The 135,930-nt window shown below is 45.5% G+C and overlaps 3 protein-coding genes across 5 annotated transcripts; 1 reads left to right on the forward strand and 2 right to left on the reverse strand.

The window, feature by feature from the left end:
- Positions 1-23,712: 23,712 nt before the first annotated feature.
- dusp27 (dual specificity phosphatase 27, atypical) lies at positions 23,713-77,861 on the reverse strand. 3 transcript variants are annotated; one of them, XM_031896450.1, is made up of 6 exons: positions 77,824-77,861; positions 62,830-62,973; positions 47,526-47,620; positions 35,615-35,846; positions 34,783-35,000; positions 23,713-27,167 (listed from the first exon to the last, which is right to left on the reverse strand). In XM_031896450.1, the coding sequence occupies exons 2-6, from the start codon at positions 62,937-62,939 to the stop codon at positions 24,469-24,471; spliced, it is 3,354 nt and encodes a 1,117-aa protein (XP_031752310.1). In that variant the 5' UTR covers positions 62,940-62,973; positions 77,824-77,861; the 3' UTR covers positions 23,713-24,468. The 3 variants fall into 3 exon arrangements, with proteins under 3 accessions (XP_031752310.1, XP_031752312.1, XP_031752309.1); XM_031896452.1 differs by lacking the exon at positions 77,824-77,861 and adding an exon at positions 77,771-77,790; XM_031896449.1 differs by lacking the exon at positions 77,824-77,861 and adding an exon at positions 66,916-67,123.
- A 12,119-nt stretch (positions 77,862-89,980) lies between these two features.
- On the forward strand, positions 89,981-102,001 carry gpa33 (glycoprotein A33 (transmembrane)). The gene is given in 7 exon segments (NM_203995.1): positions 89,981-90,098; positions 96,370-96,518; positions 97,841-98,054; positions 98,464-98,628; positions 98,774-98,890; positions 100,441-100,567; positions 101,272-102,001. Coding segments are annotated over 7 exon segments (999 nt in total). The 5' UTR covers positions 89,981-90,052; the 3' UTR covers positions 101,453-102,001.
- Positions 102,002-104,884: 2,883 nt separating this feature from the next.
- On the reverse strand, positions 104,885-122,001 carry mael (maelstrom spermatogenic transposon silencer). The gene is given in 13 exon segments (NM_001079177.1): positions 104,885-106,289; positions 107,532-107,574; positions 107,783-107,918; positions 108,829-108,891; positions 108,969-109,110; positions 110,032-110,086; positions 114,563-114,690; positions 116,056-116,097; positions 116,471-116,626; positions 116,965-117,037; positions 117,263-117,316; positions 119,079-119,186; positions 121,790-122,001. Coding segments are annotated over 13 exon segments (1,248 nt in total). The 5' UTR covers positions 121,922-122,001; the 3' UTR covers positions 104,885-106,173.
- Between the last annotated feature and the right edge of the window lie 13,929 nt (positions 122,002-135,930).

Raw genomic sequence — 135,930 nt, forward strand, 5'->3', positions numbered from 1 at the left:
AAAGGGAATCATTTAACCATGAAATAAACCCAATAGGGCTGTTCTGCCCCCAATAAGGGGTAATTATATCTTAGGTGGGATCAAGTACAGGTACTGTTTTATTATTACAGAGAAAAGGGAATAATTTAACCATTAAATAAACCCAATAGGGCTGTTCTGCCCCAATAAGGGGTAATTATATCTTAGTTGGGATCAAGTACAGGTACTGTTTTATTATTACAGAGAAAAGGGAATCATTTAACCATGAAATAAACCCAATAGGGCTGTTCTGCCCCCAATAAGGGGTAATTATATCTTAGTTGGGATCAAGTACAGGTACTGTTTTATTATTACAGAGAAAAGGGAATCATTTAACCATGAAATAAACCCAATAGGGCTGTTCTGCCCCAATAAGGGGTAATTATATCTTAGTTGGGATCAAGTACAGGTACTGTTTTATTACCGTATATACTCGAGTATAAGCCGATCCAAATATAAGCTGAGGTACCTAATTTTACCTAAGAAAATTGGAAAATTTTATTGACTCGAGTATAAGCCTAGGGTGGGAAATGCAGCGGCTATTGCTAAGTTTTAACAATCAAAATAAATACCAATAAAATTACATTAATTGAGGCATCAGTGGGGTATATGTTTTATAACTTTTTATTGCTAGTGGGAGCCTATGCCAGGGCACTGGAGGGTCTGGTTGCAGTGGCCTAATTTGCACACAAAGGACAGAGGGTGCTAGTCTAGAGGGACACATGGCACCCGACTTGAGTATAAGTCGAGGGTGACTTTTTCAGCACATTTTGGGTGCTGAAAAACTAGGCTTATACTCGAGTATATACAGTATTACAGAGAAAAGGGAATCATTTAACCATTAAATAAACCCAATAGGGCTGTTCTGCCCCAATAAGGGGTAATTATATCTTAGTTGGGATCAAGTACAGGTACTGTTTTATTATTACAGAGAAAAGGGAATCATTTAACCATTAAATAAACCCAATAGGGCTGTTCTGCCCCAATAAGGGGTAATTATATCTTAGTTGGGATCAAGTACAGGTACTGTTTTATTATTACAGAGAAAAGGGAATCATTTAACCATTAAATAAACCCAATAGGGCTGTTCTGCCCCAATAAGGGGTAATTATATCTTAGTTGGGATCAAGTACAGGTACTGTTTTATTATTACAGAGGAAGGCACTATTACATTTCCAGTCAAACCGGCCCTTCTATATCTTTTTTGTATTACAAAGATAATCAAATGATGGGATTCTCTGCCATGGGATAAAATAATGAGCGATTCATCTGTGAGGTTTGGAAATTAGTAATTAGTGGAAATTCCTAATGCATCAGTCATTCATCCACAATTGCAAGAATATCTTGAACAGCAAATAAGATTTCACCTCAAATCTTATCCTAATTGACCATCAAGTTGGGCTTGCAGGTGTTTCTGGGAGTTTCTAGGAGAACCAATACATATTATATTATTACTAATTCTGTGGTTTGATGGGATTTGGAAATATACCCACCAGTCCTCTGGGCAGGTTCATTCACATCTTTTGGGGAGATTTGTTTTCCTACAGGCTGGAAAAGACTGAATCTAATGGGCTTATTTCTTATTGAGTCTAAGGCTTATGGCACAAGGGTGTTTGTACTGAATGGCAGCACTTAAACGCCCTACATGACACGAGCTGCTTCCAATCCATATGAATGGGAAATGTGCTGCTTGTGGCTGACGCTGCCTGGCCGGGATCTTTCAAGAACACCGAAATAAGGGTTTCAAGCTTTCAGTATCTGACAATTCCTTTTTATGCTATAGGCAGCACGATAAATATTCATATGAATGGGGAGCGGGTGGAGGAAAGCAAAGAAGGTTTTGACTGCCACTAAGTTCCCTTTGGAGATCAAATCTTTGGCCCTTAGTTCATAGCAGGGTTGCAGATACAGGTATGGGACCTGAAGGCTCTGGATAAGGGATCTTTTCATTTGGATCTCCATATCCTACGTCTACTAGAAAATAATTTAACCATAAAATAAACCCAACAGGATTGTTTTTCCTCCAATAAGGGGTAATTATATCTTAGTTGGGATCAAGTACAGGTTCTGTTTTATTATTACAGAGAAAAGGGAATCATTTAACCATTAAATAAACCCAATAGGGCTGTTCTGCCCCCAATAAGGGGTAATTATATCTTAGTTGGGATCAAGTACAGGTACTGTTTTATTATTACAGAGAAAAGGGAATCATTTAACCATTAAATAAACCCAATAGGGCTGTTCTGCCCCCAATAAGGGGTAATTATATCTTAGTTGGGATCAAGTACAGGTACTGTTTTATTATTACAGAGAAAAGGGAATCATTTAACCATTAAATAAACCCAATAGGGCTGTTCTGCCCCAATAAGGGGTAATTATATCTTAGTTGGGATCAAGTACAGGTACTGTTTTATTATTACAGACAAAAGGGAATCATTTAACCATTAACTATGTAACTATATCATTAAATAAACCCAATAGGGCTGTTCTGCCCCAATAAGGGGTAATTATATCTTAGTTGGGATCAAGTACAGGTACTGTTTTATTATTACAGAGAAAAGGGAATCATTTAACCATTAAATAAACCCAATAGGGCTGTTCTGCCCCAATAAGGGGTAATTATATCTTAGTTGGGATCAAGTACAGGTACTGTTTTATTATTACAGAGAAAAGGGAAATCAGTTTTAAAAACCGGAATTATTTGATTCTATGGGAGATTGCCTTCTGGATAATGGGTTTAAAGATGATAATGGATCCCATACCTATATAGAAAAACATTGGGGTAGCAGCCATTCAGCTATGGTTTTAAAAACATTTAGGGAAGTGTTAACCCCAAATCTTATCCACTGACCTTCAGTCTGGCTTTCAGGTTTATTTAGAAGGGTAATCAAATGGTACCTTCGTTGGCCTTCAGACTGGGCTCCAAGCCAATCTAGGAACCTTAGACTGTTGTTACTGTGCCCTATAATACATTATATCCATATGGACAGCAGACTCAAGTCTATGGATAACCTGTGACCACTGCTTGGTGTGTGTAACTATGGTTGGGATATACACCCATTATCATCATCAAGCTTTGTGGCAAGACGTGAACCCCAAAATGATATTTCTGTGGGGCCAGTGGATTCTCTCCTGTAAAATCTCTAGAGGAATATGACCGTGCATGTCATGGGAAGGATTACTGGATTACTTTGCATGGATTTCTAATGTCAAGTCTTCTTCCCGCTGTGTCATTAAAAAATTCCTGTGTTCGTCTCCGCACTGCTTGTGACATTAGCCGCGTTCCACCCAGTGTGACACTTCCATTGATTTTCCACCGTCTCCAGTTATTATGCTATTCATTAGTTGTCACAAAATATATTCCAGATAATTTCCAGCTAGCAAAGAGCTCTATTATCCAGTACTAGATGCCAATCAATAGCTAAACAAGTGCGTATTAACTCGCCGCTCCGAGAAATAGAGAAAGGACGGGAGTGTGTGCATTGTACGATGAGAATTAATTCCCTTTTCTGCCCACAATAAAAGGCATTTTCCCTATCCGCGCTCTGCAGGGCTATCGCTGTCTTTTCTGCTTAAACAAGTCATTGCCGATGCTGCGCTTACAATGCTATTAGAGAGTGGAAGATTAGTACGGGTCGGGCTAACGAGGCTGACACATGATTGACAGCTAATGTTTCGGAAGAAAGGATCTTTGTGGCCACTTTGTGCCTGTGGGGTCAATGCAATAATAATCAACATTCAACCGCGTTCAGCACAGCACAAGTTTGTACAGTGGGATCTTCTGCTTCTGAGAGCTTGGCATATAGAGGTATAGAGCCAAAGTCCTATAGAACCAAAAACACATAATGTATAATGTTCTGTGCCTGGTATAAATAGAAGGTGAAATGTTTTAGGCTTCCAACACTCAAGGTGGGTGACCGGTTTCCTAAATATATAATCAAATGGCAAATCATCGAGGACACCACTAGGCCCTCTATATTTCTGGTCTTCAAGTAGCCCCTGTTAGGTGCCTTGTTCTCTGTTTTATTATTACAGAGAATAGGGAATCATTTAACCATTAAATAAACCCAATAGGGCTGTTCTGCCCCCAATAAGGGGTAATTATATCTTAGTTGGGATCAAGTACATTTACTGTTTTATTATAACAGAGAAAAGGGAATCATTTAACCATTAAATAAACCCAATAGGGCTGTTCTGCCCCAATAAGGGGTAATTATATCTTAGTTGGGATCAAGTACAGGTACTGTTTTATTATTACAGAGAAAAGGGAATCATTTAACCATTAAATAAACCCAATAGGGCTGTTCTGCCCCAATAAGGGGTAATTATATCTTAGTTGGGATCAAGTACAGGTACTGTTTTATTATTACAGAGAAAAGGGAATCATTTAACCATTAAATAAACCCAATAGGGCTGTTCTGCCCCCAATAAGGGGTAATTATATCTTAGTTGGGATCAAGTACAGGTACTGTTTTATTATTACAGAGAAAAGGGAATCATTTAACCATTAAATAAACCCAATAGGACTGTTCTGCCCCAATAAGGGGTAATTATATCTTAGTTGGGATCAAGTACAGGTACTGTTTTATTATTACAGAGAAAAGGGAATCATTTAACCATTAAATAAACCCAATAGGGCTGTTCTGCCCCAATAAGGGGTAATTATATCTTAGTTGGGATCAAGTACAGGTACTGTTTTATTATTACAGAGAAAAGGGAATCATTTAACCATTAAATAAACCCAATAGGGCTGTTCTGCCCCCAATAAGGGGTAATTATATCTTAGTTGGGATCAAGTACAGGTACTGTTTTATTATTACAGAGAAAAGGGAATCATTTAACCATTAAATAAACCCAATAGGGCTGTTCTGCCCCCAATAAGGGGTAATTATATCTTAGTTGGGATCAAGTACAGGTACTGTTTTATTATTACAGAGAAAAGGGAATCATTTAACAATTAAATAAACCCAATAGGGCTTTTCTGCCCCCAATAAGGGGTAATTATATCTTAGTTGGGATCAAGTACAGGTACTGTTTTATTATTACAGAGAAAAAGGGAATCTTTTTTAAAAATTTGAATTATTTGATTAAAATGGAGTTTATGGGAGATGGCCTTTCCGTAATTTGGAACTTTCCGGATAATGGGTTTCCGGATAAGGGGTCCAATACCTGTACATTATTACCGTACACATCTCTCCACGTCTCTCCACGGGTTTGGGCTGAACCTAATCAAGATCACAAGATCACGGACTTAGACAATGTACAGACTGCCGTCTAGCACAAAAGCTTGTGTTAGAACTCTTATGGATCAGGAACATTATCCTTGCAGATACTCGGTACTGGGGAAAGTCCAGTCATTGCATTAGCAGCACCGAGCTGTAAATAACATTACTGACTGGCTGGTGTCACAGCCGAGCGGTAATTCAAAGCCGCTAAGCAGCTTAGCGCCCATTTAAAGTCGGCAGCAAACAGGAAACGCTCACTATTGAATCCTTATATCACCGCTGAAGATGTTTGACTCTTTCCGACCAAAATTGCCGTTTTACCTGTAGAATCCATCCCTGGCCCTCCCTTATTTTGGGGTGTTGGTCACATAGTCTACTGCAGGGTATCGCCAGACTTTTTCCCGCCTCAGTCGACTTTTTACTCCTCCCCGCATACGTATGCATGCCCAATAAACGCGTGGAACCGCCGCACTTCCATAGTAACATAGTAAGATAGGTTGAAAAAAGACACACGTCCATCACGTTTAACCATAATGCCTATATATAACCTGCCTAACTGCCAGTTGATCCAGAGGAAGGCAAAAAACCCCATCTGAAGCCTCTCTAATTTGCCCCAGAGGGGGAAAAAATCCTTCCTGACTCCAAGATGGCAATCAGACCAGTCCCTCGGGCAACTTGTACTAAGAGCTATCTCCCCTACCCCTGTATTCCCTCACTTGTACTGAGAGCTATCCCCCCTACCCCTGTATTCCCTCACTTGTACTGAGAGCTATCCCCCCTACCCCTGTATTCCCTCACTTGTACTGAGAGCTATCTCCCCTACCCCTGTATTCCCTCACTTGTACTGAGAGCTATCCCCCTACCCCTGTATTCCCTCACTTGTACTGAGAGCTATCCCCCCCCTATCCCCTGAGCTTCCCCTACCCGTATTCCCTCACTTGTACTGAGAGCTATCTCCCCTACCCCTGTATTCCCTCACTTGTACTGAGAGCTATCCCCCCTACCCCTGTATTCCCTCACTTGTACTGAGAGCTATCCCCCCTACCCCTGTATTCCCTCACTTGTACTAAGAGCTATCTCCCCCTACCCCTGTATTCCCTCACTTGTACTGAGAGCTATCCCCCCTACCCCTGTATTCCCTCACTTGTACTGAGAGCTATCCCCCCTACCCCTGTATTCCCTCACTTGTACTGAGAGCTATCCCCCCTACCCCTGTATTCCCTCACTTGTACTGAGAGCTATCCCCCCTACCCCTGTATTCCCTCACTTGTACTGAGAGCTATCCCCCCTACCCCTGTATTCCCTCACTTGTACTGAGAGCTATCTCCCCCTACCCCTGTATTCCCTCACTTGTACTGAGAGCTATCCCCCCTACCCCTGTATTCCCTCACTTGTACTGAGAGCTATCCCCCTACCCCTGTATTCCCTCACTTGTACTGAGAGCTATCCCCCTACCCCTGTATTCCCTCACTTGTACTGAGAGCTATCCCCCCTACCCCTGTATTCCCTCACTTGTACTGAGAGCTATCCCCCTACCCCTGTATTCCCTCACTTGTACTGAGAGCTATCCCCCTACCCCCTGTATTCCCTCACTTGTACTGAGAGCTATCCCCCCTACCCCTGTATTCCCTCACTTGTACTGAGAGCTATCCCCCCTACCCCTGTATTCCCTCACTTGTACTGAGAGCTATCCCCCCTACCCCTGTATTCCCTCACTTGTACTGAGAGCTATCCCCCCTACCCCTGTATTCCCTCACTTGTACTGAGAGCTATCCCCCTACCCCTGTATTCCCTCACTTGTACTGAGAGCTATCCCCCTACCCCTGTATTCCCTCACTTGTACTGAGAGCTATCCCCCCTACCCCTGTATTCCCTCACTTGTACTGAGAGCTATCCCCCTACCCTGTATTCCCTCACTTGTACTGAGAGCTATCCCCCCTACCCCTGTATTCCCTCACTTGTACTGAGAGCTATCTCCCCTACCCCTGTATTCCCTCACTTGTACTGAGAGCTATCTCCCCTACCCTGTATTCCCTCACTTGTACTGAGAGCTATCTCCCCCTACCCCTGTATTCCCTCACTTGTACTGAGAGCTATCTCCCTACCCCTGTATTCCCTCCTTGTACTGAGAGCTATCCCCCTACCCCTGTATTCCTCACTTGTACTGAGAGCTATCCCCCCTACCCCTGTATTCCCTCACTTGTACTGAGAGCTATCTCCCCTACCCCTGTATTCCCTCACTTGTACTGAGAGCTATCTCCTCTACCCCTGTATTCCCTCACTTGTACTGAGAGCTATCTCCCCTACCCCTGTATTCCCTCACTTGTACTGAGAGCTATCTCCCCTACCCCTGTATTCCCTCACTTGTACTGAGAGCTATCTCCCCTACCCCTGTATTCCCTCACTTGTACTGAGAGCTATCTCCCATACCCCTGTATTCCCTCACTTGTACTGAGAGCTATCCCCCTACCCCTGTATTCCCTCACTTGTACTAAGAGCTATCCTCCCTACCCCTGTATTCCCTCACTTGTACTGAGAGCTATCCTCCCTACCCCTGTATTCCCTCACTTGTACTGAGAGCTATCCCCCTACCCCTGTATTCCCTCACTTGTACTGAGAGCTATCTCCCATACCCCTGTATTCCCTCACTTGTACTGAGAGCTATCTCCCATACCCCTGTATTCCCTCACTTGTACTGAGAGCTATCCCCCTACCCCTGTATTCCCTCACTTGTACTAAGAGCTATCCTCCCTACCCCTGTATTCCCTCACTTGTACTGAGAGCTATCCTCCCTACCCCTGTATTCCCTCACTTGTACTGAGAGCTATCCCCCCTACCCCTGTATTCCCTCACTTGTACTGAGAGCTATCTCCCCTACCCCTGTATTCCCTCACTTGTACTGAGAGCTATCCCCCTACCCCTGTATTCCCTCACTTGTACTGAGAGCTATCTCCCATACCCCTGTATTCCCTCACTTGTACTGAGAGCTATCCCCCCTACCCCTGTATTCCCTCACTTGTACTGAGAGCTATCCCCCCTACCCCTGTATTCCCTCACTTGCTAAATACCCACCCAAACCCCTTATTAAAGGTATATTAGCTTCCACATTTCCCTGCTTCGACGCACTCCACCAGAAATCCACAGGGGATCGACTGGTAGACCGCGATCAACATTTTGGCCACCCCTGGTCTACTGGAACCCAGTACTCACAATAGGGGAGTGTGTAGGTGCTGAACAATGAATGCGGCCATCTGGCCATCCCAGAGTCACAACATGGAGTCAAAGGTTGCAATGAAAGTAAATAGAGAATAAAAGCATATCTCTCCTTACACCTCTCCAGGATGATGGCGGCTGTCCATGGTCATCTTTGTCCTTCTATTGCCCCCTGAGCTCCCTAGGAAGAGACTCTCCCTTCCATTAAAGACAATTGTGTTCCCCTTAAGGTGGCCATACACTGTGCAATTCTTTTGTTTGTCCAACTAAGCACATTTGTATTGGGAAAATGGACTTTGTTGGGCACATAACTGAAATAAAGTAGACTTGTTTATATACGTTATGTCTCTTCAGCTGCTTACAAAAAAGCCCTACTGCCACCATTTTCCCTACTGTCCGCATCTGCCACACAGTTGCCCTCTTTCTATACTGGCAGCAAGTTTTGCCATTGTCTCTCTCTTGTTCTACTGTTGCCTTCTGTCCCCACGTGCCCTACAGTTGTCACCTTGCCCCACTGTGAGCATGTTTTCTTATCTCCACTCTTTCTACTTCAGTTGCCGTCTTCTTATTGTCACCATCTTTCTTACCATCTTGCCCTACTGCCTCTAGTTTCCATGCTGCCTCCATTTGGCATACAGTTGCCCCCTTGCCTTACTGACAGCATGTCTATGAAGATTCTCATTCATCCAGGTCATGATATACAGTATCTAGTAGAATTAAGTCTAAAACAACTGGACTTTTCTGAGTTTTTCTTGAAAACGTTTCACCACTCATCCGAGTGGCTTCTTCAGTTCAAATGACTGGTAGGGAATTCCCCGGTATTTAAACTCTTGATGGTAGTAGAGTCACAGACATCCAATCACAATGGTTCCATTGAACTTGTTCAGTTAGGTGTTAGCTGAAACTGACAGGTGTAAGAAGGTATGATCCAATCACAATGGTACCAAGATTCTCATTGATGAAGGTGTTAATCCTTCAAAGTACATGACTGGAAGTGTGAACTGTTGTGAAACTGCCGGGGTAAGGATGTCAACGCGCCATTGTATGTTGGTGACAAGCGGTGTCTCAGGCCCCCTCCTCTGTTCAGGGATGGTTTTTCCAGGTTGGCATAAATGGCCTCTTTCACACCTCTTTCAAACCATCTGTCCTCTCGGTCCAAAATATGCACGTTACTGTCCTCAAAAGAGTGACCTTTTTCTTTGAGGTGTAGATAGACCGCTGAGTCTTGTCCTGAGGAGTTTGCCCGCCTATGTTGGGCCATTCTCTTACAGAGAGGTTGTTTTGTCTCCCCAATGTATAAGTCTGAGCACTCTTCACTACACTGGACAGCATAGACCACATTACTTTTCATGTGCTTGGGTGTTGGGTCTTTCGGGTGCACCAGCTTCTGTCTCAGGGTGTTGCTGGGTTTGAAAAACACAGGAATGCGATGTTTGTTGAAAATTCTCCTAAGTTTTTCTGATGTTCCAGCAACATATGGAATGACTATGTTGTTTCGCCTGCTGTGTTCCTCCCTTCTGTTTGTAGGTCTGGTCTTTCTGTTGGTCTTTGATTTGGTTTTGATGAAGGCCCAGTCTGGGTACCCACAAGTTTTCAGAGCTCCTTTTAGATGTTTATATTCTTTCTCCTTGGCCTCTGCATTGGATGCCACAGTTTCAGCCCGATGATGTAGAGTCCTAATTACACCCAGTTTATGTTCCAAAGGGTGGTGGGAATCAAACAGCAAGTACTGGTCTGTGTGGGTGGGTTTCCTGTATACTTCAATATCCAGGTCCCTCCCCTCTTTGATAACTATAGCACAGTCCAAAAAAGCCAGTTTGCTGCAAACTGCAAACTGGCTTTTTTGGACTGTGCTATAGTTATCAAAGAGGGGAGGGACCTGGATATTGAAGTATACAGGAAACCCACCCACACAGACCAGTACTTGCTGTTTGATTCCCACCACCCTTTGGAACATAAACTGGGTGTAATTAGGACTCTACATCATCGGGCTGAAACTGTGGCATCCAATGCAGAGGCCAAGGAGAAAGAATATAAACATCTAAAAGGAGCTCTGAAAACTTGTGGGTACCCAGACTGGGCCTTCATCAAAACCAAATCAAAGACCAACAGAAAGACCAGACCTACAAACAGAAGGGAGGAACACAGCAGGCGAAACAACATAGTCATTCCATATGTTGCTGGAACATCAGAAAAACTTAGGAGAATTTTCAACAAACATCGCATTCCTGTGTTTTTCAAACCCAGCAACACCCTGAGACAGAAGCTGGTGCACCCGAAAGACCCAACACCCAAGCACATGAAAAGTAATGTGGTCTATGCTGTCCAGTGTAGTGAAGAGTGCTCAGACTTATACATTGGGGAGACAAAACAACCTCTCTGTAAGAGAATGGCCCAACATAGGCGGGCAAACTCCTCAGGACAAGACTCAGCGGTCTATCTACACCTCAAAGAAAAAGGTCACTCTTTTGAGGACAGTAACGTGCATATTTTGGACCGAGAGGACAGATGGTTTGAAAGAGGTGTGAAAGAGGCCATTTATGCCAACCTGGAAAAACCATCCCTGAACAGAGGAGGGGGCCTGAGACACCGCTTGTCACCAACATACAATGGCGCGTTGACATCCTTACCCCGGCAGTTTCACAACAGTTCACACTTCCAGTCATGTACTTTGAAGGATTAACACCTTCATCAATGAGAATCTTGGTACCATTGTGATTGGATCATACCTTCTTACACCTGTCAGTTTCAGCTAACACCTAACTGAACAAGTTCAATGGAACCATTGTGATTGGATGTCTGTGACTCTACTACCATCAAGAGTTTAAATACCGGGGAATTCCCTACCAGTCATTTGAACTGAAGAAGCCACTCGGATGAGTGGTGAAACGTTTTCAAGAAAAACTCAGAAAAGTCCAGTTGTTTTAGACTTAATTCTACTAGATACTACTGACAGCATGTTTCCATACTGCTACCATCCTTCCCTATTGCCTCCAGTCTGCCCTACTGTCACCATCTTGCTATATTATTTCCATTTGCACTACTAGTACAAGTTAGGCAACGTTGGCGTTAAAATGTTGCTGCCACCATCTTGCCCTACTTCCACCATATTTCCCCCCTGTCTCCATTTGTCCTACCATTGCCCTCTCGACATATTGTCAACATCTTTCCCTATTGCCACTATCTTTCCCTACTGTCCTTACTTGACCTACACTTGCTGTCTTTCCTTATGGTCTCTATTTTGGCCTATCATCTTGCTTTACTGCCTCTATTTTGGCCTAAAGTCCTCATCTTGCCCTACTGTCTCCATCTTGCCCTACTGTCTCTATCTTGCCCTACTGTCTCCATCTTGTCCTACTGTCTCCATCTTGCCCTACTTTCTCCATCTTGCCCTACTGTCTCCATCTTACCCTACTGTCTCCATCTTGCCCTACTGTCTCCATCTTGTCCTACTGTCTCCATCTTGCCCTACTGTTTCCATCTTGTCCTACTGTCTCCATCTTGTCCTAATGTCTCCATCTTGCCCTACTGTCTCCATCTTGTCCTACTGTCTCCATCTTGTCCTACTGTCTCCATCTTGCCCTACTGTCTCCATCTTGCCCTACTGTCTCCATCTTGCCCTACAGTCTCCATCTTGCCCTACTGTCTCCATCTTGCCCTACTGTCTCCATCTTGCCCTACTGTCTCCATCTTGCCCTACTGTCTCCATCTTGCCCTACTGTCTCCATCTTGCCTTACTGCCTCTAATGTTTCCATCTTGCCTTCTCAACCTGCCAGGCCCCATTCCCACCTATAACTGCCGCTAAGCTTGGCCCCAGTATGATCTGGCAGTCAGAGCCCTATAACGAATGCCTACATTGGTGGCTGCATTATGCTTGGTGCTTGCTGTAACAGGCTGCCGTATTGTTATATAATTTTCCAGTCTACATCCATTTTCTTTTACAGCCCTTTATTACATTTCTCAATCTTACACAAACTTCCAGGGAGAATAAAATACATTTTTTATCATAACTGTATCTCTTTATGTTTTCGCCGGCATGTGGTTACATTTCATATGTCTGGAAACTGCTTAATAAACCAACCCAAAGTGCATTGTAGCACATTACTGTAAACAAAGGGAAGGAAATGGAATAGAGAGTCTCTCGCATTGGGACATAAAGAGGAGATTGCAGAATTTGAGTACATAGTATATTCTCTGATAAAATGACTCGCGAGCACTGATTTATTTGTGGAAATGAATAGACGGACTCAGGCAAAGGCTTCAGTGTCGCTGCTGTTATGGAACCAGAAGGAACCTCGCACTTTGCTGGTAGGGAAGATGCCTGGGGTTGTTGTTCAGCATCAGCTAATTTCCAAGCTGATATACCATTGGCCAGATGGATTGATAAATGCTATTTGCTCTTACAAATACGACAGGACATGTTTAGTGGACAATTGGCTTCCATTGTCTCAGCTGATTGGGCACAACCTTCCTTATAAGCCACATAGTCCTCCTATTTTGTTATAATCCCCTTGCAAGAAGCCAACACTGGTTGTGGCTTTGGATCCAGTGCCGGGCCACTCCCCACTTTTGATCTCTCCGGGCCGTGAGTGAATTTAGGTCGGTGCCACCCTAGGCACCCTCAGGGGCGGATTTGTTTTCGGCGCGCCCCTAGGCCACCCCGTTGAATGGCCCACGCCCCCCCAATGCGCATGCGTGAATGAGCAAACAACCACTCGTCTCCCTACCCCGCCCCCCCCCTGCGCGCCCGCGAGTGAGCATGCGCATACATTTAAAGCCCCATACGGAGCAGTGGGGAGAAGTTCCCACTGCTCCGTATTAAAAAAAACTTTAAAAATTCCATTGCGGCGGGGCGGCCCCTACATTTCTGCCGCCCTAGGCCCGGGCCTTTGTGGCCTCTCCACAAATCCGGGCCTGGGCACCCTATCAATAATATAGGCACCCAAGGGTTGCCCCCTAAGGGTATCACCCTAGGCACATGCCCTTGGGTGCCTATATATAGATATAGCCCTGCCCCAATTTGCCCATCTATGCAGTTCTTTTGGGTTGAAGAAAAGAAGAGAACTCTCATTTGTATAAGGCCCAAAAACCCAATGGCAGTATGCATGACATGGTAACCCTTATGCCCAAAGCCAACATGGATCTGATCTAGCACCCCAGCCCAGATGTTCTAGGCATTTTGCCCTGGGAATCCCTCTGAGCCAGCCAACTTGTCATGCTTTTAAGCAACTTTTCCATTGGTCTTCATTATTTATTTTATATTTTTTTTATTTTATTTTGTCATTTTCTTCTGCCTCTTTCCAGCTTTCAAATGGGGGGTCACTGACCCCGGCAGCCAAGTACCTATTGCTCTGTGAGGCTCCAGTTTTATTGTTATTGTTACTTTTTGTAGCTTTCTTTTCTATTCAATCCCCCCCCCCCCATTCATATACCAGTTTCTCATCCAAACCACTCCCTGGTTGCTAAGGTAACTTGGACCCTAGCAACCAAATAGCTGCTGAAACTCCAAACTGGAGAGCTCCTGAACTGAATATTACTCTCTACACCAACATATCCCTGTGCGGAGGGGTAAACGCTCTCCATAGAGACATACAGAATAGTCGCCATTCAGCTGTTCTGGTGGAAACGACACTTCAGAGAGGAGAATTTAAAAAGAAAAAAAAATCCTGATTTTAACCCAATAAAACGGCCACAGCTGTTCTTTCACTTCATTTCCAGGAAAGATCCCCTTTATAGCCGTGCCTGGGGCAGGAAGGCGAGCGAGTAACACTCTGACTCTATTGGTTTCTATGGACTTTGCCTTCACTCCTTCACTGCCGGAGGGGTATTCGCCCGTTTTAGCTCAGTGCTTCCCTGCTGCAGCAATTAAAGGGTAACTACACCTTCTGGGAGAAGCTCATTTCATGCCTCAGCTGTCTGTATATTCGGTAATAGCTGATACTTTCTACCTTTGGCTCCCAGAAAACTAAAGACACACCGGGGGGGGGGGGGGGGGGGGGGAACCTCGCCCTGCCAGGGCAACCACTACTGGCACACAACTAGTTAACATTTATTCTGTCCCTGGTTGGTGCCACGGATTTCCTACATCAATTGGGCCCCCCAAACCTCCAATTATGGCCTTGTGTTGAACCCACTTTCGTGGCTTTTTTCTGCTAAAGACTGCAGAGTTCATTAAAAAGTAAATATAATTTCAAGCAACTTTGCAATATACACCAATTAAACAATATGCAGCCTTTTCATGATGTTTAATGTAATAATCTGGTTTGGAACAGTTCCCTAAGCCCTGCCCCCTGTCCCCTAAGCTCCACCCCCTGTCCCTAAACCCCGCTCCCTGTTCCCTAAGCCCCACCCCCTGTTCCCCTGCTGATCTGGCTGACTACTTTGTGACTCAAATAAATGTAACAGTAGTCACCTGCCCTCAGCCTGCCTCCTCCCAATCCCACAATTCCCTGCTGCACACGTGATGTCAATAAGGAAAGGAACATCCCAGTGCAATGCATTGTGGGTTATGTAGTTCCTGCATGCTGTCTGTAAGCTGTGGGGAAGTTGTTACAATTTGTAACATCAGTTTTTTAGTCCCTCCTCCCCTGCCAGGATTACAAATGATGCAGAAAGAGTAGAACTGTTTTGCAGCTGGATTTCCGCATATAAAATGGGATTTATTCCTACTGTTTGAAGGAACAGACACAGGGATAGGGATATTAGGGGTTTGTGTGTTGTACATAATAAACCCAACACGTGTTCCTGTGTGTATGAGGGGGAAATGTTCCTACCGCTCGAGGGGTTAGTCTGTCCGGCAGGGGAAGGGTTTCTGGTTATAACTGTCCCAAACTGTTGAGTTGCTCCCAGCCAATCCACGCGGCTCAGAGACTCTCCCAGGCATCCCGTGCCAGTTGCCAGCCTCTCCGTGTGTGAGGGCCCATTGTTCCCGGCAGGTTCGGCATTTATTGCAAAGTGACTCACAACACACAGGTGGACGTGCCGGTATAAATGTTCTGTGCACAATGGATTAGGGCCCTGAGCCGCTGCCAGAACTCACAGCCAAAAGGCATTCAGCTACTGAGCCTGTGTGCTGCACCCCCTGCCGACTCCCAGGGGTCTGGGGCTTTCTATTGGCTGCAAGGCAGGGCCACACTGAGAAACACCCCAATACCTTTTAGTATGATGTAGAGCAGGGATCCCCAACTTTTTATACCCATAAGCCACATTTAAATTGAAAAAGTGTTGGGGAGCAAGACAAGCATGGAAAAGGTTCCTGGGGGTGTGAATAAGAGCTATAATTGGCTACTTAATAGCCCCTACATCCAAGGGGTTGGGGAGCGACATCCAAGGGGTTGGGGAGCGACATCCAAGGGGTTGGGGAGCGACATCCAAGGGGTTGGGGAGTGACATCCAAGGGGTTGGGGAGCGACATCCAAGGGGTTGGGGAGCGACATCCAAGGGGTTGGGGAGCGACACCCAAGGGGTTGGGGAGCGACATCCAAGGGATTGGAGAGCGACGTCCAAGGGGTTGGGGAGAGACGTCCAAGGGGTTGGGGAGCGACACCCAAGTGATTGGAGAGCGACGTCCAAGGGGTTGGGGAGAGACCTCCAAGGGGTTGGGGAGCGACGTCCAAGGGGTTGGGGAGCGACGTCCAAGGGGTTGGGGAGCGACACCCAAGTGATTGGAGAGCGACGTCCAAGGGGTTGGGGAGAGACCTCCAAGGGGTTGGGGAGCGACGTCCAAGGGGTTGGAGAGCGACATCCAAGGGATTGGAGAGCGACGTCCAAGGGGTTGGGGAGAGACGTCCAAGGGGTTGGGGAGCGACACCCAAGTGATTGGAGAGCGACGTCCAAGCGGTTGGGGAGAGACCTCCAAGGGGTTGGGGAGCGACTTCCAAGGGGTTGGGGAGCGATGTCCAAGGGGTTGGGGAGCGACATCCAAGGGGTTGGGGAGCAACATCCAAGGGGTTGGGGAGCAACATCCAAGGGGTGTCTGTTGGTTACGTATTCATTCTGGGGGGATAGTAGTAGTAAGTATGGTGTTCCAAATTATGGAAAGACCCCTTATACAGAAAACCCCAGGTCCTGAGACCTTGGGACTCCTCCAGTTACATGGGAGTAGGAGAAACAATAGGTTAGCTGAAAGCAGTTCTAATGTGTAGCGCTGGCTGAAAGCTCAGACTCAGGCACACTTTACTGCTGCGCTGCAAGTTGGAGTGATATCCCCCCCCTCACCCCCAGCAACCGATCAGCAGAACAATGGGAAGGGAGCAAGATAGCAGCTCCCAGTAGGTATCAGAATAGCACTCAATAGTAAGAAATCCAAGTCCGGCTTGGGACTCCTCCAGTTACATGGGAGTAGGAGAAACAATAGGTTAGCTGAAAGCAGTTCTAATGTGAAGCGCTGGCTGAAAGCTCAGACTCAGGCACACTTTACTGCTGCGCTGCAAGTTGGAGTGATATCCCCCCCCCCCCAGCAACCGATCAGCAGAACAATGGGAAGGGAGCAAGATAGCAGCTCCCAGTAGGTATCAGAATAGCACTCAATAGTAAGAAATCCAAGTCTGGCTTGGGACTCCTCCAGTTACATGGGAGTAGGAGAAACAATAGGTTAGCTGAAAGCAGTTCTAATGTGTAGCGCTGGCTGAAAGCTCAGACTCAGGCACAAGGCACTGAGATGGCGCCTACACACCAATATTACAGCTACAAATACATTTGTTGGTACAAGAATAAAAGGTTAAATGGCAGAGGGAATTATTTGCTGTGTAACAGGGTCATTTAGAGATAAAAAGTGCCCCATAGATATCATGACAGTATATTTTTTTAAAACATTTGGTAAGCAAAACTCTAGGTACTGAGCAGACATTATATAGGGCACTATATTGAGTCGCAGGAATGCGCTGTATATGACACTGTATTTCTCGCACGACTGCGCATTGGGGGGAGCAAGTGGGGGGCAACACAAATTTACAATCCTCACACAGGAAAGCAAAATCGTTTTTCGGTTGTGACTACAAATCCCACGTTGAAGTAATGTAGGAATGTAATGTACCTGATGCGCCGGGGATATTGGGCCCCATAAGGCTCAGCGGCTCGGCTTGTGTCGGCTGATGGTTTAGGAACTCAGCGCTAAAATGGACGAGATTGTTCCACTTATTGATTTCTTACACTCACTTTAAAATCCATTTCCCATACCCCCCAACGGTGCTGATTTTCGCGTGACAGTCCCTCTTTTGACAGCTCAACCCACAGTCCCGGATTCTTACTGAAAAGTCTGTCATTTCCCTTTGATCTCCTGCACTTAGATACATTGTCTCTCACATTTAATTAAATAAGGGGGCTTTTGGCAGAGAAAGGTAAAAAGCCCCCCCCGGCACTGAGATACAAGTGTAACTAATAAGCTGAACAGGTCTCTTGGGGGAACTGAGACTCACAACTTAAAGGGCAACTTCACCTTTATAAGCAAAACTGTAATAACAAATAATACAGGACCCCAAAACCCCCAGAAATGTGAGTGGTATTTAGGGGGTGTGGTCACAAAAATGGGTGTGGCCTAAAATTGTGCCACGTTGCGCGCAGCATTTATTTTTGTCCCTCTTTCCGTTTCAAAATGTTGGGAGTTATGATTTACTAACATTCAGATTCTCGTTTCCACGAATTAAAGTCATTTATCAAACAAAATTGCCGTAACCGGACACCTGAATGCTTGGTGCAAGTTGCCCGTAACACCGGCAAGGTCCCTCTGACAGCAGGCCAATAGTGATGAGCGAATCTGTCACAATTTTTTGCCCATTTCACAAGGTTTTTTGCTGAAGCAAAATGGCCAAAAATGTGTGAACTTCGGGTACCACATGACTTTTTTGACACAAGACCACACCCCTTTTGATGCAACCACACCTTTTTTTTTACACAGCCACGCCTTATTTTACCCGCCCATGCCTTTTTCCGATGCAACGGCTAATTTTTTCGCTGCAACATTTTGTGGAAGTTTCGCCAAACTGGGTGACGAAAACATTCGCTCATCACTACAGACAAATTGTAATGCCACCGCACACACTAGAGCAGGGGTGGGCAAACTTTTTGGCTCAGGGCCGGGGCTTCGACAGACAGGTCGGGGGTTCAACAGACAGGCCGGGGGTTCGACGGACAGGCCGGGGGTTCGACAGACAGGCTGGGGGTTTGACGGACGGGCCGGGGGTTCGACAGTCAGGTCGGGGGTTTGACTAACGGGCCGGGGGTTCGACGGAACGGGTCGGGGGTTCGACAGACAGGCTGGGGGTTTGACGGACGGGCCGGGGGTTCGACAGACAGGTCGGGGGTTTGACTAATGGGCCGGGGGTTTGACAGACGGGCCGGGGGTTCAACAGACAGGCTGGGGGTTTGACGGACGGGCCGGGGGTTCAACAGACAGGTCGGGGATTTGACTAACGGGCCGGGGGTTCGACTGACTGGCCAGGGGTTCGACAGACAGGCTGGGGGTTTGACGGACGGGCCGGGGGTTCAACAGACAGGCTGGGGGTTTGACGGACGGGCCGGGGGTTCAACAGACAGGTCGGGGATTTGACTAACGGGCCGGGGGTTCGACTGACTGGCCAGGGGTTCGACAGACAGGCTGGGGGTTTTACGAACAGGCTGGGGGTTCGACAGACAGGTCAGGGGTTTGACTAACGGGCCGGGGGTTTGACGGATGGGCCGGGGGTCCGACAGACAGGCTGGGGGTTTGACGGACGGGCCGGGGGTTCGACAGACAGGTCGGGGATTTGACGGACGGGCCGGGGGTGTCTCCGCTTGTCAGTCCAAGTCTTGCGTGATGAGACTGTGGCCTGGATTAAAAAGCCGAATGGGTCGGAAGTGGCCCGCGGGCCGTAGTTTGCTCACCCCTGCGCTAGAAAAATGCAGTTGGGGATCTCACCCCATTTATTTTGACCACCTTAAATCAACGTTTTGGGGCAACTTTTCCGGTTTGTTGTGTGAAAACCATGATTTTTTTCATATTGTCGCACAAAAGCCAGCGTCGAATAAACCCAAAAACCTCTGCCCTTGAGTTCTACACGATCTCGACAGGTTCTAGATCGAGTATTTTTGCATTTGGATTTGTTGTGGTTTTGTTGTACAATAAATCGTGACAAAATCACATTTTTTGCTGTTACAAACCTGAACCGATAAAATCAAACTTCGGTAAATGCCTCCCTCAGTATAATGTAGAAAGTGATATTGTGAGACTGTTTGCAATTGGTCTTCATCTTTTATTATTTGTGTTTTTTTAGTTATTTAGCTGTTTGTTTAGCAGCTTTCTGGTTTGCAATTTCAGCAGCTATAGGGTTGCTAGGGTCCAAATTATCCTAGCAACCAGGCAGTGATACAAGTGAGAGTCAGGAGAATGGCCTGAACAGACAAATAATGATGAAAAACAATGACAATACAATACAAACTGTCTATTAAATCATTTAAACTGAATGATAAAATACAATTAATCGTTGTAAAGCTCTGTGCACCCCTGTAATGCTGTATAAATAAATACAATAATGTTTATATTTAATCCCTGTAAAAGGAACTTTTAGAAACTTTACTTTCCCTTTCACCCCGTCCCCAGATTGTCACCACTTTTTCCCTTTTCCCCAAGTTTCTCCATGTTCCAGGCGTAGGCGACATGGCTGACATATTCGCTTGCGTTGCTGCAGCAGCACAAATAAAAGTTGAGCTAATCCTCTTACTCCCAGAGAGAAGGGAGGGGGGTGAGATCCTTATCTATAGCAATGTGGGGGCCGGCCCTCTCCTTTCTTCCCGGCAAGTCCCTTCTCGCCTAATTGAACATCACTTCTCCCCAGTGCCGCTTCACAGCAATCGAGGGGCCTTGTCAGGGGAACATCCGAAACCAGAAAATCAGAAAACAGCTTCGCCCGGAGATGTCAAACCCACCGACGTCTCACCGCCGGGACCTGCTCTCATATATACAGGAGCCCGCGACTCGGCTCTTTAACCCCCTTGTATTTCATTGGTGTTTCCACCTTTATAAGGGTTGAAATATATTTATAAAAGGCACTAAGCCATAGGCTTCTAATGACTTCTAATATCCTTATCATTTACAGTAGGGGGTACATTATCCCTTATAATACATGAGTGATACTCAGAGTTCCCTGTATAACTCAGCCTGCAGCCTTGTGCCTTTATATGGGGGGCACAGAACCCCTCAGTGACTGCTAATATCCTTATCATTTACAGTAGGGGGTACATTATCCCTTATAATACATGAGTGATACTCAGAGTTCCCTGTATGACTCAGCCTGCAGCCTTGTGCCTTTATATGGGGGGCACAGAACCCCTCAGTGACTGCTAATATCCTTATCATTTACAGTAGGGGGTACAGTATCCCTTATAATACATGAGTGATACTCAGAGTTCCCTGTATAACTCAGCCTGCAGCCTTGTGCCTTTATATGGGGGGTACAGAACCCCTCAGTGACTGCTAATATCCTTATCATTTACAGTAGGGGGTACAGTATCCCTTATAATACATGAGTGATACTCAGAGTTCCCTGTATAACTCAGCCTGCAGCCTTGTGCCTTTATATGGGGGGTACAGAACCCCTCAGTGACTGCTAATATCCTTATCATTTACAGTAGGGGGTACATTATCCCTTATAATACATGAGTGATACTCAGAGTTCCCTGTATAACTCAGCCTGCAGCCTTGTGCCTTTATATGGGGGGCACAGAACCCCTCAGTGACTGCTAATATCCTTATCATTTACAGTAGGGGGTACATTATCCCTTATAATACATGAGTGATACTCAGAGTTCCCTGTATAACTCAGCCTGCAGCCTTGTGCCTTTATATGGGGGGCACAGAACCCCTCAGTGACTGCTAATATCCTTATCATTTACAGTAGGGGGTACATTATCCCTTATAATACATGAGTGATACTCAGAGTTCCTTGTATAACTCAACCTGCAGGAAGGAACTCCTCGGGGACTTATAATATCCCTATATGTTACAATAGGGGGCACTTTATTCACTATATATTATAGGGAACTCCTCGGGGGCTTATAATATCCCTATATGTTACAATAGGGGGTACTTTATTCACTATATATTATAAGGAACTCCTCGGGGACTTATAATATCCCTATATGTTACAATAGGGGGTACTTTATTCACTATATATTATAAGGAACTCCTCGGGGACTTATAATATCCCTATATGTTACAATAGGGGGTACTTTATTCACTATATATTATAAGGAACTCCTCGGGGGCTTATAATATCCCTATATGTTACAATAGGGGGCACTTTATTCACTATATATTATAAGGAACTCCTCGGGGGCTTATAATATCCCTATATGTTACAATAGGGGGTACTTTATTCACTATATATTATAAGGAACTCCTCGGGGACTTATAATATCCCTATATGTTACAATAGGGGGCACTTTATTCACTATATATTATAAGGAACTCCTCGGGGGCTTATAATATCCCTATATGTTACAATAGGGGGTACTTTATTCACTATATATTATAAGGAACCCCTCGGGGGCTTATAATATCCCTATATGTTACAATAGGGGGTACTTTATTCACTATATAGTATAAGGAACTCCTCGGGGGCTTATAATATCCCTATATGTTACAATAGGGGGCACTTTATTCACTATATATTATGAGGAACTCCTCGGGGGCTTATAATATCCCTATATGTTACAATAGGGGAGACTTTATTCACTATATAGTTCACATGCTGTTGTCATGGCTACTAAACTCTACATGCCGGATGGGTGCCAGAGTCAGTTACTTTGTTAGATGTTGTTCCTGCTGGAATCAGTTATTTGAGTGTCACATAAACCTTCCTTATCCTGATTTGCACATGCAAATGATGGTTCAGGATGGATTCCTATTAGATTGAATGTAAATGTTGACACTTATTGAAATGTTCTGTGCCCCCAATTCCAGACTCCTCCTATACAGGAGATTGCCTAGTACTCTGTAGCAGTCTAACATGACACTAGGGTTGCCTACCCAGGAACTCCGGACAGGGAGGCGGGGCTTGATCTCACGGGGGCAGGACATGACATCACAGGGTCGGGGCTATGATGCACCGATCAGTAATTGGCCAACTGCTATGTCAATCTTCGAAAATCCTGCCCAGTTTTCCCAATTTGGAAGTAGTTTTGACCTGGGCAGCCCTACCGAAAACCGGGCTAGGCCACTACCACCTACAGATATGGCGGCCAGCACAGCCCACAGCAGGTTCAATTAGCTTCCAGCCACTTGTATTGATCCTAGGCAGTAAAGCCATTGGTCCATCCATGCTCAGCACCTTTAGGGTAAAGTGATGCCACTGCCCCACATTGCTGGCCCTTTGCCTTTGTGACTTCAACTGGACTCAGTCTGGAACACTGACACATGGTGGGGTAAGGGATAGAACAAGAACTCAAAGCCTGTTCTACCCAGGGTCAGACTGGGCCGCCGGGACACCGGGAAAAATCATGGTGGGCCCTGGCTCTAGTGGCCCAGACCCGACCCTTGCGTCGCTCCCCCTGACCGACCGCTCCTGCCCTGACGTGTTAATTTTATGTGCTCGGGGCAGGACGTCAGGTGGGGGGTGAAGGGCCCACCGGGGTTCCCGCCCCAGGGGCCCTGCAGGTGCCTGAGCCCATAGCATCCCCCAAGAGGGGCCCTAACCCCCCTCGCAGGGCCCCCCACCCAACGTCCTCCCCCGAGCACGTAAAATTAACGCGTCAGGGCAGGAGCGGTCGGTCAGGGGGAGCGACGCAAGGGTCGGGTCTGGGCCACTAGAGCCGGGGCCCACCAGGATTTTTCCCGGTGTCCCGGCGGCCCAGTCCGACCCTGGGTAGAACAGGCTTTGAGTTCTGGTCCACTATTATGTGGGTCCTACGGGGGCACAACAGAGACCCTTACCGCACACCCTGGCTCTCCAAAATAATTGAACGCCCGGTGCACACTGCTGGAGGGATCGGCACCCTCCCAAATCCAATGTAGTAACAAAAAGCAAGTGGCACTCAGAGCTACAAACAAGAGAACAAGCCCTTTGAAAATTTATTGCGGAGGTGCAACGTTTCGGGGCAAAATGACCCCTTTATCAAGCTTGATAAAGGGGTCGTTTTGCCCCAAAACGTTGCACCTCCGCAATAAATTTTCAAAGGGCTTGTTCCCTTGTTTGTAGCTCTGAGTGCCACTTGCTTTTGGTCCTACGGGGGCCTCAGCCTTCACAAACGCACAAAGCAAAAACCATTTATGAACAAAAATAATTTCTTTTTGGCAAAATATTTATTTTCATAGCAGAACTGTCGCAGCCAAACGTAACGCTCTGTAAGGATATTTTCACCATTAAAAAAATACATTTGGGAATCAAAGTTACATTTCCACAAACAATGGTTCCTATAGAACGTAAAGTATATTTGTGGTATAACTGTCCCACAACTGTGTGAGGGGAGGGCAATGCTTGGCAGCTTAAGGCACAGAATGGGTTAATGTCTTATATATATTGGTAATGGGGGAGGGTAGAGGGGCCCTTGTTGCTGCCTATATAGATAGATATATATATTTGCATTCATTGTTCTTTAGACAATTGCAATATAAACGCATTCACAGCTTTTGATTTTCTATTTTGCTCGCTTTTATATTAACCTGTAATTCTTCAGCATTGCATTTAGGCTGCTATGTGTTTCTAGGTTTTCACCGTAGTAACTAGAAAAGGGTTTTAATGGTAAGTTAAGTCTTTGGAGGTTATTTAAACATCATTTATTCTCCTATTCTGCCCTCTTTCCTTCTGGCGCCCAAGCCGCTGTCTGGTTGTTAATTCAATTTAAATCATTCAAAAACCACAAAAAGATGAAGAGCAGCTGTATTACTTCCTACAACGCAGTAAAGTGACATTTTTCCGTGCACTTTTTTACCTGCCAGTGGGACCCTGTGTGACTGATGGAGAGGGGCTGGAATTTACCTACAAATAACGACAAAGTCTCATTAAAATGAATGGTTTGAGGTTTGCTCGTTGGGTGCGGCTAATTCTCTTCTTTATATCGGCGCAGTCTCGACTTGGTTTCTTCCTGCCGGTTCCGCCACGCTGCAATGATATCATCATCATCCGCCCCTTCGGCCTCCTCTCTGCGTTTCCTAAGCTGAGACTGCCGCCCCGCTGAATATCTGCTTTCCGTTAGACTGCTTCCGCCTTCATTCCCCCCCTCGTCGTGCCTCTCCAAGCTCTGGGTGTATTTTCTTTTTGTGCCAAGATCTGATGTGTCCGAGTTATCCGAGTCATCTTCCCGCTGATACGTTCGTGGTCGTCTCGAGTTTGCCAAGTCGTTATTGCTCCCGTCATATGATGTCTCTCCCAAATGTATGTCTGGACTGTCTTCTCTATAATTTTGATTTAATTTAGATGTTCTATAACTGTGCCTCACCTCTTCCTCCTCTTCCTCCGAGACGTTGGAATATCCCCGTGACTCCCTGGTACTTTCCACGTAAGATCTCGTGTTCTCATCGTCCGCTGTTAGCTTCCTGGAATATTCGTAGCCATTCATTTCAGACTCTCTGTCTCTTTGGTATTCTGACCTCGAGGAATACCTTTCAGACCGACTCTCATTCTGTACTACTGTCCGTCCTTCTGATTTGACGCCACTGAGCCATTTGCTGACGTTCTTTTCCAACTCTGAGGAAGCTGCAGTAGCTTTTCCACAATAACCGTCGTAGGGACTTGGGTTGGGCTTGCTGTAGTCTCGGCTTGAGGAAGGTTTATAACTGGGCAGCTTAGCACTTAGAAAACTTTCCGTCTCGTCATCTTCTTCTGTATCCTTTGCCTTTTTCTTCTTATATGCGGTACTGCGCTTGTTGTTACTGACAATTCTTTCCTTTTGATATTTGGACATTTTCCCACTTATCTCCTCCCTTATTTCATTTTCTTTTTGATTTAACTTTTTCAAATCAACATCGTCAAGGAACAGTCCGTAGAACGGTTTACTCGTTTGAGTAATCTTTCTCTTGGAAGTAGATATATCTGTACTAGCGCTCATGGAAGTGTTGTAGGACAGGACAGAGTCGGTGCTTCTCATGTCCCGGTGCTGGGAGTTAGACAGACAGGAACCTGCCGCAGCTCCAAATAAAGAGGCCTTGTTATCGTCCATTCTCCTGCCGACATCCCCCGAGGCCACGCTTAAAGCAGAAGATGCCCGAGACATCATCATGATTTCATTTTGTTTTTGGGCGATGGTTTCAGTCACGACATTCGCTATCCAGTTCTGAATACTGGCCATGGAAATGGCATCTGCTGCTCCCGGCGGCATATTGGGAGGCACCATCGAGGGTTGACTGGCTAAACTTTTGGCTTGGGACAATCCAGACTTGTTGCTTTGCATGCTCAACACCGAGGCTGCGTCATTAACGCCACTTGTAGATGGCGCGGTGGGGAAGAATGCGGTTAAGGGGATGCTCCCACTGATTGAGCTGGCAGTGTCCCAGCCACATATTGACTGGCTTTCTTCCAGATTTTGCTTGGAACGTTCAATGATCTCAGCCCTCCTTTGCCTCCTTTTAACCGTTGCTGTGTCTTCACCTTTTGCAATTTCCACAATTTCATCCTTGTTCTCGCTGCCCAGCTTCTGTTGATGCTTCATCTTCCATTCCTGGTAGGCAGTTACACTAACGTCTGACTGACTCGTCTCGTCGTCCTGTTTTTGCCCGGAACCTTCCTGCTTACTCTGAGCGTCGGCTGCCTCGGAATCTTTTTTGTGGTACCCAAACTGGATTCTTTTGATTTTCCACCTTTGCAATGGAGTCAACTTATCTTTGTTCTTTTTGCAAAAATTAAATAAAGAGCTGGTGTCTGAGAAAACACTTTCCTCGTCCACCTCTCTCTGTTTTTGCTTAGTGCCTTTATCAGCCATGGCTTTGGCCTCCTTTTCAATTTCCTGTAACCTCTCGTTCCACATGTCCCACGTGCTGTCAGTTGATACGGAGTCGCTACGTCCTCTGCTCGTCCTGTTTATTCCACTGGCTTCGAGCTGTCTCTTTAGGGCCTGTATCTGCTGGGAAGTCACACTTGAAACGTCACTAAATTCGCTTGGGGCGTACCCTCCCATCAAAGAACTTCCATCATCATCATCATCATCAAGTTTGAGCGACTGGTATTTCTCGTTTTGATTCTGCCACTCGTGTATCATCTGCTTCACATAATCCCCACAATCACCTTCCTCTGGAGGTTTCAGGTCCGGATTCTCTGGCTTTTTTGGTATATCCTTTGGTGGAAGACCTTGCTTTCTTCTCCATTCCTCGTATATCCTTTCCTCTTCATCTTCGTCAATAAGTGTTGGCTGCTTGGAGACCACACTTGCCTTTCCCATCATGCTCATTACACTACCCATAACACTGGTGGTATCTTCTTCCTCAACAGTTATAGAATGAACTTTGGCTCCCATGATGCTCCCAACATCCTCTTCTTCTACTCTTATGGAGGAAGCTTTAGCCTCAATGACAGAGCCTTGGCTATTGGCGTCGTCGTCTTGGTCTGAATACTCCCGCTCCTCCAGTAACTTCTCATTAAGTTCCCGCAGCTGCATTATAAACCCGTCATTGGGGTAAATAGCTCTTTTTTTGCGCATCGTCATCAGGGCTTCCTGGATGGTCATGTGGTGGAAGATCATTAAATAAGCGGCGACCAGGACTGCGGATCTGCTGATTCCCATTTCACTGTTCACTAGAACTTTACCTATGAGAAAAGAAGATTCATGATGAGCATTTTCATATTATTTATCACTGAGTTCATAGAAATACAAATCTGTAGGCAGAGGGACACAATGAGCTGCCCAAGAAAGAGTCCGTAAAATATGAATACTCCCAATTATTGCAGTTATGGGCAAAGCTATCAAGCTAACTAATAGACCAAAAGAGTCAACGGTGTGTGAAGTATGCTGTGCCCAAGTGGTTGCCATGGCTGTGCCCAAGTGGTTGCCATGGCTGTGCCCAAGTGGTTGCCATGGCTGTGCCCAACTAATACTCAAGTATACTCTTTTGTGTTACCCAACAACTGTATATTAAGTGCCAGGGCCTAGCAACCAGGAGAATGGTGCTGAGTCCTGTTTGGTTCCCAGTATCTTCCTATTGAGGTGTGCTTAGGCGGGTAAAAAGATGACCTTTTTTAATGAGAAAGGTATTTCCAGAGGTTTGGGGGTGTTTGGGCTCCAATGGCTGCAGTAAAGGATCATGGGCCTTGGGGCAACATTTGCACCAGAACCCAAAACTACCCCGTGCCTTCAGCTTGCAGCTATGAGCCCTCCAGCACTGTGGGGTTCGCTGGGTTTTAGGGGATTCTGGTTGCAGAAATGCAGATCTCCTGGGGGCCCTAGTGGTGAGAGGGTCCTACTGCTGTCACCCCACCTACCCCCCTGGTATTTATGTGCCTGATGATTAGGGTGATACTGGATTTAGGGCAGGGTACAAAGAGGGTTATATGGATATATATGGATATTTTGTACAGGTATGGGACCTGTTATCCAGAATGCTTGGGACCTGGGGTTTTCCAGATAACAGATCTTTCTGTAATTTGGATCTCCATAACTTAAATCTGCTAAAAAAAATCATTTAAATATTGAATAAACCCAATAGGGCTGTTCTGCCCACAATAAGGGGTAATTATATCTTAGTTGGGATCAAGTACAGGTACTGTTTTATTATTACAGAGAAAAGGGAATCATTTAACCATGAAATAAACCCAATAGGGCTGTTCTGCCCCAATAAGGGGTAATTATATCTTAGTTGGGATCAAGTACAGGTACTGTTTTATTATTACAGAGAAAAGGGAATCATTTAACCATTAAATAAACCCAATAGGGCTGTTCTGCCCCCAATAAGGGGTAATTATATCTTAGTTGGGATCAAGTACAGGTACTGTTTTATTATTACAGAGAAAAGGGAATCATTTAACCATTAAATAAACCCAATAGGGCTGTTCTGCCCCAATAAGGGGTAATTATATCTTAGTTGGGATCAAGTACAGGTACTGTTTTATTATTACAGAGAAAAGGGAATCATTTAACCATGAAATAAACCCAATAGGGCTGTTCTGCCCCCAATAAGGGGTAATTATATCTTAGTTGGGATCAAGTACAGGTACTGTTTTATTATTACAGAGAAAAGGGAATCATTTAACCATTAAATAAACCCAATAGGACTGTTCTGCCCCAATAAGGGGTAATTATATCTTAGTTGGGATCAAGTACAGGTACTGTTTTATTATTACAGAGAAAAGGGAATCATTTAACCATTAAATAAACCCAATAGGGCTGTTCTGCCCCAATAAGGGGTAATTATATCTTAGTTGGGATCAAGTACAGGTCTGTTTGATTATTACAAAGAAAAGGGAATCATTTTTTAAAATTAGAATTATTTGCTAATAATGGAGTCTATGGGAGATGGCCTTTACATAATTCGGAACTCCCTGGATAATGGGTTTCTGGATAAGGGATCCCATACCTGTATAGCAATTTTTCAATATTTTTCATTTAATAATTGTTACTTTTGGGGCTAAATGGTAGCAGAGTGGCCAAATATATATATATATATAGCTCCATAAGGAAACAGGGACCCCCATTGCATTTTCTTTTTGGCAAAATAAGGAACATTCTGGAGTCCTGGGTGGGAAAAAGAACCGTCTCCAAACAAGTTCATTGAGGGGAAAACATTTGTATTGAGCACAGTGGTGTTTCTTGGGCTGATGAATCTGCCGCGGTGCTTTTCCCCTCGCTTTTCTCCGGCTTTACAGCTGTAAAACTTTGATAAATGTCCCCCATGGAGACCTGAGCCATTCAGCAAAGAGGTCTCGGCGTGGGGCGATATTTCTAATCATCCCTTTCCTGAGAGCAGAGTTTCCAGCTCTGGATAAAGAGGCCCCTCAAATCGTCTGTGTGTTCTCGATACGACTAATTAACGTTGGGGGGGGGGCAAGTTGCTTATTTCTTGTATCTTTCTCGCCTTCCTGTTTCCTGTCATTTCTTTAGAAGATGCAGAAGAATATGAGTATGAATTGAATAAAGGAGAGCAAAGAGGGGAATAACAAAGGCAGCCTATCCGGCCGCTATTGCAGAGAGCTTGTGCGTATGAATTCAGGCTTAATGCTAAAGGGCAGCGGTTATTGCTATAAACATATTCCCACAGTCGCTTTTGTACAGACCTATGGATTCAGGCATCAGAGGATTTAAAAATAATGTGTCATTTTACTGGATCTCTGTATAATGTCTCCATAGATAATCTGCCTTCCAGACCCTTCCAGGCAGAGGTGCCCCGGGACTGTGCAGGTTGGTCCCTGGTTCCATCTCACATACATGGTTTTGGTCTTAAGGAGGCCACACATGGGCCGATTTCAGCTGCCGATATCAGTCCTTCAGATTCGGCAGCTTATCTGCCCGTGTATCACCCCCGATGGGCCTACCTGACCAACGTGTACCTGAAAGTGGCCAGATCCCATTATGGCCAAATGATTGAATTAGCTGGTTATCGCCTACCCGTAGGTGGGCATATCGGGAGAAGATCGCTTGCTTGGCCACCCCTTACAGCAGGGATCCCCAACCTTTTTTACCTGAGAGCCACAGTCAAATGTAAAAAGACTTGGAGAGCAACACAAGCACCATAAAAGTTCATGGAGGAGCCAAATAAGGGCTGTGATTGGCTATTAGGCAGCCTCTATGCACCCTATCAGCTTACAGGGGGCTTTATTTGGGAGTAAATCTTGTTTTTATTCAACCAAAACTTGCCCCCAAGTCAGGAATTCAAAAATAACTCCCTGGTTTGGGGTCACTGGGAGCAACATCCAAGGGGTTGGGGAGTAACATGTTGCCCCTGAGCCACTGGTTGGGGATCACTGACACTGTATGGCCAGCTTTAGGCCTGTGTTCCTAGGTTTATTAGGAATCCAGTAACATCCATAAAATCCAGACCCGGCCAACTGGGGAACAATCTGTGTTTGTTGGTTTTGTTGTGGTGGCACCAAATGTGGTATCTGCAACATCGGGGTGGGGGCTGTGGCACTTGTGCCTGGGGTCATTGAAAACTACTAGTAATTAACCTTTATTTAACTTTTTTGTGTACATTTGGACTTCTTTTCCTGCCTTAGGCTAATGTTCCAGGGAGCGAGTTAGTCGCCCGCAATAGATCTCAGCTAACAGCCCCTAATGCCTTTCAGCAAGGCCATGTGTGAGGGTGCAGAAGCCAATACTGTGGCACATACAGGGGTAGGTACAGGGCCATATTACTCCCCACTCACACACATACAGGGCTACGGGGCATCCAGAACATCCCCCCTGTGTCGCTGCTGCCGCCCCCCATAGTTACAGTGCTGCCATTTGTGCCCTGATCCACTGACAGTAACACAGGCCTCATATCTCTCTGTACTGCTCCCGATGTGAATGCAATATGATCAATATGATTGATAGATAGATAGATAGATAGATAGATAGATAGATAGATAAACAGCTAGATAGATAGATAGACAGACAGACAGCTATATGATAGATAGATAGATAGATAGATAGATAGATAGATAGACTGATAGCCAGATGATAGATAGATAGATAGATAGATAGATAGACAGACAGACAGATGATTACGAGAGAGAGAGACACAGACAGACAGACAGATATAGATAGATAGATAGATAGATAGATAGATAGATAGATAGATAGACAGCTAGATGATAGATAGATGATAGATAGATAGATAGATAGATAGACAGACAGACAGACAGATGATTACGAGAGAGAGAGACACAGACAGACAGACAGATATAGATAGACAGACAGATAGACAGACAGACAGCTAGATGATAGATAGATAGATAGATAGACAGATTATAGATAGATAGATAGACAGACAGCTAGATGATAGATAGATAGATAGACAGATTATAGATAGATAGACAGACAGACAGATGATTACGAGAGAGAGAGACACAGACAGACAGACAGATATAGACAGATAGATGATTACGAGAGAGAGATAGATAGACAGACAGATAGATAGATAGATAGACAGACAGATAGACAGATATAGATATACACCTATATAATTGCCAGTAAGTGGCTCGTTAGTAGAAGGGCACCATACAATTACAGGGCCGCTCTGCACTACAGACTTATTTCCGTGTTATTATAAGCAGCGAAGCTGAAACATTAATTCCAAGTATTTGTGAAACCCAACGCCAGCCTTTCCCCTATCATATCATTACCCTCCGCGGTATTTATATCTGTTGTTATTGTTAAGCCCAAAATACCGCGCAAACACTGATGATTCATCAGAAACGCACAGGTCTGTGAGACGGTTTATTCCAGGCCGATATCCTGCCCGAGGGGCCCCGCTCCCAGCCAAGGGACTCGTGGCCATTTTGTGTTTTCCTTCTGGAACAGAAAGCTCAGTGTGTGAGCCCCTCATTCCCAAACTACTGTTACCGGGGTTATGGCTCGTGGCCATTCTGTGTTTTCCTTTTGGAACAGAAAGCTCCGTGTGTGAGCCCCTCATTCCCAAACTACTGTTACCGGGGTTATGGCTTGTGGCCATTTTGTGTTTTCCTTCTGGAACAGAAAGCTCAGTGTGTGAGCCCCTCATTCCCAAACTACCGTTACCGGGGTTATGGCTCGTGGCCATTCTGTGTTTTCCTTTTGGAACAGAAAGCTCAGTGTGTGAGCCCCTCATTCCCAAACTACCGTTACCGGGGTTATGGCTCGTGGCCATTATGTGTTTTCCTTTTGGAACAGAAAGCTCCGTGTGTGAGCCCCTCATTCCCAAACTACTGTTACCGGGGTTATGGCTCGTGGCCATTTTGTGTTTTCCTTCTGGAACAGAAAGCTCAGTGTGTGAGCCCCTCATTCCCAAACTACTGTTACCGGGGTTATGGCTCGTGGCCATTTTGTGTTTTCCTTTTGGAACAGAAAGCTCCGTGTGTGAGCCCCTCATTCCCAAACTACTGTTACCGGGGTTATGGCTCGTGGCCATTTTGTGTTTTCCTTTTGGAACAGAAAGCTCCGTGTGTGAGCCCCTCATTCCCAAACTACTGTTACCGGGGTTATGGCTCGTGGCCATTTTGTGTTTTCCTTTTGGAATAGAAAGCTCCGTGTGTGAGCCCCTCATTCCCAAACTACTGTTACCGGGGTTATGGCTTGTGGCCATTTTGTGTTTTCCTTTTGGAACAGAAAGCTCCGTGTGTGAGCCCCTCATTCCCAAACTACTGTTACCGGGGTTATGGCTTGTGGCCATTTTGTGTTTTCCTTTTGGAACAGAAAGCTCCGTGTGTGAGCCCCTCATTCCCAAACTACCGTTACCGGGGTTATGGCTCATGGCCATTTTGTGTTTTCCTTTTGGAACAGAAAGCTCCGTGTGTGAGCCCCTCATTCCCAAACTACCGTTACCGGGGTTATGGCTCATGGCCATTTTGTGTTTTCCTTTTGGAACAGAAAGCTCCGTGTGTGAGCCCCTCATTCCCAAACTACTGTTACCGGGGTTATGGCTTGTGGCCATTTTGTGTTTTCCTTTTGGAACAGAAAGCTCCGTGTGTGAGCCCCTCATTCCCAAACTACTGTTACCGGGGTTATGGCTCGTGGCCATTTGTTATATCTGGAATAAAATTCCACATCAGTGGTGCCACGTTAGGAACAAATAGGCCTTTGCAGATAACCCTGCCCGTGCCAGAGGGATTTCTCCTCGGCCGGAGATGCTCTGATTTATAAACTGTATTTTGGTAAAGGCTGTTCCCACTAAACCGTTTGATGGGCTGCGCAGTTTCTCTGACCTTTATCTTTTTTTTTTATTATTATTTTTTGCAGTCTCTAGATATCGGCTTTGTCCGAAAGGTTTTTTTTAATCTAACAAAGCAAAAACATTCAATATATTTGGTGTATTTCCCCTTTTTTTATTGAGCCATAGGAGCTGATATGATTCTATGCAACCATATGAGTCTGCTGATTAGTCTGTTTACATAACAAAGTGCATTATATTTCCTGAAGGTTTATAAAAGAATATTATTGCCCACCCAGAGTGACACAATAATAAACATATTAACAGATAAAGGGCAACTATACCTATAGGTTTTATATTCTACCTTTTCATTTGTCCAGTGGAGATAGTGTACAATGACACCATAAAATTATCTGGACATAATTATTTTTCTATACTAAAGGTGGCCAAGCGAGCGGATCTTCTTCCAATATCCCCACCTACGGGTGGGCAATATTGGCCTAATTCGGTTTTTAATTTCTGGCCCTAGGGCAAATTAGAACGGCTGGTATAGGCACTGTCGGTTTGGGGCCGCATCAACAAGCTGATGCGCTCCCCGATCCGAAGGAAAAATCAAACCTGCCCAATCAAGATCTGAGCAATTTCAGGCCAGACGTCGGTTGGGCAGGTCCAAGAAGGAAAACACAAAATGGCCACGAGCCATAACCCCGGTAACAGTAGTTTGGGAATGAGGGGCTCACACACGGAGCTTTCTGTTCCAAAAGGAAAACACAAAATGGCCACGAGCCATAACCCCGGTAACAGTAGTTTGGGAATGAGGGGCTCACACACAGAGCTTTCTGTTCCAGAAGGAAAACACAAAATGGCCAAGTGCCATAACCCCGGTAACAGTAGTTTGGGAATGAGGGGCTCACACACGGAGCTTTCTGTTCCAGAAGGAAAACACAAAATGGCCACGAGCCATAACCCCGGTAACAGTAGTTTGGGAATGAGGGGCTCACACACGGAGCTTTCTGTTCCAAAAGGAAAACACAAAATGGCCACGAGCCATAACCCCGGTAACAGTAGTTTGGGAATGAGGGGCTCACACACGGAGATTTCTGTTCCAAAAGGAAAACACAAAATGGCCACGAGCCATAACCCCGGTAACAGTGCCCATACATGGGCAGATAAGCTGCCGAGTCGGTCTAAAGGAGTGATATTTAGAATTGGCCCATGTATGGCCACCTTAAGACCAACATAGGACTTTCCAGCCCCATGGTCAAAAGTGTTGGTGAGCAACACAAGCATTGAAAAAGTTCTTTGGGGGTGCCAAATACAGCTGTGATTGGCTATTGGTAGCCCCATGAGGACTGCTGGCCTGCAGGAGGCTCTGCTTGGGGTAAAACTGTGTCTCTGGGCTTCCAGAACTTGTCCCCAAGCCAGAAATATAAAAGTGGGCACCTTATCACCCTAGTTCATGTCCCTGTAGGGTGACATCTCTGCAGGGAACCCAGAGCAGTGACTGTGAAGGGACCCGTTATGAAGACCAGTTAAACATCCTCTACTTGACTTATCTTTAGACAACAAAGAATATCCTGTTTATGGATGAGATGAGTACTTACCTCTGTATGTGAGAAGAGCTTCATCCAAGAACTCGGCGCCAGGTCGCAAGAACTTTGAGATGTCGGAGTCTGGGAAATCATCGACTTCCACTCCCATGTACTGAATGTTCATCCCAGAGTAGAAGTCAGGCCCAGTGAACACGGTGGTGTTATGGCCCGCATTTAATATGTGGGTAATGCCCATTCTCTTCAGACGCCCTTTGTTGACGGCCACACTCCTACACACAGAAGAAATATCCCTTTAGTTATCGAATAACTCAAAAAAAGGACAACTCAGCAACCATTTTGGAACAACCAAGGGGTTGTAGGGTCGACCACTAGCGACATCAGGTGGAAATGCCTTTCCATTATTATTACTGGATGTTATTGGTGTTTCTATAGCAACAACATATTCCAGCAAGAGTCATAGAACTTCATATCAACAACCATTTTGTGAATATCAGGGCCGGAACTAGGCGTAGGCAGAAGAGGCACCTACGTAGGGCACAACAGTAAGGGGGTTCTAGCAGGTTCCTCTGTTGCCTGCCCCTAGTCCTGCATCTCTTACCCCCCACCATGCATTTCATGGCGCCCCCGCCCCTCTACAACATCCCCGCGTATGTGCAAGGTTGCCGGCCGGGTCATTTAGGACACCCACCCATCTCTGGTGAATATTGTTGGATAAAACCATCACTCTTTATCTATTCAATAGCAGTCATTAGCCTACTGGGCCAACACCTTGACCAATACCTGTATAATATTCTATACCCTTTACCAAAGCGGCTTCTTCTAACAGATCTTCTAGCAGCTCCTTAAACTAACATCCCCCAGTATTTTCTTAATCACGACTCACTTTTCGGCAATGAAGACATTGGGCCAGACCTCATCCACAGAGTTCAAAGGGGATTCCAGGCGGTCCTTTATCAGCTCCCTCTGCAAGTCCAAGACACAGGGAGTGTTGAAGAGGCTTCTATCATCTATCTTCTCCTTCACTCGGTTGTAAAGATCCTCCACCATCAGCTGCTCTGCCGACTCCAACATCCCGGGGCTTGTGGTGTCAACCTTCACCTCTTTGTGCTTCAGCTCTAGAAAACATGGAATGGTCAGTGAGATGCAACTGTCTACCTGTTAGTGGTGCCATTGACCCGCTTACCATTGCACCACCTAGTAGCCCAGAATTCTGAGTGATGGAAGATTTTCTGCAAGATCATTTATTGGCTGTATCCTCAAATGGATGAAGACATCTCAATGTATTGTGGGGTTTGCCCATGTAGAAGGCTTCACCCCTAGAGCACAGTATATTAAACGGCTGTATTGTATTGAATAGAGCAGTATTTCTGTTTTTTCTAGCCGTGATGGTGGTGTTCTTTGACTTCTGATCTAGTGGGTTTATATATTAAAGGGGAACCAAAATTTGTTAAAGAGCCCCGCACAACACAGAAACCCCTAATATCCCTATCCCTGTAATCTGCTCCTTCAAACAGTAGGAATAAATACCATTTTATATGCTGAAATCCAGTAATGCCAGTAATCCTGGCAGGGGAGAAGGGACTAAAACACTGATGTTACATATTGTAACAACTTCCCCACAGCTTACAGACAGCATGCAGGAACTACATAACCCACAATGCATTGCACTGGGATGTTCCTTTCCTTATTGACATCACGTGTGCAGCAGGGGATTGTGGGAGGCAGGCTGAAGACAGGTTGAGGACAGGCGACTACTACATTTTATTTGAGTCACAAAGTAGTCAGCCAGATCAGCAGGGGAACAGGGGGTGGGGCTTAGGGAACAGGGGGCGGGGCTTAGGGAACTGTTCCAAACCAGATTATTACATTAAACATCATGAAAAAGCTGAATATTTTTATTGGAGTTCCCCTTTAATGTGACTTCTCAAGGACTTCTAATGTACTTGTACATACAATACTTTTTCCCAGAAGGCAGTGCAGCAGAGTGGGGGTTTAGTTCTCCTTTATTAAGGCCATGTCTGAAGTTTCCTATATTTGTAACCTTATAATGAACTATGGGAGTGGGACTTGGTCAAGTGCAGGACAACAAAGGGGAACCTGAACCAAATAAGTCTAAAAACCACTCCCCTGTAATTACACACTGTGTGCAGTCACGACATGGGGGGGCATCTGTAGCACAAAAACGTCTTCTAATCCATTGGAGAAAGGTGAGAAAGATGGAATTTAGTCTCCTAACCCTCCGTCCTTTTCATTAGAGATTTCCCTGGGCCCGGAGTTGGTAAATATCAGTATCTTTACATGAACCCCAGTCTGTTATGGAACATGGGAAGGGAATAAAGTAGAACTGGCGCTTATGGGTTTATCACAGGGATGTGAGTCCGACAAAAGAATCACAATTTTATTGTTGTCTGTGTATAATATATATATATATTATATATAATATTTGACATAAACAAAACAATAGGATATGTGCCACTGTGACAGAATGCTCTGTTATACAGATAGCTAGAATCTCAGCCATAAAGCAGGGCAGGACTGCTGCTTACAATGGGGGGGGATCAGATAGGAATTTTTTATTTAGTGAAAACTTAACAATTTATAATAAATACATTCAAATCAAAACAAACCTAAATATTCCGATCATTTCAGACCAGCATCACCACCAGTGAGTTAGGCTTGCCATGCCTCAGCTCTTAAATGAAATTTCCCATCACCACACACCAAACCCTCCCAGAGTCCTTCCTCTGTCCATAATTCCCTCCCAAGAATCAGATACCGGCAAAGTCCTCCCTTTGTCCATGAAAAGATCATTCCCTCCCCACCCTCCACCATCACACACCCGGCCACAAAGTCTAAAGTTCGGCTAGCTGATAAGCTCCTACTGGTGGTGGTACAGTGTTGGTCACTTCCCCATTGAACATGGTTCCCATGACTGATCTTAAGAGGCAAAAGGAAGACAGGATCAGCTGTTACACTCACTATCGTCAGGCAATACAGTAACCAGGCTACAGGGTTATGCACCTCCATTTGGATGCGTTTGAGCAGCTCTGCTTTAGCTCCCTTTCCCTCAGGAAACCCAAGTCGACCACCACAGACTTCACTATAAGGTCAATAATAACATCCTCCTGGCTAAAAGATCTCCTACAGCGGGATTGCCATAGGTGGTACCTCATCACTGATATAATCATGTACACCGTTCCTCTATCCAGGGGGTGTTGGACGGACAAAACGCCATAAGCCGCATCTGCATAGGAAAGTCTCTTGATATATGGCACTTTGAGGGCCTCTGCCAGCTGACACTGTACAATTTTTGCTACGGGACAATCCACCAAAAAATGTTCCTGGGTCTCATCACCAGGACAGCCCCACGGGCAATTCCTGTCCGCAATATTCAAGTAGCGCAGATTGCCCCGCACAAAAAGCTTTCCCTGAAGGGCGAGCCAGTTTAGATCAAAGTACCTAGAAGGCACCCTCCTGTCATTGAGCCACCGGAGGCTCTGGGAAAGAATGTCCCCCACGCAGTCCTTCAAGGCCAAAGGGACAATGAAATAGGTCGCTAGGATCCTCTGATAGATCTGTTTCCTCGGGACAGAACCCAGTTCCCCAATTCCAAGATCCCACTTCCTCAGGAGCTTCAACCCCAACTGTAAATGCGTTGGGAGACGACAACCACGCACCCGGACTTTCTTCACGCTACCGCCAAGCACCCAATCTCCCACCAGAGGCAATACCCAACGCCTGACGCAACATTCCCACAGGGAATCAGTTCTTTGGCCCAGGCACCCAAAGTTAGACTTTAGGAAGATGGAGCCAAAGAAAGCCACTGGACATAACATGCCCAACCCTCCCTCTTTCCTCTGCAGGTAAGTGACACCCCTTTTTACTGGATTCAGCCTGCTCCCCCAGATTAACTGGAAGAACAGACTGTGGATCCGAGCATAGAGAGCTTCAGGCAGCGGATACACATAGGAAACAAACAAAAAGATAGGGACCAGGTAAGTCTTCACAAGCTTCACCCTTTCACTGTAGGACAGCCTCCACTGCTTCCATCGCTGTACTTTAGCATTCCCGGCATCCAACTTCTCTTCCCAGTTTTGCCTACAGTCATCTCCCTTCCCAAACTTGATCCCCAGGATTCTAATCTGAGTTGGGGCAACTGAGAATTCCCGGAGCGGAAAAGCCGGCTCCTCGTCTAATGACCAAAAAGCTTGAGACTTATCCATGTTGACCAGAGACCCGGAGGCCTCTGAGTAACTTCTGATGGTCTCGGACAGCACTCCCACATCCTCCGGACAAGAGACTGCCACCGTGACATCATCCGCGTAGGCTACTGACCTGAGGGGCTGGCTACAGGGAACAGAGAGACCCTTTATTCCACCCGCCTGCAAACGCCTTAAAAAAGGATCGATCGCAAAAACATACAGCAAAGGGCTTAAAGGGCACCCCTGTCTCACCCCGGCCCCGACCTCAAAGTTCTCACCTCGCCACCCATTGATAAGTGGAAAGCTTACGGCCCCTTTGTACAAAGCTGATAGCCACCTAATGAATGTTCCCGGGATGCCGTACTTTGCCAAAACGGCCCACAGATACTCATGATCCACTCGATCAAAGGCCTTAGCCTGGTCCAGAGACAGGAAGTAGCACCCAATGTTTTGGACTTTGCATAGTTCCAAGGCTTCCCTTATAGTAAGGATCGCCTCGAATATGCTCCGCCCTTTCACCGTGCAGGACTGGACAGGAGATAATAAAGTGCCTGAAAACAAAATCAGTCTAGTAAAAAGTATCCGTGCGAGAAGCTTCCTATCAGTGTTGAGAAGGGCAATCGGCCTCCAGTTCTCAACCCGCTGCGGATCCTTACCTTTTGACAGCAAGATCAAGGAGGATTCTCTCATAGAGGGGGGCAAGATACCCCCTTCCAGGCAGTCTCTAAAGACCTCTATGAGAACCGGAGCCAGCTGGTCTCTAAATTTCTTATAAAATTCGGCTGTAAGGCCGTCGGGTCCTGGAGCCTTCTTTTTAGCAAGGCTGTCGATGGCAGCTTTGACCTCGTCCTCCGTGATCTCAGCTGTCAAAGGCTCAAAGTCCAAATTGGTCACATCAGGCCCTGGGGTTGCCTCCAGGAAGGATGAAGTCCTCCCCTTATCCAAAGCCTTGGCCCGGAACAGAGAACCGTAAAAGTCTTTCACAACCCCAAGGATGCCCTCCCTGGATGTCTGTAACTCACCCTCGGGGTCGATCAGACCGGTGATAAGCTTCCGCCCAACATTCTCTCGGCAGTTTAAAAAGGGGTCCGGAGAGTGAAAACTCCCATAATCCCTTTCCTGCACAAGAGATTTGTAGCGGCTATACTGACATTCTCTGATCTGGGCTTTCAGCCGGGTAATTTTTGACCCCTCCACCCCATCCGAAATAGAGGACTCCAACTTCGTTAAAAGAGTCAGGTACTTCTTATACTTGTTACCCTCCCTGCGTACAGATAGCTTACGGAAGAAAGCCCGGAATGAGCATTTGGCATCTTCCCACCATGATGACACAGAGTTGTAAAAGTCTATTCTCCCAAGCTGGTGCTGAAGGAGAGCCCCAAAAGACTTCCCTACTGACTCGCCCTCCAAGGAATCTGCACTAAGGCGCCAGAGACCCCTACCACTCGCTGGAATAGAGGAGACCCCCACTGTAAAGGAAAGAGTCAGATGGTCAGAGTACTCGGTCGCCACCTCCCTAACATTAGTGAACTCCTCACCTGCCCTGACAAAAGCCATGTCCAGACGGCTGCTCCTATTTGCACACCTGTAAGTATGCGCCGCTCTCCGGCCGCCCCAGGTAGCGACATCGACCAGTCCTGCCTGCTGAATAAGCATATTTAAAAAATAGCTCTCAGATTTACCTATCCTTCCGGAACGATCCTCTGGCCTGAGGACCTGGTTAAAGTCACCAGCAAAGACGACCGGGAGCGACGTGTGCAGAAAGGGCCTGATCTCACTCAGCAAAGCCCTCCTGCCTGCCATAGACTGTGGCCCATAGACGTTTATAAGGCGAAATCGCCTGCCATTTAATGTAACATCTAGTAGTAAACAACGCCCCACCTGGATCTCAAGGAGACGATGCACTTTAATATCGAGGCCACCTCGAAACAGTATCCCTACTCCGCCACATGGCTCCTCCGCAATGGACCAGAAGGAAGGCCCATGTCGCCAGTCAGCCTTTGCCTTTCTCAGATCCGCCCTAGTAGCGAGTCGGGTCTCCTGAAGGAAAAACACCTCCGCATCTGAGCGGGAGAGATTCTCATAAGCCAAGAACCTCGCCCGCTCAGATTTAATGCTACAGACATTGGATGACAGGATTCTAATTTGAGTTTGCGCCATCATGAACCCTAATTGACAAATTTGCCTTCTTTGCCTGCTGACCTGTAGCCTCTCCAAATCGTTTCGCCTGAGGACCTGATTGGACCTGCACATCATCCTCAAGGCCAACTGTACCACCACCCGGATCTCCAGTTACTGCCCCCCCCACACCTTTCTTCCTTACTGGCTGATCCTCGGTTTCCCTACCTCTCTTTTGTGATGCAAGTTGGATTTCCATCTGCTCCTGTTCTCTTTCTTCCTCCCTGCGCATCCTCTCTAACTCCTCCTCTCTTTCTGCCCTGTCGCCCCAGCTGTCCGGCTCCTCCTCCAGCACCGAAAACTTGTTCTTAGTGCTGAGTGAGAAAGAACAGACCCCTGAGCTACTCTCCCCTGGGTCTAACAGGTCAGCATTTCTTTTGTTTTTATTTTTTGCTTTACTTTTCTGAAACTCCCAACCTTCATTATCTTTCCTCCCTGTATTGTTAGGGTTCCTTTTCACCTCTCTGTCTGGCCTTTTCTCCTTCCTTCTGTCATGTTTGGGACCCTTAGTCATAGATCTTTTAGACACCACCTCCTCTTGCGGCCCCTGAACCTCTGCTCCTTCCTGTCCCGTGTCTCCTTCCTGCGGTGGCACCATTTCCCTCCTCATTTCCCTGTCTATCTCCGGGAATAGTTTCACTACGTTGTGATAGGCCTCGGGACACTTCCTATGCATATGGCCCATTCGATTGCATAGGTTGCACCGTATGCGGTTACAGCTCTCCGCCTCGTGACCTACCGCATTACAAAGGGCGCACCTAAGGACCTCACATGACTTGGCCAGATGGTCACCTGCCCCACATTTGAAACATTTCCGAGGCTGTCCCACATAGAAGCACACACCTCGCTCCCTCCCTAGGAAGAATGAGTTGGGCAGGTGTTGCGGCACATTGCCCGACATGTTTAGTTTTACCTGCGTTTTCCAGACCCCTGCCCAAACTCCATCCTCATCGAAAGCTTTTACTAAGGGTGTTAAGACCGTGCACTGGCGCCTTAACCACATGAGGATGTCTTCCTGTGGGACAGCATCGTTTTTCATTATTACCGTAATGTTCTTCGTCTGGGGCCTTGTCATAGGAATAACTACTAACTTATCCCAGTTCTGGTGACCCGCCCTACTCTGTATATTGTAAATGCGCCAGAAATGATCCAGAGCATCAGGGAGATTAAAGGTAACATCAAATTCGATGCTTGATTGAGCCATGACAGCGGAGAGGTCTCCGGGAGTAAAGCCCATACCATCTAACAGGAGGTTCCTTACAATAAATTTCCTGGGGGGGGCCTCATCCTTGTTACCATCCCATTTGATTTTCACCCAGTTCTTCCTTCTGAAGGGCTCATTATCTGAAAAATCTGGGGTGGCAAAGAGTCTCCTCCTTTCCCAAAACTGTGAGGGATTTACCGCTATAGTCTCACCCCCTGCCTGTATTGTCTCCACCTCTACCTGGGCTCCCTGTCCCTGCTGAGCTCCACTCCTGTCTGGGCGCTGACCAGCCTCTGATCTGCCTCCATTCTGTGTCCCTTGCTCTGCCTCCCTGATTGGCCTTCCAACATTAACCCTTTGTGTGACTGCCACTTGTCCATCACACTCAGCATTCACTTCCCCCACAGACTCACTCTGCACCTCACTCTCTCCATGTTCCTCAGTCACCCCCACAGGTACTTGCACCCCCACAGGTACTTGCACCCCCACAGGTACTTGCACCACCCCCTGAGGAACAGAAGGTACTTCCATGTTGCTGCGAGTAGATGGTTCTCCTTCTGGCTCACAAGGATTCTCCCAGGGACTGGGCTTGGGCGGTGCTGGTGGGCTCGCTGGGCTCTTTCCCTCTGCTGTGGGCAATGCTGGGAAGTCTTGGTCAGACCCAATCGCATAGGTTGCTTCGACGTCTGCGGTGACTTGCGGGACATTCACTTTGAAACTTTTTTGCTCCTGCTTTTTTCTCTCCTGCTCTTCCAGCTCCTTCTCACTGAAAGCCATATTTTGCCAGTTCACTTTCTCCTTTCCCCTCTGTCTCCGGGGAGGCAAAGGTTTGGTGAATTCCGTGTCACTCTCTGAGCTGGCGGCACTGTTTGAGGTGCTTGAGTGCCTGACAGTCTGTACATTGTACCTCCTGCGTGTGGCTTGGTAGGAAGGCTGCATTGCGTCAAATCTCTGTTTGTTCTGATACACTTCCTTCCATGGCCCGACTTCCTGAAATAATGTCTGTATCCTGGATTCCACATCAGACAGTTCTCTACACAATGCATCTTTCTTTTGCTTTGTAGCCACTTTGTGTTTCTCATCAGACACGGCAAATAAGTTAACAAGACATTTAATAGACAGTTGCAACTTCTTTTTCTCATTCTGAAGAGCTGCTAATTCATTTAGAGCTTCCGCAACTCTTTCTGCTGTTATGGGCTGATTTTTATTTTTTTTCCTGCTTGTGCTCTTTACTTCCCCTTCAAACCGGCTCTCCCCCTCTGTATCCATAGCAGACGATTCCCCTTCACTTGCTGCCATGTGAATGTGCTGCTTCACAGTATGAGGCTTTTGCACCTGAGCTGCCTGCTCACCTAGACGACTTGCACCTGTGTTGTTAACCCCTTCAGCACCTGCCTGCTTTAGCTGCTTGTGGAGTGCTGCTGACTGCTTGCTTTCATGGCTATTCCCTGCTGTATTTACCTCTGCGGTGCCAGTGCCCCTGCCAGCACTGATGGGACTCTCAGCTTCAGCTTTGCCAGCGGGCACCATGTTGGACACTAGCGGTTCCTCTGCAGAAGAAGGTAAGTTCTTACCAGCAGTTTGTTCACCCTTGTGGCCCAAAACCTGACAGGCTCCCTCCTCAGACTCTGCAGATATTGGGTTTGGCACCAAGTCTGGAACGGAAGGACTGCCGGGCATCTTTGTTGCTCGCGTTCTGGTACCATCTGACGGTGCTCTGTGCAGTTCAGCCGCATCTTCGGCTGCACTCACTCCAGCCTCCACAGCCTTAGCTGTACCTGCAGGCATTGCTGGCTGCCCCTGCTGTTTCTGGGGTTTAGTACTCACAGGTTTCTTTGGTGTTTGCTTTGCCTTCTCATTTTGCTTTCCTTTTGGTTTGGGGGTTGTTGAAGGGGTGGAGGGGGGACCTTCAGAGGAAGAAAATCCTTCACAAGCTGCTCCACGCCGAAGCCCAACTTCCTGATCTCTTGCAACCTGTACATTCTTTTGCTTTAGTTTTCTGGCCTCTTGCACAGTTTTCTCTACCTCCATATCACTGTCGCTGCTGTTCCTCCTCCTAGTAGATCTAGGGGTTCCCAGCGAAGATGACCTTAGTTTTGGCCTTGAAATTTCAGCACATGGGCTAGGCCCCAAAGCCTGGGCCTCAGATTTGCGAGGAGCCCTACCAGCCCTAGCAGGGCCTGGGCTTGCTCCAGACATGGACGAGCTCTATCAGACACACCCTCTTCCTATGGGGATCAGATAGGATCTGTACCACTGTGACAGAATGCTCTGTTATACAGATAGCTAGAATCTCAGCCATAAAGCAGGGCAGGACTGCTGCTTACAATGGGGGGATCAGATAGGATCTGTGCCACTGTGACAGAATGCTCTGTTATACAGATAGCTAGAATCTCAGCCATAAAGCAGGGCAGGACTGCTGCTTACAATGGGGGGTCAGATAGGATCTGTGCCACTGTGACAGAATGCTCTGTTATACAGATAGCTAGAATCTCAGCCATAAAGCAGGGCAGGACTGCTGCTTACAATGGGGGGATCAGATAGGGTCTGTGCCACTGTGACAGAATGCTCTGTTATACAGATAGCTAGAATCTCAGCCATAAAGCAGGGCAGGACTGCTGCTTACAATGGGGGGATCAGATAGGATCTGTGCCACTGTGACAGAATGCTCTGTTATACAGATAGCTAGAATCTCAGCCATAAAGCAGGGCAGGACTGCTGCTTACAATGGGGGGGATCAGATAGGATCTGTGCCACTGTGACAGAATGCTCTGTTATACAGATAGCTAGAATCTCAGCCATAAAGCAGGGCAGGACTGCTGCTTACAATGGGGGGATCAGATAGGATCTGTGCCACTGTGACAGAATGCTCTGTTATACAGATAGCTAGAATCTCAGCCATAAAGCAGGGCAGGACTGCTGCTTACAATGGGGGGATCAGATAGGATCTGTGCCACTGTGACAGAATGCTCTGTTATACAGATAGCTAGAATCTCAGCCCTATTACATTCCAGGAGTGAAACGCTGTCCCTTTAAGACTGACCGACCTCTTTCTATCATTAATTTACTTCCAACATTCACAGTAAGAGTCGTCCTTCCCAGCGAGCCCCAAGAACACGGCGTTTATAACTCTGACATTTATTACGCGGAACAGTCTTGCTGTCAAGGTTACTGTCTTATAATTACCTGAGCTCTTGTGCCGGACAACAAACGCCGCCGAATGGGAACCGTGGCCGCAGCGCCTGTCTCTGCAGCGTGAGCGCACTTTGTTTTGTTATTTCCCCACGGGGTTCGGTATCAACTATACATTATATAGCCGGATTCCAAACCTTTCTGGGTAATGGGTTTCCAGATAATAGATCCCATACCTGCCCTATATATTTTATTTAGAAATCACTACAGGTATAGGACCCGTTATCCAGAATGCTCAGGACCAAGGGATAAGGGGTCTTTCTGTAATTTGGATCTCCATACATTAAGTCTACTAAAAAATCAATAAAACATTAATTAAACCCAATAAGGCTGTTCTGCCCCAATAAGGGGTAATTATATCTTAGTTGGGATCAAGTACAGGTACTGTTTTATTATTACAGAGAAAAGGGAATCATTTAACCATTAAATAAACCCAATAGGGCTGTTCTGCCCCCAATAAGGGGTAATTATATCTTAGTTGGGATCAAGTACAGGTACTGTTTTATTATTACAGAGAAAAGGGAATCATTTAACCATTAAATAAACCCAATAGGGCTGTTCTGCCCCCAATAAGGGGTAATTATATCTTAGTTGGGATCAAGTACAGGTACTGTTTTATTATTACAGAGAAAAGGGAATCATTTAACCATTAAATAAACCCAATAGGGCTGTTCTGCCCCCAATAAGGGGTAATTATATCTTAGTTGGGATCAAGTACAGGTACTGTTTTATTATTACAGAGAAAAGGGAATCATTTAACCATTAAATAAACCCAATAGGGCTGTTCTGCCCCAATAAGGGGTAATTATATCTTAGTTGGGATCAAGTACAGGTACTGTTTTATTATTACTATTTATTATTTTTAAAATTCTGAATTATTTTCTTATAATGGAGTCTATGGGAGACAGGCTTTCCGTAATTTGGAGCTTTCTGTATAACGGGTTTCCGGATAACGGATCCCATACCTGTACTATAACAACTATCCCCACCTTGCAATTCCCCTCCTTTATAATCAACTCTAATTCTCTACTCCAAAACATCTCCAAGTTCTGGATAGACTGCCCTAACCTATCAGTTCCAAGATATAAAGGGGAGATAAACCCAAACCAAAAATGTTGCCTATTGAAAGAAAATGCCGTTTGGAGCGACTTTCCATTATACATTAATTGTACATTTTTAGTGGCTTTATAGTAATTTATAGCAAATTAAAGTATTGTCTGTCCCTTTTTTTTTCTCTGGGCAGCATTTTATTTTTGGGTTTATATCCCCTTTAAAGAGCTCAGACTCCCAGCATGAGTGAGTTGTTTGCAAAGGACATAATACATTTAGGCTGAGGGATCTCACTAGCAAATAAAACAGGGGTATTTTCTTCTGTTTGCCTACTGGCATAATAACTGCCCCCCAGTGGAGAGGGCTCTGCTTACAAAGTGGGTAGAACTTTATTTTTCTGGAATGTATTTAGTGACGGGGTCCCTTTAAGAACCCATTCCAGTTGTCTCGTAGGGTCGTTCGGCCCAAAATAACACAATCTGCCCATAAAATGTATTTTCGTCTTCCTACGGCGTCTCAGCCCCTGTAATATGCGCTTCTTTATGGTACAGTATAGTATAGAAATGATGGGAAAGGATACAAATATAAATATTTCTATTGGCTCACATGTGGTTAACCTCTTCCTGCCCAAAGACATTTATTTTGCTGCTGTCATTTTACATCTACCCCCTGCCCCCTTTTAATTCTCTCCGCTACTGGTCCTGACTACCTCTTAACTTCCCACAATGCTCTGCTCTGTGCTAAGGGGGTACAAAGGGGATTGGACGGAGTACAGGCCGGCTCATTACAGAGCATGAAGGCCATTGTGGGCAGTGGAGTCTTGGCCGGGGGGTGAGCTGGCCGACTGCCATTGCTTCAGTCATGGTACATGTAGTCAGGACCAGCAGTGCAGAGACCATAAAGGAACACAGAGATACTGCTAAGCTGTGAATGTGCTCACGTTAAACAACCCCCCCCCCCCCAGTTACCTTCATTTATGATCTGCTTAGCGGCCACAGAGGATGAAAGATGGATGGGTTCCAGGAAGATGCTCTCGGTGTAGGCGTCGGACAGCATGGAGAAGCTGGGGACAAAGAGCAAATATCACACGTCTTGTTTATGGCCCATTCAGTAACCGCGGTACTGGCCCATAGCAACCAATCGGACTATTGCTTTCAGAATTCTATCTGATGAGACCTAATAGCAGATTGATTCTCCAGGTTACTGGCCCAGTGCAAGCTTTGACAGCTAAAGGATTATGTTTAGGTATTAGCTATTAAGAATGGCTCTCTAAAGTCAAGCAGTATAGCAGCTCCCACTCGTATTTATGGAGAAGGACGTAGTAAGGAGGGTTGTACCCTTTTATACCGCACAGAGGGAAACACAATGGTTGCTTCTCTATGTAACAATACAAATAGACGAGGAAGGAATATTCCATGGACACAATAAGCTATATCTTTAATTAAAGGAATATGGCAGCTCCTACTGTCAATACAAATATACAGAGAGGGAACAATGTGTGCACAAAATAACCCGCGGCCCGTGTGTTGTACCATTGGTTAAAGTGGATATAAATGGAATATAAGCAATATGTTGGAATACGGGATATCGCCCCATTAGGTTGTTACACAAGATCCCGTCTGGGTCGGAGTATCGGCCTGAGGCAGCAAAATATCATTTCATTACTGAGCGCAAGGTCTGTGTAATCAGATTAGGGGCTAAGTCCTAGGACTCCATGCGCCTCACGTACCCAAAGTGGAACCAGCTTGGTACAGGGGGCAGCGGCTTTGTACAGTGTCCTCAGCCCGTTATTGCCTAGCATTCGCCTGATTGGTGTGTTTGGTATTACAAAGGCAAAGCAAACGCTTTGTTTATTTCCTCGAGAAAGAGGATGAGCATTAAGATGCCCCCTGTACTGTCGGGCAGGATGAGCTGCTGTCTGGGCTGGGGGGGCTTACAGCTGTCAACAAGCCGAAGTGTAATAGTAAGAAATCCAAGTCCGGCTTGGGACTCCTCCAGTTACATGGGAGTAGGAGAAACAATAGGTTAGCTGAAAGCAGTTCCAATGTGTAGCGCTGGCTGAAAGCTCAGACTCAGGCACACTTTACTGCTGCGCTGCAAGTTGGAGTGATATCCCCCCCCTCACCCCCAGCAGCCGATCAGCAGAACAATGGGAAGGGAGCAAGATAGCAGCTCCCAGTAGGTATCAGAATAGCACTCAATAGTAAGAAATCCAAGTCCGGCTTGGGACTACTCCAATGGGTCAGGGCTGTGCTCAGTTGGGCAGGCCATTAGTTTGCCCCCATACAAGTACCAACCTACCACCTTGCCTGGAGGCACTGAGGGGGTCAGCAACTATCTTTGGCCTGTTTATCGCAAGCTTTACTAGGCAGAACATTTTAGAGATGGATAGATAGATAGATAGATGATAGATAGACAGATAGATGATAGATAGATAGATAGATAGATAGATAGATAGATGGATAGATGATAGATAGATAGAAAGGTAGGTAGATAGATAGACAGATAGATAGATAGATAATAGATTAGATAGATAGATAGAAAGGTAGGTAGATAGATAGATAGATAATAGATAGACAGATAGATGATAGATAGATAGATAGATAGATACTAGATAGATAGATAATAGATTAGATAGATAGATAGATAGATAGATAGAAAGGTAAGTAGATAGATAGATTGATAGATAGACATATGATAGATAGATAGATAATAGATAGATAGATAGATAGATAGACTGATAGATAGATAGACATCCTCCTCCCTCTGTATAACGCTGGAGGAACAGTTGTATAAAGGGATTATTGGTCCTTACCAGCCCCCCCCCCTCCTGGGCATGGGACCTGCTCCCCCTATTATTACCCCACTGAACAGGGGAGTTGGGGGCTGTGGGGCAATATTTTCCTTCCAGGCACAGCCAGATTAACCCCCAGGTCAAACTGAGACAGAGACAGAGGCTGAAGGACACAGGGAACTCTACTGACATTTTTTAATTGCATCAATGTCTCAGGGCCCTGTAGGGACATTTATGGTTTTGATAAAGGTCTGTAATAAAGGGCTGAACTGCTGATGGAATAAAACATGAATTCCCTACGTCCCTTCTGCAGCCCCCAATGTGTTCCCGTGGGACTGGGCCTTTAATCCCAGGTCTGCACCGCCTCCTTCCATTCGTCCGTATATATATATATATATAAACATTGGGCCCATACGTTATTTTATTGTTTCTATGGCCGCGTCAGCCATGAAATCGTGCAGATAATGTGATTCTTTTTCAGGGAATTTGGCTGCCCGTCCTCAGCAGGAGCCTATCCATTATCATTCGACTAAAAGACCAAAAAAAGAAAAATGAAATATGTCTTTTTACTGCATTCGGCTGTTATAAAGTGCAGCCGTCAGCGATCCCCCCCCCCATAGAATTACAATGCGGCAGCGGCTCTAACAGCTCCACATCAAGGCCCTTTTGTTCGCAAGGGGTTAAGCGTGGGGGCCCCTCGTGTCTCGTTACACTGGTTTCGGGGGCTTCTATTCATTCATTTCAATGTTAGCTGATTCTATCGCTCAATCGGCTCCATTTTCCTATTTAATGCCTTTTGCCTACAAAAAGCCCCGGCCCTATCTCCTCGTCCTCCATCTGATTCCTGGTTCTATTCCAACTTCCAATTATGCGCACACCGAAAAGCGATCAGCGAAGAACACAACCTCGCTATGAAAACACATCACAAGGATAAATAAGAAAAAAAAAAGGGGGGGGGGGGAAATCCTGTTTCTGCGGTGGAAATAATAGCGAGGGATTCAATCAGCGAGGACCACTGGTTTTTGTATCCAAGGTGACAGAAATAAGCATCCACATTCATCATGTTATATATTACCAGCGGATCGATACCAGGCTGGCCATCTGGATACAGGTCGAGAGGGAAGGAGCATCAAGCCGTGCGTTTTTCATGCGTTTCCCGGGGCATTCTGGGAGCGGCGAGATGGGCGCTTTATCCTGCTTTTTCCGAATAAAGAATAAAAGGGCATCGAATGCCGCTATATCTATATATATATATCTGGAATAAAAGACATTGCTATAAAACAGGAAATTCGTCTTCGGTTTTACCAAAAACTTTAAAAATCGAGAAGATTTAGCCAAGGGCAAACGAAGGTGATGCGGTTTTATTGTCTTTTAACGACGTCGATGTGGACGAGTGCCTGTGATTGGCTGTTATAGCGCAATGTCGGGTTTGGAGCCGTGCTGCTGGGTGTTCTATAGGGGTAACGGGATCATGGGGGAACATGAACGTCGGCTTATAAATTCTTATAAATTCTTGTTGTTGTCAGTAACATCTCCCCTCCGAATGGGATTTTTAAAGAGGGCAGAGCGGTGTAGTTGCGCAGTTTAACCCTGTGGTTAGCCCTGAATACACTGAGCAGCTCAGGGGGTAATTACATATACAGGTATATCCAGAAACCCATTGTCCAGAAAGTTACGAATTATGGAAAGCCCGTTTCCCATAGACTCCATTTTAATCAAATTATTCAGAATTTTAAAACTGATTTCCCTTTTCACTATAATAATAAAACAGTACCTGTACTTGATCCCAACTAAGATATAATTACCCCTTATTGGGGGCAGAACAGCCCTATTGGGTTTATTTCATGGTTAAATGATTCCCTTTTCTCTGTAATAATAAAACAGTACCTGTACTTGATCCCAACTAAGATATAATTACCCCTTATTGGGGCAGAACAGCCCTATTGGGTTTATTTAATGGTTAAATGATTCCCTTTTCTCTGTAATAATAAAACAGTACCTGTACTTGATCCCAACTAAGATATAATTACCCCTTATTGGGGCAGAACAGCCCTATTGGGTTTATTTAATGGTTAAATGATTCCCTTTTCTCTGTAATAATAAAACAGTACCTGTACTTGATCCCAACTAAGATATAATTACCCCTTATTGGGGCAGAACAGCCCTATTGGGTTTATTTCATGGTTAAATGATTCCCTTTTCTCTGTAATAATAAAACAGTACCTGTACTTGATCCCAACTAAGATATAATTACCCCTTATTGGATGAAAAACAATCCTATTGGGGTTAATTAATGTTTTATTGATTTTTTTAGTAGACTTAAGGTATGAAGATCCAAATTAATGAAAGACCCCTTATCCAGAATACCCTTGGTCCCGAGCATTCCGGATAATGGGTCCTATACCTGTAATACTAATAATTACAGGTTAAATGCCTTTTGTTGGGAGAAGTAAATGGGCCAATTAGGGACTGTCCCTGGGGTGGGAGTGTTTAGTGTAAGGTGCTGTCTGTCAGTGGGTCCTCCTGTTTGAAGTGGGCAGGGCTCCCAAATAAAAATAGCCAATCAGATCATTAGGGTGTCCTCAGAGCTGGATAAAATAATCAATCAGAGCAGCAGAATGTATATGGGGGTGGGAGGGATTTAGATGGAAGGAAAGGGAATGGGCGAGTGGAATAGTAGCACCTATGGGTAATTATATCTATAATAAGTTATTTACATTAATCATTTCTATCCAATCAGCGCCCAGTAGCACCATCAGGTTCTGATCATGTGATTTTCACTAGGGTTGCACCAAATCCAGGATTCAGTTTGGGATTCGGCCATTTTCAGCAGGATTGGGATTCAGTCGCCAGTCCTTAAAATCATGTGATATTTTGTCACTTAAACCCCCCCCCCCAACCCTCCTGAAACTGCTTCAGTTACAGACAGCATTGGGCAGAGCCGGGGGTTTGATCAGGGGCAATATGAGTTATGGTGTAAAAGATGGCAGGCTGATGTCTGTGGCCATAGTTTTATGGTATCTCTCTGTACAGGCTATGAGCAAACTTAGGGGGCTGTTCCTGCTGAATTGTGCTTAGTACAGGGGAATCCCTATGTGCCATAGTTTTATGGTATCTCTCTGTACAGGCTATGAGCAAACTTAGGGGGCTGTTCCTGCTGAATTGTGCTTAGTACAGGGGAATCCCTATGTGCCATAGTTTTATGGTATCTCTCTGTACAGGCTATGAGCAAACTTAGGGGGCTGTTCCTGCTGAATTGTGCTTAGTACAGGGGAATCCCTATGTGCCATAGTTTTATGGTATCTCTCTGTACAGGCTATGAGCAAACTTAGGGGGCTGTTCCTGCTGAATTGTGCTTAGTACAGGGGAATCCCTATGTGCCATAGTTTTATGGTATCTCTCTGTACAGGCTATGGGCAAACTTAGGGGGCTGTTCCTGCTGAATTGTGCTTAGTACAGGGGAATCCCTATGTGCCATAGTTTTATGGTATCTCTCTGTACAGGCTATGGGCAAACTTAGGGGGCTGTTCCTGCTGAATTGTGCTTAGTATAGGGGAATCCCTATGTGCCATAGTTTTATGGTATCTCTCTGTACAGGCTATGAGCAAACTTAGGGGCTGTTCCTGCTGAATTGTGCTTAGTACTGGGGAATCCCTATGTTGCTATAGGTTTATGGTATCTCTCTGTACAGGCTATGAGCAAACTTAGGGGGCTGTTCCTGCTGAATTGTGCTTAGTACTGGGGAATCCCTATGTTGCTATAGGTTTATGGTATCTCTCTGTACAGATATCACTAAACCTAAAAATGCTTTGTAATCTATTTAAAATTAGAATACATCATATTTGAGTATTTACAGTGAATAATAACTATGGGGAAGGTAAAGTTGCCCTTTAATATAGCTGAGAAATGTAGTTCTACCTCGGGAACATGTCTGCCTCTGAAGGGATAATGAGTTTATCCCAGACTGACCCCTAACGAGTGGAGATACCACACTGCCGATTTCTGTATCATCAAGATAATGGGCACGAGGGACAGGATAATAGCGACACACCACAGATAATGGGGGCTTCGTGCTTAACCCTTTCCCTGCTGCGTGAGCAGGTTCAACCCTCTGGGCACTTTCATTCATTGGCACCGACTATAGGAAAACTTCCAAATCAAATTCATAAATTATACTGTATAAGGGATTAACTTTCTGCTATTGAAAGTTCTTATTTATGTATTTTCCTGTACTTGCCGGATATCAAACCTTGGTGTCTGTCTGCACCACTAATAATGGCACTTACCAGCTATAGTAGGAAGCCACCCAGATTTGGCTGGGATATTCCCACTACTCACAGCTTTACTACTGCCTTCCTATTGTCTAACTGCAATCCATTCACTGTCAGTGTCCCAGGCATCTAGTAAATACACTGGGATAATAGCCTCTGGGAAGGGACTGGGGCTGTGGGATAGCAGGTATAGTAGGGAGAGATGGTGCCTATAGTAGCAGTGGGGGGGATAATAGCCTCTGGGAAGGGACTGGGGCTGTGGGATAGCAGGTATAGTAGGGAGAGATGGTGCCTATAGTAGCAGTGGGATAATAGCCTCTGGGAAGGGACTGGGGCTGTGGGATAGCAGGTATAGTAGGGAGAGATGGTGCCTATAGTAGCAGTGGGGGGATAATAGCCTCTGGGAAGGGACTGGGGCTGTGGGATAGCAGGTATAGTAGGGAGAGATGGTGCCTATAGTAGCAGTGGGGGGATAATAGCCTCTGGGAAGGAACTGGGGCTGTGGGATAGCAGGTATAGTAGGGAGAGATGGTGCCTATAGTAGCAGTGGGATAATAGCCTCTGGGAAGGGACTGGGGCTGTGGGATAGCAGGTATAGTAGGGAGAGATGGTGCCTATAGTAGCAGTGGGGGGATAATAGCCTCTGGGAAGGGACTGGGGCTGTGGGATAGCAGGTATAGTAGGGAGAGATGGTGCCTATAGTAGCAGTGGGATAATAGCCTCTGGGAAGGGACTGGGGCTGTGGGATAGCAGGTATAGTAGGGAGAGATGGTGCCTATAGTAGCAGTGGGGGGATAATAGCCTCTGGGAAGGGACTGGGGCTGTGGGATAGCAGGTATAGTAGGGAGAGATGGTGCCTATAGTAGCAGTGGGGGGATAATAGCCTCTGGGAAGGGACTGGGGCTGTGGGATAGCAGGTATAGTAGGGAGAGATGGTGCCTATAGTAGCAGTGGGGGGATAATAGCCTCTGGGAAGGGACTGGGGCTGTGGGATAGCAGGTATAGTAGGGAGAGATGGTGCCTATAGTAGCAGTGGGGGGATAATAGCCTCTGGGAAGGGACTGGGGCTGTGGGATAGCAGGTATAGTAGGGAGAGATGGTGCCTATAGTAGCAGTGGGATAATAGCCTCTGGGAAGGGACTGGGGCTGTGGGATAGCAGGTATAGTAGGGAGAGATGGTGCCTATAGTAGCAGTGGGGGGATAATAGCCTCTGGGAAGGGACTGGGGCTGTGGGATAGCAGGTATAGTAGGGAGAGATGGTGCCTATAGTAGCAGTGGGATAATAGCCTCTGGGAAGGGACTGGGGCTGTGGGATAGCAGGTATAGTAGGGAGAGATGGTGCCTATAGTAGCAGTGGGGGGATAATAGCCTCTGGGAAGGGACTGGGGCTGTGGGATAGCAGGTATAGTAGGGAGAGATGGTGCCTATAGTAGCAGTGAGGGGATAATAGCCTCTGGGAAGGGACTGGGGCTGTGGGATAGCAGGTATAGTAGGGAGAGATGGTGTCTATAGTAGCAGTGGGGGATAATAGCCTCTGGGAAGGGACTGGGGCTGTGGGATAGCAGGTATAGTAGGGAGAGATGGTGCCTATAGTAGCAGTGGGGGGATAATAACCTCTGGGAAGGGACTGTGGCTGTGGGATAGCAGGTATAGTAGGGAGAGATGGTGCCTATAGTAGCAGTGGGGGGATAATAGCCTCTGGGAAGGGACTGGGGCTGGGGGATAGCAGGGATAGTAGGGGGATGAGTAGGTATAGTAGGGGGATGAGTAGGTATAGTAGGGGGATGAGTAGGGATAGTAGGGGATGAGTAGGGATAGTAGGGGGATGAGTAGGGATAGTAGGGGGATGAGTAGGGATAGTAGGGGGATGAGTAGGGATAGTAGGGGGATGAGTAGGTATAGTAGGGGGATGAGTAGGGATAGTAGGGGGATGAGTAGGGATAGTAGGGGGTGAGTAGGGATAGTAGGGGGTGAGTAGGTATAGTAGGGGGATGAGTAGGGATAGTAGGGGGTGAGTAGGGATAGTAGGGGGTGAGTAGGGATAGTAGGGGGTGAGTAGGGATAGTAGGGGGTGAGTAGGTATAGTAGGGGGATGAGTAGGGATAGTAGGGGGTGAGTAGGGATAGTAGGGGTGAGTAGGTATAGTAGGGGATGAGTAGGGATAGTAGGGGGTGAGTAGGGATAGTAGGGGGTGAGTAGGGATAGTAGGGGGTGAGTAGGGATAGTAGGGGGGTGAGTAGGGATAGTAGGGGGTGAGTAGGGATAGTAGGGGGGTGAGTAGGGATAGTAGGGGGTGAGTAGGGATAGTAGGGGGGTGAGTAGGGATAGTAGGGGGGTGAGTAGGGATAGTAGGGGGATGAGTAGGGATAGTAGGGGGTGAGTAGGGATAGTAGGGGGTGAGTAGGGATAGTAGGGGGGTGAGTGGGGTGAGTAGGGATAGTAGGGGGGTTAGTAGGGGGGTGAGTAGGGATAGTAGGGGGTGAGTAGGGATAGTAGGGGGTGAGTAGGGATAGTAGGGGGGTGAGTAGGGATAGTAGGGGGTGAGTAGGTATAGTAGGGGGTGAGTAGGGATAGTAGGGGGTGAGTAGGGATAGTAGGAGGTGAGTAGGGATAGTAGGGGGGTGAGTAGGGATAGTAGGGGGTGAGTAGGGATAGTAGGGGGTGAGTAGGGATAGTAGGGGGTGAGTAGGTATAGTAGGGGGGTGAGTAGGGATAGTAGGGGGTGAGTAGGGATAGTAGGGGGTGAGTAGGGATAGTAGGGGGTGAGTAGGGATAGTAGGGGGTGAGTAGGGATAGTAGGGGGTGAGTAGGGATAGTAGGGGGGTGAGTAGGGATAGTAGGGGGTGAGTAGGGATAGTAGGGGGTGAGTAGGGATAGTAGGGGGTGAGTAGGGATAGTAGGGGGTGAGTAGGGATAGTAGGGGGGTGAGTAGGGATAGTAGGGGGGTGAGTAGGGATAGTAGGGGGGTGAGTAGGGATAGTAGGGGGTGAGTAGGGATAGTAGGGGGTGAGTAGGGATAGTAGGGGGGTGAGTAGGGATAGTAGGGGGTGAGTAGGGATAGTAGGGGGTGAGTAGGGATAGTAGGGGGGTGAGTAGGGATAGTAGGGGGTGAGTAGGGATAGTAGGGGGTGAGTAGGGATAGTAGGGGGTGAGTAGGGATAGTAGGGGGTGAGTAGGGATAGTAGGGGGGTGAGTAGGGATAGTAGGGGGTGAGTAGGGATAGTAGGGGGGTGAGTAGGGATAGTAGGGGGTGAGTAGGGATAGTAGGGGGTGAGTAGGGATAGTAGGGGGTGAGTAGGGATAGTAGGGGGATGAGTAGGTGCCAGTCAGTTATTTTGCAGTTCTAGAATTCTAGATGCAAATAAAGAAGTTGTTTAGATATTTAAATAAATGCAAATAAATATGGAAATTTCTGAGCTACAATTTATATTCATGAATAATATTTCCTGTGCAAGTGAATGGGAATTAGGGTAATTAGGGAATATTTTTACATACTTTTGCATATATAATCAGCAGGAATAATTGCATATGTTTTGCATATGTAATTCAGGTTTCTCACTCTCAGTACATTGCGCTCTCCCCAAGTGATAATGAGGCCCCGCGACTCCTCCTGCCCGGGGGGGGGGGATACTGGGGGCTGTAGTTAGGGGATGCCAAGGGTTAATTCAGTTTACAAGAAAGGTTACTAACAATTATTCCAGTTTAAAATACATTTATAAATGAATATGGTATAATAATAAGGGGGGATTCAACCCCCCCGAGCCTGTACAGAGAGATACCATACAACTATGGCACATAGGGATTCCCCTGTACTAAGCACAATTCAGCAGGAACAGCCCCCTAAGTTTGCTCATAGCCTGTACAGAGAGATACCATAAAACTATGGCACATAGGGATTCCCCTGTAATAAGCACAATTCAGCAGGAACAGCCCCCTAAGTTTGCTCATAGCCTGTACAGAGAGATACCATAAAACTATGGCACATAGGGATTCCCCCTGTACTAAGCACAATTCAGCAGGAACAGCCCCCTAAGTTTGCTCATAGCCTGTACAGAGAGATACCATAAAACTATGGCACATAGGGATTCCCCTGTACTAAGCACAATTCAGCAGGAACAGCCCCCTAAGTTTGCTCATAGCCTGTACAGAGAGATACCATAAAACTATGGCACATAGGGATTCCCCTGTACTAAGCACAATTCAGCAGGAACAGCCCCCTAAGTTTGCTCATAGCCTGTACAGAGAGATACCATAAAACTAATGAGTACTAATAGCAGAGGTGCAACTGGAAGCAGACAGACAGGACTGTACCACTAGTCTGTACTGCAGGACCCATAGGCAGAGCACATAACATTCCCTTTAGCGCTGCCGGCAACTTTGTTTCTGTACAGTTCCACCTTTAGCCACTAGAGGGCCTCTGTGTGCGTAGATTAACAAAACACCCCATTAACGATATGATCCCAAATCCAGTAATAGATGTAATGTACACGTTACTGAGTGGGATTTATACCCCATCAATATTCTCAGCAATTAAAAATAAATTTAATAACATATATTCTTATTTTGTGTCTATTTTATGCAAGTTTATAACATATAGGTTCCCCCCCGACATTGCCAGTGTCGGACTGGGATTCAAAATGGACCCTGGCATTCCCAGTACCCAGAGGCCCAAACAGCCCCCCAGCCCAATCTTATAGCAGCCCCTCTGGCATTTGCCAGACCCCACTGATTGCCAGTCCCGCCCGGGCCAACTCTTACTAATACCCTAGGCCTGGGGCCACAGAAAGGGGCTTGGGGGCCAACTCTGCTTGTTCTGAATTTCACTCCACTCATTGGTTTCTGTGCTGCTGAGATCCAGCCGCACAAAGGGGTACTAAGTGCCTCCCCTGGGGCAACAGGAGCCCATACTTATGCAGCCTGTGCCAACATAACCATGCCCGGGAGTAATATCCTGAGCGACTGAATGCCATAAGGGTTACCTGCGTTTAACTCTATCCTGTATTTATCTGACAGGGTTAAAGTGCTCTTTAAATACCCTTCCCCTGATTCCCCCTCCCGAGGGGATCTACCGGCAACTTGATCAACAGATGGAGCCCAGAACGTTAGTGCCAATGGGGCACTTGATTCGGATTCGCATTGGATAACCTATAAGAGCCAATCAGCTGTTTGCATTCAAAGAGGTGACCAGTAAATGCTGCACTCTGATTGGTTCCTATATCTACTGGGGCATTTCCGACTGCTCCATTTTTTCGGTCCAGTTTTTTTGCAGTTGATTATGGGATAAAACCCCAAATCCGAATAAAAAAATGCCCGTCTGAGACCTGACGAGATCATGTAGAGATCAGCGGCCCATGTTCCTTTAACAACTGAAGATCTTTCTTTGCTTCGTGGATTTAGAGATTATTGCATGGGGGGGGGCATTAGATCCCATGAACCCCCCCCCTTAGTGTGACTTGTATGACATTTACCTATTGGGCGTAGGTGCAAGTGAGCCGACACACATGGCAAAGCTACTTAGAAATAATAGAAATTGGCTCGTAAAATAGGACAGTATCCCTTTAAATCAGTGGACTCTGATTGGAAGGATTCCATTTCTGTCATGGCTCCTATATTAAGTGCAAGTCACGTACCAAATTTAGATTGTGAGCCGCGCTGGGAGGGGCCGTGACTGAGCCTGAGACGCTCTGCCCGCAGCTTCACTCAATCCGCCAGTATAACAGCCGGAATATACAGAATAATACCCACAGCCAAATTTAAAGTGACACTGACAGATTTAAAAATATAACAGCTCAGCTTTCTCGATTCCCTTGTTGGTTAGGAAATTGTCAGTGTCACTTTAATTGTCACCCCCACGCGGTTGCCCTTACAGGAGACATTTTTGAAATGGATTAGGTGCAAGGGTTTTTGCTGCATAAGCACCAGCCGTTTAATCATAAACCCCCTGGAACACTGGGTCAGTGCCGTACGGGGACTAACAAGCCGGGCTCCTAAGGACGACGTGGGTGTTTGTGCCATCACCTTGAGGCGCAGTAGTGTATACAAACAGAAAATAATTCCCAGCACCACATTAGGCAGTCACATGGTACAGCATTTGTTATGTGTGCCGTGCATCATTTTGCACCTTAATAACCTGCAAAAAAATGAAAGGAAACCAAGAGATTTCACTGTTTGCTGCGACTCATGAACAAAAGCAGAGAAACTATTACACTTAGGGCGAGATGGGATAAGAGGAGCCAAAGAGCCGCTCATAATGCGAGACAAGCAATAAATACAGAAAGTACCCACCTGCCTAATGCTACACACATAGCGCTGCCTTAAACCTGAAATAAAGCTTTTAGCCATGACTTTGGGAATTATGGGCGGAGTCATGCAAATGGCTCTGTGGCAAACTAGGCCCCCCCGAATCTGAACAGACCAATCAGAGATAAATACAACTATCTTGCTTTCTGCTTCTATAACGCCTCCGTTAGCATTGCCAGATGGGAGTTATACATGCAAATATGTCCCAACGTGAATCTGCATAATTCTTGCATATGTAATTAGCTGCACACACAGGGCTCTCGTAACTAAGGGCAGCAAGTGGGAGAAACAGATCCTTGCACCCTGGTTAAGGCAGTGTCGGCGCCGCCTTTGGGTCTATTAACCATGACTTGGGGCCACGGCGCAGTGTGCGTCGCTCTAAGATGCCTGGGAATCCTACGAATTACTTCATTTTTTCAATATTGTGCAACAATGGCAGCCGCAACTTCCCAAGGACAAGAGGCAACATGTGAGGCGGCAGAACCTCAACCCGAGACAAAGGGGCTGGAATGACTAGAACCAGCAATCACCTGGGCACCAATGAAAAACCTCCCCTTGCTAAATAGGGAATTGTGTGCGACTCCTGCCCTCTGCCCCCAATCTCCCAAGGAATGAATCCCACTAACAAATGGGAAAAAATACAAATAAATTCCAGCTAAAAGGTAATTAACAACATGTCTTAAAGGGATACTATCACCAGAATAAGAGGTAGAGGTCTGACCTTGCTACTTTACATGACAAAACCTACAGCAGCCCCGAGCCAACACCATTAGCCATTGATATATATCCCTTTCATGCTGTGGGGCTATTGTAGCCTTTAATTCCTTCCCACAAAGCTTTCAAGTGATTCCTTCTATTCCCGGGGTCAAGGGGAAGTTTTCCCTATTTGCTCTCTCGTCGTATCTCCTTAGTATCTATCAGCGGGGCCGCGTAGCCGTGTCACATTATTACTATATTGTTTGGCTGTGGCGGTGGCTCTGACCTGTAGGAAAGGGAAACTTGGCCTTTGCAAAAGATTATTTTTTGCTATATAATAAAGGGATTGTCGTATAATAATACAGCCCAGTGTATTAACTATAGTCAGCATTCTGTTGCCGTGACAAGGGCACAACCCACTTGCAGCAGGATTGGTGGCTTCCAAGGGGGGGGGTATAAAAATGCCACATGGTTTAAATGCCATTTTGTATCCTCTCGCTAATGTCACCTTCTCTAATTAGATCATTAGGGCATGAGTAGCCATGTGGAATTATGGGATTTCATTATTACCCTTTATAAACCTGCCCAAATACATGTGTATATGTTAGCGGATCTCTTGGGAGGTTCCAGCCAATAATGTGCCTACCAGGTGAGGGTTTAGACAGGTGGAAGGTCAAACGTCAATGATTGCCCCTCCCCCCTTTGGTGATTTCATAGTGTTTCCCTATGGAGGCCGATCCCTCCCATACAGGGGTCACCAGAGGGGAGTCACTTGGCCACCGGTTTGTCCAGCCCTGTTCTCACTCATTGGCTATATACGTTGGTACTCTGGCTACGGGTTGGTCTAATACTCTCTTTATTTTGGTTCTTTACTCCTACATTTGCTACACATGGACCCTCAGCCCAAAAAGTCCCTTAATTAAGTGCCACTAAGTCAAACTATGGTCATTACTCTCTATAGCGACCTATATCTACACAAGCCAGCAGCCACCAAACTATTGGGTTTCCCCTTGGGGACCATGAACCCTGCCATCTCACCTATGGCGGCCGATCCCTCCCATACAGGAGTCACCAGAGGGGAGTCACTTGGCCACTGGTTTGTTCAGCCCTGTTCTAATGCACTCATTGGCTATATATGTTGGTCTAATACTCTCTTTATTTTGGTTCTTTACCTCTAAATTTGCTACACATGGACCCTCAGCCCAAAAAAAGTCCCTTAATTAAGTGCCACTAAGTCAAACCATGGTCATTACTCTCTATAGCGACCTACACACTTTATACCTACCCAAGCCAGCAGCCACCAAACTATTGGGTTTCCCTCAGGGACCATGAACCCTGCCATCTCATCTGGACCAGTCTAATATATTTATATACAGTCTTCTGGCTCAACAGCAACCTCTGTCTGTAGGGTAAGTTGTTTTGTTTTGGCTTCCAAGCCAAGATTACTAGCCAAGAACCAGCAGCTCATTCATAATGACCTGTGAGCATTAAGGTCCCCATACAAGGGCCAATTCTAGCTGCTGATATGGGTCCCTTAGCCCGTGTATGGGCACTACTGACGGGCCTGCCGGCCCGGCCGGAAATTGACCAGATCTCGATCGGGCAGGTTAAAAAATCTAGTCGGATCAGGGACCGCATCTGCTGCCCCATTGCCGCCAATATAATTCATTCATTTGGCCCCAGGGCCAAACGATCAAATTAGCCTGCACGCTCCCCGTTATCGCCCACCCATAGGTGGGGATATTGGGTGAAGATCCGCTCGCTTGGCGATCTTGCCAAGCGAGCAAATCTTAACGTGTATGGGGACCTTTACAATGACACCTTGGGGGCAATTTTAACTAAAACAAGTGACATTTAACCTTCCAACCCCTTGAGGCCATCAAACAGAGGCACTGGACCTGCAATAAGACGTTTGTAATTCTGTCCAATACTAATAAATGATCATCTTATTAAACCATGTGATTGGTTGCTATGGGTTACAAGACCTAGGTATACTTGTTATTACATTACCCTACTGACGGTTAATACATGTCCCTTTCCAATAACCTCTGGGAACCAATTAGGCTCTTGCCTCTCCGTTGCACCTTTGCAATAAAAGGGCTAGTATTAAAGGCAAAGTCATACCTCTTTATCTACACAGACTGGCATGTTATGGCTACCAGCTCCCAGGGACAGAGTATTAGCCGGGGTGGGAAATCTTTATTAACTACCTGCTGGGAGACGGGCTGCGTAGGTAGTGAGCCTGCACCGCTCTGACGTCTTCGTCTGCACCTTCATCAGGAACCACTTGTTCGCCCTCCTGATCTTGACCGGTTGCCATGGTGATCTGCTTTCGATGGATGCGAGCGTTGCAGCTGTAAATGGAAAAAAAAGGTGCGACAGGGCTCAGAACTTGTCAGCGAAATGACCAAGAGCCAAACGGACGACCCTATTGGCCCCCGTCAGATTCAGAGGGGATCTGTAGTGTCAGGGGGTGCAACCGTTGTACCCAATACCCCTTCTACTTTAATACTAAAATTATTATTATCATAAGTCGCTTTTATCAGAGAAATATTACTGCCGTAGGCTCCTTACTGTATACCAGCCGGCACAGAGCATAGCAACGACAAAATAGATTTGTAAAAAAAAATAAAGAATTGCAATACAGGTATGGGATCCCTTATCCGGAAACCCGTTTTGGAAAGCCCATCTCCCATAGACTCCATTATAAGCAAATAATTCTAATTTTTAAAAATGATTCCCTTTTCTCTGTAATAATAAAACAGTACCTGTACTTGATCCCAACTAAGATATAATTACCCCTTATTGGGGCAGAACAGTCCTATTGGGTTTATTTAATGGTTAAATGATTCCCTTTTCTCTGTAATAATAAAACAGTACCTGTACTTGATCCCAACTAAGATATAATTACCCCTTATTGGGGGCAGAACAGCCCTATTGGGTTTATTTCATGGTTAAATGATTCCCTTTTCTCTGTAATAATAAAACAGTACCTGTACTTGATCCCAACTAAGATATAATTACCCCTTATTGGGGCAGAACAGCCCTATTGGGTTTATTTAATGGTTAAATGATTCCCTTTTCTCTGTAATAATAAAACAGTACCTGTACTTGATCCCAACTAAGATATAATTACCCCTTATTGGGGGCAGAACAGTCCTATTGGGTTTATTTAATGGTTAAATGATTCCCTTTTCTCTGTAATAATAAAACAGTACCTGTACTTGATCCCAACTAAGATATAATTACCCCTTATTGGGGGCAGAACAGCCCTATTGGGTTTATTTCATGGTTAAATGATTCCCTTTTCTCTGTAATAATAAAACAGTACCTGTACTTGATCCCAACTAAGATATAATTACCCCTTATTGGGGCAGAACAGCCCTATTGGGTTTATTTAATGGTTAAATGATTCCCCTTTCTCTGTAATAATAAAACAGTACCTGTACTTGATCCCAACTAAGATATAATTACCCCTTATTGGGGCAGAACAGCCCTATTGGGTTTATTTCATGGTTAAATGATTCCCTTTTCTCTGTAATAATAAAACAGTACCTGTACTTGATCCCAACTAAGATATAATTACCCCTTATTGGGGGCAGAACAGCCCTATTGGGTTTATTAAATATTTGAATGATTTATTTAGGAGACCCAAATTACGGAAAGACCCCTTATCCGGAAAACCCCAGGTCCGAGCATTCTGGATAACAGGTCCCATACCTGTACTAATAAATAAAAACAGCATTTTATTCACAAAAACGCCTCTCTGAGCTCCCAAATACAGATTTGAGATTAGAATACAATTAACCAAAAGCAGAGTAGACATTGGTCGGTTTGTCAGTTGGACATGACGTATATGGAGCTGCTTTTTGGTTCCTAATGTCGATATTGTTCTGGCCGTTGGCCCTAATAAACCGACCAATAGAACCGTGGCCCCACAGTGTATGGCTATTTGTATGGTCCGTGCCCGCGGGGCAATTGGTTTGATAATGGAGAGTATCAGTGAGTCTATGGCCGTCTCTATGGGCCCCAGTGCAGCACAGAGTGAAGCCTAATGTGCCCCTCCCTGGGGCAAAACTGACACTTCCAAACCAATCAGACCCTGTGTTTCTCTCTCCTTGCAATGCTTTATTAGTGAGGGGATTGGGACTCCAGCGCTCAGGGACCACAGGAAGGAGTATCAGATATGGGGCCCCTCCGGCACCAAGCACAGCAGGAATTTGCCCCCACGGCCCCATGGTACCAGCCTTATAGAAAGCTCAGGGGGAGCAGCAGAATAATTGGACCCTCAGTAGCACATAATGAGCTGCTCAGCCAATACCATTTGTACCACTATCAGCAAATACCCCAATCCCCTGCTCCATCAGCAAAATACCCCCATCCCCTGCTCCATCAGCAAAATACCCCCATCCCCTGCTCCATCAGCAAAATACCCCCATCCCCTGCTCCATCAGCAAAATACCCCCATCCCCTGCTCCATCAGCAAAATACCCCAATCCCCTGCTCCATCAGCAAAATACCCCCATCCCCTGCTCCATCAGCAAAATACCCCAATCCCCTGCTCCATCAGCAAAATACCCCCATCCCCTGCTCCATCAGCAAAATACCCCCATCCCCTGCTCTATCAGCAAAATACCCCCATCCCCTGCTCCAGAGACCCCCTTCTCCCTCTCACATTGCCAGAGCAGCAGAGACGGCTGTGGGCTTAGCACTCTCTCTGCATTCCCTGCTGGATCCTTAAATGCACTGACTTAGCTTAACCCCCACCAGTGTAGGCTAAGGATCTGATGAGCCCCTGGGTGGGAAATATAAGGGAAGGAGACTATGAGGGCCAAAACTCTGCCACTGCAAAGTCAGCAGCTTCTATCAACTCAGGGACGGGCGCCTGGAAATGGCTCTCAGTTGGATATATTGTGCCCCAGTGCTGTGCCGTATACTCTGAGCAGCAGAGAGAAGGTTGGATCAGCAGATCCAGGGGATCCAGTGGCTCCCAAACTACTATGGATCGGGGATTAACTCATTGCTGGCGTCCTATATACTCCATGGCACTATAACAAGATACAGCTGTGTAACTACAGTACAGCCGGGGGAGAGAAACAGGGACCCGGCAGGCACCTTTCCTCCTGTAGGGGGCGATGTGATTATACCCCCTATACCCTTTTAATGTAAGTTAAAGAGATGGGAGAGATTATCGGCCAATACTAGAGACTGCACGGCCGCTGCATACAATATTATTGTACAATTTGTGCACAAAGCAGAGAAATCACCAGCGCTCCGTCTGACCCACTTATATGTTGGGTTGTAGTTACAGTACATAGGGATATAGTGGCAAAGACTGAAAAATGACTCATAATGATCCGCTCTGGATAGTAATGAGACCTGATTGCAAGTTCCCCTTGAGAGAGAAGGGAAATCCCAGACTGGGTGATTCCCTCCCAAATGGCAGGGGGTTTAGTTGCTGATTTAGTTGATTTTGCTCCAATAATTCCCACTTGGCTCCCAGTTGCTCTGTAGGAAGGGATAATCCCTCTCAGAATCTGCTTCTTCTAATAAATTCCTTCCCGTCTCCATAACAGAACCCTATTGGCCCCTGGTCCAACACTGTGCTGTTATTACCAATAATAAGTATTTATTACGTTTCAGTAGATCAGTATATATAATAGCAGGAAGGTATATACACACAAGCCATATACATGCAAGCAGGTCCGAACTGAGACCCAAAATAGACCATGGCATTCCCAGTACGGCCCAATAAATAGTGACTACTAAAGGGATCCCCTCTTGTATAAAGGCAGAGTGAAGTTACCCTTTAAAAGCTTCAGTCTGTACTGTAAGGCAGCGGTGTTGGACTGGGTGTCCGAGGCCCATCAGGGCTGTTACCCCAGGGGCCCCCACACTTAAGGGACCCTACTTCCTGGGCACTTACCCCCCACCAGCCCCATTCCCCTACCCCCGACGTGCATCTAGACTAACATTGGCACAATGGGGGGAGCCGACAGTACTTACAGGGCTGGGGCCCAACAGGTTTTTCCCAGTGTCCCGCCGGCCCAGTCCGACCCAGTTTAAGGCAGCAGTGTAGGTAAATAGGACTTATTACACAGTATTCAGGCCTGTGAGTGCCAGAGACAGATGGGATTGGCTGTCAGAATGAAAATCAGGGCCCTATTCCCAAACAAGAGCCCCAAATCACTATAAAATACATCATTATCTGTACCCCGGCCCCCCCCCCGGGCACAATCACCCCCACTCAGTGCCAGCAGCTTTGCTATAGGAATAATAAGAGACAAACAAGTTACCTGGGAAGGGAATGGAGAGCGTCTCGGTGCTGTCTCACACACTCACACTGGGAGGGGAGGTCTCACCAAATCCCCTTCCTAAATTTAGCAGCAGTCTCACCCCCAGCGGCGGCTGATAATGTGTCCCAGAAAGGAATGTCAGGGCTGGGAATGATCCACTTGGCCAGAAGCCCCCTTCACCTGTTGCTGAACTACAAACGGGGTAGCCTGGGAAATGTAGTCCGACAGATGCCCCAGAGACATTCCTGCCCCGCAGAAAGGGAAGGTGTTAGCTCTATAGGCTGGCATCGTTTCATATAATTTGTTGCAATAAAAAACCAGAAATCTGTCTGCTTGCGACTACTGAAACAATGTAGTGCAGCAACTTCTCTTCCCAGACTGCTACATTGTTTCAGGCATCAGAACCAGCAGTGCAGAGAAAATAAAGAGCCAGACGGGTACTTCCATGTCCTCTTGTCCTGCCCTGTATTCAGAGTGCGATTTATTACCATAAATATATATATATGGGCACCAACATGGGCACTAATTATATCATTTACCAAGTGCAGAGCAGGGTGCAAAATGCAAAAAAAGGGGTGCCACCCCCACATGTTTTTTTCCCCACTTTTCTGGGTTGCTGTGGGTCAGTTTGCCCCCCCAGGGGCAGCAGGGAGAAGCCATTGAATCCTGGGTGGGCAGTCGTCTCTGGGTCTCTGGGCTAATGAAGAGTAATTAGCAGCGGCCGAGCCCATAGCATCTCTTGGCAACACAATGGCCTGTATGTACCAAGCAGTGCAAAGTCATGTTGGGTTTGTTTGTGCTTCCCAGGCCTCCGTGCCCCCCACACTGACAGCACAGGGAGTATTGTAGTTATAAATAGCCCCCAAGTACTGTCCAACCCCCCACCATTTGGCAAACAGCCACTTATGTGAGGTGCTTATAGCCAGACCCTGACATGCAGCCTGTTACCCCCCTCTGCTCTGGATCTGCCCCCTGTGTCATTTCCCACAAACTGCCCCCCAACAGATACCCCTGTCCCCTAGCCCCCCCCCAGAACAATAAATCAGAGGTTGCTCTGACCATTTGCTGGGTTTGGATGTGGATTTGTCAGGCTTGATGTTGTGGGGCCCCTATAGGTGCAAGGTGTTTGGATCTGCCCCCCCCCCCTGTATCCACTCGCTACATTGCACCCCCAGTACCCAGCAGTGCATTGCACAGAACCCCGGGAAAGTCTATTTCCTAATGCCCCTTGTTCTGCAGCTCCCACTGTCTTTTCACCCAAGGGGCACCAATTGACCAAAGGGGCACCAATTTACCCAAGGGGCACCCATTTACCCAAGGGGCACCAATTAACTCAGGGGGCACCAGTTTACCCAAGGGGCACCAATTAACACAGGGAGCACCCATTTACCCAAGGGGCACCAATTAACTCAGGGGGCACCAGTTTACCCAAGGGGCACCAATTAACCCAGGGAGCACCCATTTACCCAAGGGGCACCCATTTACCCAAGGGGCACCAATTTACCCAAGGGGCACCAATTAACTCAAGGGGCACCAATTTACCCAAGGGGCACCAATTAACTCAAGGGGCACCAGTTTACCCAAGGGGCACCAATTTACCCAAGGGGTACTAATTAACCCAGGGGGCACCAATTTACCCAATCAGTTATAATTAACCCCCAAGTACTGTCCATCCCCCAACATTTGGCAAACAGCCACTTGTGAGGTCCTTATAGCCAGACCCTGACATGCAGCCTGTTACCCCCCTCTGCCCCCTGTGTCAATTACCACAAACTGCCCCCCAACAGATACCCCTGTCCCCCCACCCCCAGAACAGTAAATCAGAGGTTGGTCTGTCCAATTTACCCAAAAGGCACCAATTAACCCAAGGGGCACCAATTTACCCAAGCAGCACCAAGTTACCCAAGGGGCACCAATTAACCCAAGGGGCACCAATTAACTCAAGGGACACCAGTTTACCCAAGGGGCACCAATTAACCCAGGGAGCACCCATTTACCCAAGGGGCACCAATTTACCCAAGGGGCACCAATTAACTCAAGGGGCACCAGTTTACCCAAGGGGCACCAATTAACCCAGGGAGCACCCATTTACCCAAGGGGCACCAATTTACCCAAGGGGCACCAATTAACCCAGGGAGCACCCATTTACCCAAGGGGCACCAATTTACCCAAGGGGCACCCATTTACCCAAGGGGCACTAATTTACCCAAGGGGCACCAATTTACCCAAGGGGCACTAATTTACCCAAGGGGCACCAATTTACCCAAGGGGCACCCATTTACCCAAGGGGCACTAATTTACCCAAGGGGCACTAATTTACCCAAGGGGCACCAATTAACCCAGGGGCACCAATTTACCAAAGAGGCACCAATTCAGCCATGACTCTACCGCCCTGTGATTGCTCAGTCTCAGCCTAATTCCACCGCCCAATGACAGCGCAGTATAACTAAATCAGGAATGTACCATTGTGTTGAGTTGGAGAAACATGCCAACGGGGTGATGGGCACAAATTCTGCACAAGAACAGGCAGCACCACAGACACAGACAGTTTATAATGTGCCCCTATCACCCCGTTAGCAACACTATGCTTTGGTTGCACAGATTTAGTTAACAATAGCTAGAAAGAATCAGATTTTATATTGTTATTCTAGGAGAGGCTGAGGATGCTGGGAAGTGTAGTTTAGCAAGGGACAGGCAGTAACTGTTAGGGCACCTCTATGGGCACCTCTATGGGGCACACAGTGACCCCTCCCAGCAGGAGCAGGATGATATAAATAAATCCATTTCAGAGACCCAAATACCCATGGGAGTGGGTGGGCGTTACTGTGGGGGGGGGGGAACCCTATGGTGAGAGAGGGACATACAGATTGATACAATGAGTAAAACCTATCATTCCGGCAGGATGGAGGCTACAGCAGCGCAGCCGGGAATGGATATCGGCACAACGACGGCTCTGCCCCCATCATCTAAATCTCATTCCCCGGCAACCAATGCGCCAATCATTCCTTCCCTGAATTGCTCCATTGCACTATGATAAGTATGGGGATCCCTCTGTCTCTACCCCCTGGCTCTGGGTGGCCTATAGAGTGCAGCTGCTACTCTTATACTGACACACAGGCCAACAATGGCCACTAGCCAAAGTGGCAGCGAGCAGATGGTTCAGCTCCTGTTCATTTTCAGCTGCAATGAGACCTTTCATCCTGCCATGATATTTATGGGGCACGTTTTATCTCTAAATGACACTGTTACACAGCAAATAATTCCCTCTGCCATTTAACCTTTTATTCTTGTACCGACAAATGTATTTGTAGCTGTAATATTGGTGTGTAGGCGCCATCTCAGTGCCTTGTGCCTGAGTCTGAGCTTTCAGCCAGCGCTACCCATTAGAACTGCTTTCAGCTAACCTATTGTTTCTCCTACTCCCATGTAACTGGAGGAGTCCCAAGCCGGACTTGGATTTCTTACTATTGAGTGCTATTCTGATACCTACTGGGAGCTGCTATCTTGCTCCCTTCCCATTGGTTCTGCTGATCGGCTGCTGGGGGTGAGGGGGGGGGGATATCACTCCAACTTGCAGCGCAGCAGTAAAGTGTGCCTGAGTCTGAGCTTTCAGCCAGCGCTACACATTAGAACTGCTTTCAGCTAACCTATTGTTTCTCCTACTCCCATGTAACTGTTGGTAGGATCATAGGCGGAGGATGACTTTTTTGTTTGGGGAGGCTAAAGATGGCCCATACACAGACTGACCTACAGCTAAGGCTGATGCCACATGCAGCGTAGGGCTGATTTTTTTGGCAAGCGGAAAAAAGCTTGCCGAAAATTCAGCCCTACGTCTGCTACTTGTGCCTGCACCCGAATGAATGGAATACGCTCGGGTGCAGGCACATGTAGCCGATATACGTATGAAAACGCAAGACTTTGCATTCTCGCTCGTTTTCGTGCATATATCGGCTACATGTGCCTGCACCCGAGCGTATCCCATTCATTCGGGTGCAGGCACAAGTAGCAGGCGTAGGGCTGAATTTTCGGCAAGCTTTTTTCCGCTTGCCAAAAAAATCAGCCCTACGCTGCATGTGGCATCAGCCTAATGTGACACTTAGTGGATTCACTGCTGGTGTAAAAAATTAACCTCCCAACTACCTCTTGCCGTTCCCACTGATTCCCAGGGATACTGTGCAAAAGTGCGGGTGGGGGGGATTTTTTTAACCCTAAAATGCTTAGGATGTAAAAGCATTCATACGTGCACTTCTGTTAGGGGTTCTCTATACATTTGTGTTCAGTTAGGTTAAAGGGGTAGTTCACCTTTAAAGGAACAGTAACACCAAAAAATTAAAGTGTATAAAAGTAATTACAATATAATGTACTGTTGCCCTGCATTGCTACAACTGGTGTGTTTGCCTCAGAAAGACTACTATAGTTTATATAAGTAAGATGCTGTGTAGCCCCGGGGGCAGCCATTCAAAGGAGAAAAGGCACAGGCACATAGCAGATAACAGATAAACCCCCATTATATGGGACTTATCTACTAGTTATCTGCTATGTAACCTGTGCCTTTTCTCCTTTTTTCCAGCTTGAATGGCTGCCCCCGGGGCTACACAGCGGGGTATTTATATAAACTATAGTAGGGTTTCTGTAGCAAACACCCCAGCTGTACCGGTGCAGGAATGGCTGCCCCCGGGGCTACACAGCGGGATATTTATATAAACTATAGTAGGGTTTCTGTAGCAAACACCCCAGCTGTACCAGTGCAGGAATGGCTGCCCCCGGGGCTACACAGCGGGGTATTTATATAAACTATAGTAGGGTTTCTGTAGCAAACACCCCAGCTGTACCAGTGCAGGAACGGCTGCCCCCGGGGCTACACAGCAGGGTATTTATATAAACTATAGTAGGGTTTCTGTAGCAAACACCCCAGCTGTACCAGTGCAGGAATGGCTGCCCCCGGGGCTACACAGCGGGGTATTTATATAAACTATAGTAGGGTTTCTGTAGCAAACACCCCAGCTGTACCAGTGCAGGAATGGCTGCCCCCGGGGCTACACAGCGGGGTATTTATATAAACTATAGTAGGGTTTCTGTAGCAAACACCCCAGTTGTACCAGTGCAGGAATGGCTGCCCCCGGGGCTACACAGCGGGGTATTTATATAAACTATAGTAGGGTTTCTGTAGCAAACACCCCAGTTGTACCAGTGCAGGAATGGCTGCCCCCGGGGCTACACAGCGGGGTATTTATATAAACTATAGTAGGGTTTCTGTAGCAAACACCCCAGCTGTACCAGTGCAGGAATGGCTGCCCCCGGGGTTACACAGCGGGGTATTTATATAAACTATAGTAGGGTTTCTGTAGCAAACACCCCAGCTGTACCAGTGCAGGAATGGCTGCCCCCGGGGCTACACAGCAGGGTATTTATATAAACTATAGTAGGGTTTCTGTAGCAAACACCCCAGCTGTACCAGTGCAGGAATGGCTGCCCCCGGGGCTACACAGCGGGGTATTTATATAAACTATAGTAGGGTTTCTGTAGCAAACACCCCAGCTGTACCAGTGCAGGAATGGCTGCCCCCGGGGTTACACAGCGGGGTATTTATATAAACTATAGTAGGGTTTCTGTAGCAAACACCCCAGCTGTACCAGTGCAGGAATGGCTGCCCCCGGGGCTACACAGCAGGGTATTTATATAAACTATAGTAGGGTTTCTGTAGCAAACACCCCAGCTGTACCAGTGCAGGAATGGCTGCCCCCGGGGCTACACAGCGGGGTATTTATATAAACTATAGTAGGGTTTCTGTAGCAAACACCCCAGCTGTACCAGTGCAGGAATGGCTGCCCCCGGGGCTACACAGCGGGGTATTTATATAAACTATAGTAGGGTTTCTGTAGCAAACACCCCAGCTGTACCAGTGCAGGAATGGCTGCCCCCGGGGCTACACAGCGGGGTATTTATATAAACTATAGTAGGGTTTCTGTAGCAAACACCCCAGCTGTACCAGTGCAGGAACGGCTGCCCCCGGGGCTACACAGCGGGGTATTTATATAAACTATAGTAGGGTTTCTGTAGCAAACACCCCAGCTGTACCAGTGCAGGAATGGCTGCCCCCGGGGCTACACAGCGGGGTATTTATATAAACTATAGTAGGGTTTCTGTAGCAAACACCCCAGCTGTACCAGTGCAGGAATGGCTGCCCCCAGGGCTACACAGCGGGGTATTTATATAAACTATAGTAGGGTTTCTGTAGCAAACACCCCAGCTGTACCAGTGCAGGAACGGCTGCCCCCGGGGCTACACAGCAGCTTATTTATATAGTAGCTTTTCTGTAGCAAAAACACCAGTTTTTTGCAGAGCAACAGCACATTATATTTTAATTACTTTAAAACACTTTAATTTTTTGATGTTACTGTTCCTTTAAATTAACTTTTAATATGATGTAGACACTGATATTCTGAGACAATTTGCAATTGGTCCTCTTTTATTTTTAATGGTTTTTCGGTTATTTAGCTTTTTGTTCAGCAGCTCTCCATTTGGTATTTCAGCAGCTATCTGGTTGCTAGGGTCTTATATACCAGGTAGTGGTTTAAACAAGAGATGGGAATATGAATAGTTAAGGGGCCTGCATGGAAAAATAAAACTTTAGCTTCACAGAGCAATACTTTTTGGTCAGTGACCCTCATTTGAAAGCTGGAAAGAGGCAGAAGCAAAAGGCAAATTATTCAAAAACTATATAAAATTAACTAGGAAGACCAATTGCAAAGTTGCTAGGAATAGGCCATTCTATAATATACTACAAGTTAACTTAAAAGTGAACCTCCCCATTAGATGTGTTTAAGTTAGCTTTATAGAAAGTGAGGCAGCAGGTACTGACATCCCAGGCACATTATATACAGCGAGACACAGTCTATATATACAAAACCAGCACATTATATGCCATGAGGAGCAGTGGGTACAGATGGCAGATATTCAGGCCCTGGCACTATAACACTGGCACTGATACACAGCATTGGCCCCACTGTAACTTACTATAAATGAACAAAAAATAGAATGTGCAAAAAACCATAACAAATATATAAAAACACAATGAGCTTTGTCACGGGGGAAAAATTAACTTACCCTCCATCTGTTAGGGTAGGGGATATTATAAATGTCAGATGACAAAAAACAATTTAATTTCAGCTAGTGGGTCAGCCTTTAGAACATATACAGTATAGTACCTGTGTATAGTGCCCTGTGTATAGTGCCCTGTGTATAGTGCCCTGTGTATAGTGCCTGGGTATAGTACCTGTGTATAGTGCCTGGGTATAGTACCTGTGTATAGTACCTGGGTATAGTACCTGTGTATAGTACCTGGGTATAGTACCTGTGTATAGTGCCTGGGTATAGTACCTGTGTATAGTACCTGTGTATAGTACCTGTGTATAGTGCCTGGGTATAGTGCCTGTGTATAGTACCTGGGTATAGTACCTGTGTATAGTACCTGTGTATAGTACCTGTGTATAGTGCCTGGGTATAGTGCCTGTGTATAGTACCTGGGTATAGTACCTGTGTATAGTACCTGTGTATAGTACCTGTGTATAGTGCCTGGGTATAGTACCTGTGTATAGTGCCTGGGTATAGTACCTGTGTATAGTACCTGGGTATAGTACCTGTGTATAGTACCTGTGTATAGTACCTGTGTATAGTGCCTGGGTATAGTACCTGGGTATAGTGCCCTGTGTATAGTGCCTGGGTATAGTACCTGTGTATAGTGCCCTGTGTATAGTGCCTGGGTATAGTGCCTGTGTATAGTGCCTGTGTATAGTGCCTGTGTATAGTACCTGTGTATAGTACCTGTGTATAGTGCCTGGGTATAGTGCCTGTGTATAGTGCCTGTGTATAGTGCCTGTGTATAGTACCCGTGTATAGTACCCGTGTATAGTGCCTGGGTATAGTGCCTGTGTATAGTGCCTGTGTATAGTGCCTGGGTATAGTGCCTGTGTATAGTACCTGTGTATAGTACCTGTGTATAGTACCTGTGTATAGTGCCTGGGTATAGTGCCTGTGTATAGTACCCGTGTATAGTACCCGTGTATAGTGCCTGGGTATAGTGCCTGTGTATAGTGCCTGTGTATAGTGCCTGGGTATAGTGCCTGTGTATAGTGCCTGTGTATAGTACCCGTGTATAGTACCTGTGTATAGTACCTGTGTATAGTACCTGTGTATAGTGCCTGGGTATAGTGCCTGTGTATAGTGCCTGTGTATAGTGCCTGTGTATAGTACCCGTGTATAGTGCCTGGGTATAGTGCCTGGGTATAGTGCCTGTGTATAGTGCCTGTGTATAGTACCCGTGTATAGTACCTGTGTATAGTACCTGTGTATAGTACCTGTGTATAGTGCCTGGGTATAGTGCCTGTGTATAGTGCCTGTGTATAGTGCCTGTGTATAGTACCCGTGTATAGTGCCTGGGTATAGTGCCTGTGTATAGTGCCTGTGTATAGTGCCTGTGTATAGTACCTGGGTATAGTACCCGTGTATAGTGCCTGGGTATAGTGCCTGTGTATAGTGCCTGTGTATAGTGCCTGGGTATAGTGCCTGTGTATAGTACCTGTGTATAGTACCTGTGTATAGTACCTGTGTATAGTGCCTGGGTATAGTGCCTGTGTATAGTACCCGTGTATAGTACCCGTGTATAGTGCCTGGGTATAGTGCCTGTGTATAGTGCCTGTGTATAGTGCCTGGGTATAGTGCCTGTGTATAGTACCTGTGTATAGTACCTGTGTATAGTGCCTGTGTATAGTGCCTGTGTATAGTGCCTGTGTATAGTACCCGTGTATAGTACCCGTGTATAGTGCCTGGGTATAGTGCCTGTGTATAGTGCCTGTGTATAGTGCCTGGGTATAGTGCCTGTGTATAGTGCCTGTGTATAGTACCCGTGTATAGTACCTGTGTATAGTACCTGTGTATAGTGCCTGGGTATAGTGCCTGTGTATAGTGCCTGGGTATAGTACCTGGGTATAGTACCTGTTTATAGTGCTTGCGTATAGTGCCTGGGTATAGTGCCTGTGTATAGTGCCTGGGTATAGTACCTGTGTATAGTACCTGTGTATAGTACCTGTGTATAGTGCCTGGGTATAGTGCCTGTGTATAGTACCTGGGTATAGTACCTGTGTATAGTACCTGTGTATAGTACCTGTGTATAGTGCCTGGGTATAGTGCCTGTGTATAGTACCTGGGTATAGTACCTGTGTATAGTACCTGTGTATAGTACCTGTGTATAGTGCCTGGGTATAGTACCTGTGTATAGTGCCTGGGTATAGTACCTGTGTATAGTACCTGGGTATAGTACCTGTGTATAGTACCTGTGTATAGTACCTGTGTATAGTGCCTGGGTATAGTACCTGGGTATAGTGCCCTGTGTATAGTGCCTGGGTATAGTACCTGTGTATAGTGCCCTGTGTATAGTGCCTGGGTATAGTGCCTGTGTATAGTGCCTGTGTATAGTGCCTGTGTATAGTACCTGTGTATAGTACCTGTGTATAGTGCCTGGGTATAGTGCCTGTGTATAGTGCCTGTGTATAGTGCCTGTGTATAGTACCCGTGTATAGTACCCGTGTATAGTGCCTGGGTATAGTGCCTGTGTATAGTGCCTGTGTATAGTGCCTGGGTATAGTGCCTGTGTATAGTACCTGTGTATAGTACCTGTGTATAGTACCTGTGTATAGTGCCTGGGTATAGTGCCTGTGTATAGTACCCGTGTATAGTACCCGTGTATAGTGCCTGGGTATAGTGCCTGTGTATAGTGCCTGTGTATAGTGCCTGGGTATAGTGCCTGTGTATAGTGCCTGTGTATAGTACCCGTGTATAGTACCTGTGTATAGTACCTGTGTATAGTACCTGTGTATAGTGCCTGGGTATAGTGCCTGTGTATAGTGCCTGTGTATAGTGCCTGTGTATAGTACCCGTGTATAGTGCCTGGGTATAGTGCCTGGGTATAGTGCCTGTGTATAGTGCCTGTGTATAGTACCCGTGTATAGTACCTGTGTATAGTACCTGTGTATAGTACCTGTGTATAGTGCCTGGGTATAGTGCCTGTGTATAGTGCCTGTGTATAGTGCCTGTGTATAGTACCCGTGTATAGTGCCTGGGTATAGTGCCTGTGTATAGTGCCTGTGTATAGTGCCTGTGTATAGTACCTGGGTATAGTACCCGTGTATAGTGCCTGGGTATAGTGCCTGTGTATAGTGCCTGTGTATAGTGCCTGGGTATAGTGCCTGTGTATAGTACCTGTGTATAGTACCTGTGTATAGTACCTGTGTATAGTGCCTGGGTATAGTGCCTGTGTATAGTACCCGTGTATAGTACCCGTGTATAGTGCCTGGGTATAGTGCCTGTGTATAGTGCCTGTGTATAGTGCCTGGGTATAGTGCCTGTGTATAGTACCTGTGTATAGTACCTGTGTATAGTGCCTGTGTATAGTGCCTGTGTATAGTGCCTGTGTATAGTACCCGTGTATAGTACCCGTGTATAGTGCCTGGGTATAGTGCCTGTGTATAGTGCCTGTGTATAGTGCCTGGGTATAGTGCCTGTGTATAGTGCCTGTGTATAGTACCCGTGTATAGTACCTGTGTATAGTACCTGTGTATAGTGCCTGGGTATAGTGCCTGTGTATAGTGCCTGGGTATAGTGCCTGGGTATAGTACCTGTTTATAGTGCTTGCGTATAGTGCCTGGGTATAGTGCCTGTGTATAGTACCTGTGTATAGTACCTGTGTATAGTGCCTGGGTATAGTACCTGTGTATAGTACCTGGGTATAGTACCTGGGTATAGTGCCTGGGTATAGTACCTGGGTATAGTGCCTGTGTATAGTGCCTGGGTATAGTACCTGTGGGATGAAAACTGCAGCAAAGTTCAAAGCTGGCTCATGGGTAAACTTACAGTCTGCAGATTCTTCTTTTTTAAGTCTTCATTTCTGCAGTTTGCAAAATTTCCCGATCCCTGTCTGCATCTGTGTCTTGATTGGTCAATTTTACTGTCTGTCAAGAAAGCTGTGCTCTGACTGGAGAATATGCAAGAAGAAAGATCCAATCAGAGCACAGCTGATTAGAGCAGAACCCGGAGCTTGCAGGGACAGGAGAAGATTTGCAGGACAGCACAGAAACGGAGCCAGGTTTTTTTATTTTTTTATTTTTAGGGTGCCAGAGCAGGTTTGGGGAGGCTTAGCCTCCCCAAGCCTTATTGAAAATCCGCCTATGGGTAGGATCCAAGTCACACAATACAGGGTTTCTCCTGCTTGGGTGCTATTCTCCTATCTACCACTAGGGGAGTACATTTGTCAATTTAAGTTTTCTCATAGCATAGAGAAATACCATAAAACTATGGCACATAGGGATTCCCCTGTACTAAGCACAATTCAGCAGGAACAGCCCCCTAAGTTTGCTCATAGCCTGTACAGAGAGATACCATAAAACTATGGCACATAGGGATTCCCCTGTACTAAGCACAATTCAGCAGGAACAGCCCCTAAGTTTGCTCATAGCCTGTACAGAGAGATACCATAAAACTATGGCACATAGGGATTCCCCTGTACTAAGCACAATTCAGCAGGAACAGCCCCCTAAGTTTGCCCATAGCCTGTACAGAGATACCATAAAACTATAGAACATAGGGATTCCCCTGTACTAAGCACAATTCAGCAGGAACAGCCCCCTAAGTTTGCTTATAGCCTGTACAGAGAGATACCATAAAACTGTGGCACATAGGGATTCCCCTGTACTAAGCACAATTCAGCAGGAACAGCCCCCTAAGTTTGCTTATAGCCTGTACAGAGAGATACCATAAAACTATGGCACATAGGGATTCCCCTGTACTAAGCACAATTCAGCAGGAACAGCCCCCTAAGTTTGCTTATAGCCTGTACAGAGAGATACCATAAAACTATGGCACATAGGGATTCCCCTGTACTAAGCACAATTCAGCAGGAACAGCCCCCTAAGTTTGCTCATAGCCTGTACAGAGAGATACCATAAAACTATGGCACATAGGGATTCCCCTGTACTAAGCACAATTCAGCAGGAACAGCCCCCTAAGTTTGCCCATAGCCTGTACAGAGAGATACCATAAAACTATGGCACATAGGGATTCTCCTGTACTAAGCACAATTCAGCAGGAACAGCCCCCTAAGTTTGCTCATAGCCTGTACAGAGACATACCATAAAACTATTGCACATAGGGATTCCCCTGTACTAAGCACAATTCAGCAGGAACAGCCCCCTAAGTTTGCTCATAGCCTGTACAGAGAGATACCATAAAACTATGGCACATAGGGATTCCCCTGTACTAAGCACAATTCAGCAGGAACAGCCCCCTAAGTTTGCCCATAGCCTGTACAGAGAGATACCATAAAACTATGGCACATAGGGATTCCCCTGTACTAAGCACAATTCAGCAGGAACAGCCCCCTAAGTTTGCCCATAGCCTGTACAGAGAGATACCATAAAACTATGGCACATAGGGATTCCCCTGTACTAAGCACAATTCAGCAGGAACAGCCCCCTAAGTTTGCTCATAGCCTGTACAGAGAGATACCATAAAACTATGGCACATAGGGATTCCCCTGTACTAAGCACAATTCAGCAGGAACAGCCCCCTAAGTTTGCTCATAGCCTGTACAGAGAGATACCATAAAACTATGGCACATAGGGAGCCAGTGTATGTATGTGTGTAACTGGGGGGCGCAGCACCCACAAAATCCCCATTCACTGTCTCCATTCTGCAGACCCTGCTTGCCCAGCCGGGGGCGCTACGAGGGGCTCAGTAATACAGTATCTCTGTTGGAATTTTTAGCTGAAAGGGAAAAATTCAAAAGAAGCTGAAATGAAGTTGGGAGAAGCAGCGAAGCAGATGATTGGCTTATACACCAACATCTCCTTATCAGCCCTCACAGAATGGGAACTTGTAACTGCCACTGCCCATAACAACCAATCAGATGTCCGCTTTTAAACCCCAAGTAAAAAATGCTTGCTGATTGGTTGCTATGGGTAACGACATTTGGTGAAAACTTTCCCTCTGGTATTAAGTTACTCTATACAGGTTGGATAAGGAATGGGCGGGGAGGGGGTGTAACCATCAATTCATCTGCTAATTACAGGTTCTGCCCCGAAAATATGGGCAAAAGCGAATGTGTCCTGAACTCACGTCACTCAAACTGTATATTTTTATTAATAATAATCTCTTTAGTACAGTGAGAAACCTGCTGCTCATATTGGTGACACTTTGCTGACATCTAGTGGCCAAATCTGTGTATTACAAATCATTGTCTGAACCAAAACAGGAATTAGAGGTGTAAAAAGGAATTAAGGGGGGGGGGGGACGGTCAGGTTTTATTAACTTTTACTATGTTATAGAAGGGCCAATTCTAACCAACCTTTCCATTAGTCTTTATTATTTGTTTTTCATAATTTTTCAAATATTTGCCTTCTTCTAACTCTCTGCAGTTTTTAAATGGGGGGTCACCGACCCCTGAGCCAAAAGACCATTGCTACAGCTACAGTTTTCTACTCTATATTCCTTATGTATCTATTCAGGTCCTTCTCCTATTCATATATCAGTCTTTCATTCAAACCACTCCCTGGTTACTAAGGTAATTTGGATCCTAGCAACCAAATAGCTGCTGAAAACTCCCAGCTGGAGAGCTGCCGAACAAAAACTGAAATAATTAAAAAACTGCAAGTATTAAAAAATAAAGACCAATTGCAAATTTTCTCAGAATATTACTCTCTACATTATACTAAAAGTTAACTAAAAGATGAACAACCCCTTTCAGAGAAATTCCATCATTTCGATGCCACAAGTGATTTATTTTCTCCCCCTACATGCCGACAGAAAGTTCCAGTATCCAGGAGCCAATGGGAATATGCCTAACAGCACTTGTTATCCTATCGCCAGTCTCTAGCAGCCGCCTACTGGCACTATCACAAATTGGGAAAACTGGGATGAAGAGAAACATATTTTTATATAATATTTCTAATTTGTTCTATTTTTCCTATGGCCATTAAGCATCGGGCATCTAACCTACTGCCTGCCCATCAACTCTTCCCTTGCCCTGCCAGATTCTACCCCCTATCCTGCTCCATCTCCCCCCCACTACTCTGTGCGGGGTCCCGGAATGAGAATTCCCCCATATTAGGGCTACAGAGGAAAGTATATACTCATATACCCCTCAAGATTAGTTAAAAAAAATGTGAATTTAGTCGATTAAAACAATAGCTACCCCCATGGATTTAGGCTAAATCTTGACTGGTATATGAGTATATACATTTTGTAGCTGTAATACCCTCTGTTGGTCACTAGGGGGAGTCTCTTTATTCTACTCAGTTTAGTTTGGTTTTCCCTACAGGGGAAAGTGTTTGGGTCTCACAGGAGACAGTAAATGTACTGCTGGTTCTGACTCCCCAAACTCACATCTAACAGAAGCTGATTAAGAGACCTGGGAGGGAAATGTGCCAGTAGCAGCCACTTACTGGGCCCTGGGGGGGGGAACCGGTTATTCCATCCCAGTGACTGCCCCCGGGAACACAATACAGTTTCATGTGAAACGGCGCGTCGGGACCTGCCCATTGGATCATGTTACTGAGCGACTGGAACCCGATACCTGCGCCTCCTGCTGCATCATGGGAACTATTGTACCTACAGGTATATGGATTTGGTTTCATATCTGGGGCAGTGTTAGCCCTGTGCCCCTCTACCCACACCTAGAGGATATATGATAATGTACCCCCTACTGTAAATGATAAGGATATTAGCAGTCACTGAGGGGTTCTGTGCCCCCCATATAAAGGCACAAGGCTGCAGGCTGAGTTATACAGGGAACTCTGAGTATCACTCATGTATTATAAGGGATAATGTACCCCCTACTGTAAATGATAAGGATATTAGCAGTCACTGAGGGGTTCTGTGCCCCCCATATAAAGGCACAAGGCTGCAGGCTGAGTTATACAGGGAACTCTGAGTATCACTCATGTATTATAAGGGATGATGTACCCCCTACTGTAAATGATAAGGATATTAGCAGTCACTGAGGGGTTCTGTGCCCCCCATATAAAGGCACAAGGCTGCAGGCTGAGTTATACAGGGAACTCTGAGTATCACTCATGTATTATAAGGGGTACTGTACCCCCTACTGTAAATGATAAGGATATTAGCAGTCACTGAGGGGTTCTGTGCCCATATAAAGGCACAAGGCTGCAGGCTGAGTTATACAGGGAACTCTGAGTATCACTCATGTATTATAAGGGATAATGTACCCCCTACTGTAAATGATAAGGATATTAGCAGTCACTGAGGGGTTCTGTGCCCCCCATATAAAGGCACAAGGCTGCAGGCTGAGTTATACAGGGAACTCTGAGTATCACTCATGTATTATAAGGGATAATGTACCCCCTACTATAAATGATAAGGATATTAGCAGTCACTGAGGGGTTCTGTGCCCCCAATATAAAGGCACAAGGCTGCAGGCTGAGTTATACAGGGAACTCTGAGTATCACTCATTTATTATAAGGGATAATGTACCCCCTACTGTAAATGATAAGGATATTAGCAGTCACTGAGGGGTTCTGTGCCCATATAAAGGCACAAGGCTGCAGGCTGAGTTATACAGGGAACTCTGAGTATCACTCATGTATTATAAGGGATAATGTACCCCCTACTGTAAATGATAAGGATATTAGCAGTCACTGAGGGGTTCTGTGCCCCCCATATAAAGGCACAAGGCTGCAGGCTGAGTTATACAGGGAACTCTGAGTATCACTCATGTATTATAAGGGATAATGTACCCCCTACTGTAAATGATAAGGATATTATCAGTCACTGAGGGGTTCTGTGCCCATATAAAGGCACAAGGCTGCAGGCTGAACCTTTTAGTGGCTGTTCCATTATCCGTTTAAGCTCCCGGTATCCCTGTATATATTAGTAATGAGCAATAAAGTGCTAATTAGAGGAACATATGGGGCCCAGTAAAACTGTAGATTAACCAGTAATTAACAGTCTCAGTGATTCTGGGGGTTTCTGTACAAGGGAAACGCTGTAGAATAAAAGTGATATATTATTTATATATAAACCATCCTGTACATTTGGGACATGGGGGAGGGAGCAGTTGGGCGACACAGACAGAACCACAATCTATTGGGGGTGGGGGGAACACCAGGGAAACTTCTAGAATCCTCAGATAGAAGGGCTGAACTGGTAACATCCCATAGACCTGCCCCCTCCCCTGATTCTGCACAATTTGCCTCCCTGGGGGGCTAATGAGCCCTCCGACCCAGATACACAGAGCCGTATTGGCCATAACCATAAGGCGCCTGGGAAAATAACTGTAAAGCAATTTGCAAAATATCATAGTGAGACCTGAGTTTCTGGGGGGCCGGGGGGCATCTCCAGTCTCATTTCTATTCCATTCAGCTGTTGCTGAACTACAACTCCCAACACTCTGCTGAAGCCTTGGATATGATAGTATATAACTCAGCTGTGACAAAATATAATATATATAACACTATATTGGCCCAGTACCAGCTTAGCAAACACAGAGCATTGGTTACAATGGACGCTCTCTCTCAGCTGGGAGAGAAGGGAGTGGTGTTGTTGAACTACACCATTCAGCAGCACAAACAGGATTTTGGACGCCAGTGGTTCTTAACCAGATAACAAATGTTTATTTAGCAAAACAGAGAGGCAGTACCTGTATAGTACCCGGGTATCACTGCGGGAGTATGGTTACCCCAATATTCACGCACAGACCATAACTCACTGACACCCACTCTCCAGACTTGGTAGGTTCCCACTTTTCCTCAGTGACACCTGAATCACCTTGAGTGAAATCTCCAGGGAAATCCTATAACCTGATTCCCTACCAGCGACTCCTCCAGGGAGAGACACCCCCAAACTATCCTCCTACGTTGGAGCTCAGAGCTGCCTTTTCTAACTTCCCCCCATCTGTCTTACACTGTGCTACTGTAATAGGAGCCCACCCACCGCTATCTACCTACCTACCCCCATCTACTAACCTACTTACCACTATCTACATACCTACCCCTATCTACCTACCTACTGCTATGTACCTACCTATGCCTATCTACCTACCTACCGATAGCTACAGTACCTACCTACTTACCACTATCTACCTACCTATCTTATTCATGGGGCCCCTGTTTCCCCAATTCACTAAGGGGTGACCAGTAACCCAAAACAATTGCCAAGGCCCAGGTTGCAGTTCACACTTCTGCCTATAACAGACATAGGATCAGGGCAAAGGTTCGGAACCAGAATCAGGCAGTGCCGGGTCAAAACCAAAACAGCAGTGCAGTACAAAGTCACGATCCGGAAGAGAAGTCAAACAGGCAAAGGGGGTCGGTCCAGGCAGAGTTCAGTGGAAGTCAGAATACAGGCAGAGTCAGGATACAGGCAGGTTTGGGTCAGAACCAGACAGAACAGGAAGCCGACCCAGGAGCTGTGCTAGATAGACCAGTAACAGGCTTGGAAGGAACTGAGAGGGGGGATTTATAGGCTGGATAATAAGGGGTGGGGAAATAGAGACCCCCTATAGCCCCCATTCCTGCCTGGGAAACTAAGGATATTACTGAAGGGAACCAGGAACCCGGCAGTCGGCTCAGATAGGTGAGAGGTAAGGAAAGTGCATAGTAATCAGTGAGTTCCTTGTTCCAATCCCAGCAAGGTGTTATCTCCCTCCCTCGGGCCATGGATCCGCCCTATTCAGCAGGTAGAGGCCAAAGGGGAGGAGCTGTGAGCCCCCAGGTACTGTATCATCCCCTCCCTGGGCCAATAGCAGAAAACTACCCAACCCTGGGGGTATCAAGGTTACAGAACTGGAATTTAGCAAATAGAGGGGCAATTAGACTGTAGGGGATGTCATATAACCCTATGGGTCCCTTAGTGCTTATATCTGTTTTATCTCCCCAGGGGGCCCCCTCAAGCACTGGTGTTTGGTGGGAGGGAAGCAGAGAGCATTACATGGTGGGGGGGGGGGTAAATAACAACTCGGGGGGGTTTCTTGTCCCCATGTCACCCAACTCTCCCAAGTCCCAAGCAGGCAATGCCACTAAATGCCCCTTCTGCCTGCCCCAGAGCCTCTCTTTAGTTCATAGGACTGACCCCCTCACTATATAACTGGACCTGTGGCTTTGGGCAGAACTACAGGGGGCGCTGAGGTTGAGCCCAGTGTCAGGCTGTGGCGGGGCACATGGAATGGGGGCAGATCTGACAGAGGGGGCAGAATGAGGACTGAAATTAGGATTGAATCTTGGTGAATGGGTTTTGGGGGTGGAAAAAACAGTCCCCTGACCCAAACCAAAAAGCAAGGAAGACTGACATCTCCGCAGCCAATTGGACACCAGAGTGTAAAGGTGGCCATACACGCACCGATATTATCGTACAAAACCTCGTTTCGTACGATAATCGGTGCGTGTATGGTATGTCAGCGAGCCGACCGATATCGCAGGAAGCTGCTGAAATCGGTCGGCTCGTCGATCGGCCAGGTTAGAAAATTTTGATCGGGCGCCATAGAAGGCGCCTGACCAAAATTCTCCCTTCAGAGCTGAATCGGCAGAAGGAGGTAGAAATCCTATTGTTTCTACCTCCTTACCTGCCGATTCAGCCCTGAATGGTGTGTGGCGGATCTGACGATGTTTCGTGCGACCGATGGTCGTACGAAACATCGTCGGATCGCCACGTGTATGGCCAGCTTTAGGGCCCCATGGGCCCTGATTAATGGATACATAAAAGTAGCGCACAAAGCCCACCCTGCAGAAACCACAACTCACCCCCGGTCATTGGGGCAGATAATGATCCAATATGGATTTAACCCTAATTCCTTTCACTCTAAATGGGAACATGGAATATGGACCATTATCCCCCTAATGGCACGGGATTAGCCTTCTGTTATAGGAGCATTTATTCCTGTCACTTTCTAATTACCCAGAACAACCACAGGCTACGGGGCCCCTCTGCGGCCAACCTGCAGTATAAAAGGCTGGTTATTGGGATGATTACAATTGGCCAATCACATCCCTCCAACAGCAAACTCCAGGCCAAACTATCCAGCTGCAATGCCATTATCCGCCAGCAGATGGGGCAGTGTAGCCTGTGACAAATATACACGGTGACGTTTTCACTGTTTTTCAAAAATGTAAAGGGCAACTCCACCCAAAAAATATTTGTAATACTTTGCATCTTCTAAGCAACTTCCCGACATACATTTAGTTAACCATTTCCCTGCTTCTCAGGGAACCAGAACCAGAAAAGAGACAAACAACTCTGTCAACAGCAATGAGAACTAAAAAAACCACTGAAATTGCAAAAATAATATATGTTGAAACGGTGGCTAGAATGACACTTTCAAAATTTGTGGGATAATTTGTGGGACAATTAGTGAGCGCAGTTCCCTGTGACATTTTGGCCGGACTGGTTTGCAGCCACTGGGGAACATCCCTCCCACCCCCTCGTTACTCACAAGAGGATATTTACTCAGCAGGTTTCTCACAACAGATACCAAAGCACTGGAGCTTCCTTGCCTTGCAGCAAGGAATTATGGGAGGGAGAATGCAAATAAGCCCGTTTTGCCACAGGGCATTAAGCGAGACTCACTTTTAAATGGGGCACAGGGCGCCCCCCCTGCCGTAAGGAAACACCAGGTTAATAGGCGCGACAGCTACAGATTCAGGGATCTACGGGAAAAGGTGTCCTGGGAATCACACAGAATGATCCTGGGTTTCTTGCCCTTTGGAGAGATTATAAAACCCCAGTAAAACAATATACCCCCATTCCTGGGGCATAAGGAGGGGCTGGGGGTATCTACGGGCCCTGCTAATTGCTCAGGGGCGAGGCACAGGTTATTATCAGGCAGTTGGGGTTGTACGTCACACCTAGGATATGGGGGGTCACACCTACGGTATTGGGGGGGGTCACACCTAGGGTATGGGGGGATCACACCTAGGGTATGGGGGGTTCACACCTAGGGTATGGGGGGGTCACACCTAGGGTATGGGGGATCACACCTAGGGTATGGGGGGGTTCACACCTAGGGTATGGGGGGGGTCACACCTACGGTATTGGGGGGGTCACACCTAGGGTATGGGGGATCACACCTAGGGTATGGGGGGTTCACACCTAGGGTATGGGGGGGTCACACCTAGGGTATGGGGGATCACACCTAGGGTATGGGGGGGTTCACACCTAGGGTATGGGGGATCACACCTAGGGTATGGGGGGGTCACACCTAGGGTATGGGGGGGTCACACCTAGGGTATGGAGGGATCACACCTAGGGTATGGGGATCACACTAGGGTATGGGGGATCACACCTAGGGTATGGGGGGTTCACACCTAGGGTATGGGGGGATCACACCTAGGGTATGGGGGGATCACACCTAGGGTATGGGGGTTCACACTTAGGGTTGGGGGATCACACCTAGGGTATGGGGGATCACACCTAGGGTATGGGGGGGTTCACACCTAGGGTATGGGGGGTTCACACCTAGGGTATGGGGGATCACACCTAGGGTATGGGGGGGTCACACCTAGGGTATGGGGGGGGGGGGTCACACCTAGGGTATGGAGGGATCACACCTAGGGTATGGGGGGGTCACACCTAGGGTATGGGGGATCACACCTAGGGTATGGGGGGGTCACACCTAGGGTATGGGGGATCACACCTAGGGTATGGGGGGGTCACACCTAGGGTATGGAGGGATCACACCTAGGGCATGGGGGGGTCACACCTAGGGTATGGAGGGGTCACACCTAGGGTATGGGGGGATCACACCTAGGGTATGGGGGGGTCACACCTAGGGAAACGGGGGGGTCACACCTAGAGTATGGGGGAGCTCACACCCAGGGTATGGGGTAGATCTGCTTCTCAATAAGTGTAGAATTGCCCCCTGCTGGATTTAGGGCCCAGTGAGGAACTGGGGCATTTTGGGCGCTTGGCACCCAGGGACCATAGGAACAGACACAGCAGGACGGGTGCCAGGGATTGTAGGAAATAGACCTCCAAGGGTTGATGTGGCCGGATTAGAGGGGCCCTTAGGGAAAGGGGGGGATAATATGAAGGTAACAGGGAATATACATAAATATATAATATACAGTTGGGTCATTTCCATATGGGACCAAACTATGATGCTTAGTGATGTCATCAGTTATAATCAGAGCTTAGTGATGTCATGTCATATGACTCACTCATTTATTATAATATGAGTCACTATATTATAATATGTACCCCCTATTGTAATATATGAGGATATTAGAAGTCACATTGGAGTTCCATGACCCTATAAAAGCTCAGATCCCTATAAAAGCTATATATTGCTCTGTACCTACAGAGTCCCCTCTACAGCTTCACTCCTCTGACTGAGAGGTACCAGGCCCATAACCCCAATATTTGCATCATGCCTCCCATAATTCATTGCTGCGGGGCGGCCAGTTGTAATACTAATGATATATGTTGCCTGAATCCAAGCTCTGATTGGCTCGGGTAATTAAATATTAATGGAAACAATGGGACCTGCTGTTCACTTAATGAAAACAAAGGTCCAGCTGCTCCCCTGGGGGGGTCTTTAGTTAAAGATGAACCTAATGCAAGCATTGGCCGACAGCTGGTGGCGCTGTTCTAGTGCAGCCTATGGGAATGACTGGACTCCTGCAAGACAGGCAGCGAGTGGTACTGCAAGTGGATTTTAACCTTTGCAGCACAGAATTCTATCAGAACCCACTGGTTTAACCAGGAGAACATTTCCACGATTAACCTGTTTCCAGCTGGAAATAGAATGTATTTTATGGGGCATTAGGGCTCATTATCACTACTTGCCCCTAGCTATACCATAGGCACCACCAGTTGGCAGTTATTGCACCACTTGAATCTCCAGCAGCTGAAGTTCAGGTAAGTGAATGCCCATGTCCTGCCCGCACAGTGTCGGACTGGGGCCCCCTATGGGCCCCCGCTGCTCGCCTAACCCCCTCCCCTGAGTACACTTACATTATACTTACCTTGGTGCATCGTGAGAGGGAGATCAGGGGCCTGGGCCGGCGGCACCCACCAGTCCCGGTGCCCCACTGGCCCAGTCCGACCCTGTACCCACATTCTGCCCCTTTACTTGCACCTATCTGCCTGCAATTTACTAACTGCCTCAGCTCTTCACACCTGCGTTGGGTAAAATCGCATTAGGCTGAAGACACACAGAGCTACTTAGTAGCAGCTACTTTTTCATGGCTACTAAACACCAGAAAATCCCCTGCCATAGACAATACTGAGAATTAACTGCTAAAACACACGTAGGGACAGTTATCAGTAAATAATCAGCATTGATTATTAATTTTGCCCAGTCCTGCGATTAAGGGCAAATGCCCATACCTAGAGCCTCTTACCTTTCAGTTTGTGCCTGTATGTTACCCAACCACTTAGATTGTAAGCTCTACGGGGCAGGGACCTCCTTCCTACTGTGTCTCATACCACATGGCACTTATATATATATATATTTATTGTATTTATTATATCACTTGTCCTCCCTGTGTGTAATTGTGTATATTGTAAGATTGTACAGCGCTGCGTACCCTTGTGGCGCTTTATAAATAAAGTTATACATACATACATATATTGTCTATTTTAGTAGCCGTGACAAGTAGCTGCTACTAGCACCTCAGTGTGTCTTCACCCTTAGAGTTCTCATAGGGAATGACTGCAGTTTGCCCCCATTTAGTAAACAAGCCTTTCCCCAACTGTATCATTTGCAGGTTCAGTCAGTGGCTCTTGCAATGTGAGTTTCCAGTCGCGCTGCTGGGATGTGACTGCACTGGTTTCCACCCAGCCATGCACAAAGTACGTTTCTTTAAAGCAGAGTTTTACTTCCCCTTTGTATTCGATTTGAGGCGAAACACAGCCAGTGAGGAGCGAGTGAGGGAAAGAGAATCCTGGGTGAGGAGGGGTTTAGTAAATGCAAATAGCCCCGCTGGAGTCAAACAGGTACAGGCAGGAATCCCTGGGCTGCCATTGGCTGAGCCCTGCAGGTATTCACACAGAAGCAGTGGGTGTGGGAGGAAGGGCTCAGTTTGGTTTGTGCCACCATTGCCTGCCCTGGGAACTCACAGACCTGAAGCAGCCGGGATGGGGACACAGGGCCAGAGATGGGTGCCGTATATTCTATGTGCAGGTAAGTCGCCTCTTACTGGGCTATCAGGGCACCCTATACCCCCACCCTACTATGGTTTCTCCTTTAGGTGCCTCTATATCCTGTTTGTTTTGTGCTTCGATGCGGCTCATTAACTGCTCACAGCCACCGCAGTCTGGGGCAAAGGGAAAGGGGCTTGGCTGCCCCTGTTTGAAATCAGCTAGCTAAGCATGCTGGGAGTTGTAGTTCAGCCACCGCAAGTCTGGGAGCAATGGGAAAGGGGCTTGGCCGCCCTTGCTTGAAATCAGTTAGCTGAGCGTGCTGGGAGTTGTAGTTCAGCCACCGCAGTCTGGGAGCAATCGGAAAGGGGTTTGGCCGCCCCTGCTTGGGAACAGCTAGCTAAGCATGCTGGGAGTTGTAGTTCAGCCACTGCAGTTTGGGAGCAATGGGCTTGGCTGCCCCTGCTTTGGGAACATCTAGCTGAGCATGCTGGGAGTTGTAGTTCAGCCACCGCAGTCTGGGAGCAGTGGGAAAGGGGCTTGGCCGACCCTGCTTTAAGGACAGCTAGTTGAGCATGCTGGGAGTTGTAGTTCAGCCACCGCAGTCTGGGAGCAATGGGAAAGGGGCTTGGCCACCCCTGCTTTGGGAACAGCTAGCTGAGCATTCTGGGAGTTGTAGTTCAGCAACAGCAGGTTGTGCAGTGACCCGATTATACAGACGGAGAGCAGAGGTCAATGTGTTATTAGCGCATAATGTAATAATCTCTGTGCTTATCAGTGTGTAACTAGTGATAAGGGCTGCGCATTGTGATACTGCAACTGTGCTTTTATCTGGGTTATTTCCTTGTTCCTTTAGGGCTCTGGTACACGGGGAGATTAGTCGCCCGCGGCAAAACTCCCTGCTCGCGGGCGACTAATCTCCCCGAGTTGCCTTCCCTCTGCCATCCCACCGGCGAACATGTAAGTCGCCGGCGGGATGGCAGACGCGGCGGGGCGATTTCGGGAAATCGCGGAAAAAGCCTCGCGAGTCTTTTTCGGCGATTTGCGCGAAATCGCGCCGCCGCGTCTGCCATCCCGCCGGCGACTTACATGTTCGCCGGTGGGATGGCAGAGGGAAGGCAACTCGGGGAGATTAGTCGCCCGCGAGCAGGGAGTTTTGCCGCGGGCGACTAATCTCCCCGTGTACCAGAGCCCTTAGGGTCAAGACACACTGAGCTACTTAGTAGCAGCTACTTGTCATAGCTACTAAACTCCAGAAAATCCCCTGCCATACACAATACTGAGAATTGCCTCTGCTAAACACATGTAGAGACAATTATCAGTAAATGATCAGCATTGTCTGTTTTTAGCCGTGACAAGTAGCTGCTACTAGTAGCTCTGTGTGTCTTCACCCTAAGGGACCAGTCTGTAAGAACAGCACAGGCCAATGCCCCTGGTTATCCTGTTCCATGGGGCCCCACAACATGGGAGCTAGAGACGCTGCTACGTGTGCATTAAAGGGTTAATAAGGCGTTACAGGTTTCCCTCCTTCGGCACCAAAATTAAATATAATTACCCAATAGTGTTCCTATAGCACCCTGCTGTTTTTATTATTGGCTGTGTATCAAGGGGATCCGGGGGCCCCTTGTGGTGCATGGAGGGGATCCGGGGGCCCCTTGTGGTGCATGGAGGGGATCGGGGGCCCCTTGTGGTGCATGGAGGGGATCCGGGGGCCCCTTGTGGTGCATGGAGGGGATCGGGGGCCCCTTGTGGTGCATGGAGGGGATCGGGGGCCCCTTGTGGTGCATGGAGGGGATCGGGGGCCCCTTGTGGTGCACGGACGGGATCTTAAGCTTTGCCTGAAGGCATAACACCCACCAACTGCTGACGGCCATCAGGGAGTGTTGGGTGTTGCTGAAGGGACTCATTATTTAGAGTGGGCCCTGCTGATTCTACATTGCCTGGGGCCCCTCTGCACCCACAGTAATAACATCGACACCCATTTTCTCTACCCCAACGAGACCGTATAATTACTGAGCCTGGAGCTCTCTAATACCGAATCTCTCTACCCCCTGTTGTCAAGGATAAGAATATAAAAGTCACCAGAGAGGTTTGTGACCATATTATACCCCAGGCCAAGTTATTAAGGTTACAGAACCCCTCAGTGACTGCTAATATCCTTATCATTTACAGTAGGGGGTACATTATCCCTTATAATACATGAGTGATACTCAGAGTTCCCTGTATAACTCAGCCTGCAGCCTTGTGCCTTTATATGGGCACAGAACCCCTCAGTGACTGCTAATATCCTTATCATTTACAGTAGGGGGTACATTATCCCTTATAATACATGAGTGATACTCAGAGTTCCCTGTATAACTCAGCCTGCAGCCTTGTGCCTTTATATGGGCACAGAACCCCTCAGTGACTGCTAATATCCTTATCATTTACAGTAGGGGGTACATTATCCCTTATAATACATGAGTGATACTCAGAGTTCCCTGTATAACTCAGCCTGCAGCCTTGTGCCTTTATATGGGCACAGAACCCCTTAGTGACTGCTAATATCCTTATCACTTACAGTAGGGGGTACAGTATCCCTTGTAACATTCTTGCCAGTGAGAACGCATTTCGGGGGGAGATTAGTTGCCGGTGGCAGCAAAGATTTACTGAGGGCAACTTATCTCCCGGTGTGCCACCAGCCTAAGGAGTTAATACCCCCATAGGGACCTGTCACAGCCTCGCCCAGGTGTCTGGGAGTTGCACCCAGCTGGGTCACATGACAGGGAGCTCTGATTGTAAAACTTTAACCTGGAATGTGAGTAATATTATTGCAGTTTTATGACCACAAAATGCATAAGGCTACGGCCAACTCCCCGCTGACCTGTGATTTGTACTGTGTATGTAGAGCCGTCAGAAAGTATCAGTATAAACATAAGGCAAAAACATTTGTCCATGTTAAATGTGCCCCCAAATTTATCCCCTCGTGCTGCTGTAAAGTAATCTGTGCCTGTGGCTTTTCTCTAGTCGGAAAAGGAAAACCACTGAAACATACTGTATGTATGTGTGTGTGTGTATGGGGTTCTGTATAAAGGCACAAGGCTGCACTCGTGTATTATAAGGGATAATGTACCCCCTACTGTAAAAGATAAGGATATTAGCAGTCACTGAGGGGTTCTGTGCCCCCCATATAAAGGCACAAGGCTGCAGGCTGAGTTATACAGGGAACTCTGAGTATCACTCATGTATTATAAGGGATAATGTACCCCCTACTGTAAATGATAAGGATATTAGCAGTCACTGAGGGGTTCTGTGCCCATATAAAGGCACAAGGCTGCAGGCTGAGTTATACAGGGAACTCTGAGTATCACTCATGTATTATAAGGGATAATGTACCCCCTACTGTAAATGATAAGGATATTAGAGGTCACTGAGGGGTTCATGTGGGTGGAGAAAAGTGTTGTATTTGAGGATCCAACTGCCGAGTCTCAGCCCAAGAGACAGATTCCTGACAGAGACATGAAAACAGGGGACACAATTGTTCAGGGGCCCCATGAGTGTTGAGGGCCAATACGAGGATCTGTTTTGATTTAGTGAAAAACAGAAAGCTATGAAAGTGTGAAAATGTGCTAATGATTTGCCAGTGGTACCCAGTAATTCCCGTGCCCCTGATTCTGCCCCGTTGTGGCCTGATAGGTAATAGGGCCACGTGTGAGTAAATTTGAGAGACTGGGGGACATTAATGGGAGGTTAAGGGATCAGTATGGCTGCTATGGGCACAGAGGGGTACCATAGGGTGCAATTATTCTGGGAGGGTCCTGCACTTAGATCCTATAAAGTCAATTAGTGTCAGACTGGGCTGTCCAGGGGCCCCAGATACTGCTAAGTCTCCCCCTTAGTTCCTCAGTTATAGCTGCTCCTCGGGGGCGGGAATGCCCAGTTGGATCCTGTTACTCATATGACCCTTAGGAGACCCACTTGTTCATATTAGCTGGTCCAAATAGAACCAATCTGATTTATTCAGCCAGTGAGAAGAATGGCCAGTAATGCCCCCCCAGTTGTGCCAAGGGGCTATTGATGATGGATCTATCTAGATACAAATGTCAGTAGTCAAACTCCCAACTTTAGTATCCAATCAATAACCGTGTCTGATGGAGACCTGTGCACCCCAACACTTCCCAGCACCGGGACCTCCTCATTTCTATGTGGGAGAAATGATTGTGCAAAGTAGAAACCGTGATGGATTCCATGCCCTAAAGGGGACAGCCGAGGGGCACCAACTGGAAAAACCTGAATCTGCCCAGTAAATATGTGAATACCCAGTGTCCCGTGCTTCTCCCCTCCCCTCCCCATGAATGTTAGTGCAACGATCCTACTGGATCCTACCCCACTGATTGGCAGGGGGAATCATGGGAACCTGTCCATAGTCTGGGGATTCATTCCATTGGTATCAATGAAGGGTGGCACATAGGGAATTGGCATGTAACAGTTGTTCTACTGGAAATGCTGCAGATAAAATCTTTCCTAATGTGTGGAAGTGTGCAAGCCAGTTGCCTTTGTGTGTTTTGTTCCCTACAATGACTGGTGCCTGGCGCCCCCTAAAGGCATCTATGATAGTGGGAAGTTTCTGCAGGCGTTATTATATCCATGTTAAAGGGCACCTATGGGTGGAAAACTGTTTACCCCACTGGAAGTCTGGGTTAATAGAGCCCCCACTCTGGTTGGGGGAAACAATACCCTTTTGTTCAAAAAATGCTCCTAACGGGCACTGTGCCCCCAGTAACAGGAGGGGCTCCCAGTGTGGGCGGCCATGTTGTCACACTAACATGCAATGGTACTTAGTGCCCCAGTTCTCCAGTGCCCGCAACTGCATTAATATGCAAAATAATCCTCCAATGAGAATCCCATTTGATTTGTGTAAATCTGGCTCCCTGTTCTGCAATTGGAGCATAAACACAGTTTCCCAGCATTAAACAAGTCTGTCCCTTTATCCCCATGTTTGATTCCTGTGTCAGATAATGAAGCAAAAATGGCACAATCCGCTCTATATGTAAGGTAACAGCAGGAGAGCTGCTAAAGTACTGGGAATCAGCATTCTCATTGGTCAGTTCTCTTGCATCTGTAATTCAGATTTTGATCAGTAGGCAGGTAGGGATTCTCATTGGAGGATTATTTTGCATATTAATGTAGCTGTTGGCCCCGGATCCCTCCTGTTACTGGGGGTTTAGTGCCCGTTAGGAGCATTTGCACAAAATGGTATTGTTTCCCCCAACCAGAGTATGGGCTCTATTCACCCGTGCCTCCAGTTGGGGTAAACAATTTTCCACTGATAGGTGCCCTTTAAAGATGGCATTCTGGGAGTTGGTGCCACACTTTATACTTTAACAAGGCACTTAGCCATCCTGTAAATAACAGAGCCTGAAGGGCCCAACCCAGTCATTGCACCCAGCAGGGCCCTTCCCACACTTTATGTAGGGCCGTGACTCACACTCAGTTTCACTATCATTGGGTCACCATCACACTCGCACACTCGCACACACTCACGCTTTCATTCTAATGACTCTACCCTTTTGTGACTGAGCAGTACAGAGTATTATATACAGAGTATTAGAGTCACAAGAGGAAGAGTCATTAGAATGAAACCGTGAGTGTGTGCGAGTGTGATGGTGACCCAGTGATAGTGAAACTGAGTGTGAGTCACGGCCCTACATAAAGTGTGGGAAGGGCCCTGCTGGGTGCAATGACTGGGTTGGGCCCTTCAGGCTCTGTTATTTACAGGATGGCCTTGTTAAAGTATAAAGTGTGGGACCAGGGGGAGTAGGGGGGATTTTGGAAGATATTGGGTATGTTCTGGGCATGGAGGGGGCAGATTAAGGTGCGGGTAAATATGGAATTTAGTTGTCCTTTTTATTTATTAGGGGCCCTACGCTACTTAGTTGGAAAGGTCACCACCCAGTGGGTGCAGGTAGGAACTAATAGCAGGGATGGGTCCTGCCGAGTAGTAAGGGGCCCCAAGATGTCGGATCTCCATATATAGAAGGGGACCCTCCAACTGGGGTGTAGCTATGGGGGAAGGAGGCTGCAGGGGGCACAGGAGTGTAGGGGGCCCTGCAGGGCATTAATTAATAGCCAGTTATTACATATTGGTAAAACAGGTCTTATGTAAGTGTTTGGGGCCCTAACTATATTTGCTGTGGGGCCCTATACCATCTAGTGATGCGTCTGGTTGCACCCACCCATTGGGTCACTGGGAGACGTGTGCGTAAATACTGGTGAATAATATAATAACCCGGCTTTCTCCTCATCATTACCGCTCCTGTGCACTTATTTTTCAGTGCTTGCGACAGTCTCCGCCATTACCGTAGACACGCCGAACAAAATAGTTGAAGCCGCTAGAGGGAAGAACGCCACGTTGCCCTGCACCTACCAAAGCGTGGCAGATAAAACTGGCAGCATTATTGGCTGGAAAAAATTTGATACCCAGGTAAAGACTTCCCTACCCTCAGTCGCTTTATACCTTATTCTTTATCTTATAGTCACTAATATAGTGGGGTAACTGTTACCCCAATGTTTCTATATATCTGTAACCTTGTTATGGGCTAAGGGGGCCCAGCCTGAAGGCCAGTTAGGGGGGGGATTTGGGGTGAGTGCTTATTTGTGCCCTGGGTACCCCTGGAACTATAGCAGGGTGACTGTTACCCCAATGTTTCTATATATCTGTAACCTTGTTATGGGCTAAGGGGGCCCAGCCTGAAGGCCAGTTAGGGGGGGATTTGGGGTGAGTGCTTATTTGTGCCCTGGGTACCCCTGGAACTATAGCGGGGTGACTGTTACCCCAATGTTTCTATATATCTGTAACCTTGTTATGGGCTAAGGGGGCCCAGCCTGAAGGCCAGTTAGGGGGGGATTTGGGGTGAGTGCTTATTTGTGCCCTGGGTACCCCTGGAACTATAGCAGGGTGACTGTTACCCCAATGTTTCTATATATCTGTAACCTTGTTATGGGCTAAGGGGGCCCAGCCTGAAGGCCAGTTAGGGGGGGATTTGGGGTGAGTGCTTATTTGTGCCCTGGGTACCCCTGGAACTATAGCGGGGTGACTGTTACCCCAATGTTTCTATATATCTGTAACCTTGTTATGGGCTAAGGGGGCCCAGCCTAAAAGCAAGTTAGGGGGGATTTGGGATGAGTGCTTATTTGTGCCCTGGGTACCCCTGGAACTATAGCGGGGTGACTGTTACCCCAATGTTTCTATATATCTGTAACCTTGTTATGGGCTAAGGGGGCCCAGCCTGAAGGCCAGTTGGGGGGGGGATTTGGGGTGAGTGCTTATTTGTGCCCTGGGTACCCCTGGAACTATAGCAGGGTGACTGTTACCCCAATGTTTCTATATATCTGTAACCTTGTTATGGGCTAAGGGGGCCCAGCCTGAAGGCCAGTTAGGGGGTGATTTGGGGTGAGTGCTTATTTTTGCCCTGGGTACCCCTGGAACTATAGCAGGGTGACTGTTACCCCAATGTTTCTATATATCTGTAACCTTGTTATGGGCTAAGGGGGCCCAGCCTGAAGGCCAGTTAGGGGGGGATTTGGGGTGAGTGCTTATTTGTGCCCTGGGTACCCCTGGAACTATAGCGGGGTGACTGTTACCCCAATGTTTCTAGAAGGAGAGGTTAATAGTAGGCAAATATTGGCAAATAGTCACTCCCTTGTCATTTTAGTCAACATTCTGCTTGAAATGCCCAGTTAATTTGTATTTGAGTAAAATTCAGAATAAAATATTGATTTAATATCTGTTATTTTCTGTTATAGGATGAGGTTATCTCCTACTATTCAGGTGGTGACCGCACATATGGAGATGCTTACACTGGGAGGGTGTCGTTTATCGGTGACCCGGGGGTTAATAACGTAGGGATCACCATGACTCAGCTGACTATGCAGGACAATGGCACGTACCAGTGTGAAGTTATCATCCCCAAAGATCGCAAAGGAACCCCTACTGCCAAAATGGACCTTGTTGTATTAGGTAAAGGCTCGCTCCATACCTTTAGGGAACACAAGGGGCTCTGTAGTTCTGATGGACTCACAGCACTAGGAACTGGACCCTAGGGATGTATGAGGAAAGGAGGTTCAGGTGGTTGCAGGGTGGCAGGTTGTATTGGGCAGACACATTAAGATCCGCTCGTCAGGCAAGGTCATAAAACAAGTGGATCTTTGCCTAAGGTGGCCAATATCCGGCTAATCTGAATTCAAACGGTGGTTATACAGGCCGATGGACCCAATCAACGAGCCAATACAGTCCCTGCTCCGACGGGGAAGTCAAACCTGCCTGATCAAGATCTGCCCAATTTTATTGTGTATTTACTTTTTATATTTGCACAGGGCAGTGTTTTCTCTTTGTATTTTAGACTTCTAATAGGTCTGTGTTTTTGCAGTGGCCCCGACCAAACCCATCTGTGGCATCGAAGGGACCTCCGAGTACGGACAAGACATCAAGCTGAAATGCAACTCAGTAGAAGGATCCCCGGTCCCCGACTATCAGTGGACAAGTTACAACCCCCAGAATGCACCACGGCAGCTACCACTGACATCTGTGAGGGGTGAGCCCTTGCAGAGGGTGGGGGGGGGGGGGCAGTTCTGTGCATGGCAAAGGCACCGATGGGCGCCGCTCTCTGAACCAATCCCGTGCCCTGTGACTTCTTTATGTTTAAGGCGCTTCTCTGTTTGTTCTTCTACCCTGTACAGAAGGAAGTGATCTGAAGCTGAAGAACATCTCGGCCGACACCTCTGGTTATTATATCTGTGTCTCCAAGAACAAAGTGGGGGAAGAGTCCTGTAATATCACAGTAGTAGTGATGCCACGTAAGGATCCCCCTTTGCGCAGGATCCCCTTGTGTACTTCTTGCACGGTTTTTTAGTTATTTCATTTTCAGTTCAGGAGTTTCAGCAGCTAACTGGTTGCTAGGGTCCGACTTACCTTCAATTTCATATCAAACAGTTATGTATGAGCATCTGTTACCAGCTCACCCCTTAGTATGGTGGGTCCCGGGGCTCAGGCCCCAGACCTTCAGCGTTGGGAGCCAACTTAGGGAATTTTCACAAAAAGAATGGCTAGCACTATTCCAGATCGAAAACCAAGTTGAGAATAGTTTATATTAAAAGCATTCTGGGATTTATTGTTTATACACAATTGTAGCCTCTAGCTCAGCGGCTTTCAACCTGTGAATCGGGGCCCCTTTGGGGGTCGAACGACCCTTTTACAGGGGTCGCCTAAGACCATCGGAAAACACATATTTCCAATGGTCGCTGTTTATGTATAAATGTGTATAAACAATAAATCCCAAAATGCTTTTAATATAAACTATTCTCAACTTGGTTTTCGCTCTGGAATAGTGCTAGCCGTTCTTTTTGTGGAAATTCCCTAAGTTACCGGTTAGCAACCAGGGAGTGGTTTGGATGAGAGACGGGTATATGACTAGGAGAGGGGGCTGAATAGAAAGATAAGGAATAAAAAGTAACAATAACAATAAAACTGGAGCCTCACAGAGCAATAGGGTTTGGCTGCCGGGGTCAGTGACCCCCATTTGAAAGCTGCAAAGAGGCAGAAGAAGAAGGCAAATAATTCATTATTTGTTAGTTTTTGAAGACCAATTGATAAGTTGATTGGAACTGACCATTCTACAAGTTAAGTTAAAGGTAAACCACCCCTTTTAGTGACCCATACCAATCAGTAGAGCCAATCCAGATACTATATGTTCCATGGAACCTCATGTGACTTCAGAATCTGCAGGACCATAACCCACAGCATACCGAGAATGGCGGCTCTGCCGACCCCACTTTCCAATTCATAGGAAATTACAGCTGGGGCAAGTTAAAGGAAAAGTAACACTAAAAATTTTTAACTAAAAAATCTATTCTACCCTCCCCCAATAATTGCCCTATCCTGAAAACCATTTGTTGTTTTGAATGCTTTAGTAGAAAATACCTGTAAAAAACTTGGCTTTCTGTCATTTGAACAAAGGCGATACGGCGATGCCGGGGAAAGTATCAGGAGATGCATCAACTATGCGGCAATCGATTGATCGAGCCTAGCCTGACTTCTGTAGTAGGAAGGAGTCAGGCTAGGCTCGATCAATCGATTGCCGCATAGTTGATGCATCTCCTGATACTTTTCCCGGCATCGCCGTATCGCCTTTGTTCAAATGACAGGAAGCCAAGTTTTTTACAGGTATTTTCTACTAAAGCATTCAAAATAACAAATGGTTTTCAGGATAGGGCAATTAAACTGATTATTTGGCCCTCTGGTCAATGATTGTTTCACAATGGGGGGCCTGGGGGAGTCTCGATGTCCCTGTTGCTATTGGGGTGATACATTATACGGAAGGGAAACTTACATTTCTCTGTTGGAACAGCTTCGATGAACATCGGGCTCTACGCCGGGATCATTGGAGGAGGTGTAGCCGCAGTCATAGTGATCGGTATCCTCGTCTACTGCTGCTGCTGCCGCGACTCTGGGGATAAAGAGGATTACGAGATGGGGTAAGTTTCTCCCCTACCTCTTTATTAAGCTTTAGTTGCCCTTTAATTGAGCAGACTAATACTTGATCTGGGTTACCCTACTTGGAAACCCTTGGTGGGTAGATGGTAGACTGGGTCGGACTGGGCCCCGGTGACCCAGACCCAATCCCTGCCCATGGTCGGACTGGGGTGTCCAGGGCATTGCGTTTATTTTATGAGGTGCAAGTTTAAGGCAGTGGGGAATGGACCCCTATTAGGGAGTCTGACCCTATATCTGCCTGCCCTCCTCTGATTGCCGAAAAAGTAAGTATAAGGTACGCACATTGGGGGGGGGCGGGGGGGGGGCAGCAGGGGGGCCCCAGAAGATGTATGGGGGGCCCTGGGGTGGCAGCCAACACCAAAGTCCGACCCTGATGGTAGAACACATGTAAGAACTGCAGTCAGATTTCTATCACTGCCCTCGTGCTTTACCTTTGGTTCTAAAGGGGGCGGAGTCAATTGGTGACTAGTGATTAGATTTACCCCTAGGCTGATATGGGGGGGTCAAGCATTCTGGCCTTACCTGATTGGCACGACAGCCTCTCAGTATGAACCCTGAGCCAAGGGGATCAGTGAGAGCGGCTTAGTGGTGCACAGGTTCCCCCTAGTGGTCGTGTAAGGGCAGGGCAGCCATATTTCAGAGCTCTGCGCCTAAACAAGACTCTTGGTTTCCGTCATTCTCCCAGATACAGAGATGATGAGGAAGAAGTCGATCCACGGCAACAGAACAAACAGCAGATGCAGAGAAATCAGAGGGAGGAATATGACGATGATGATGGCTACCAGGAGAGCAAACGAGGCACGGGCCCCCCGGTGCCACCGGCTAACAGCAAACCTCGCATGCTTAACGATTCTGCTGATGCTTAATGCACAAATGTAACAAAACTGACTGGAGAACATTATTTTTTTTATATATATCGAAAAGGACTTTTTTAGCAGTTAAGATACATTTATACCCATCAACTGGAACCCCCCTTTTTTTTTTTTTTACTTTTTTGTATTGTTTGTCAGAAACAAAAGGGTTAATAGAGCAGCGGGGACACAGTTAATTAATTGAGCACGGATGTCGGATTAAGATTTGTATTTATGTTGGTTTTTAATTAATATCTGCGCTGATAGGGGCCTTACACTGACATCGCTGGTCAGTTTAGATGGAGATGCCCATAGGGCTGGCTGAGCCAATGGCTACTACCCGCTAGAGAATCATAGCCTGACCCGAACCCCTCGCACTGTCCGGCCTAGAAACCACCCTGTCAGTAAGTGGGTCAGTCTGTCATTTCTTGGCATTTTTAGTTTCCCAATATTTGTTAAATGTTTTTTGTATAAAGTCTGTATGTGTACAAGGGAACTTGTTTGGTTTAAAGGTATTTTTTTTGGTTAGGAAGAAATGAAAAGTAAAGTTTATATCCAAATATATTTTTGTATCTATTTTATTGTCTCCGGGATACATACACACATACACAGCCCGTCCATGATGGGTAAAAGCCAAGAGCTCTCTTAAGAAATTGGTTACAGACGTTTCTGCACTTTGGAATGTTCCAGGGAGCACCGTTGGGGCCATAATCCGGAAGTGGGAAAAAACATCATTTTGCCCTAAACCGGCCATGACCAGGTGATACTCGACAAGATTTCTGACAGAGGAGGAGCTGAAAGAATAATCGGAGTTGCCCAAAAGCCAAGGATCACTGGCAGAGCTTCAGAAGAGAAAGAATGTTGAAGCTGGTTGAAAGTTTGCTGCACATTTGGACAAGCCAATGGAATTCTGGGAGAATACACCTGGTCAGATGAGACCAGAATTGAACTCTTGGGATGTCATTGCATACACTGTGTTTGGGGGAGGAATGGCGCGGCACGGCACGTCGGCCCACCATAGCAACGGTGAGGTTTGGAGGTCAAACTGTATTTCAGCATATGGTACTGGCACACTTCATATAACTGAAGGATGGAGAAATGTACCGGAACATTCTTGATAAGACTCTGCTGCCATCTTACTAGGATGCTGAAGTAGAAACAATGTTGGACCTTTCAGCAATGACCCCAAACACACAGCCAAGGGAACTCTCCGTTGGTTTCAGAGAAAGGAAATAAAGCTGCTAGAATGGCCCAATAACCCAACTTGAAAGTATTAGGAAAGAACCGAAGATCCATAGAAGAGGCCGCCGGAAGCTTCCAAATCTGAAGATTTCTGCTGAGGAACGGGCCCAAATCTCTCCTGGGCAACGGATGGGACTAGTTTCCCCATAGAGGAGGCACCTGCTCTCACTGCCAAGTTCGGCTTTTCTACAGAGTATTAACTACATCTGGCAAGTTCAATACTTATTCTCTGTGTTGTTCCACTTTATTACACATATAACTTGGCTTGTCACTGACATCTGGTGTTAATTTCATGTCAATAGCCCCATTAGAAATATATTTACTGAGAAAACCATTGAGGTGTTAAATACTTATTTGTGTGTGTGTGTAGGTTGACAATCAGATTAGAACTGCACAGATAAACCCATTGCATTGGACTTCTGCCTCTCTGTAAGCCACTTCTGTGACAGTGAAGGGGGGTTGTTTATACAGAGTTCATTCTCTAATTTAATTGCAGGTGAGCTACTAAGCATGACAGCTGCTTACATTACATTCCTTGGATGTGGGTTTATTGCACTGTGTAGCCTTTAGCAAAACCATTAATTTAAACCAGTGCAACAAGTTACATTCCTGCTTTGTTTTACCTGCAGCTGACGATGCTAGTCACTGACATGTTCCTAGGGGTTACTGCCAAGTGCAAAGATTGCATTCATAGGAATAACCTTTGGGTCCTGTGGGCCGCCCCCCCCTCCTCCTCCCATTTGCCCACCTATAGAACACACTTTAGGCAGCTTCCGCCTCAGTGCAATATTCAATATACCATCTCTCCCCATCTGCCCCTCTTTAACCCCTCACATGGGTGCACTCTGCAAGTTTTATGGAATAGGCACCCTTTCAAGTAGTTAAGGACATGATATTGGACATTACTCTTAGTTTAATGTTGGGCATTCAGCACTATACATTCTGAGCTGTTATATAACCTTATATCTTGCAGTTTTTACCACAATGTGAATATGAGACTTAAGGTGGCCATACATGGGCAGAATTCAGGCCCAATTCAGGCCCATCAGACCACCTCGCCAGGCATGTATGTGCACCCTTGTTGGGCCTCCCTGACCGACATCTGGCCTGACGGGTGCTAATGCAGCTTTAATTTTCTCATCAGATCAGGGAGCGCATCAGCTCATTTACCCACCATTTTAATTGGATTGTTCCCATCACATCAGCCAGATATCGTCCAGCATAGGTGAGCACATCATGAAACGATCAGCTCATTTGGCAACTTTACCAAACCAGCAGATCGGGACCGTGTTAGAAGTAGCTGTGGTAGCATGGGTGTGGCATAAAATAAGCACTGCTTAAAGGAACAGTAACACCAAAAAACTGTTTGCTACAGTAACACTACTATAATTTATATAATAAGTTGCTGTGTAGCCACGGGGGGCAGCCATTCAAGCTGGAAAAAAGGCACAGGTTACATAGCAGATAACAGAAGTTCTATAGAATACAATAGTGTTTTATCTGTTATCTGCTATGTACCTGTGCCTTTTCTCCTTTGAATGGCTGCCCCATGGCTACATAGCAGCTTATTTATATAAACTATAGTAGATTTTCTGAAGTAAACACACAGTGCAGGGCAGCAGCACATTATATTTTAGTTACTTTTATACACTTTCATTTTTTGGTGTTACTGTTCCTTTAAAAACTGGGAGCAGACAATGCTAACTTCCATACCCTGCCCTTGGTACCACAGCTATAAAAGATTGATTACTCTTGAGTGTTTGTTCCTGCGCTCCAAACACACCATGTTGCATTCGGTGCTTACATGCGCCTGTTGAGATGAGTTTCTTGTGCTTCCCAGCTGTGAAACACAAGAAGCACAGAAACAAACACTCAAATGTAACTTGCCCCTGCAAAATCCATTGTAATTTGCTGTCCATCTTCTGCTGACCCTGCAGTGGGACACAGGAAGAAATGCTTGGGGGTATAAGCCCTAAAATTTCAGGTCCACCTGCAAAGTAGGGGAATTTTCCAGCATCTTAAACTATTACAATTATTACCATAATCCAATCCCAGTGGTTTTAATGGAACTTCTGCAGAAATAAATTGTAAAGGTGTTAGTAGGGATATATTGAATCCAGAATTCAGTTCGGGATTCGGCCAAGATTCAGCCTTATTCAGCAGGATTTGGCCAAATCTGAAAATCAAAATACACTACACCAAATATTTATCTGCATTTAAAACATTTTAAAGCATTGCAAAAAAGATATTCCAGGTGTCGAAACAATGAAATATTTAACAATAGACTTATGGTAAATAATAATGCCAAACAAGATCAAAACACAAACAAGCTCAATACAAGACAATACAGAACATTTACACTTAACCAACCATCAGAAGCAAAAAAAACATGTACATCAGGCAGGTTGGCTTCACCCATAAGCATTAACATTTGCTTAACAAGGTAAAGAAAAAAGTAAAAAAAAAAAAAAAAAAAGGTTACCCAAATTGTTTGGATATAAGGATGAAGACACAGCTACAGAAATAGACTGATTATTTACTGATAACTGTCTACATGTGTTTAGCAGAAGCAATTCTCAGTATTATCTATGGCAGGGGATTTTCTGGAGTTTAGTAGCCGTGACAAGTAGCTGCTACTAAGTAGCTCTGTGTTTCTTCACCCGTAACAGTTGCTTTGATAAACAAAATGGCTCATTTACAACTGCAGTTGCACAATATTTACAAAATTCAGTAAAGGTCCTTGAACCCAAACACGATCCCTACACTTACGTGTATTGGCAACAAGCCGTGTGTTTGGATAACTGATGTAGGGGGAAACCTGCCACTATCGGCACCTTGAAGGTGATGGTAATTCCAGGTTTCCCCACGTGACCAATATCTATATGCACGCCACACTTGTGCCTAAATCATTTTGACAATGAAGGCCAATAATTACGCCAATCTGGATCAATAATTGCATCAGATTTGTGTCTGTCTGCATGTTTAGATGCATTTGGCATAACTGTATAAGATAAGGCTTCCCCCATCCCCACTATGGCAGCAATTACGCTGGAATTGTGTCAGAAATTGCACGCTGCACTTGCATTTGTAAGTGAGCCCATTTTATGTTCTAAATAAAGAAAAACAAATTGTATATATTCTGGTGCTTTTATAATAAAATTTTAAATAATGGCACCAAATCCAAAGACTTAGTTTAAGTTCGGTTGAATCCTTCACACTTGCCCCAAATAAACCTCAAACATTTGCAATCATGCGAGTTTGCTGCCCTGGACAACATAAAGGAATATTTCAGCAGAGGGTAAATGCTGGATATATTAATACAACTGTGTGCAAAACTGGATATGCAATAAGAATATAATATGTCTTTGGGCAAATATTATGAAGGATTCAGCCTTTGGCCAAATGCAAAAAGGATGGATTTTGCACATCCCTCTTATTAAAGCAAATCGCAAACAAGCAACGTTCAACTGTTGTCTCTTGCAGTTCTGGTGCATTTATCCACTGCTGTTCTGTGAAGCAGCCAAGGTTTCCAGCAATCTCAGTATTCCTCTTCCACCCCCAGAGGGGCCCTGGTACGGCTTCACTCCTCTGGGCTCAAATGAACTTCTCTCTAAAGTTTGGGAGGTGAAGAACCATTTATTAGAAGGAATTATTTAAACATTTTACACTAAAAAGGCTCACACATTTTTCAACTTACAAACAGGCAGCTTTGAAGCACTAATTCTCAATATAAATAATGTTTTTTGTTAACCATTCAAGGAAAACTATACCCCCAGAATGAATACTTAACCAACAGATAATAAAATATAAAGTAAGTGACCTATTAAAGAATCTCTGAAATATATATATATCAGTAAATATTGCCATTTTACATCCTTTCCCTTGAGCCGCCATTTATTGATGGGCTGTTTGCTCCCTCAGAGACCGGAAGTGATGCAGCTCTAACTGTAACAGGAAGTAGTGTGGGAGTAAAAGGCAGAACTGTGCCCATTCATTGGCTGATGGGGCCTAGCATGTATGTGTGCCTTGGCTTGTTTGTGTGCACTGTGAATCCTATGATCACAGGGGGCGGCCCTTACTTTTCTATTTAGGATTACCCAATGGCACATACTGCTAAAAAGTATATTTATATGAAAATGGTTTATTTAGATGAAGCAGGGTTATTTTTATAGAGACCTACATTTGTTTGGGGTATAGTTTTCCTTTAACATGTACTGAATAAAGCATAGGGGCAACCCTGAAGGCAGCATGTTTTCATGTGTCATGGACTTCCAAGGCGATTTCTAATGTACTTATATTCAACAGCAAATAATTAAGAAGCTTTAAATCCTAGGAATAGCAATTTCCTTAGGCTGTGAACAGTGGTCTAACAATGTACAGAATGCAAAGTGTACTACTAAGGCTGTCAGTGCAGACCTGATTAAAAATAGATGTGCAAAGTTTTGTGTCTATTTCCCACTCAGCTATTTTGTTAGAGCTGGGTTTTTTAAAAGTCTCACTGACTTGTTCTGACTTTACACAGATGCTACTGGCCCACCTTCCTTATTGCTTTTCACTGTTCTTTTGCAGTGTAATTTTCTTCATACAAGACATCAGTAGAGTAGCAAATAGCTGTGGGTCTGATAGCCATGGTGAGAGCTGACAGCACAGGAGTTGTAGCGGCAGACAGAACACCTTATGTTTGCAGATATCAGAAGATGGCCACTATGTCAGATTTGCAGCATTTGTCTGCTGCACTGGTCTGGCATTAGCCTGGAGATGCTTAGTCTGCTCATAGTTTTTATTAAAATATGCCAACATGATGTAACATTGATAAACCATAGAGAGGCACTGAGACTTATTCCTTACTTACCGGATTTATCAGTGGAATATTTGGGATCTGAGCTGCAGACTCTCTAAAGAACACAACACAGGAAATTAAAATTTGATAGAAACATATTGCAACATACCAATAACCTACTGCCACGCTTTGGTCTGCTAAGTAGACTATTTTGCAATAAAAAAAAAAAATCAATAAACCAATGGTACAACATATGTCAGGACCCTTTAAAGCATTCTGTAAAGTGCATATTCCCATTTATTTGACAGCACGGCAAAGCTTACCTGAAACCGTTTAGCATCAAGAACCACCACTTTAGGATTCACAGAGTTCTGGTTTCTTGAACGTTCCGGGTTGGGTAAATGAGCTGGTGTAAGAGTAACGCCATATACGGACGCCAAAGCCTTACTAATACAGTATCTAGGTAACCGGAATAGGAAAGTTAAATCACAGTGCATATCATCTAACAAAAGTGATACAATATTAACCACACATCTTGCACACACAGCTACCACAACTTTTTTTCAAGGTAATAAAAATAAAAAAAAAATGTTCCATCCAAAATTGCAGACACTAAAATATCACTTATCCAAATGTCATTAATAATGCAACATTTAAGATGATAAACCACGTTTATCAGGAGTTCAAGAGTCTTAAGCACCCAACACCGACATTTACATAGCAAATAATTCCCTCTGCCATTTAAACATTTTATTCTTGAACCAACAAATGTATTTTGTAGCTGTATTGGTGTGTAGGCGCCATCTCAGTGCCTTGTGCCTGAGTCTGAGCTTTCAGCCAGCGCTACACATTAGAACTGCTTTCAGCTAACCTATTGTTTCTCCTACTCCCATGTAACTGGAGGAGTCCCAAGCCGGACTTGGATTTCTTACTATTGAGTGCTATTCTGATACCTACTTGGAGCTGCTATCTTGCTCCCTTCCCATTGTTCTGCTGATCGGCTGCTGGGGGTGAGGGGGGGGATATCACTACAACTTACAGCGCAGCAGTAAAGCGTGAGTGAAGTTTATCAGAGCACAGGTCACATCGCTGTGGTACCCTGGGAAACAAATATGCCTAGCCCCATGTGACATTTTAAAATTGAATATAAAATAATCAGATTGCTCTTATGGGCATAATCTCCATTTTCATGTTTTAGCCGACGCAAGTAAACCCCCCCTCACTAACAGTGCCGCATTATGAGTCAATGACCGCACACACACACTATGAGCAAGCCCCATAAAACTTCAAAACACCTAAAAAGCAGTATATTTCCAAATTGGCTGGCACAGGGTTGAAAGTACCAAAAATATTTTAAAAATTTACTCACGCAATTTTCTTGCAGCTTGCAAGGGCACAACACCACATATCATTATCTTCATGCCACTTACACCTGTTGAGGGATAATGATCATTTACATTGTTTGATGGATAATAGCTTTACATAAACCTATGGGGGGAGCAAACTTACCTGGTGTTACTGGAATAGTCCCACTGAACAACATCAAGTAAGCGAGACACAGTTGGTCGAGAGGGCTCTTCCTGCAGCTTGTCTTGGTAGAATTTTATAATTAAAGTTTCCACCTCTTGTACTCGAAAATGGTTTTCCATTCCTGGGATTTGAAACCACAAACTTTAACAGAGCAAACAATTCCATATTAGCAGCACTCACAGGACAAAAGCCATGTAAAACTGAAATACCGGTGTTCAACCTGCCCAAGGATTGGACCTGGACTGGCAATCTGTACATTCTGTCAAACAGCAGAGGGGCACAGAGAGTAACTATTTTATTCTACTATATACTCTGTGTATAAAAATGGTTAAGCCTATTTTGACTCTGAGTTGGGACCTGCCAGAAACCAATAGCGTTTGGTTTTAGTGTTTACTCTTCCGTATACTGGTTAAGGTTCTTACTGTTTCTACAATCTAACTGGGCTGGTGAGGCAAAAGTTTCACAAACTTTGTCATTAGATTTTGCCCAAGTCCACAGGTACAGGATTTAGCACAATTAGCCTGCTTGTTGCTTTCCTAGTGCCTAAGTGCACTTTTCCAGGTTAGTAATGGTGGCCACACATGGGCAGATTTCAGCTGCTGATTTGAGTCCTTTAGACCAATTCGGCAGCTTACGTGCCCATGTATTTGCACCCCCAACGGGCCTACTCGACAGACTGCTGGCCTAAAACTGGGCAGATCTGGGCAGGGTTAATTTTCTGTCAGATTGGGGACTGCACTGGTTCATTGATGTGGTCCCCGGTCTGACAACACCTATGACTGCTGGTTTCATTCGATAGGGCCAAATGATCGAATTAGCCAGACATTACCCACCTAAGGTGGGCGTATCGGAAGAATATCTGCAAATTGCTAAATGTAAGGTCACTAACTAAATCTTGTTTGGTCTCACAGATTAGTACAAATGTATTCTTGACAAAGCAGATAAACCCAGAGGTGTGGCCACCAGCAGTTACAAGCCCAGAAAATGGGGAAAAAATAGAACATAGTACAGATAATAAAGCCAGTAAACGAAACAGCCTAACCTGCTTTGTTAGCGAGCCACTGAAGACACCAGTCAACTCTGTATATATCGTTAGCCTACAAAGAAAGAAAATACTAATGATGTGAAGAAGTGAAAGCAGGGTATATAAGAACGCCTGTCAGAATGGTGCTAGATTCCTGTACACTGAAGACAATGATTCAGTTAATCTGTAGTAGGCTACTTTGCCTTTAAGTAAAATTTTCCATTTTTTGTCTACTAAAAATATTGAGGTGAAACTAGACGCCCATATATAACATCTCTTATAAACGCTACATTTATGGTTTTTGAGGTACTGTGCCTCCTCTGTCAGCAGCCCTAGGTCACAAAAGACAAAGGGCTCATTAAAAAATTGCACACTAATGTAGATTCTGCCACTGCATACCATAGTTAAAGCTGTTCAGACCAAGAAAGAAGAAATGGGCAAATAAAAGCTGGCAATGGTTGGAGCTGACAGCTTATCAGCCTGTTTATTGGCTCTCAGAATGGCCCTGTCTGTCCAATATCTGGGCAAAAATTGTCCAGATGTCTGGCAGGGTTAAATATCCCATCACATTTTGTGTGCCAATGAGGTCCTTGTCCCGACTGCAGGCACCCGGTCAATGTTATCAGATTGCACGGCCCAATCAATCCAATATTGGGGAAAGACCCACTCATTTAGCAAAGCAGATCTTTCAGTGTATGGACATACTTAGCCCTTTTCAACTACCATGGTCAGACTTCCCTATCTTACCTTGCACCATGCCTTAACCCTTTCCCTGCCAAGACCGTAGGTACTACGTCGTTTTAAAAAAAGCAGTTGCCTGCTAACGACGTAGTACCTACGTTCTTTCTCCCTGAGCGCTTCTCTCTGCATCGGCGGCAAAAGCCGCCAGTGCAGAGAGACAGATGTGCCCCCAACCCCTTCGGCAACGAGCCGAGGGGGTTGGGGGGGATGGTCCTGCGATGCGATTGTCGCAGGACCATCCTACAAGCAGCAGATGCGATTGCATCGCATCTGCTGCTTGTACAGCTTCCTGCTTCCCCCCCAGAGCCGCCTCCCACCTACTTCCTCGGCGACTGCAGGAAGGAGAAGCAGGGAACCGATCTGACCTTCAGACAGGTAAGTGTGACTATTTTTAGTTATACACACGTTTACACACACTTACACACATTTATATACATTTCTACACACATACAACACAATTTAGCACAGGGTTTTTTTCCACTTTGCACACTTATATACACTTATATACACTCATACACACTGTCACACAACTTTTACATGTGCACATGTATACACAAACTCACAAAAACTTTTTAAATTTTTTTTTATTTTTTTTTCATTTTACTTTTTTTTTTTTTTATTTCCCCCAAAAACGGTTTATTTTGACAGCGTGACTATTGGATCAGATATTCTGACCACTAATTATGCTGTCGTGTGACTTATTTTGTTGTTTCATTGATTTGCACATTTTTATCCCTATATTAGTATTCCTGATCTGTTTTAGCGTAGCTTTGCCAGGTGTAACTTTGGTGTACAAAAATAACTTTACCTATTTTGAATTCATCAGAATGTGTACTTTCCAAAAATATATGGTTTTCTGGGGGTCCCTGTGTACTTTGGGGGTCTTACTGCATATAATAGGCCGTCAGGGGGCTCTGTGTGCAAAAGCTGAGCTGGCAGGCGAGAAATCCTTATGCGCTATTTTCATTTTGGGGTCAGTACATACCGCAGACTTTGGTATATCTATGCATATTGGGCATCAAACTGTTCAGTAGGCCTCTGGTGTTCCTATTTGGGATGAGTTGCCTTTGTACGCAAGAAATTGTGTGAGATAAATGCGGCAAACTGCAACATTTTTATGCGATTTTCTCAAATGTCATAAAAACCACTAACTTTAGGAAAGCCTTGCAGATGGGTACTTTGGTGTAGAAAGGACTCTTTACCCTTGTTGGATTTGTCAGAATGTGTACTTTCTAAAAATATATGGTTTTCTGGGGGTCTCTGTGTAGTTTGGGGGTCTTACTACATATAATAGGCTGTCAGGGGGCTCTGTGTGCAAAAGCTGAGCTGGCAGGCGAGAAATCCTTATGCGCTATTTTCATTTTGGGGTCAGTACATACCGCAGACTTTGGTATATCTATGCATATTGGGCATCAATCTGTTCAGTAGGCCTCTGGTGTTCCTATTTGGGGTGAGCTGCCTTTGTACGCAAGAAATTGTGTGAGATAAATGCGGCAAACTGCAACATTTTTATGCGATTTTCTCAAAGCTTTGCAGATTGGTACTTTGCTGTAGAAAGGACTCTTTACCCTTGTTGGATTTGTCAGAATGTGTAGATTTTAGGGGTCACCCTACATTTCTGCAGCTTCTACCCCTCATACAACTGCCATGTGTTTATGAATTAGGTAAAGCCATGAAATTAGTGTGCACAAGGTATATTTGGGGGTCTCTAAGTGCCATGTGCATTGATAAACCTATGTACAGTGGGCATCAAACTGTTCAGTAGACCTCTGGGGTTCATATTTAGGGTGTTTTATCTTGGTACCTAATGACCTGTAAAAAATAAGATGCTGTATAGTGGAAGTTTTGAGGTGATTTTTGGAAATGCCATAAAAATCATCAAACTTAGGAAAGCTTTATGGCTTGGTACTTTGGAGTAGAAAGACATGGGTACCCATTTTAGATTCGGGGGGATGTGTACTTTCCAGAAATATATGACTTTCTGGGGTGAATGTACTTTTTACTAGCATTATCCCACATATGATGTAAATGTATTGATTTTGCAGAAGCTGAAATGATAGATCATATGGGGGTATGTTCTCATTGGGGCCCCTACATGCCACATACTTAAGTAAACCTATACATATTGGGCATCAAACTGTTAAGTGGGCCCCTGGCGTTCATATTTAGGGTGTTTTATCTTGGTACCTAATGTTATGTGGGAGATAAGATGCTGGAAACTGGAAGCTTTGAGTGGATTTTTGGAAATGTTATGAAAATTGCCAACTTTAGGAAAGCTTTGCGGCTTGGTACTGTGGAGTAGAAAGACATGGGTACCCATTTTAGATTCGGGGGAATGTGTACTTTCCAAAAATATATGGCTTTCTGGGGTGAATGTACATTTTACTAGCATTATCCCACATGTAATGATGTAAATGTTGATTTTGCAGAAGCTGAAATGACAGAAATGACAGTGCATATGGGTGTATGTTCACATTGGGGCCCCTACATGCCACATACTTAGCTAAACCTATACATATTGGGCATCAAACTGTTCAGTGGACCCCTGGCATTCATATTTATGGTGTTTTATTTGGTTACTTTATGACCTTTAGGAGTTAAGATACTATAGACTGGAAGCTTTGAAGCGATTTTAAAAAAATTTAACATTTTCTGGGATAAACTTTGTTAGCGGAATTTTTGGCCTTAAAATCTTAAGTATGCAGCTTTCTGGAGCAGTGCTTTGGAAATTTGGTAGTGTACTGCTGGGAGTTTTTGACCTATACATGTGGGAAATCTCCATAAAACTTTATATATTTGGTATTGGCACGTTCAGGAGACATGGGACTTTCCAAATCAGGTGTATTTTCATGCATAAAATATTTTTTTTTTCTGGTATGTGTGTTTATATTATGGAAAATATATTTTTTTTTCATTTTTTAGACATTTAGAAGCCTATATCTTGTTACAAAATTGGAATTACACAAAAATTCTACCATATTTTAAAAGCTTAGGTTGTCCTGAAAAAAACAATATATTGTTTTCCTGGGTAAACTAAAAGTCCCCCCAAGGAAAGGCCCCTAAAGTGAAACAGTGCAAAATGTTCAAAAACTGTCTGGCAGTAGAAGTTCCGCTTTGTTCAAAATGGCTGGCAGTGAAAGGGTTAAAGTACAGAGTACAGGTGTGCATTGGCATCAAATACCCCAAGGTCTAAGGCTGCAACCCCACAGAACATGGAGGAGGACAGCCACTGAAAGGCAAGGGTTTCTTTTGCGATTTAATTCAGCAGAGTTGTTGGCCATGGAAAGCAGCACAGGAATCCAAAGCTCTAGATGTAACTTAAAATTCGAAAGACTTGACAGAAATATAACTAAGTTTTGGGCGTCTGTGCCCAAGGCCACCACAGCCCTTTAGCAATTAAGATCCCCGCCTCAAGAGACGCTCCCAGTAGATCCCTATATTCTTTCCTGCTGATTCACAGCACATGCTCTGAGCTGCTGTGAGCTAAATGAGATTAAGGACATACTCCTAATACAAAACATAGAATAAAAACTTTTTTTTACCTGTGAGCCACAAAAGAATAAAAAAATGTTTTTGGGGATACCAAAGAAGTACTGCGATTGGCTATTTAGTAGCCCCATGGGGACTGCTGGCCTGGAGGAGGCTCTGCTTGGAGTAAAACTGTCTGTGCTTGCAAAACTTGTCTCCAAGCCAGAAATATAGAAGTGGCACCTACTTTGAGGCCACTGGAAGCAACATGTTTCTCCTGAGCCACTGCTGGGGGGGGAATCACTGGTCTACAGTATAAACCATTCTTACAAACACAAACCTTGGTGTACACTGGTACCACTGGGCATGGAGTTGGACAAACAAAGGAACACAGTTTGCGAAACATATTATGATAATCACTGTTGGCGAGTTCAAAGCCAGAGATGGGGATCTGATGGGTTGATGCACCTGCAGAGAACAATAATGAAGTACACAAAAAGAAATCAAGTCATTAAATGTTATTCGATTGGTAAAATACACAATTTCTAGAGGGATAAGTAAAGATGGGGCACAATTTAGAGGCAAAGCAGATTGGCAGGGGACATTTCTTTATAACTCAATATTATATATGTTCCTTAACATTTGCACTGCCTCAGTGAGTGTGGTCAGCGCCAATGTTTGGGAAACAATGTTGTGTGCAATGAAAGAAAATTTTAAAGGAGAACTAAAGTACAACCAAGAACTACTCTACATCATGTGTTTGGGCTTTTATACCAGCCCTACTGTCCCAACAGTTCACTGGCAGATATGTATCTTTGAAGATACCCCCAATAGTTAATATCTGCTGATTGACCATGCATTTTTTGCATCAGATATGCCAGCCCAATATCAGCTACATGATAGATTTAACTCCACTTTATGTTAATGTTTACTAATTGCCAACAACCCTTAAGAGTAATCCACCTTTAAGTTAACTTATTATGTTACAGAATGCCTATTTTGGGCATTTTTAAACTGGCCTCTATTTTTATAGTTTAAATTATTTGCCTCTTCTGCCTCTTTCCAGGCAATTCTATGGCTTTGTTTTATGATTTACCTTTCTATTCAGATTATGCTATTCATATTCTAGTCTCATTCAAACCGCTGCCTGGTTGCAAGGGTAAATTGGACCATAGCAAACAGCTATCTGTTTGCTTAACATCTAACATCTTAACTATTAATAGATGTTAAGATGGATCTAATTATAGGGCCATTGGGTTGGTGCAGTAAGTTCAGTATATAAAGAATTTCTAGCCATATAATTTAGGCTTTAGATGGACTTTAAAAGAGTAATGAAGGTTATGATCACTTGGGGTGATGCCAAAATGTTTGGGACCCCCTGTTTTAAGCACTTACCTGATATGCCAGGCTGGTGGTCCTGTTTGCTAAAAACTGCACTGGCTCAAGGTAGCTCTGCAGATGTTGGTCACTCTTTTTTGGCCTCTTCGGTCTTTCCTGTCCAGGCAGGAGCATACACAGAACAGTGAAAGCTGAACTTAAGACACAAAAAGTTGACTAACTACTGTGCATGGGCCTGCCCAGAAAAAGACAGATGAGGAATATGATTGTGTTGAATGAGCTTCTACAGAAAGCTGGGCTGCTGCAGTTTACTGCTAACAGGAGCACTGGTCCAGGTTAACAGGTTAGCAATTATAACCAATGGGGTTGCTTGACAATTGGCACCTCCCAGTGAATTCAACTTCTCTTTTAAAGCAACACTCCCCTCTGAAGTGTCAAAAAAAATGAATGTAACATTGCCATCTGAAAAAAAGCCAATACAAAAATCATGCATACTCCCTGACTGGCAATGATATCGAAATCCTCGTGGAAGTTCACCTAAAAGGAAAGCAAACAGCCATTATAAGCCTCCAGATACACAGCTTCAAATGAATTATGTTATGTTTAAATTAGAAAAACCAAGAGGTGTCTTCTAAAGCTTCTGATTAAATGTGTGCCAGCCTGCCCTAGTTCTAGGATTACAAATTTAAAACGTGTCCGAACAAAAATAATCCACCAAAGATGAGTTGGCAGCTTACTAGCCATTGTATGGTGAAAATCAACCACATACCTATCGAACAGCTTAGAAAAGGCATTTGGAAAAGAAACACATTACTGAGCCTGGCAGTAATTCTATGGTTCCCAGGTCAATACGTGGCCACCTGTGGACCACCGTCTAAGAGTATTCTGAATGGCTGCAATGGTAACTTACCAGGATCTATAAAATCATGAAAACTCCCCAATATGCCCTCACGCAGAGAGTATCTCACACAGGCAATCTCACAAGGAACATAGCGTTGTTCGCATAGGCTTGGCATGTCACCGTGACTAAATATGTTTATAAAGTAACAAACATGTTGATCTGGAGCTGAAAGTAAAAAAAAAGCCATTCCGTTAGAGGCAGAATATAAATCTAAATGTTTTGACAATGTAATGGAGTAAAAATTGCTGCCTCAGAATACACACCCCTCTATAGAAATTTACTGCTAAGTAGAAGTTTTGCCATCCTTGCACATTTATACCTATTTTAAATATATCATTTTACATAGCAGGATATGACATACTATTTTTATTGTAGAGCCAAAAGCACCACAAAGTTAGCCATTTTACACTCAGGTTTTACATCCCAATTCCCATACATGCAATTTACACTACAAAAAAAAATGTACAGCTTTGTGTATTCAAATACATGATCATCATCTTTACCTTTATTCTTGTTGAACGAGATATCTATGTTCATAGCTGGCACTGTCCTCTGTGTAACACAATTCCTTTGATCCTTTAGTAACAAACAAAAGAAACAAAAAGTGAGTTTATGGGGGGTAAAAAAAGTTATGAAAAATAAACAGACTGCATACTAGCATGTATTACATTTTCTCCAAACATACCTTTTTAAATAGCAGTCAGAGGAATGGTAATCAGGACTAATGTCGCCCACCCACAACCACCCTTTAACGTATAAATATCCAATACAGGATTATGCCTACACAGCAACAATACTCACATTTAACTGGAAGAAACCTACGGATGAAAAATCTGAGGACTTTGTAGCATTTCTCTGAAAATCAAGAGCAGTCAGTTACTACTCTAAGAGCTCAACATACTTTTACATTCAAGATTTTTTATATATCTATATATACACATATGTATATGTTCTAAGAAGTTCCTTACTGTATAAATTTGCTAACTATACTAAATACCTATAATTCCTACCAACTTCGCATATTCTACTTCCTTTATTCCTAGTTCCCTCCTATTTTTCATTTTGGATTATTATTGAGGACACTGAATCAATGCACAGTGCAGTTTACATAAATAGCGTGGCCATTTACTGCTGAAGTAATGTATTTATTTAGTACAGGTATGGGACCTGTTATCCAGAATGCTTGGGACCTGGGGTTTTCCGGATAAGGGGCCTTTCCATATTTTGGATCTTTATAACTTAAGTCTACTAAAACATAATTTAAACATTAAATAAACCCAATAGGACTGTTCTGCCCCTAATAAGGAGTAATTATATCTTAGTTGGGATCAAGTACAGGTACTGTTTTATTATTACAGAGAAAAGGGAATCATTTAACCATTAAATAAACCCAATAGGGCTGTTCTGCCCCCAATAAGGGGCAATTATATCTTAGTTGGGATCAAGTACAGGTACTGTTTTATTATTACAGAGAAAAGGGAATCATTTAACCATGAAATAAACCCAATAGGGCTGTTCTGCCCCCAATAAGGGGTAATTATATCTTAGTTGGGATCAAGTACAGGTACTGTTTTATTATTACAGAGAAAAGGGAATCATTTAACCATGAAATAAACCCAATAGGGCTGTTCTGCCCCCAATAAGGGGTAATTATATGTTAGTTGGGATCAAGTACAGGTACTGTTTTATTATTACAGAGAAAAGGGAATCATTTAACCATTATATAAACCCAATAAGACTGTTCTACCCCCAAATAAGGGGTAATTATATCTTAGTTGGGATCAAGTACAGGTAATGTTTTATTATTACAGAGAAAAGGGAATCATTTAACCATGAAATAAACCCAATAGGGCTGTTCTGCCCCCAATAAGGGGTAATTATATGTTAGTTGGGATCAAGTACAAGCTACTGTTTATTACAGAGAAAAAGCAAACCATTCTTAAAAATCTGAATTATTTGATTAAAATGGAGTCTATGGGAGATGACCTTCCCGTAGTTTGGAACTTTCTGGATAAGGGATCACATACCTGTAGATACTTTTGGAACTATAGCTGCCTGGATGATGCAACTATGTTTTACATACATTATCTCTTCATTATTAATAAGTAACAGTTGAGGGGAGGGGTCTTTGCCTAATGCTGCATACATAAGTAGCGCTTTATAAATAAAGATATACATACATACAATATTTGGTTCAAGCTTCCCTTTGAGGCTGAACAAGCCCCCCCCCCCCCCCCATATACTGGCACGGAAACAAGCTTTTGGCAGGATACAAAGTTTGCCTCAATAACAGTGTCCACAAAATGGCACCTGCCTGCTTGATGCAATTGTGAATTCCAAGGCAGGAGAAAATAAGTTTAAAATAATTTATATGGTGTAAGTAAAGTTTATTTTGCTTGACAAACAGAATAGAAAACAATTTGGATTTCTTAGGGCGACTGGTCCCCTTTAAAGTGTCAAGGAAAAACTGTTGGATAGGCCAGTTTGATTGTAGCTACATTTTATTCGTACGTACGAAGGCAGTATCCAGACATTCTTAAATGAGAATTGTCTCTGAGCTGAAAAGATATAGAAAGGTTAATATACAATGCCTAAATAACCTACTTTCTTCTCTTACCTTTCTCTGTCCAAAAACTCCGTCGTTATAAGTGCTGGTTGAGTCAGGGTCATTTTTCAATAGCCGAGCCTTCTCAGCATAGGCTTCCTTTTGATCCGCGCTCAATAACTAAGGAAAAAATAATTATAAACGCACATATAATTGTGCCTATTCCATAAAAATAATCTGACATGTATGTATAAAATCTATTCGTAAAAGATGCAATTTAGAAAATTGCATTATGAGTTTTACATATTGGGGTTAAAGGATAAGGAAAGTTCTAATCACTGGGAGTGCAAAATGTTGGGACTTGTGTATTACAGGCCTATGGCTGTGGGGTTGTCACACAATCCAATTTCCCAGGATGTTAAAGGGGAAGTAAAGATTTCCCCTAATAGAATCCCTTAAGATATTGTGCAATATCTGCATTTTTTAAAAACTTTTAGAAGAAATAAGTCTTTGTTCCCTCACCACACCTGACAGTAAAGCAAGGATCTATAGCACACCTGTACTGTCAGTGGGCATGAACTCTACAGACCTCAACAAAAAGCCAATATGAAACAGGTGCCCTGTGTATTTCAATTAGTAACTGAAGCAGAAACAAGAAAACAGCCAGACTGCTCTGGTTTGCAGGACTGCAACATCACTTGTCAGATACAGATGGAATAAAGGCTTTAAATCCTACACTACACTAAAAAAAAGTTGTGAATATATTGCAAGTACCTTCTTTTAAAGCAATCTATTAGAGCAGTGCTGTCCAACTTCTGTGGTACCGAGGGCCGGAATTTTTCCGGAATACGTGGTGGAGGGCCGATAATGGAAGCCAGTTTTGACCACTCCCCTTTTTAAACCACACCCACTTGAAACCACACCCCTGTAATCACATGACCATACCCATATTAATGGTTGTAGTACAGCAAAAACTGCCATACTCTGCCTGCCCTATGTTGCCTGTGTGTGCAATACTCTGTCTTTCCTACCCTGCCTGTGTATGCCATATTCTGCCTGACTTATGCTGCCTGTGTGTATGGCCCGCGGGCCGCCAGTTGGACAGCACTGTATTAGAGCATTTACTTCCCCTTTAATCTGAGACTATTACAAGATACCTTGAAGATTACCATAAGAGAAGCCATTTTTAAGATCAGTACAAAAGGCCAAGCTGAAGCTTTCAAACTGATATAATGGCGGGTTAAGTGGAATCTAGACAGCACCTTTGCACTCGGAACCCTTCCTGCTCTAACCCCACATAACATCTCACTCACACACAAAGACTTGGGGCCAAGACTTACTTTTTACATTTTTCTTAAACAGCAAAGGTTGAGGTTTTCATGCTTCTACTGTAACAAACTGACACACCTGTTATTTTCTATATTACAGCGTGCAGTTGGGCCATGCAGTGGTTAAATAAAAAATCCACAAGAACTGAATCCTCCAGGCTTCCGTAGATTGAAAACCACAACGCAGTAGTATTTCCCAACAATGGGGAAGGAAATTAACTGCAGTCATTGAGGGGGGATCTAAGATTTTATCACCCCTAGCAAAGCAGGGTTTCCTTTAAAGGTTTAAGCTGCTAATGAATTATATCCATCAAATGCAGTTTAATTGTTTAACCATTAAATAAACCCAATAGGGCTGTTCTGCCCCCAATAAGGGGTAATTATATCTTAGTTGGGATCAAGTACAGATACTGTTTTATTATTACAGAGAAAAGGGAATCATTTAACCATGAAATAAACCCAATAGGGCTGTTCTGCCCCAATAAGGGGTAATTATATCTTAGTTGGGATCAAGTACAGGTACTGTTTTATTATTACAGAGCAAAGGGAATCATTTAACCATGAAATAAACCCAATAGGGCTGTTCTGCCCCAATAAGGGGTAATTATATCTTAGTTGGGATCAAGTACAGGTACTGTTTTATTATTACAGAGAAAAGGGAATCATTTAACCATGAAATAAACCCAATAGGGCTGTTCTGCCCCAATAAGGGGTAATTATATCTTAGTTGGGATCAAGTACAGGTACTGTTTTATTATTACAGAGAAAAGGGAATCATTTAACCATTAAATAAACCCAATAGGACTGTTCTGCCCCAATAAGGGGTAATTATATCTTAGTTGGGATCAAGTACAGGTACTGTTTTATTATTACAGAGAAAAGGGAATCATTTAACCATTAAATAAACCCAATAGGACTGTTCTGCCCCAATAAGGGGTAATTATATCTTAGTTGGGATCAAGTACAGGTACTGTTTTATTATTACAGAGAAAAGGGAATCATTTAACCATTAAATAAACCCAATAGGGCTGTTCTGCCCCCAATAAGGGGTAATTATATCTTAGTTGGGATCAAGTACAGGTACTGTTTTATTATTACAGAGAAAAATAAAATCATTTTTAAAAATTCTAATTATTTTCTTATAATGGAGTCTATGGGACATGGCCTTTCCATAATTCGGAACTTTCTCAATAACAGGTTTCCGGATAAGGGATCCCATACCTATACTAGGAGTTTGGGTTTATAGGCTAACAGACCAGCCACACACTGGACTGAAATTACTCAGGATACTTCCCCACCACTAATAGTTTTACAAGAACAACTCCCGCCAAAGCTCAACATTTGAAGTTGGCCAGTCACCTGACTCAAATACAGTAAGCCCATATAGGCCAGTCACTAAGAGGCTACCATTTCCCAGAATGCAGCGGGCTCAGGCCAGGTTACTGCGCCACATACCGCCCAATCCTCGGAGCAGAGGGGAATGGCTTCCCGCACCCCGGACACCTGCAGGCCTCGGCGGCGAAGCTCCGGGATCATGTCCAGGGCGAAGAAAAAGTAAGCGTTGCGTGCGGCCTTTTTGTTTGGCATCTCGGCGCGTCTCTTCCCCTGCACAAGCGCAAACCAATCGCCTCAGGCGAATCAATGCTCCGCGCAGGCCTGGCGAGGTGTTTTATAGTGACTATATGATCACGTGCTCCAATAGGATGCTCGCTATTGGCCAATATTGGCGCCAAGTTAGAGATGCAGGGTTTGGGATTCTGGGAGCGGTAGGCGTGGTATACTTCAGAAATAGACACGGTAGTGTGAGGCGTTAGCTTTAGTACAATGTATATGGCATTGGTTTATTTTATTTTTTGTATCTTGCCCCAGTTGTACAGAAATAAATCTGCCTTTGTCCCCTTGTTAATTGGGTATATGTGAAAAAAGAAAGGTTTATTAATACAGTCTTTACATCCATATATATATATATATCTCCACAGGAGCTCTCATGGGATTTATGTGAACAAAAAAATTTTAATTTGTGAGTGAACTTTTCAATTCTACCAACCTTTCCCAAGACCTAGAGAATCAAAAAGAAAGGTTCCCTTGGTAGAACTGAAAGGATCACTCACAAATACCTTTTGATCACTTAGTTAAATAAGTACCATAAGCAGGGCCGCCATCAGAAATCACGGGGCCCCTCACACCAAAACTTTCTGGACCCCCCTCCTCCCACGCCCTGCCCCCCAATGGCCCCTCCCATCAGTACATAGGATACACAGACATTGGTAGGGCCCCCTATAACATTGGTAGCCAGGGCCCCCCTAAAAAATTGGTAGCCAGGGCCCCCCAGCATCCTCCAGTTCCCCCCCCCCCACAGCGTCCTCCAGCTCCCCCCAGAGTCCTTCCCAGCATCCTTCAGCTCCCACCCACCCAAGCATCCTAAGGCTCCCACCAGAATCCTCCAGCTCTCCCCCCCCCCAGTCCTTGCCAGCATCCTCCAGATCCCACCTTTCCCCCCCCCCCCAAGTATCCTCCGGCTCCCCCCCAGCTCCCACCAGAATCCTCCAGCTCCCCTCCAGAGTCCTTCCCAGCATCCTCCAGCTCCCACCCAGACTCCTTCCCAGCATCCTCCAGCTCCCACCCAGACTCCTTCCCAGCATACTTCAGCTCCCCCCCCAAGTATCCTCCGGCTCCCCCCTCCTATGTGCCCCAGCTACCCCCAGCGTCCTCCTGCGGCTCCCCCCCAAGTAGCCTCCAGCTCCACCCCCAGTGGCTTCCTCCAGCTCCCCCGCGAGTTTCTCCGGCTCCCCTCAGCTCCCCCCGCCTCACAGCGAATTCCTCCGGCTCCCCTCAGCTTCCCCACCCCTCCACCAACATCTTGCAGCCTCAGCGACTTCCTCCGTCTGCGTCCTGTTGACGGCTCCACGCTGCATCTGAACATTTGATAAGGTTGCGCGCCGTGCGTACGGACGCACGGGGCACAACCTATCAAATTTCACGCTGGCCACCAATGAAGCAATGGCAGGGCCCGGAGTTCTTCAAAGGGGGCCCGAGCTAAAAAACTGTATCACGGCCGGGCCCCCTTTAAAGCGATCATCGTCCGGGCCCGGTACAACTGTACCCCCTGTGCCCTCCTGATGGCAGCCCTGACCATAAGTGCTCCTATATATTTATATCTGTCTCTCTCTCTCTCTCTCTCTCTCTCTCTCTCTCTCTCTATATATATATATATATATATAAAGCAAATATTTTCTTAATCCATCACACCACAATATGACAAAGTAAGGAAGGGTTCACACTTAGGGAACAACAAAACATATAGCAGGCAGGCACTCCGGAAAAATCCAAAAAGTTATAGAAAACAGCAGCCAAAAAGGGAATTAGTATAAAAAGGTATAAAGTTTATTTAGTCCATATGTAAAAGCACAGGGAAGCCTTACGCGTTTCGTACCATAGGGTACTTAATCATAGGCTGAAAGACATTTCACAGAGAACAGTATTTAAAGGCAAAATGGCCAATCAGAACGTTTCTATAATTGCCCAATCACAAACAAGAGGGTCAAATTACTGGAAAGGGTAGTTAAAATACAACAGTGGTTTACATAGGGATATGTTAAGAAAGACAATATAAAGTAGATATCTGTAAAGTTATTAGGCTAGATATATTATTATACATAACAAGTTACATCATAATCGAAGTTTAAGCCATATGGTTGTCTAGTTTTCAAGGAAAATATCCACTTAGTTTCTTTTCTTACTAAAATGGATGATAGATAGCCACCTCTAGGATTAGGAGTTACTTTGTCAATGCCAGTAACGTTAAGGTATGATAGAGATCGATTTGAGCATTCATAAAAGTGTTTATCTACCGTTGTATAACAGTTTACGTTGGTAATGTTAAGTACATGCTCTCTGATTCTATCTTTCAATTTTCTACCCTAAACTTCCTTTACCTCATCTACAACATCAAAGAAATATCAAATCAAACATTTCATTAACTGTAACACTAAACAGGTTATCTATCTTGTCACTTGTAAAAACACTTGTAAAAAATGTTTGAAACAATATGTAGGTCAAACGGGTAGAAAATTGAAAGAAAGAATCAGAGAGCATGTACTTAACATTACCAACGTAAACTGTTATACAACGGTAGCTAAACACTTTTATGAATGCTCAAATCGATCTCTATCATACCTTAACTTTACTGGCATTGACAAAGTAACTCCTAATCCTAGAGGTGGCGATCTATCATCCATTTTAGTAAGAAAAGAAACTAAGTGGATATTTTCCTTGAAAACTAGACAACCATATGGCTTAAACTTTGATTATGATGTAACTTGTTATGTATAATAATATATCTAGCCTAATAACTTTACAGATATCTACTTTATATTGTCTTTCTTAACACATCCCTATGTAAACCACTGTTGTATTTTAACTACCCTTTCCAGTAATTTGACCCTCTTGTTTGTGATTGGCCAATTATAGAAACGTTCTGATTGGCCATTACTGTTCTCTGTGAAATGTCTTTCAGCCTATGATTAAGTACCCTATGGTACGAAACGCGTAAGGCTTCCCTGTGCTTTTACATATGGACTAAATAAACTTTATACCTTTTTATACTAATTCCCTTTTTGGCTGCTGTTTTCTATAACTTTTTGGATTTTTCCGGAGTGCCTGCCTGCTATATGTTTTGTTGTTCCCATGATGGCTCCTTCAAGCTGAAAGGTCTGGGGCATGAGCACCCGGACCTATCCCTATCACGGGTAAGATTTACCTTGTACACAAAGATTTGTGATCACTCCTTCAGTTATATTCACACTTAGGGACCCCATCCCATTTGATGTCCTTAATAGTTAAGTTTTATACAACCCCATAATGTGGATGGTTTATATCATGACTCTGGGTTAAGCATGAATGTATACCAAGGATTTGTGACATAACAGGGCACATTCATTAAAGTACAACAGGTCCGATTACTAAAAATTTGTGACATTTCCGATCATCAGAAATTATCGTATCTAATCCGAATTTTACCCATTTCGGGATTCGAACTCGTACACTCGAACACTTTGATGAATCTGCCCCTTAGTTAAATAAGTACCATAAGTGCTCATATATATATATACAGGGACCCCATCCCATTTGATGTCCCTAATAGTTAAGTTTTATACAACCCCATAATGTGGATGTTTTATATCATGACTCTGGGTTGAGCATGAATGTATACTAAGGATTTGTTACATAATAAGTGATGTATTTTTTACGGGTTGGTTTTAGCTATGGGAAGGTGGGGTTTGGTCTATATATATATATATCTTGTCTATTCAGACCCCCTCTTTGTAGCCTGGGTAAGCATGGAACGCGTTATACTATCCACATGGTATTGCTAATGTTTTTAATGGATTAACATAAACATTTTTGTAACTAATTTTGAGTAGTACAGAAGTTGACATTGGGGTATATGTCCCATTAATGAATTCACACTACTGATTATTATCTCTTAAAATGATTTAGTATATATCCTAATTTACTTTAATGTTTAAATTCACAGCCAGTCGGTAGGCCCCGTATTTCCTGTCCCTGTTTTAGTCTGTTTTATTTCTGAATGTCCAGCAGGGGTAGACGTTGGCCAAGTATTTGTTTGTATATTATTTTTGCTAAAAGTCAGATTTTCAGATACGAAAATTTTGTGACTATCGGATCGCCATTCGCAAACGATCATTTCAATACGAAAATTTCGGAACTTTCGGATCGTAAGTATGAAATCTTCGTATTCAAACGAACTGAATTTACGTGACTTTTGCAATCATCAGAAATTATTGGATTTCGTGATTCAGATTCATACTTTGTATCTTTGTATCTTTGCGACATAGTACATGTAGTCACAACCAGCAATGCAGGATATAGCAAAGCACAGACAAGATACTATTGTAGTAGAGTTGGTTACATCTACATTGCTTCAGTTGTACATGTAGTCAGTAAATTCAATGAAGCAAAAGAGAGGCAGATACTGGTTTTTGAATAGCAGTTGCAGTTACCCATAAAATAATTGAAACATTTATTGTATATTGGAAAATTGGCTAGTATTCCATTATAAAAAATTTTATTTTTTATTACTATTATTTAATAGAATTCATTAACAAGATTTTTGCACTACATTCATTTCAATGGGTACAATATAGAGCTGCCTTGCATACAGCTGCTCCCAACCAATTAGAACTGCAGATCTGCAAACATAGATGTGTGTGGAAATCCTAACTGATGAGATACCCTTGCATCATACACTAGGAGCCCCAAATATAAGTTTACAGCTGAAAAAATCATTCACTACATTTACCAGAAGGGGGCACTGTGATTCAATAAACAAGGCACTACATTTGCTATTTGGAATTAAATCAGAGAAAATTGTTTATTTACACCATAAAATCATTATTTTATGCCATCCTACGCCAAAATGTTTTTTTTTACGTCAAACTCCAGCAATATGGATGAAATAACTCCCAAAAACTTGCTTTAGATTAGCAGCTCCAAATTAACTACAGTGGAGTTGTAGAATTACAGTTTAACTCAGAAGTGTACAAACCTCTGCACAAATCAGATTAAGGCTTTGTCAAATGTTCTTTTTACTACAATAATATTGGCCTTTAACGGGGTTTGAGGTCAGGACCAAGGAGGAAGCTGGTTTCAGGATGTCTAAATACGCGATATCCAAAGGGGTTAATCAAGTCTCAGGTCCGATTCAGGCAAGCGCATTGTGATGATGTCACGGGGCACATTTACTAAAGTACAACAGGTCTGAATACAAAAAAAAATCATATTTTTTCTAATATGTTTACAACTTTTGCGTATTTTCTGCAATATTTTCGTTAATTTGTGCGACTTTTTCGTACTTTGCGACAATTTGCGCGACAATTTGTGCGACAAAATCATATTTGTCGCAATGAGTACGAAACGAACTGAATTTTCGTGACTTTTGCAATCATCAGAAATTATCGGATTTCGTGATTTGGATTCGTACTTTAATGAATGTGCCCCCACGTGTTGGTGTGCGCTGCCATCTTGGATGATACCCGGCAGCACTCGTTACAAAGTGTGACATTGTTGCAAGTGAATAAGCGAATAAACAAAAAAGCATTTAGTCCTGTGTAGGGTTTTTTTTTTTAATGGTCCCGAAGATGTTGTTTTGGCTAAACTCCATTGTGACAAGAGCGTAGCGCCATTGGGCGTCCTTTGTCCTAGATAAACCATGTTACTCCTCCTTTAGCCCATATCCATTATACAGTGAATGGGACCACTGAGAGAGAACAATATTGCGCTCAGAGGGGGTAACTAACATTGAAGTGCACTAATGCTTTGTAAGTGGCCATTTACAAACTGCCAGCTGAAGCAGTCTCTCTCCCATCAGCGTTTAACTGTATCAGCAGCTCTCAGTGGTTATTGGCACGCTAAATTAACATTACCTGGTGGGGGGTACACAAATGTGGCGTAAATTAAAACTGAAGTAAGAAGCATTTATATATTACATTTCCTTATCAAGGTTACTACACACCAGATGGCTATAAGCAAGTAAATACAGGCTATAGAATTTATCTAATTTGATTAATAATTAGTAATAGTGATGAGTGAAATGGTTTGCCAGATTTTACCACAAAAAAAAGTCCTTAGACAGGGTCGGACTGGGGGGCCTGCAGGTGCCCCCACCGGGCGTGTCCCCTGCACCCCCTAACCCCCCCACAGGGGCCCCCAATGAGCCTCCCTTACCCCATGCAGGGGCCCACACTGAGCCTTCCTAGCCCCCCACAGGGTCCCCCACCCGACGTCCTCCCCTGATTGAACATAAGTTTAACGCCCCAGGGGAGGAACGGTTGGCTGGGGGAGCGCCGGCAAGTGTTGGGTCTGGGCCACGGGGGTCCACAAGGGCCAGGGCCCACCGGGTTATTTCAATCCCAGTCCGACCCTGTCCTTAGACTCCAATGGGCACAAAAAAAGTTGTGTGGTAAAAAGAAAAACAAAAAAGTTGCCCTGTATGGATAAAGTCTCCGCAAAAAAGCCTCCATTGACTTGAGAATTTTTGCCATTTCGCGAATTTGACCTCAAAGTGAAACAGGGCTGATTTTCTCATCAATAATTAGTAATCCATTGTGTGTAATTTATATTAAATAACCTAAACAGTTACAAAAATAAAATTTGGCATGAAATAAAACATTTTTATTCTTAGCCACTTACCAATAAACATTCCAGCATTTCAGTTATTGTCAGTGTATTTGTAAATGGAATCCCTCCTGAAACACCTTCTTATTATTTCCTCTACTGGCAGATTTCTGCCAGTAAAAAGGTTAATGCAAGGCGTTGTAGGAATTAAAGGGCTAGTAAACCCTGCTTCACTGCACAGCTCAACCAAACTTGACTCATCAAAAGCGGGATGGGTCCAGGCCTTTTGCCTTCCACCCCACCCACGACTTAAATGAGCCCCACTTCCAGCTTCTATTTCTAGGCGCATATCTTCCTGGCCCCGCCCTATATGTGATGTCATAGACGGGTTGGGTGGTGCTTGGGCCTATAAATAGAGAATGAGCCGTGGGCTGGTTCAGGCACTGGTTTAGGGCGGGTTAGGGTTAAGTTTGGGTGCATGTCGAACCGCACATCACTACTGCCCGGCATAAAGCCCGTCTCTATCCAGTGAAATCACTTTATATAGAACAGGGGCAGGTATAGAGCCCCTTTAAATGGTAGAAGCTGCCAACCTGCAGACCAAGTTGGCAGCTTATTGGCCCTTGTATGGAGCCCTCCTGATGTAACTACACAATTGATACCCAGCTGGAAATCATCCAGATATCTGGCAACTTAAAAATTCTACTGGATAAGGACCACCTTGATGCTCTGATGTTGTTTTAGTAGGTCCTCATAGGCCTGAAGTATGATCCCATCATTTGCCCAAGAGCCAGACTGGCAAATCAGTTTCGTTCGTGTAAATAGAATCCCCAGCCTCTGGTATTAAACCCACCTTGCCAAGGAGGGCCATTTGTAAGGCTGGGGCCCACCAGAAGGACTAATATGGGGGAGCAGTCAGAATTAAGAGAAATTTAAACTGTTAAAACTTTTGTATTTAAATCAATTACATTTTGTTTTCATCACAAAATGGTCAGACTTCCTAATCATATTAAATGTAATGTTTAGCATCTTATAAGATTTATTTGTTGGCACTGACTCATATTTATCTCTCTGAGTTCAGATCTGTCAGCTGCAAAATGTGGGCACCCAAGTCAGAACAAGTTTATGAAGTAGAAAATGTCTCTTTGGCTACAATATAAGGTAATTATATATTTTTTTTAATCTGGCTTCTATAAGGATGACATTGCTTTGTTTAAAAGGCCATACATCATTAAAAGGATTTAAAAGCTAGAATCTCAGCCATAAAGCAAGGCACAACTGCTGCTTACAATGACTGTCAGATAGGATCTGTGCCACTGTGACAGAATGCTCTGTTATACAGATAGCTAGAATCTCAGCCATAAAGCAGGGCAGGACTGCTGCTTACAATGGGGGGGGGATCAGATAGGATCTGTGCCACTGTGACAGAATGCTCTGTTATACAGATAGCTAGAATCTCAGCCATAAAGCAGGGCAGGACTGCTGCTTACAATGGGGGGGATCAGATAGGATCTGTGCCACTGTGACAGAATGCTCTGTTATACAGATAGCTAGAATCTCAGCCATAAAGCAGGGCAGGACTGCTGCTTACAATGGGGGGGGGGGGGGGAATCAGATAGGATCTGTGCCACTGTGACAGAATGCTCTGTTATACAGATAGCTAGAATCTCAGCCATAAAGCAGGGCAGGACTGCTGCTTACAATGGGGGGATCAGATAGGATCTGTGCCACTGTGACAGAATGCTCTGTTATACAGATAGCTAGAATCTCAGCCATAAACCAGGGCAGGACTGCTGCTTACACTGGGGGATCAGATAGGATCTGTGCCACTGTGACAGAATGCTCTGTTATACAGATAGCTAGAATCTCAGCCATAAAGCAGGGCAGGACTGCTGCTTACAATGGGGGGGATCAGATAGGATCTGTGCCACTGTGACAGAATGCTCTGTTATACAGATAGCTAGAATCTCAGCCATAAAGCAGGGCAGGACTGCTGCTTACAATGGGGGGATCAGATAGGATCTGTGCCACTGTGACAGAATGCTCTGTTATACAGATAGCTAGAATCTCAGCCATAAAGCAGGGCAGGACTGCTGCTTACAATGGGGGGATCAGATAGGATCTGTGCCACTGTGACAGAATGCTCTGTTATACAGATAGCTAGAATCTCAGCCATAAAGCAGGGCAGGACTGCTGCTTACAATGGGGGGATCAGATAGGATCTGTGCCACTGTGACAGAATGCTCTGTTATACAGATAGCTAGTGTAGGGACCCATAGGGTTAAGTTCCCTATGGTGTTATCCCCTACCTTTATGTTATCTGTGTTGTAATAGGGCAGAGCCCTCTACACTCAGATTACAGTATTAGGCTACCCCCTATAGGTTTAGCCCAGGTTGACCACTCCCCTTGTGCAGACTATATAGTGTCTGGCACAAGGAAGTGTCTTCCTCTTTGGCTGATGTTGTCCTGAGGCTGCATGTCATCGAGCCTGAGGCAATTAGGCCCCAGTAAAGAGAACTGCTGATTTGTAAGTCGGGGACAGGGCCCCGTGAATGAGATAAAGCCAGCACAGTCAGTCATATGTAATAGCACCCTCTAGGAGTGGTGAGCATAGATAGCTTATTTAGTAAGGGCAGCACTAGCCCCATCAAAGGAGACTGTAAGGGTTTAGTCTAACCCAGGCTTTGTATGCCTTGCTGTAGGGACCACAGTTAAGACGCAGGAGTCAGGCAGTTCCTTACCCTGAACCATAGTTGGCTGGAGGGGATCCGTTCCAGTAGAGGGCATCCATTCCTGGCCTACAGCTAATACTCTGCATAACCTCCAAGTGGGCTATACTGTTACCTTGAGTGTCACATCTGCTGTGTTTTCTGTGACCAAGTTCTATACTGCTGTGACTGTGAGTATATACCCTGATGCACTATTCTATATGTGCCTTGTTCAATAAACCATTATTCAGTTAACTGCAAGAGCTCCTGGCGTCCAGTCACTTATTATATTGCACAACACAGTGTGGGTTGTAGTTCAGCAACACCATAAAGCCCCTGATATAGCTCCCATATAGCGGAGGCCCATTCCTGGGAAAGGGGGTTACTGTAACACGTGCTCTAAGTGTCCAACTAGCCTGGTATAATACCCCTATTAAGCCAAACAAGTGTTACATTTGGCGCCCAACGTAATTGTGGGGCTGGAAAACACTGTGTGTAAATTGTGCTTCTAAATTCGCTGACAGGCAAAAAGGCTAGCCTGCATTGAAAAATCTAAATTGTAATTGGCCGTGGGTTCGGTTTCTGGAGCTCTTTAACCGTTTCCCATTGGTTTCCCTGCGCTGTCAATCACCCTCTGCTGTTTTCGCGCACTTTCTGAGTGACGCGGGAGGCATTTGGCGCGAAGGGGGAGTCTCGCGAGAAAGAATAGTCTAGACGCGAGATCTCTAAGGGCGGCTCCCAGACGCACGTCACCGCCGCCATTTTGTGGTGAGACTTTCATGTGAGCGGACGTGTGCTGAGCAGCTCCGTATCCGGATAGTGTACAGAGACCCCAAGCGGCTGCAAAGGGATACCCTGTCACATCACCACAGCTTACCAGCATATGCGCGGCTGCGCACTTTGCCACAGGAACTCCTCCATTTCATACACCGCGGCTGCGGGTAAGAATTTCTCCGGGGAGGAGGCCTGTTATACAATTACCGCACTAGCCAAGCCACATAGTGGGGCGGCCTAGGTTGTGCGGCCGGCATTAAAGGAATTATTTGTGCCAAGTAGTGGGGACTGCACCTGGCCTAAGCGGACGCAAGGGGTGCGTGCAAGTAAAACCCCCAGCAATAAATTTTTGCATTTATCCGTTCAGACCGCGGCTGCGGCTGAGCATAAAGACTGCCAATAACCACCGCGCCCAGCCAAGCCACATAGTGGGGCGGCTCTCTTTGGAGCGGGTGGTTGAAATTTTGCCAGTTGTTACCTGAGCCTGCGGCTGCAGCCAGGATACACTACTGAACTTTGTGCTTAAACTGCTTAACCCCACCGTCTATTCCCATCATGGCAGACAAAGGGTGGGATGGTTGGGAGGTCCTGGATGAGCCCAAGTCTAAGGGATTTTCCCTCAGAGATCCCCCAGTGATAGATACGGGTGCCCGCTACATGTGGGGCGGCACTTATGGTGAAAGGCTCACCGATATGGGGGTGAGGGAATTAGTTCCATATTGTGGGCGGTGTGGCACAGACCTCACTGAGGAGGCCAAAGACTTTAAAAGTCACTGCAGTTATTGTTTCTATGACTGCTGGATAGGCCCCTACCAAGAACCCAGGCCACCTAAAGGGAGACCAACACCGGGGCCCTTTGTACAAGGGTTAAGAAGGTTGTCCGGACGGTCCGAACTCTCCGCGGAGGCGGAGCCCTTTACCCCAACATCCTCACCAGGGGGGCGCAGTACCTCCTCCAAACACAGTGTGGCAGTAGGGCCAGTTTCCCCGGCTGGGGATACAGTCCAAGAGAGCCCGCGTGAAGTCAGCTCGGGGGAGGAGCTCCCAACCACAATGGGGGAGCGTAGGTCGGTTGCTAGGGGGAGAGGCCGTGTACCTAGCGTAGCAACCAAGCCCTCCACTCCAACAAAAGAACAGCCCGCAGAGGAGGCCAAAGAATGGGCCACTGACGGGACCACCACTATATGGGTGGATAGGAGTGAACAACCTCCTAGTTATGCCACCGTGATGCCTGAACAGCCTCCTGCAGAGCCTGTTCTGTCTTTACCCACTGTGCCACTAAAAGGGGCCGTGCCTGGCCTAAATCAGGCCTACTGGGTCTTGCCCGGCCGGGGAGATCCAGCCAAGATGAGGTCAGTGTCCCGTGTTCAGCGCATGATCAATACACGCGTGAGGGACCTCTGGGGATACTGCATGCCTTATGCCCCAGAGTGGGTTTTCGACGAGGTCGAGAAGAAGGTACAGGAGTGGCTGTATGGTGAGATCATCAGGAGAGCTGACATCGGAAAAGAAGGTGTTTTCCACAGCGACCCTGAAAGGAGGAGCCGAGATGTGGAGTTTATTGGTAACACCATGCACGAGTGGTGGTTTGGGAGGACCATCCTCAAGCACTATGTAAAAAGCTGCGGTAAATTTCAAGAGGAGAAATACTTCAGCATGAATGCTCAACTCCCAGGAGGAGGCAGGATCGACAAGCCTCACCCCTCCTATTATCTGTCTCTGGATGAAACCCTCAAAAGGTTTGGGGCCTCCAGATGATTTTCCACAGTGGCACCGGCTGGGCACTGTAGGAACATTGTATAGGGACTGAGCGACTGGCCAGTACCCTCCTTCTTCTGTTTTGGGATAAAATCCCTACTCTGGACTCACGGTATTGAGCAAACAGAGACTTCTTCCTTCGTTTACCCCCTCAGTGGTGGGTTTTGTTCTCCTCCCCAACCAGGGAGGCACTGCTGAGACATTAATTTGTGTACATAGTTGGCTCTAAAAAGACTGCTGAGCCCCACCTCACTGCAACTTCTACCTCATCCTCACAGGGAGGACCCATTGCAGTAATCCACCCCTACGAAGTGCATGATGGGAGATTCATGAACACTGGGCTAGGGTGGGAAGCAATGGACTAATAAAGTTGGCTTGGGTGGGGCCATAAATGTCTAATGAGTTAACTATTGTTTGCACTAACATTTTTCTCTTTAAGCTTGAGCCTGGAACACCTGAATGAAGGCAGGATCGTTTCCATGTGTAAGTGTACCTGTTATACTCCTGTTGCAGGTTACAGGTAGTATATCTAGGATACTTAAGTGTGTGCCTGAGCACCCCTGTTTAGGGGCAGGAAGGTGACTCAAGAACTCTAAGTATTGTGCCTGTCATACCTCTGTTGCAGAGTCAGATGGTATGTCAAGGGTCTCTATAAGTAAGTGTCTGAGTGATCCATAGTGACACTCATGTAATGTACATGGTTTACAGAAACGTAACTAGTAATGTAACAGTTAATATTTTCTGTGCCTTAAAAATTTCTATTACAGCTATCCAATGTACCAGATACTCCTCAGGAGAGGGTATCAGAAATGGATGTATGGGTACTGTATTTTTGCACTAAATCAATGCACTACTGTTTTTGCTTGAAATGTGTACTTAAGGTTGTTTACCATTGCCGGGTCGGAATGGATTCTTCCCCCTGGTGAATGTAGGGACCCATAGGGTTAAGTTCCCTATGGTGTTATCCCCTACCTTTATGTTATCTGTGTTGTAATAGGGCAGAGCCCTCTACACTCAGATTACAGTATTAGGCTACCCCCTATAGGTTTAGCCCAGGTTGACCACTCCCCTTGTGCAGACTATATAGTGTCTGGCACAAGGAAGTGTCTTCCTCTTTGGCTGCTGTTGTCCTGAGGCTGCATGTCACTGAGCCTGAGGCAATTAGGCCCCAGTAAAGAGAACTGCTGATTTGTAAGTCGGGGACAGGGCCCCGTGAATGAGATAAAGCCAGCACAGTCAGATTATTAATAGCACCCTCTAGGAGTGGTGAGCATAGATAGCTTATTTAGTAAGGGCAGCACTAGCCCCATCAAAGGAGACTGTAAGGGTTTAGTCTAACCCAGGCTTTGTATGCCTTGCTGTAGGGACCACAGTTAAGACGCAGGAGTCAGGCAGTTCCTTACCCTGAACCATAGTTGGCTGGAGGGGATCCGTTCCAGTAGAGGGCATCCATTCCTGGCCTACAGCTAATACTCTGCATAACCTCCAAGTGGGCTATACTGTTACCTTGAGTGTCACATCTGCTGTGTTTTCTGTGACCAAGTTCTATACTGCTGTGACTGTGAGTATATACCCTGATGCACTATTCTATATGTGCCTTGTTCAATAAACCATTATTCAGTTAACTGCAAGAGCTCCTGGCGTCCAGTCACTTATTATATTGCACAACACAGTGTGGGTTGTAGTTCAGCAACACCATAAAGCCCCTGATATAGCTCCCATATAGCGGAGGCCCATTCCTGGGAAAGGGGGTTACTGTAACACGTGCTCTAAGTGTCCAACTAGCCTGGTATAATACCCCTATTAAGCCAAACAAGTGTTACACTAGAATCTCAGCCATAAAGCAGGGCAGGACTGCTGCTTACAATGGGGGGATCAGATAGGATCTGTGCCACTGTGACAGAATGCTCTGTTATACAGATAGCTAGAATCTCAGCCATAAAGCAGGGCAGGACTGCTGCTTACAATGGGGGGATCAGATAGGATCTGTGCCACTGTGACAGAATGCTCTGTTATACAGATAGCTAGAATCTCAGCCATAAAGCAGGGCAGGACTGCTGCTTACAATGGGGGGATCAGATAGGATCTGTGCCACTGTGACAGAATGCTCTGTTATACAGATAGCTAGAATCTCAGCCATAAAGCAGGGCAGGACTGCTGCTTACAATGGGGGGATCAGATAGGATCTGTGCCACTGTGACAGAATGCTCTGTTATACA

The sequence above is a fragment of the Xenopus tropicalis genome, chromosome 2 (assembly GCF_000004195.4).
Source record: "Xenopus tropicalis strain Nigerian chromosome 2, UCB_Xtro_10.0, whole genome shotgun sequence".
Classification (NCBI taxonomy): domain Eukaryota; kingdom Metazoa; phylum Chordata; class Amphibia; order Anura; family Pipidae; genus Xenopus; species Xenopus tropicalis.

What these genes read in the sequence shown, in the direction of transcription:
- dusp27 (XM_031896450.1), bottom strand. Translation starts at nt 62,939, where the DNA reads ATGGCAACCGGTCAAGATCAGGAGGGCGAACAAGTGGTTCCTGATGAA. An exon ending in CGCAGCCCGTCTCCCAGCAG is followed by an intron (nt 47,621 to 62,829) that starts GTAGTTAATAAA and finishes CTTTGTCCCCAG; the next exon opens with CTTCTCCATGCTGTCCGACG. An exon ending in TAAGCAGATCATAAATGAAG is followed by an intron (nt 35,847 to 47,525) that starts GTAACTGGGGGG and finishes CATGTTTTCTAG; the next exon opens with AGCTGAAGCACAAAGAGGTG.